The 144,179-nt window shown below is 47.8% G+C and overlaps 1 protein-coding gene across 3 annotated transcripts; it reads right to left on the bottom strand.

The window, feature by feature from the left end:
• Window positions 1–30,975: 30,975 nt before the first annotated feature.
• On the bottom strand, window positions 30,976–103,901 carry LOC120950273 (irregular chiasm C-roughest protein-like). Of its 3 annotated transcripts, none has more exons than XM_040368184.2 (8): window positions 103,505–103,901; window positions 99,729–101,160; window positions 37,422–37,998; window positions 36,058–36,587; window positions 35,191–35,976; window positions 34,822–35,105; window positions 34,458–34,699; window positions 30,976–34,309 (listed from the first exon to the last, which is right to left on the bottom strand). In XM_040368184.2, the coding sequence occupies exons 3-8, from the start codon at window positions 37,810–37,812 to the stop codon at window positions 33,885–33,887; spliced, it is 2,658 nt and encodes an 885-aa protein (XP_040224118.2). In that variant the 5' UTR covers window positions 37,813–37,998; window positions 99,729–101,160; window positions 103,505–103,901; the 3' UTR covers window positions 30,976–33,884. The 3 variants fall into 3 exon arrangements, with proteins under 3 accessions (XP_040224118.2, XP_040224127.2, XP_040224135.2); XM_040368193.2 differs by having other exon boundaries at window positions 99,729–100,510; XM_040368201.2 differs by having other exon boundaries at window positions 99,729–100,297.
• Window positions 103,902–144,179: the final 40,278 nt, after the last annotated feature.

Below are 144,179 nucleotides of genomic sequence, written 5' to 3'. Positions count from 1 at the left end.
ATTTTTATGGCAAGCGCTCAGGCCGAACCAGTAATCGATTTTTCGTACACATTTCCGGAAGCAAAATGCTGCCATCTTCTGATATAGAAACTAATTAACGGTTCACTGTGTCGCAGAAGAAAAGAAAAAAAACGCCGGATTTTCGATTTGCCGTACGCTGGGTGGCCGGATTTAAATGATTCTTATAATGCCCCACATTTTATTCCGATCATTAAAGTATCCCGTCCACCGACCGTCCCGACTCCCGGAAGCATTTGCAGCAGCAGCAACAGCAGCAGCAGCTTACGCTCAGCGAGTGTTTCCGATGGGCCGGCCGCTCAAGACCATTCGTGAATTGATTTTAAATAAATTTTAATGATATCACTCCTCCTAAATTCCAACCGGTCGAAAGCTTAATGGGATGTCCCTTGCATGGAATAACAGTAATGAAATTTATTTAAAAAAAAAAGAAATGCGCTTATTCTTGAACTGGGTGTATCGTGGACGTCCATCGGTCCACCATTCGGTCGCAAATCTTGCCCGAATCGATCGGCTCACGGCGACGGTAATGAAGCGGGGTGCGTTGTTGTTTTGCTTCAGCGCGAGTATTGCTTCAGCCTGCGCGCATAACGAAGCTCGCATAAAAATGTGTAACGCTGCCGATCGCCGAAACAAAATCGAATCGAATTTAGAATTGCTAACGGCGTGCCTCGTGCTCGAGATGACAAATGAACCCCTTTTTTTCAAACGTTTCGATTCGATTTCGGTATCATGTTTCTAGTGCTTGTCGTTGATTTGGTGGTCGTTGGAACTTTTAATGCCCTGCGACCACGTGCTGACGCGAACAGTGAGCAAATGTGGTGAGGAAAATGAGTCAAGAGTGTTGGGAGTTTTGTTTATGGCAGTAATCGTTCGATCAAAGGTTTTGCTAGATTTTTAATTTACGAAAGGACCACGTTTGCATAGTCCACTTAATGCTACAGCTTGTAGGTGTACCGTGGAATGCATACATTTAGGCTTTGAAGGGTACATACATTTAGGCGCTGGTTTTTACAAATTTTGTCCAAATTTGCTTCCTGATCGGGCTTAGGGTGACTTTGCCTTCACGCTGTTTAAAATGCACTGTGGGTTAGTAATACACGCGCTTGCGTTTTGTTTCTTTTAACTGCTCACAGTTTATCACCGCTGCTTTCACACTCACTCGTGATTTGTCAAATATTCAAACAATTGCAGCTGTAATGGGATATTTCACCGGCAATCGAGCATCGGCTCGGGGGGGGGGGGGGGGGGGGGGGGCAGCTGGCTCGCCCGGAAGTCACACCCTGAGGTTTTACAGTCTCCCGTGGCCGTGGTGCACCCACCCACACACACACAAACACACAGTGGGAATTAACAGCAATTGCTATATTTTTCTGCGCAATAAAAATTGATTTATTTCATCGAGTTTCCCGAGCGCCAGCCCGTGCCCGACGACCGAAGAGTGTCCCGGCGGATGCTGCTAGTGTTGAATTGATCGCTTTTCCATGTGTGCTGCAGGGTGTGGGGGAGTGTGTGTGTGTGTGTGAGCGCGTGCTTTTACCGTGATTGATTTTTCGTTAAACCGGAAATTTTCCGACCATCCTTCAAGAAGCAGGTGGGGCTGGGCTGAGGGAAGAAATCGTAATAAAAATAAATAATGTAACATCCCTTTGTTTTCCTCCCGGGGGCTACTGCCCGGGGAGGGGTTGACCGGGCAGCGGATGGGTTTTTGTGCCAATACCTGAATGTCCTTGTGACGGTGTGTGTATGTGTGTGTGTGTGTGTGTGTGTTTGTATGACTGGGGGTTGCTTACCGGACGGAAACGGTTTTCACTCACCGATATCCGATCCGACCTTGTGTGCCAGCGCCAGAGAGCGAGAAAGAGAAGGAAGGCAAGAGATCTGGGCCGGTGAATGAAGTCATCCAAATCAAAATTCGGGTTCGATTGATTGGTTCCGAATCGTGGAAGAGCATCCGGGTAGGGGGCTGCGGGAACGGATCCATTTTGAATTGATGATGTCGAATGCGATGCCCCTGGGGGGGGGGGGGGGTGCGCTGTGACTTAATTTTCATCTTTGCAATACCACTGGGATGGAGGGGAGCTGGAAGGGGCAGGTGGAGGTAGCACGGACGGTCGGGAGGGTGGGAGAGGAGGGGGAGCGATCTGGAAAATTTATCTATAAACATTCCTTCACCCCCCCGGGCGCTTGTGGCTTTCGTAGCGACGGTAGAAATGTTTATTTCATTGACATCCGAGCTTCGAGTGCGGTGCGGTAACGAGTATGTAAATGACGTGTGCTGTTGCCCGAATAACGACGTTAGGGTAGGGGTATTAATGTGGCCGCTCGACGATAACGACAACGACGACGAGGGGCAGCACAGAGTGTGCTAGATGGCTGTCCTGCTAGGCAGGACGAATTTTTCGGGCAGTGTTTAGATAATGATGCGCTTCAATAAGTGTTACCTTCTAAGGTCGTGCATAGTATAGCAAATTGTAAAGGCACTCACTGTGGAGTTCAACGAGCTGAGTATGGTTTTGGAATCCATGTCTATGATTACAGTACAAGAAATAAATGATTTATAGTTAAAAGTTTCTGCACGTTTTTATTTCCTTCCTTCAAAATGAAAAAAGTAAAGATTAATCATTGCCAGCATTGCAATGCGCCTGAATGCATGCAATTTTTGATGTTAGTTGTTTTATTGCCTATTTGCTTTGGTTGCGCGTTTTGAATGAATTAATTATGTAATTATCATTAACAGTTACTACAAAGTGTTCCCACAACTGTTAAAAAAAATTAAATCGTCTTGTTGCATAAATTTAGGCGCTACAATGAAATTGATGTAGCCGACACTAAAACTTGTTATTTAGTTGAAATTTAGTTGAAATACCTTCAGGTGCTTAATAAGAGTAAGGATAAAGTATCAGTTTTTAGATTAATATTAAAGGGTTCCCACGATTTATTGGTTGGTTCTCATCAATTTTTGGTTAATTCCCATATGTTTTTGTTGCGTTATCACGATGTTTTGGCCGATTTCCAGAATATTTTGGTGCAATTGTATTGATATCCAATAGGACGACACCACTAAATTATGGCTTCTTCTTCTTCTTTGGCTCAACAACCGATGTCGGTCAAGGCCTGCCTGTACCCACTTGTGGGCTTGGCTTTCAGTGACTAATTGATTCCTCCCCATAGCAGGATAGTCAGTCCTACGTATGGCGGCGCGGTCTATTTGGGGATTGAACCCATGACGGGCATGTTGTTAAGTCGTACGAGTTGACGACTGTACTGCGAAACCGGCTTACTATGGCAACGATACTACGGCTTATGGCAACGATCCAAAAATCTATGGGAAACGATCGTGAGTCGAGCCCAAAAAAATATGGGAACTGACGAATCGTGGGAAACCCTGTAAGATTTAGATTAAGATTAAGATATAACAACTGTTTAAAAAAACCGTTTCAATTTACCCTTTTATGTATACCTTTAGGCGCTTTAGGCAGGGTTTATTAAACAAGCAAACGGTATAAACATGTCAATAGCATAAATTTTGGCGTAAATGATTCTTACATTTTTTAATAACTGGATTACTGTTAATGGCGCCATTGAATAAAATTAAATACATTTAACACACCCGTTTGCTTTCTGCTAGCTACTGAAAGGTGAATGTCAAGCAGGTTGTGCATTGTTGTTTTGTTTTTACTCAAACACTGCTCCAAAATGGGCGACCGAATTACCGACCATTGAACTGTTCCACGCATTGCAATTGTGCTACGAACATGCTAACACTCCGAGCGCTTGTTTACAGGGTGCAAAGTTTTCCAGAGAATGGTACACTTTTTTTACCCAAGTAAAACATCTTTAACCTATGTATGTCAGTGTGCGTGTGCATGTGTGTGTATGGGTGTGTGATAGTGCTTTGCTAAGATATGATCCTATTTGCACCCACCGCAGCTATTCGTCGATGATTTGTGAAATATTCAAACTAATCCATTTTGCTCGCACTTGCTGTGGGGTTGAGCCGAACCTGGCACCGGGACGGAGTGAGCTCGAAACCGACCGTGTAACCTTTACTCGCAAACGGCGCAACACCCCCGAGCTCAGGTAAGTCGCTGCAGCCGGTGCAAGGGCAAACACGATGGGCGTGCTACGGGGTGCCCGGCTGTAGAAACTACGTGTGACGTTTGATTGTCAGCCGTAGCCGTCGGGCGATGCGTACGGCGCCTTCAGCAGGGTCTCTTGGGTTGTCCGGTACAGTTCGGCTCGCTTGGATTTTCGACAAGTGCACTGGGTAAATGTAGAACAAAAAATCTCAATATTAAATAAAATGCGCCCAAATTTATGCAATTTAGCGAAATTTATTTCTGTTTACATTAATTGTGTGACAAACTGTTTTGTAATTAGAATTGTAATGATTTATTAGATGACACGGAAAAAAATATTATATTGCATACATTTAGGCGACTATGAACTTTTCTTTTAAATTTGTATTTTTTAAAATACGCTTTTAACACGTAAAACCAAATTAAATAAGTTACGCTCAACCGTTAGAACTTCCCCATAAACCTACATTGCAGCTTGGGCGGCGTCCCATTTTTCGGCAACCAAGCCGCGCATCAGTTGCAGGACGTGTCGGCACAACCAGGAGCTTGGGCGATTGCAAACGATTGCACTTCTTTGCACACCCTTAGGGCGCCCTGTCCTGGGCCGGGTCCCATTCCCGCCGCACACCGTCCCAGAGATCAAGATCACGGGTATAGTCCCCCCCCCCCCCCAACGTCCCCCGCATTGCTCCCGCTCAGCAGTGCATACGATGCGCTCCATCACATCCGATATGCATGAAATGTTTACTATTTCATAGAAAATTATGATTACAGATGAAGCGAACAAGGCGGACTTGGGCTGGAAAACGAGCCTTCCCAACAACAGGCAGCGAAAAAAAAAGCGCCTCTCTTGTTCTTTGTGTGTGTGTGAGAGTTTTTTTGTCTTGTTAATTTTTTCACCTGCACCCCCACGCGGGAACAAACGGCAAACAGTGAATCACGTTTCGCGTCCATGCTTGTGCTGCAGTTGTCTGCTGTGTAGTTGCGCATCCGGCGAAATCGGTTTGGTGAACGAGCGGTGTGCTAGCAGTGTGTTGTTTTTTTGCTGTCTGCGGAGTCTTCGCCGTGTTTGCGGGCTGCTCGAAGGCGCTCAGGACTTTAGGCAGGGTCCTGGGCGCCGGATCAACAGGCCGTGGCGTATCGGTTTCATCCGTTTACGAGGCAATCGAGCCGCGCGATCCCGCGTTTGCGATTGCTGCTCCATTCAGCAAACGGGTGCAGTGGATTTTTTTGTGTGTGCTCAGTGTCGGTATTACATTCATGCCCTTCCGGGGGGTGGGGGGGGGGGGGGGGGCTTTAGTTTATCGCTTTTTTCCGCTGTTCCCCATTTTCCTGATTTATACGAAACGCTCGCGCGTGATGGTTGTGTACCACCCGCTCGGGAATGTCTTTGTGACGGTGTTTAAGCATCCGTTTCGTTACAGGTTCGCGAAGATGGTTTATCTTTGTCGCCGGCGCTCGAGTCTGAGATCGTTCGCATGGCTCCGTGGATTTTTTGTTCTTGTTTTTTTTTTGTTTTTGGGTTGCGAATCCACGAAATAACAAGCGTGCAAACAACAACTGCCACACGGGCCGCAGGTGAGCGGCAAGCGCGTAAGGCATGGCAAACAGAGCAGAGCATGATGTCGGAAATCAATTTTGATTCACCCCCCCGATAATCCGCACAATTTGTCGACTGTTGTTTTGTTTTTGTCTCTTCCTGCGAGAAAATATTAGCGCCAAACAAAAGTGCGGCACCCGGCGTCAGCCCGCGATTTATGGTGCGGCTTTTGAGCCGGAAGAAAGCGAGCACGGGAAGGGCATTTTTGAAGGCGGGGGCAAGCGTTAAATAAAAGCGAAACCTGTTTACGGGTTTCCTTGCTTCGCTTCCCCCTCGAAAACCAAGGCGCGCCGGAAAATGGTAGGTTTAGCTTTTATTTGTTTTGTGGCATCTTTTTCTCCGCCTGGTGGTGTTTGATTGTTTAACTTCTGTTTGAGTTTTGTTTTCTTCGGTGAAATGATTCAGCTTCGCTCATCCGTTGCGGGAAGTGGAGGGTAGCATTATCCGGTGCAAATCCAGTCCCCACCATAATTGAACTCCTGGTGTACGTAAAAAAAACACAAAAAATACATTCTTACGGTGTAAAGGTCAGCGCCTAGAGGTATGCAATTTTCAGGGATTTACATGTTATTTTTGCTTTTTCTGGATGAAAACTAGAATTATTATTTTATTATGTATTATTTATTTATTTATTTCAAAACCTTAAATCTCAACGTTTGGATCGAAATCAATTTAAAAGAAAAGAGTGTAAAGAAAAAAATTGCGGCGAAAAACAATTTACACTTACAGCTAAAAAAAGACATTTAGGGGTTGAAAGATCGCCGGTATAGCAAGCATAATCGGCGCATAAACGAAACGAAATGTTTGTATTTTGTGGCAAACACGCGTTCCCTATTGCGAACCAATTCTTTCAAAGCTATTTTAATAAATTGGAAAAAAATATTAACAATTTACAAATGGGGAATGGTTTTTTTTTTCAAAATTGGAATATTTAATTGAAGCTTAAACATCGCTTAATGAGCTATGCGCCCGAAGGTATGCACGATCAATGTTTTGTGGCTTTTTAATTTGAATTTATTTTGAATCGAACGTGGAATTTGCGTTAATTAAACACACATTGAAAGCAACAGTGTTTTATTCGATGTGAAAATAATTTTTAACGGCATTGATTGCATATTTTGCATAATTTAAGCTCTGTACCCTAATCAAAAGCTTGTTATTACAGCACAGCGAAGATAACAAAATCAAACCAGTCTCCCAGCATGACTGTTCTGATGGGTGTATCTCTGTGTATGCTTTTAATTAAATGTTAATTTGTCTGTTAAATGTTGCGTCAGCTTGCTTCGTGTGAATTTCCAGCACAATAATATCACCTACTTTTGGTAAATTAAAAATTGATTCTAAAAAATGTTAAGTGCCAATCACTTCAATCGATGCCACTGAGAAATGGGAATAAAAACTAACTGCTTCTAGTGTAGTTTTATTGATTTTGCAACCTTTTTTCCTCGAAAAAAAAAAACAACTCATTTGTATCAGCGAGTGGGACAAACATACAGATCCCTTTGTGGAAATGATGAAACAATAAAGAAAGAAAAAAACAAACAAAGCGTAGTGCATGTGTGAGTGGGCGGGCACCGAATGCGTAGCGCAGCGGCCATGAATATTAATTCCGGTTAATCTTACGTGCACCATTTCATTTCCAGCCCATGGGTAAACGAACGCACGCCGTACGCAGCTTTTGTAGTGTTTATTTTGATGGTGCACAAAACAACACAACAACAAAAAAAAAATAGGAATGCACAACCAGTAGAACAAAGTTGTTGTTTTCGTGCCGTTTTATCATGAAAACAATTTGTTTTTTTGCTCGCTGCGATTGGTTTCGTTTTCCGGTTCCTGAAACACTAGGATCTGGTATCAAGTGGAGAGAGAGAGAGAGAGTGAGTGACGAAGCACCCAAAACTCGCAAACACACACACACACACACACACACACTAATCGTCTCATCCCCTACCTCGCACTCCAAGCTCCAATAACACATATTTTGCGCCGATGCCTTCCCAGCGGGCGGGCTGCCGCGACAATTGCGGCGCGCGATCTCAATCACCTATTGGCACTGGAAATCGTGGAGCAATAGAGGGCGTGTGAATCCGGGTGAAGGACGAAACCGAAACCGTACTGCCGTTGCTGCACAAATAGCCCGAGACCTTTCGGGATCACGGGGTTGTCGAGCGAACGGTTCCGCTTATTCCGCCCGCCCAGCAGAAGAAGAAGAAGAAGAAGAAGAAGCGGGAAGCGACAGCAGCAAGCAAACACAAACAACAACAGCAACGCTATCCAGCTCCAGCTTTGATGTTGAGGATTCGCCTATTTTGTGTTTCTGCGGCGGCTCCTGCTGCTGCCTGTTGTTCGACAGTGCTGTCGCCCGGTGCTGCGGTGAGCGTAAATTTTCCACCCCCGGTTCAGCCTATCCCTACCGGCTGGCGGGTGGCAATTGAACGGTAGCAGCACACACTGTGTGTGTGCCGCTCTGGCGTGTCGCAAGAAAAATATGAGACATTCAAATCACACCGCCGTCCGATGGTTCGCAAACAAATAAATAAATCAATCCCCGTTCGGGGCGGTTGTTTTCTGCCTCCTGCCACATGCTTCCTTGGTCCTGTGTGTGTGTGTGTCGATGGTCGTGGGATGGCATTTTGTTGCGAAGGGTAAATATTTTCGCCCAACGAATGGCACACCGCTGTCCCGCTGCCGCTCAATGAAACTAATAATATTCCACTCGCTAGCGGTGTGTTTTTCTTTTCATCTACAGTTTTGTCTGTGTGTGTGTGTGTTTTTTTTTTTGACTGTCTGTCTGTGCGCTAATCTTCCACCGACAGACACGCGGACTCTTTGTTTGTGTATGTGTATTTTTGGAGTGTGCCTTTTCCACTTTTCCGCTCCGCCGGCCGGGAAGGCTGAGCCCAAACGGGCCATCCCTCCACTTTGCACTGATTGATTTTAATTAACGGGTCGCTCATTTGCTTGCCTTGGCTGCTTCGGCGAGTGCTTTGGTTTGTTTGTCTGTTTGTTTGTTTGTTTGTCCCGGTTTGTTTGTTTGTTTTGGCACATTTTAGCACACAGCAGCAGATGCTGCTGCAAGGACAGGAAGTTCGAATCCGTGACAGATGTTATTATTGCGACTCCATGAGCCACGAAGGTGAAAAACAATGTCACAGCAGGGCAGGAATGCAGGTACGAACAATAATAATAATAATAATAATAATAATAATAAATCACGGATATTGACTCAGCCTCAGCTTGCTTCTTTTAGGGATTTTTGTTTTTTTTTTGCGAGTTATTTATTTCAGACCTTTGTTTGTGCATTTTGATTTGTATGCCTTTTTGCTTTGTTTTTGGTTTTTGATGCCAAATGTGACGCGTGGAAAGAAGCATACCTGCAATAGTAATAATAACAGAAAACCAAGTTCCAATCTCGTTGAATGGGTTTTAATAAAGAATTCGCCTTTTTTTTGTACACTACAGTTGTGAAATATATTCACTAAAGTGCTGGATTGTGATATTAGCTTAGTATAAATTTGTTACGAAGAATGCACCTTAATCACCGGTCTGTTTGCAACTGTGTATTCGTTTGTCCCGTAGTTCATTACATAATTCATTACAAAGTTCATTCGTGTAGTTCGAGCAGTTCATTTCATGTAGTTCAAATTAGTCAAGTAGTTTTATCTATATCCTATGGTTTATTGCTTTCTAATTCATATGTGTTTTCTTATTTGAATTCATATTCGAAATATTAATGTATAAACCCAAAAATCCAACACCAGTTTAAACGGTTTAGCTTACGAAAGAGCCACGCTCATGACGATTCCCAGTCAGATAAATCGGACTTAATTTACCCCTTTCTTACCACTAAATTACCGGTAATTTAAGAGTAATTTAATGGTAAGTTAGCAGTCGTTAATTTACCCATTTGAGCAGTTTTGACAGATCCTATGCCTTTTTCTATTTTATTTATATTTTTTTCGGCCAAATTGTTAATAAATAACACGAAATATATTATAATACAGTCTAATGGTTTTATTCAGTCATTTTTCTTAACCTACACAAACGATTACAGTGTATTTTTTTTTAGCAAACTCGACTTGAACAGCCGCTTCAACCGAAGTACCGGTGATGCACAAAGATCACTAAAAAACACAATTTCTCTGCTGTTTTTTTACTTTTAACAGTTTTGAACACCCCGCCGACGTCTTCTGCTACTAATATATAATTAAAACAATACTCTTTTTGTTCTTTTTTTACATCTTTTCACTGACAACAAACGACAACACTTCGTACCGCAAAATTCCTCTTAAATTACTGGTGTGACAGACACAAAACTGATCGGATGGGTAAATTAACAGAAGGCTGTCTGGCTGGGTTATACTTTGGTGTATTTCTTTCCTCTAATGTTAGCTTAATTGGTGCCAGTCGTGTGTAAACATTTTATGTTGAATCGAGTTATTTTATGGCAGCTTGAGGCGCCTAAAAGTATGCAACCATAACCCATTACTTTGTAATTATTTGAATTTAACTCTCCTACTCAATTGAATTACATTCATTGAATTACAAATCATTAGTTGCAGACGAAGCCTCTTAAGCTTTAAAGCACTGTACGTACACGCTGGGTTTGATCTTGGATAGCCCGAGCATTTATTTTCAAGAAGGGCCGGTTCATTAGAGGGACAGTGAGAGCATATGGAACTGTTTTGCTTGGCAGTACACGCAATATCTTGATTGAGAAACATACCGGCAGCTTGAGAAGCTAAAAAAAGCGACCCTTGTCTATTAATCTTCGGCATGATTTATTATGCAGCATGTCCCTTTTACATACATTTAGGGGTAAAATACATTAGAAAAACAATTCGCTCAAAGGTTAATATTTAGCAACATTTAAAATAAATCAAAATATCAAAACAAATCATAATTAGTTTAATTTTGTTGATAATTTAATGCCAATATTGTGCACATTGGTCATTGTTTGTTTTTCATCAAACGCAGCTAACGAGAAACCCGCACTGCTCACCACAAATCTACAATTCCGTGCATCATGAACACATCATATTGCATACTTTTAGGCGCACAAGTAGCCATGGCTTTCCAGGAACCATTACGAGGAACATTTTTCCATGAAATACTACGTGCTGAGGCAGAAAAAAAAACAACAATACATGCAACACTTTGATTGATTAAAACAGTAGCGAAGCACCATATACACTCACACACACACACAAACACACAAGCGCAGATCATGCTTCACATCGCACAAACTCGCGAAAGAAAGACGACGCACAAAAAAAAAAACCGGGACTGAAAAGCTGCACTCTTCATTACATACCTTTAGGCGCTTTCCGTACCCGGCTGTAACCGGTTCGCGATGCAATCAAAACGCAAGAGTTGATTTAAAGTGCGCCCACCTGGAAAGCTAATTGGTTACACAAATAATTACTCGAAGACCGTCCCTGCCGGACGCGAAACCCAATAAACTACACACACACACACACACACACATATATGAACGGATGCCAGTGCGCCAGCGGGAACGGTCTTGCAAAAATCTCTGATACCGACACGCTCTTATCGATCCTTGTCGAAGTCGATTGGCGTTCATCTTGTTTGGTGAAAGTGGATGTGTGTGTGTGTGTGTGTGAAGTGTATAGAACAGAGCGCAATAAAGTTAGTTGATTAAGCTCGTGTTCCATTTCGCCGCACAGCCCCCCCCCCCCCCCCATTGCACCTTCCCCCCGTTGCTGGATTTCATGTCTTCCGGCATTCACGGTAGATTCGTACCAGATCCAATCGGTGTAAGTATTATAATTTAATATAAATCGTTTGCTCGTTTGACTGTGCATACACGTGCACACAGCTGGTCAGTTGGGGTTTGAGAGGGAGGGAGCCAATGTATGTGTAACCCAGCTGTTGATGACCGGTCGGGTTGAGTAGCGACAAGCAAGCGGAGGACGCCACCACCATGGTAGATGTGGATAAATCAAAGCTTACCGGACGCCTGCCAGCTGGGTACTGCGGGGGAATATTTGCTCCTACCCTCCGCACCCAGCACGCTCCATCACACGGAGCAGGGCGCACTGGTGACTGGAAGGAAAAAGATAGCTTATCATAAGCCGGTTGGCAGAGGCAGATCGAAAAATGCGCTGCGCTGCTGCTTCTGCTGGCTGCCAAGAATCTAAAGATTAGCACGTGAGCTATGTTGGTCCTGCCACTCTCTGTCTGTGCTCCTCCCCCCCCCCCCCCTTCTGTGTTCCTTCTTGCTTTTCCGAGTGCTGCTGCTGGCTGCACGGCACGCACGGACCGCTCCCTGTCCCGAGCAAAGGTGCCCGACCCTAGTTTAGTTTTTATTTACACAGCGGAAAATTAGGAACCAGCGAACCGATACGGAAACATCAATCGCCCGTGAAAATGGGATAATTTATTCGATTTTCCCACCCGGAGCAGAAGCTGCTGCCCCGGAGCTGGGTCGCCCAAGCCCCGGTGCCGGGGCAAGCGGGCGTTAGATTGGACGAGTGGACAGTGTGTGTGTTTTCGTGTGTAAGTGAGTCCGAATAAACTTCCGGGCAGCCGTCCGCGGCGCTACCACCGGCCGCTCCTTGGCTGCAGCAGCTCGACGGTGCCGGCTAAGCTGCTAAGCAGTCGTGTGCTGAATTCTATCTCACCCATTTACGGATCGCTTTACACGTCCCCACACACACACACACACACACACACATGCAGATACACACGTACATACACCGAAGCATACCTACGCGTGCTCACCCACGTTTCATTCTTTTCTTTACTTCGATTCGTTGCGATTTCATTCCGTTTGATGTGCACAGTGGTGGACATAGTTTTACAACAGGTTGCTGTTTTATTTACAATAACGTTTTGATTAATTTTTTTGTTAGCTCCACCTCAGCTTTGTTAATTACTCGTCGGGGAATTCGGTTTACTTTTTTCACTACCTTACACTGAATTTTGAATTCGTCTCATGATTTTATGATTTGTTTTCTCTCCAATTGAATTGCCCGTACAATCGTGGAATGTTTCATCATAACATAAACGAAAAGTTAGATTCTTCCAGATGAAACGCAATTTACCCCCGAAAACTATGAAAAAAAGAACATATAAGGTGTCATCCATAAAATACGTAACATGAAAAATACTTTTTATTTGAAGATTTTTTGGCAAAAAAGTATTCAACAAGTACGTGTAATACACACAAACATAATCTAGATACATTTTGTTTAATCATATTGATGTAAAAAATGCCATCGTTGGCTGTTTCATGATATTTTATTGTTTATTTCAGGCAAATATGGAGTTTTTTTTAAAATCATTTGTTGAATGTTATGTAGCACAATTTCGAATCTTTTTCCTCTTCATTGAAAGCGTAACGTAATTCATGGATGGTCCCTGGGCTGCTTATTTTCATGCAAGTTTTGGTGAAACATGATTTTACTATATGTATTTGAATACTTTTGTATTATTCAAAAATTATCAGCAAACCAAAGAAAACCTAACCTTAAAAAAACAGAAAGCGAGTAGATGTCGGAGAATTTTTCAAATGAATAAATAAATTTAAATTTTTTCATTACATCCAAGGTAAGTGGACACTTAAACATACCGCACCCACTGTAATCTATCTGAATTTTTCCTTTTTCTAGTACTATCTCCCACAACCTTTAAGCACCCCCCCCCCCTCCCTCCCTCCCTCCCCCTCGCCCCCGTTCCATCTCGGGTGGGATTGATAAGCCACCCAAGCCCGGTTAGGTTGAGTTAATTTTCTGATATCAATCATTCTACCACAGCGCAGCCCCTGGCCAGCTGCTGTGGCGGGAAATCGGTACCGAAAACCTCGCACACCCTCGCGCACACCAACACACATTGCAAAACCAGCATGATGGGGATGAGGGACGAGGAGAGGATGTAAGCAAACCAGAGAGATGATCCAAGAGGGAATATATTTAATGTGATTTGTAACAAATGGCATTTGGCATACAGCACACGTACCCCCGTCGGTATACCTGGACACACTGGCGATCAAGCGCGTGAACGTGGCAGAAGCTGCGTGTGTATGTGTGTGTGAGAGAGAGAGATAGAAGGTAAAGTGAAGGGAGACTAAAATAAAGCAAATATCAAACAAAATTCCTAGCAAAAACGGTGGCGGTCTCATGTGGACGAGATTCGGCGGACTTGGGTTTTGGTTTCTGCGCTTTTTGTTTTTTGCTCTTCTTTTTGTCTTTTTGTGTTCTGCTCCTCTACCCGCCTGTCTGTGTGGATGAACTTGCGCGCGCGTGTCTGTGTGTGGGTGTTTTTTTTGGTGCGCCGTTTTGAAGACAAGATTGACGAATGTGTCCTCGGGTAGCCGTGCCGTCCCGGCTCGTCCAGCCCGTTACAGCGTTTGCGGCGAGCCGTTGGCAGGACAAATCTATATAAATACTTCAGCCCGCCACCAGCGAGAGGGGAACGTTGGCGAATGCCAAACGTCGAATCAGATCAAAAACCGATTTCGCGGCAATCCGAAACAAGCGGCGGGAGAGAAGCAACGGTCGTACGTACGTAGGAAGCTGCGGGAGAGTTTTGCCTTAAAATTCTGCCCACGTGTTTCACTAACCCAGCGCCTCCCCCCCCCCCCCCCGTGCGCTCGCCCCAGTGTGTTGCGCTTTCGGTGTTCGTAATCTGTTTCTGAGAGGCTGAATCCTGAGCTGAGGGGTGTGAGGGTGGAAGGTGGAGGGTAAGATTCGCGGGCGTTTGAGCGTCTTGCCGTGCTGTGCCGGGCTCCGTCGACACTTCTTATTATTTTTTGTTTTGGTTTCTTGTGTCTTCTGCATTGCTTGATCGAATAGGGGGGGGGGGGGGGCAGGGGGAGGAGGTAGAAGGATGGTAGTGAGGGTGTGTGTATTTGTGTGTATGCTTTGTGTGCTGTGGAGATGTGGAGATGTAGGTCGTAGGCATTGACGAGTTTTCATCCGGTTACTGTCTAGATTGAATTTGCTCGGCTGCTCGCACAACCCACCCCCGCACACGACGCCGGCGGACCGTCCGGAAAACGGGTGGCGATGAAGTGGGGAGGGTGGTAATGGTGGAAGTGTCCTTCTTGGCGGCTTGCAGCAGCGGAAGCATGCGGTTTTACACCACTGCTAGGGAGCGGCGCGACCAGGCCTTCCGTTTGCAATGGAAACCCATGCCCTCCCGCTGCTCGCCCGCCCGCCCCCTCCTACGTCCTTTGCTTTGCTATCGAAACCCGGGCTGCCGGATTAAGAAGAGTGGAGCGATGTTGCCCGTTGATGAAATTAATTGAATACTAAACCTTGACGAGTGAAGAATAATAACGAACTCCGCCGGCACGGGTGCGCTGTGCGGCTTCCGCTGTTTGTGGAACGTGGAGGTGCGGGGCGGGTGTGCATTTAAAATAAAAATGATACCGTGTATGATTGAGAGAAAAACATCCGCTCCGTCTGCAGGCATATTGGGTTGTGATGGAGTTGTTTGTTCCCGCCGGCGGGATGTGTAATTTAAGATCATTCGCGTAGCAAGACTGGTGCAATGGAGTACGTTGTCGGCCGAAATAGTGTCGTATCTTTGTGCTCGATCGCACTGGTAATGACGCCTAAACGTATGCATGCAATCATAATTAGCAGGCCCAAATCAGTTGACCGTGTGGTTCTGAAGGAAATTGATATGGTTCCTGGGAACTGGTAAGTTTTGTAGGTAAAATATAGGCCAGACTAAAAAAAGGTTTTTTTTTCTCACAAAATGAGCACTAATTTGTGCCTGCTGTGCTGTCAACTAATACATCAGGGGGGAGCTACACCAACTTTTGGACTGAATTAAAGCAAAAAATATTGCCTCGCGATTGGGTTTGTTCATTAGCAGCGGAATCAATAACTGGAACGGAATAGGCGCTTTATTAATTCCTGGACTATTTCGGGTCGTAATTCGTTACTTGATTGAGATAAATAATTGTTGGGCATCAGTTTCCACGAGCTATATGAGTTCTGCATAAGTTTCTGGATCTGTAGGTACCAGTTGACGTGTTTATTCCTACAGTATTCCTACAGTATTCAGCGAGGATTAGCGATATAGGAACGGTTTGGGATCAGGATCAATTCCAGGGATCAGGATGGGATCTGTATGAGCACTAAAACTGGTATGGCTTAAGGATCTATTCCAGGAACGGAAAGACTTCCGTAAAGGCATCGGAACCGATATGCGTTCATGATCAGTTCCAAAGTTGGTATATGTTCAGGATTAGGCCCATGACTGGTATGGCATCAGGACCAGTTTCAGGACCTGTTGGTATAAGTTCAGGAGCGGTTTAAAGACCAGTGTGGGTACACAACCAGTTCTGGGACGGGTATGGAATGTGTATAAGTTCCAGGACCTGTTTAGATGCAGGAACAGTTTCACAACCGGTATGGGACGCAGAACAATTTCTGAACCGGTAATAGTTCTAAGTCAGTTATGAAGAGCGTTATGAGTTCAGGACCGCTTCCAGGACCTGTACAGGTTCTTTAAAAGTTTCAAGATCGATATGGGTCTGGGAATAGTAACAGGACCTCTATTCCCATTCTCTTTTCTCCTTCTTCTTCTTCTTCTTCTTCTTCTTCTTCTTCTTCTTCTTCTTCTTCTTCTTCTTCTTCTTCTTCTTCTTCTTCTTCTTCTTCTTCTTCTTCTTCTTATTCTTCTTCTTCTTCTTCTTCTTCTTCTTCTTACTTTTATTCTTCTTCTTCTTCTTCTTCGTCTTCTTCTTACTTTTATTCTTCTTCTTCTTCTCCTCCTCCCTCTTCTTCTTCTTCTTCTTCTTCTTCTTCTTCTTATTCTTCTTCTTCTCCTTCTTCTTCTTCTTCTTCTTCTTCTTCTTCTTCTTCTCCTCCTCCTCCCTCTTCTTCCTTTTCTTCTTCTTCTTTTTCTCCTCCTCCCTCTTCTTCCTTTTCTTCTTCTTCTTCTTCTTCTTCTTCTTCTTCTTCTTCTTCTCCTTCTTCTTCTTCTTCTTCTTCTTCTTCTTCTTCTTCTTCTTCTTCTTCCTCTTCTTCTTCTTCTTCTTCTTCTTCTTTTTGGCGTTGTGGATTTTTATAGCAATATTGTACAATAGTATGTTGATTATACTTGACTACTTTAGCATATAGGACTACAGTCAACTCTCTCTCTCTCTCTTATTTGAGAAGCAATGGGACTATCGAATAAAAGGGTTCACTGAAGGTGAAAGTGAATTAAAAGTCCATACAAATTAGAAAGAGAGAAGAACATTTAATATGCAGCCTTGACTGTTGCTGAAGGAAACTTCGAACGCGACTGCAGATTGGAGTATACATCATTCAAGAATTGCCATGGTTCTACACCATACACAAATAATAAGAGGAGTATAGATTTCAGAGGTTTTCCAAATTGGAGAGCGAAAAATGTACTGAAAATGAAGGGACTGTGAAACATGTTCAAATAAGAGGGGGTTTGCAAATTGAAGAGGTCTCAAATAAGAGAGCGTTCACAGTGTTTGTTTCTTATGTTTAACATCACAACATACATAAGGTTAATGCGCAAAGTAGGACATAAATTAAACTCAAAATACAATACAATACTGGTCCCGAGTAGCTTTGCTCTGCTTTGTTTTAACCTACAATCAGTAAGCAAATCCACAATGAAAAAATAACCATGTCGATTTGTCAATTTAAAATCCATCCACTAATGTAAAACTACAAACATTGATTGCCATTTGTACATCACAATCCTAAATTTGCTCTGCTAAAAAAGAATCGCTATAAACTAAGCTTTCTCTCTCCTCTCGGCCCACTCCAAAAAAAAAAAAAACGGTACGTTGTCACGGAACCATCCACACATTCGACTGAAACCGGCGCACAAATTGACCATTCGTGCGGTGGCAGAATTTTCGCCGTTGGTCCGTTTGCATAAATTTATCATGTGCAGCGAAAGCCGTGCTGAAGCAACGGCAACGACTTGATATTTATGAGCGCACGCTCCCGCGCGTCCTCTGGGAAAGGGTCGTGGTCGTCGTCGGTAAAGGTAAGAAATTAATTTATCCAATCTCACCTCCGGGGGCATTCCGTCCCCCTTTTTTTGTCCACCCGTGATCCCGAACCGCCGGCGAGCGTTGCCGAGGAGCCTGCGAGGCTGCGAAATCGATGCAACGGCTGCTGGTAAGTTGCCAACTTTGGTATCTGCCGTCTGGTAGTGCTGCTGCTTCTGCTGCTGTTTTGGCATGATCCTTTCGGTTCGGTGATTGTCGGTTTTGTTGAAAAACAGTGACACACTCACACATACACACACACACACACACACACACACACACACACACAGGCCCTGTTGGATCCGTGTAGAGACCGGTCCCGGTGTGCCGGTCAAAGTTCGGGTTAAAATACCTTTCAACCAGAAGGGGTTGTTTTTAAAAACGGAAAGGGGTAGCGAAGAAGATTGCGATGAGGGGGGGGTGAAGGTTTCGTTTTCTTCGTCCCGTGTCTCGCTCGCCGTTCGCCAGCTCAATCACCCGATAGCTTTCTTTATGTGTTTTCTTTCGTTCCGGGCCTTTTTCTTTTCTTTCTCAACAGAGGTTGTGCACCTCTTCTTTTTACGCTGGAACCCCCAATCCGCCCTGCTCCCCAGTTTCACTCTAAGTTTGCAATCAGAGAATGACCACGAAGGAAGGAGGGGGGGGGGGAGGGGAGGGGTTGGGGCCGTTCAGGCTCCGGGCCGTGGATCAGGGGAAACCGCAAGCGAAATCGTGAAATCTCCGGAGCGCTCTTACGCGACAAATCCTTAAGCACAAACAACTTCCGCATTGCAGATGTGAGGCATTTTGTCCTTGTGGTCGTTGCCGACCGTGTGCGGGACCGAGTGCGGTCAGTGCGAGGTGAATGGGGTTAAAAAGGGGTGGGGGGGGGGGGGGGGGGTTGAGGTTCGGACCGCTCGTGCTCGTTTGATCGAGTAAAACATTTCACATTTCCCAGTATGGGCTGCCCACCCCGCCGATCCGTCTCGGTGGCTGTTTCCCACTCCTCTATGGCGTGGTTCACGCTGGGGAAGGATCGTACGAGACTTGCTACGAACAGCCGATTGGGTGAGGGACATCAAACGGCAATAGTTCCCGCTTTGCTCTGAAGTTTTATTTCATCGCAGCAACCAGAACGGACCCGTGCAAGCGAATGGTAGTGCAAGTGAGTGTAAGAGAGAGAGAGATAGAGAGGGAACGAGGGGTTGTACAGCTCGTTGTACGAGCTGTGGTGTAGGATCGTGGTGTCGGAGTTTTGCATTGTGGATTGATTTGGTATTAGCGGACGAAACGAAGGATTACCATTATCCCTTGGCGTTGCTGGCGTATACTGCAGCGCAGCGGAGACGTTTCCCGCTCAACTATTATCCATTGATGAATTAATTGGCAGTTTGTTGTCAATGGCTACGCTACGTGGCGTGGCATACAGATTGATTTATATGGTTGGAATGCATCACAGCTCAAAAGAAAACAGCTGTGGCAGTGTGCAACGGTCCGTTAGGTAAGTGCGGATGTAGAGAGCAAAATCTAGGCCGAGTGAAAAATTTGCAAATGATAATAAAAACAATACTATCTTCATCACTGTAGTAAACTACCAGGCGCCTCCATGTACTAGACGCCACCATACACTAGGCGCCTCCATGTACTAGACGCCACCATGCACTAGGTGCCTCCATGTACTAGACGCCACCATACACTAGGCGCCTCCATTTTCCAGACACTCCCACACACCACAGGTGCCTTCTTGTAGTTAAAATATAAAACGATCCAATAAAGTTGCTCCATAAAATAACCTTTTCGAATTACTCTAGTGCATAGCTGCGATGGGTAAAAAACACTGTTTAAAATCTATCTCATTGCATTAATACAAAATTGCTATGATCGTAACTAGCTGTGATCGCTACCCCTTGCCATCCTGCTGATGCTGACAACTTGTCCCTAAATCGACGCAACGTTCAAGTCACCCAGTGCAGCACACAGCTCCTCACCGCAGTGCGAGATTTTCACCGAAGCAACAACAACAACAACAACAACCGCAATCGAGATCGCAACAATCCGATTAGATTCGTCCGGTTCGGCGTGGGGTGCCGCAAACGTACGGTTTCGGCGACCCGGGCTGTTTGTTTTCATGCTGCGCTGTGCGTTCACCTTCCACAGCAGAATATGTGTTTTTGATCTCGGGCGCACCACCATTTTCGCAATGACGCAAATCGTAAGACGCACACACACACACACACACACACACACACACACGCAAACACACAGCCGAGCAAACAAACTGCACGCTGCCGGAGGGTTGGCGGGATCGGTTGCCGTTATCAAAGCAGCAAGGATGGTTTGCTCGCCAAAGAAAAACGGCCCCATGCTGTGGATGCGGGTGGGCGGCGGCTCTGAAGTTGATCCATCGGTCGGGCGTGTTTAAGTGTCGCATGCGAGTAACGGTTGCGCTCTCGGTTTCACCTTGGCGCTCGCGTTTCTCGGGGGGGGTTCGCTTTGTTCCGGAACGATAGGCGAGACTGGTTCACAGGTTGGCTGAGGGTTTGTTGTTGTGTTTTGTTTTTTTTTGTGTGTGTTTGTGGTCGTAAATGTAAAATACATGCAGGAGTGCAAATGAGGCAAGCGACCACAGGACGCAGGCGAGTGGCATGTGGTGGCAATTATATGGTGCAGCAAAAAAAAAAATTAAATAATACATGTTTGCAGACAAAACGATACGACTGCCAGTAAATCATCCATTAACTTTAGCTCCTATTTGCAGTATGCCGCGTTTTGCATATTTAAGTGACCGCGTGCAACAAACAACAACAATAGCAGCAACAAAACACACACACACACACATGCACACCTTGAAGCAAAAACGTGGTCCAAGCTGGTACAGCCGCAGACTATTACCGTAAAGCGCGCTGAAGCTAGCATTATTTTATTTTTAAACCCATCTGCAGCCCATTTAAAACGATTAGTGTAGCGGAGTCGGAGCTCATTGGTTCGTACTGGGTCCAGGGGGTTGAGGACAGAGGGGCAAAAGCAATAAACGTTTGATTTAAATCGACAAATTTAAAACAGTTCCAGGGTCGTGCGGGTCGGCGTAGAAACGTGACACGGGGAAGAGGCTATTAAACCGGGTTGGTAGCACAAATGATGAAATAATTTACTGGCAGGCTTTTGGAATACGGGTGCATTTGCTTCCGTTACCTCCCGGGCACGATAAGTAGGCGCTGGACAGTGAGAGCTAATCGAAGAGAAGCTCAACATGGGAAATGAGGCGTCACGCATATTAAATGCGATATAGTTTAATAAAGTGATATACAGAGCTTACCACAACTATATGGACAGTCGGAAAATCGATAAGAGATAGATAAAAACAGTGAATGTATGAGTTGTGCAGAGTACTATTGCACATCTTTGTATATTTTTTTCAAATTTTTCAAAACGTTTTTACACGACTTATTATGAAAAAACAAATGTTCGTACCATAACTATAAAAACACTTCGAAAAACAGGTTTTTTTGTGCTAACTAACGCATTTAAAAATCTTTATAAAATATAAATAACATATTCAAGCAGTGTTTTAAAGAAAAATGTTTTTAAACGATTTTTAAAAAGTGTATGTATAACTGATTTTGAGGTTTTATAAGTTTGATGAGAGTAATAATCCACAAATAATTTGTTGGATGGATTATCAACAAATTAGCCTTAAAGTCAACATTTTAATAGTGCTTTCATGAAAGTTTGGTAAAGATTGCTTCACTTTAGGTAATGAAATATGATAAGTGAATATTAAATTAATCAGTGGTCCTATTGGTTTGTCCGCCACTGTACATTCACTGTTTTTATCTATCTCGCACGGATTTGCCACAAATCGCGAAAAACGACTGTCCATATAGTTGTGGTAGGCGCTGTAGCTGAAACTCGTTAAATAAAATAGCTTATCTGCAAGGTTTTAAAAACATCTTTTTATATGTTATGTTCATAGGTTCGAATTGCCATTTTCGTCACTTTAAATCTAGACAGTTTAAGATTCATTTCAAGTCAATTTATTGAACAAAATGGTTACGGATCGCCAACGTCTACGTTTTCAATATAAAACTCAACAAATTGTAAAGTAAAATGTGTGATTTTGCTAATGCTTTTGGGTTGCAAACTGACCACTACTGCAATGACGTTTCATTTGCAATCCCAAGCAAATCTGACCATTGTTTCGATGGCAATATTTGTTGATAACATGTCCTCAGTTGATTAAAGAACTTATATAATATAAAAAAAATCATTTAACAGTTGTAAATAAGTTCATAACCTATAAAAAGATAAAGACAAGCGTCAAACGCTTGAACAGTTCATTCCTAGTTTCTTGTTTTACTCTTTAGCTTATTTTATCATCAAAACGATCATCGTCGTGTTCGTATGTACATAATTAATAAGTATTTTGTTTATTTTGTAAAAATATCTTTTATTTTAACTGTACTAAAAATTCAGTATTTTGCAGTAGCGGACGACCGAAGCCATTACTCAAACTCCGCGCAGTATAAAACATCGATGGAAGTCTTTGTTCCATTCAATTCCATGTATTTAGTGTGTACCACGAGCATGACATATTTTTGATTTTTTTTTTCAACATTTCAAATGATTTTATGAAGTAATTGGGTGTCATTACAGGAATTTTCAATTGAGTTTAGACTCACAGCATACTTTTTTTTTTTAAATAGTCGCAATAGATCCTTCTAGATTCTAGTCTAGCACGTCTAGTTTTGATGACGTGCAATGGATCATTGACTAGGAGCAATTGATTTCAGCAGCCCTTTGCCTGACAGTTTAAGAGCGTTTATAACACCCGGTGTGACAGATCGACTTGAATATTTATCTGTTAACAATTATTAAATTTCATGCACCCATTAGTTTAAACGATTTGTTTTATTGTTATTTATCATTCACAAAATAATAGATAAATGATCTGATTGGTCTTCGGTGCTATTGTTTTAATTTTATGAATACACAATACAAATTAAAAGCATTTAACGGCTGAATTTTAACATTGCAGTAGTGGACCCATAGGCATAATCTAACCATAAGCTAGATTGAGCAAGTTTTTCAGAGTGACCATTTTTCTAACCTAAAAGCTAAGATTTTTCTATATTTTGATTATATAGTAAATATTTTGGCTTTGATGAATTTTATGAGTGAATGAAAAGTTGTTTTTACCGAAAATTATCGAAATTTGCATTAGATTTCCTACCTGTAACCTCTAAAAACAAACTGATCACTCTGCACCAGCAACCGGTCTGCTGAAGTCAATTGCTCCTAGTCAATAATCCATGGCACGTAATCAAAAATAGACGATGCTGTTCAAGAGTCTATTGCGACTATTCAAAAAAAGTATGCCGCTAGTCTAAACTCAACTGAAAATAGCCTGTACATTTTGAGCAATGTTTATTTGTTGATCGTACATGAGCTGGGGAAAAAGGGAACGCATTTTTTAGTCATTGCCGCAGCATATTTTCATGTTCATGTTATACATTCACAGCTATGCATTCAAAATATCATCCATTAGCTTTGAAAAAAAAAAACAAAAACAGTTAATGGATGATGCTTCGAATGCATAGCTGTGAATGTATAACATGAAAATGGAAATATTGTTTTTTGTTAATTACAAAATGAAAAAAAAGTAACGAAAAACTATCAAAAACATGCGCTTTACCGGCTCAAACAATGTCGGATATAGGTAGGAAATGGCGTCCAATGAGGGCTTCAACTTTTTTTTTTCTTGTATGTAATGATTTTCTTGATAAACAAAATGTCATATTGCATACATTTAGGCGTTTACGGAAACCGATCAAAGAGAATTGTTTGCCTTCTCCGGACCGGAATATTGAAATTGAACGTAGTCCTTTCAAAGCGCCCAAAGGTATGCAAATGTACGTACGTCTTACCGTTCCCAGTGCCCCGCAATCGTTCGGAGTGTGCAAACATTGTAATATCACACCAATCGGGTCAGAGCAGTGAGCCAAAACTGTCAGCTTACATCAACCCTCCAGCTGGGTTGACATTGACAACAATTGCACTCCTCGTAAACCGTGCACGCTCGAGCACGGTGCTTCCAGTGGCCCTTTTCGACACTCGGCAGTGCGTGCTGCTCTACACACAAACTGCACACTTTTCATTAGAATGAACTACCCGCCACTTCGGTGCGGTGCACCAGCGGTGCGATCCACAAAGCGGAGGCGTTTCATCCAACCAACTGTGCCAACACACTCCTTCCTCTATCTCTGCATACCCTTCGGATTAAAAAAAAAAAGATTCCAATAAGGACTACTTTGCGCTGCTGTCACGCAACAATGGTCATTTTAATTTGTAATTATGTTCTCAGGGGTAAAGGTGCGCGCACGGTTTGGCACCGTTTTCTCTGCAAAATGTGGGTCGAGCGTGCGTGTGTGTGTGTGTGCGATTTCAAACAGCTTCACACACTCTCTCTCGCATCGTGCCGCTCGCTCGCTCGCTCGCTGTGGTCGGAATAATCAATCAACATAATAAACCACTCATTGCGGATAAAATGCGCCGGTTGTTGGTCCCGTCGGCCCGTGCGTGATGGGAACCGTGGGAGTGATAAGACGGCCGCCGTTTTTGGGGGGTCGCCGGGCGGCAGCGCTGTTTACGCGAATACGGCGAAAAGCTTTCAGCTGCTGCTGCTGCTGCTGCCGCGGCCGGTGTTAATTGGGAGGCGCGAGGCACCGAGCGGCTACCGGTGCAGGTAGCCGCACACCCTTCAACTCGCGCTCTGCTCGGGCCGTGGCGTTACAAACGCGCGCCCAAGTTGTGCCAGCACGCAGCGAATAAACGCAAACGGAAGAAGGGGGGGGGGGGGGAGGTGTGAAAGCTGTCCCCGGCCGCTAGTAAAGCTGGGGCCTGCAATTTTAACCACGTTCGTACGCGCTCAATCGTCACCTTTGGCCGGCTGGTTTTTGTCTTGCCTGTTGTGTTTTGGCCAATTTTTTGACTCGCGTTTCTTTTTTTTTTGGGGCGCTTTTCTGCGCTTTTCACTTTTTGCCTTGTACTTTCTGCTCTCAACCACCCCTCCCCCCCTCCCCCCTCTCCCCCTAGCAAGCCCCGAATCGACCCAGGATGGACGGACTAAAATGAACGGAACAGTCATTTCCATTCCGCTTCGCCTGCTAATGAGAAAAATGGCAACAATAATCACAACGATTAATAATAATTACGAGCGGACGGCTGTGACTGTATGTATGTGTGTGTGTGTGTGTGTGTGTGTGTGTCTGCGTGGCAATGGTGGTCCAAATGGCGGTTCCGGGGGCTTTTAGCTGTTGTAAGCGTTGTTGTTGCCGTTGCTGCTTCGCATGTTCGCTTTTTATGTTTCGCTTCCCAGGCGCGGAGGAAAGAAAATTGGTACCGCAATGAGTACCGGAACTGTATTACGGGTGTCGCTTGGCCCATTGTGCCCTTAATCCACGATTGTGCAGAGCATAGGCAGCAATAGCACACACACACACACACACACATACACAAGCAAATGAAAAGCAGAGGATAGCGCAAAAAAAAACACAACATCCTCCGCGTAGCTCATAATGATGGAAACCAGACCTGTTCCCTCACGCGCTACTTCTTGGTGAGAGGGTTTTTAGTTCGGTCATTTGCTCCCGGGCTGCTGCCCGTTCTATCCCCACTCTACCCACCTCTATCGATTGCATCCCTGTCGTGTACAAAACACATGTATTTCAATTAGGGATTCGCAAACGATTCGGCCGAAGTGGAGCGCCATCGAACTTTGAATGCAGGCGCCCACAAATTCGCATACACACACACACACACACACACACACACACACACACACACACACACACACACACACACACACACACACACACACACACACAATCGGCATGCTAATGAGGTACCGATGCTAATGCTCGATGCAGTGTCATATTTTATGCTTTGCGAATCGGATAACAGGGTGCCCGGTGGTATTCTATCCTTCCTTCTTTCTCTTTCTCTTTCTTTTTCTCTCTCTCTCTCTCTCTCGGGCTGGGATTTTGCCGGGCAATATACGGCCGACCGGTCGAATGTTAATCATTTTGCGAACGCTAGCGGTTAACCCGTTTGTAATGTGACGCGTGGTTTTATTGCCACTTTTTCCACGGTTTTCAGCTGACGGCCTTTGAGATGTCAAAGGGGTGAATATGCCGGGTTTTTTTTTGTTGTCTTACCACTTACCAAGGAGCCCACGCTCTTGTGGAGTTTCATAAAATGTGTACTTTTGTCCACTTTTCGCTGTTTTTTTTTTATTTTAGTTTGGAATTTTGATCAAATATTTATTGATATTGATTGCGTATTGCAAAAAGTAAGTTTAAATTTTGATATCAAATTGGATAAGCTATTGCTATTGGTATATGCTATTGGTTTTTGGTAACAAGAATCGTTTTTCGATTCATTTCTAATAAGATGGTCAACTTCGTAGCGCTTATTGGCATACTTTTAGGCGTTTAATTGCTACGCGTAGTGGAGCCAGCACGGCGGTGACGAAGTGCCCCCGCCATCTTTGGACGAAGTCATTGGTGCCACCGAACAGCTGTAGTGTAACAAGTCAGCTGGCAGCGATGATCTAGTGGCCGGTTCAAGATGGGTCCGGAGCAGCGGCATGCCGTCACCATGCATCGGCGGATTGTGAGGATTTGGGCATTCAGGAAGAACGAACCGGACGAGCGGAAACTGGGTGTCATATACCCACCAGTGTACAAAAAGGGCGACAGGCTGGACTGTGCCAACTTCCGTGCCATCACAGTCACCTGCATGCACTTTCGTCAGCAGCTAACCAGCCTGGTTTTGTTGGAGGACATGACTCGTACATGAGCAGGCCAAGAAGAAGAATAATAATAATAATAATTAAAATAATAATAATAATAATAATAATAATAATAATAATAATAATAATCAAAATATTAATAATAATAATAATAATAAGAAGAAGAAGAAGAAGAAGAAGAGGAAAATTACTAGTTTTACCATAAAATACAATTAAAAGCACCATATTGCATACCTTCAGGCGTTATGTACAGATGTCATCGAGGTAAAGTTGATGTAGCTACCTTTATGACTTTTTTTAATGCTCAAATGACTGCATAACTAAATAAATGCACCAAAATGGTGCATGCCTTTCAGCGTTATAGACTTTTAGCGTCGTGCTACCTTGCTGCTAACGAGTGCTGATGACTTGTTTGCCCAGCGTGCATGTGCGGAATAGGGGGCAAAAAAAAAAAAATAAACAAACAATTCGTCTGCAGCTGCAAAGACAAACAAGGCTTGTTGTGCAAGTCCAGAGCGCCTGAAGGTAGGCAGAAAGCTCTTCCAATAACACTCCAGCGCCTGAATGATAGGCTAACCAATCAGCAACCGGTAACAAAAATTGCATTCTGGCGCAATTACAAAAGCTTTACATATAATTACAACCACACGGTTAGCTTTACTGTTCTTCAGTTGCAAACCAGCATGCTGGCAAGAACAAAACAAAACAAAAAAAAAAACAAAAAACAAAAACAATCGCCCAGTCAGTCCATACAGTGCGGCAGATAAAAGAGTACCGGACAGCGAGCAACAACCTTGGCCTGCTCGGCCGCATCTCAAGACAGCAGCTCAGTTGCTACCCTCCGGTAAGCGACCCCCAGGACCAGATGCAAAACGTTCGCCCATTGTGATGCAATGCCCGGGCACAGTATCACAGCGACGGTGTCCATCAATGAATGATTTCCAGTGCGTCGACAAGGACATATCATGTTGGCATTCACACGGCCCGGCACAATTTGCCGCCTTGACGAGCCTTACACGTTTCAGGTCTTCTTTTGTCTATGTCTCTCTCTCTCTGTCTATCTGTGTACGTGTGTATTGCTGTGTGCAGAGGTAGAGTGTACGGTACGAGCAAGCGGGCCAGGCAGGCCCAGGCAGTTTATTATTGTCGGTGATATACCGCTGGGAGTTGTTGATGGCGCTGGTGAGGCGGAACGGTGCCAGCGGGCACTGCGGGAAACGGGCTGGTGTACAACTACGGCCGGACACAGCCACTGCTAATTGAAGTTGCTGTCTTGGCTGAATGCGAAGCTCTGGAGGCGTTTCTGCCCTTGCTGCCTTTGCTTCTCCGACCGCACGAGACACAGGCCGCCCGCAACCCCGCACGGGTGGACACGATAAGGACGATAATAATGACCGTCAGCAGGACAATCACTACGGCAAATCGAACTTTCCTCCATCCCAAACACACACACACACAAACATGCGTGCTCGTAGACAGCACTGCTCGTCATCGGTTGTTTTGCGGATGCAACAGCTTCGGTCGCACTGGACCGAGCGCGTCCGGCCCGAGTGTCCAGTGGCCGGGGCTCAGCATCCCTTCCACCCGCTGCATAATTTATTAATGAACGCCGACTATTTATGAAGTATTAATGCGTTTGTTTACGTCGTACGCGTTCGGTGGGCAGTTTCGTTTCGTTTGCGGTCGTCCCTGCTTTTAGCTGCTGGCGGGCAGCTGGCAATTAGACTGCGGGCAAGTTCCAAAAACTACGCACAGAGCAGGACACACAAGCTGGCGGCAACAGTTGACAGTTGAAAGGCTCGACAAAGGCTCGAGGGGGCGGGCGGACGGATGCCTTTTATTGATTGTGGCTGCTCAGAAGTGGCAGCAAAGTGGGGATTAGTTTTTCAATTAACTCACTCGGGGCACAAAAGCTGGGACGGACCGGTAAGTAGGAACAATCGGATCGGAAATGTATTCGTCACTGCAAACTCCTTGCTGATGCCCGGTAGCAAGAGAGAGTGAGAGAGAAAGAGAGAGAGAGAGAATGCAGGTACAACTGAAGGGAAATCAGCAATGAAAAATATATCCGCGAGTGACATTCCTAGCTGGCATAGAAAATTCGTTGCAAACGGAGGAAAAATCAAGACAGCCCCGACAGTGGTTGTCAACCTCGGTGAACAGTCTAAAAGCGCCCAAAGGTATGCAAAAGTATTGCATGTTTTATAGCATGTAATGACCGCCTAAAGGTAGGCACTTTTTTTTACTTCATGGTGTTCTGTATGCGCCTAGATGAATGCTTTTTGTTATACAAAATCAATTTATTTAACGCATTATGAAATTAAAAAAAAAAACTAGAATACAACGTCGAAAATGTACATCTATAGTCAGTACCAGCAAACGTCACAATCGATCTTGCCATAAATTATCGATCGTTGGCTTATATTTGAGCAAGCATCATGCTTAAAGTGATGCAAACAGCAAGATGCAATAGAAAAGCTTTTCAATTATACCTGAACATTCTAATCAAAGCATCAAGTTATATCAGAACATTTTAATCAAAGTGTAGCTTCATTTTTTGAATTAAATTAATGTTACCAAATGAGCAAATTTGAGAAGCGCCTAAAAGTATGCAATTTTTCTTTCCATATGTATTTTGAGATAAATAATAGTTTGAAGCAGACAAATCAGAATTGAGCGCAGCAAAATGTAAAACTCGTGTTTTATTTTCATTCTTTTCGACAAAGACAGTCTTGAATTCCTTCTGTACTCGCAAAATGAGTTAAAATAAGAAGGAAAATTAGGAAAAATACACAACAAATTTCATACAAAACGACTATTCTTCCATTAAAATACACACTCACTAGTTCAGCAGCAAGTTGCCCACCACTGTCGCACTGTCGAGGAAGCGTACGGGCAAAGAATGCAAGCAGAAAAAGCCAAAACCTAGCCTGCACCGAAACCATGCGACTCGCTTTCATTATTCATGCCCCGCAGCGCGTTTCGCGCGTTTTCCGGCAGGGAGCTTCCAGCAAGGCTCGTGAAAGACGCGCGAAAGAAAGAGCAAAAAAATGAAAAAAAAAAAAAAACCATTGCAACTACAGCTCGTTTGCCGCCGCCACCAGTGTTCGCCCAACTCCACTCGCACACAGAGGAGGAAAGGGCTTTGCTGGAGGTAGATTTTTGTGTATCATCGCACCGGGTGAATTTATATCGTGTACCCCGCCCCGCCAGCCACCGCCTCGCGCGCACGGGAAAGCGCATCGTGGCGGTAGACGAAGCGAAGTTTTGTTTTTTGTTTCTTTTTTTTTGCACACCGGCGAGCGCAAGCGAAACGAAGAAAATGCAAACCATTTGCATTCAAATTGACTCCTCGCACTCGGGCCCCCCCCCCCCTTAGCCTCGTAGCGTGCGTACGTTCTTTTGTTTTCGGATGCCGTGGTGGGGGGGGGGGGGGGGAGAAGTAGGTGACTGAGGGCGAAAGGAAGCGAAAGCGGCAGTTGCCAGGGCTGTCAGTTTTTAAAATCTGTTTCGTTTATTTAAATGAGATTCAATTGACTTTCAAATACTTAACGCTATAGTAAAGAATTCCATACTATGTACAAATTGACAGTTTTGTTCACATACTTTTTGAGTGGTTTTCGCTCGGGGAAAGGGGGAGGGGTGGGCGGAAGGAGCTCGAGGGCGCTCGCTTTGCCGTCTGCTTGAGTCTATGTTGCGTGTGCCGCAGCTGCTCCGGCCTGCCTGCTAGATCCCTTACCAATTAAGCTATAACGTGGTCCCCCCCCCGTACCGCTCCACCGATGGGGATGCGATGCGGCAGGGTGGGAAGGGTTGGGGGAGGGCTGTAAGCCGAACAGTGTCGCTGTTGTCGCTATAATGACGGTAATTACAACATCACTTTCACTTTCCCGCATCGAGATGCGAGCTGACAACATGCGCGGGGAGGGGTTGGCATGGGGAGTCGGGGAGGGAAGATGAAGGTTAAAAATATGTTTATAATACAGTCGAGTTTTGCTCTTTCCTCTCTTATTTTTCTCTATCTATAAGCATAATTTCTATTTGTATATATAGCTCTAGTTGTATTTTTAATATGGATGCATGTCTGTGTGTGTTTGTATGTATATATGTATAAACCTATACGCTTTATAATACATGAACGAAAAGAAAAGTATAACGATTTCGTATGCGCTTTTTATCTGTGTATGTACAAACTATCGATAGATTGGATGCAAATTTCCCTCTCTTGCTATTCCCTCTTACTGGCGTACAATTGTCGGGTCCTCCACTGTGACTACTCTGCGCGTGGTTGCATTCCCTTTTGTTTTGTTTTACTAGCATCACGCTTAGCTACTAAGATATATGTGTGTGTGTGTATGTTCCGCGTTCCAAGCTGCTAAGGTTTGGGCACCAAGATTCGTCTTACCGATTAAGTACTTACTGCCTACTGCTTGAATGAGTTTGAACGATGTATTGTTGGGACAATCTGTTTGTTTGTTTTCGTTTTTTCGTGTGTGTGTTCCTGTTTTCTCGTTTTTTTATGCAATAAGACGCTACGTCAACCGGGGGAGGGTTCGTCGCCTACTGTAATGCGAATCGAGCGCCTTTAAAAAACGATACGAATTTCAGTCGAATGGCCTTAGCGAGAACTTTGGGGCGGAAAGTGGGCGACGAGAGGGAGGTAACCTCCTCTCGCTTCTCCGTGCTTTCCCTTTCCCCTACTTCCCTAATCTCTCTCTCGCTGGAGCTTGTGTTTACGTTTCTCCGGCGAGTACTTACGTGCTATGTTCTATTCTTACGCGAGTAGCTTGTTTTTCCCCTCTCTCTCTCTCTCTCTCTCTCTCTCTCTCTCTCTCTCTCTCTCTCTCTCTCTCTCTCTCTCTCTCTCTCGATTTTCGCTTATATTACCCCTCCTTCCTTTTCTTCTCCCTCAACTCAAAGCACCGGTCGAAGGGGGAGGGGGTGGGGGGAGTTGTTTTGCTTTGCTGCCCTAAATGAAATCTTAGCGAAGAGAGTTAAACCTATAAGAAGCGGCGAGCGGGCTGTACACGAGGCGAGCCGCTGCGACCGCCGCTGACTAAAAATTAATAGCTATACACATATTAAAAAAAAAAAAAAAAACAATTTGGTATATTCTCACATGATGCATTCTCTCGGGGCCACAGGCCAGCCAGACCCTGCCACTCCCCCCAAGGAAAAACCAATCGCCTTGCTGCCCCAATGTACAGTTTGTTTGTTTGCTTTTCTCTCGAATAAATTCCGTTCGGCTGCTTCGCTGTGCCGCCGTCCCAAAGCACACTTTATATCTCAGTGTGTGCATGTGTGCGTGTGTGTGTGTGTCTTTGTTAAACCAAGCATATGGATACAGTAATATGGGGGAGGCAAGGTGCAAAGCTGAAAATGGTGTTGCGTGCAGTTTCGAAGCGCCTGCAAGGTAGACAAACGTGCAGTGCAAGCAACAACAACAACAACACAACAAATGTGCTCAATCGCGCGCGCGTGCATCGCAGCTGGTGCGATACACGTACACTCTCACACCTTTACAAACGACACACACACATACACTTGCCAAAAACGAAGAAAGAATTATTTTAAGCTGCTTAGTTTGGTTTTGTTGTTGTCTCGTTCCGAATTCCTTTCCCAATTTGAACTCACACACACACACATACATATACGCATGGCGCACGGCCACAAGCACCAGCATGCATCAGCCTTGCATGGCTTTCGGTGTGATTTCCTCTCGTCCAATAATCCACCACCGCTCATGCCTCGCGCTTGTTTGTTTGTTTCATGGCGATTCATGATTTTGGGATTTTTCTCCTTTTTTAAAAAAAAAAAAAAGAAAAGCATTATAATGTACTAAACTCTTTACCCCCGCTCCGATGTTCAGCTAAACATGTGTACTTTTTTAAGCTAAAGCGCTAACCATCCCTGTGCAGCGAGATTTTGCTTTGACTTTTCCCCCTTTTCGTACGTTTCGATGGAAAGTGGTGGCGTTGGAGTGTTTTTTTTTTTTTTTTTTGCTAGTCTAAAATTGTGTCTAACCTTTGCTGGCCTGCGAACATCTTCCACCTTTGCTGGGCGGAGGAGGAGGAGGAGAAAGGGGAGAGGGATGGTTTAGCAGCGAATCGCTAAAGCAGCTTGCGCGCACATCGTAAGCAACACGTCAAGCTGCGTGTATATCCCTATATAAACACTCCAAGTATATATGTATATATGCACACACACACACACACACGTATGTACACGCAAGTGTAAACTCACACATCGCACGCTCGCACGCTCATTGTCGTATTTAAGCTATGAGTAGACGAGCTTTGATGAATTCCTTTTACCAGCATTTGGCTACGCTCCTTCCGCTTGTATGTGCAGCACATGTGTCACTGTGATTGTGTGTGTTTCGTGTAATTGTTTTTTTTTTAACATTCTTTTGTAGTGTGTTTTTGGTTTGCTCCTGTTTTCCTACATTTTTGCTTTCTCATTTAATAAGGCCACACATTTTGAATCAAAATAGATTAAAAAAAAAAGTTAAACGATCAAACGGTGCTGCTGCTGCACATGTTAATTTTGCCTTTGGGTGTTTGTGCGTGTTTGTGTGTGTGTTTATGTACGTATGTTTGTATGACACGCTCCATACACATCCATTACATCGTAGGCAGTTTGCATGAGCGGGGTGACGGGGAAGGGGCAGATACAAAACAAAACTGCATACAGTCGCCCCGGAACTAAAAGAAGACCAAAACATTAAGCATCGCTTCCTATGCTGTCACGCTCGTTTGGCTGCGGAGTATGACGCAGGAAAGCTGGAAAAAAAAGAAAGTTTCCTACTCCAATGTGCGTGTGTGCTTTGTTTTTGCCCACAAAATTAGACCTGTTTCGCTATCTGGTAGCAATTAGGGGACCGTCCATAAACAACGTAACAATTATATTTTTGTTCGTTTTTGGCATTACATCATTTATGGACGATCTCTTAATGCAATCATTGCACACGGGCGCATTTACAGCCTAGGATTGATTACTTCTGGTCAATATGATCTAATGGCCACGCGTGTATGTCTGTGTGTGTGTGTGTGTCGTGTGCTGGTTGCAAGCATTGATAAAATCACTCACACACACATTCACATACTCTCTCTCCCTCTCTCTCTCTCTCTCTCTCTCTCTCTCTCTCTCTCTCTTATCCACTCATGAGGAAACGAAAATTAAAAAAAAATACCTATCCTACACATGGAGACACGGATGCCCCTAAATGGCTGCAAGCCCGCAAAGCAGCACAGTGCGCGAGGGGGGATGGGGGGTTTTGGCTTGGCGCGGGAGCGAGGAGCGCGAGGAAACGATGGAAGGAGACGGGTGCGGGGCCGCCGCTCTGCACGCTCTCGATGGCTCGGTGGTGGATGGGGGTGGTGCGGAGCCGCCGCCCCGCTAGACGTGGGTCGCCAGCGCCCCCTTGCGTATGTCCCCGTTCGCGGGCAGTATGAACTGGCCCGGGGCCGGGCTGCCCGTCTGTCCGGCGGCCACCTGGCCGCCCTGCTGCTGCTGCTGCTGGGCCGCGGTTCCGGCCGGGTCGCTGCTGCCGGCACTGGTCGACCGGATCGATTCCGGGCTGGTCAGGCTCGAGCCGATGCCGATGACGCTGCCCGAGTTGACGCCCATGTTGACGCCCATCAGCAGGGCGCTGGTCGGATGCCGGCCGGCACTGTACGGTGGCGGGGCCGGCGTCATCGCCGGGTTGGCCGTGCTGGGCGGGGGCAGCGGGGGCAGATGGGTGCTGCTGCTGCGCAGGTACGGATTGCCGTACGTCGCGCTGTACCGCGGATCTATGCTCGGTGCGTTCATCAGGGATGTATCTGTTTTTGTTTTTTTTTTCATGGCGAAGAGATTAAGGTTGAAGATACGGGTGGTGAGTTTGTGTATCCTGAGATGCTTGTAATGCTACTTTTGTTTTTTTTTTTTGTTTTTGGAGAAAAGTACTAAACGACAAAAGGAAAGACTTACTCATCAAACCGGCCGACAGCGAGCCCATGCCGCTCTGGATGCTGGGCAGCCCGTTGTCCTGCCGCAGCTCACGGTTCCGCGTCAGGCTTAGGTTGCCGTTCGGCAGCTGCCCGTTGCTCGATATGTGCATCGGCAGGTTGTAGTCCTGGGCGTAGTCGACGTACGGCACGTACCCACCATTGCTTTGTCCAATTTTCGCCTGCAGCGTCGAACCAATGCCGTCGGAATAGTCACCCGAGTAGCTGGGGAGTGAAAGAACACAGAACGAAAAAAAAAAAAAAAAGACGCTCAATAAATACCGCCCGAATGGTATGCAACGTGCATCGCAAACTATCGTTTTTACAACCAAAACTACCAAACTTACCGATAATCGTTGGGAATGCGAACCGGGCCGGCTAGCGGTACACCACCACCACCACCGCCACCGCCACCACCTCCACTGACCACTCCTCCTCCTACTCCTCCTCCTCCACCGCCACTATTGTTGCTGCCGCCGCTCGACGAGCCCATCATGTTCATTGCCAGCCGGGTCGCGATACTGTCCGTGCCGGAGCAGGTTTCGGAGTACTCGTGGTCCCGGTCAATCTTCAGGTCGCTCACGTTGGACGACCGGTCGCTCTCCTTGCACGTCTTTTCCGTCATGTAATGCTGCTTTGCAAAAAAAGAAGAAAACAGCAAATAAAAAGTTAATGTATAAGTAACACATTTCCCTGCGGTGCCCCCCCCCACTTACATCCGTAATGACGTCCGCCGGCGGCAGCTTCTTGTTGCCCTTCCGCTCGCAGCAGCACAGGCTCACCACCAGCACCAGCACGAACGTGATGAACACGACCGCCACGATCAGTATGATGACGACCGGCAGCGACGACGACTCCATCGGTGCGAACTGTATCTCGAGCGAGTCGCTGCCGTACTCGTTCAGCACGGTGCAGTTGTACACGCCGAAGTGCTGCCGCTTGCTCTTCGGTATGATCAGCGTGGACCGGACGCCCTCGGGCGAATGGTTCTCCAGTATCGTGTGCTCGTTCTCGCCGCTCACCTCCAGCCCGTTGTACGTCCAGATCACCTGCTTCGCCTTCGGGATCGCGATCGCGTCGCACTGGATCTGCGAGTTGTCGTTCACCGAGCCGTACTGCTGGCGGGGCGACCGGATCGTCGGCGGGCCCTTGAGCTGGATCGCCGCCGTCGCCTCGATGTCCGGGAAGCCGCGCACGCTCGCCTTGCAGCAGTACCGGCCGGCCGTTTCGCGCGTCGCCATCAGCGTGATGTTCGCGCTGCTGGACACGATCCGGCCGGACTCCTCGTGCACCCAGATGATCTCGGGCGGCGGATTGCCGTCCACGTCGCAGGCCAGCGTCACCTTCCGGTCGAGGTCCGTCTCGACCGACTGGGGCCGGGTGCGGAACGTCGGCCCGTAGCTGATGTCGAGGATTTCGCTCTCCTCGCTCTTGCCGACCGCGTTGTGCACCTCGCACTTGATCACCGCGTCGTGGTACTCCTTCGAGACGTTGTGTATGACCTGTTTGTTTTGTAGAAAATGAAACCGTTGCGCTCAGTACCAACGCGTGTGCCTTGACAGCTGCTGCACTGCATCACTTACCAGTTCCGTCGTGTAGTCGCCCACGATCGGTTCGTCCGCCCTGTACCATCGGTAGGTGACGTCGCTTGGGTTCGCGTCGGCCCGGCACGACAGCCGCACCTCGGCCCCTTCCGGGATGCGACCGCCGGCCAGTGCGCCACCGACGACGCTCACGCTTACCTTCGGCGCGTACTTCACCTCCAGCTTGAGCCGCACCGACCGGTACGTCCGGTCGGCCGTGTTCTGCGCCTGGCAGGTGAAGGACGTGTTGTGGTGCTCCTTCTTCGGCGTCAGCTTCAGGATCGATTTCGCGGTGAAGCGGCCGGTATCGCCCATCGGTTCCTTCACGTACTCGATGCCCTTGGTGAGCACCGTGCCGTGCCCGTCGATCCAGGTAATTTCGGCCGCCGGTTTGCCGCCGACCGACACACACTCGAGCTCAATCTCCCGATCCTCGGTCGTGACCAGAAAGTCACCCTGCACTATTTTCGGCGGTTCCGGCGGAACTAATACTGTCAGCGTGGCGAAGCTCGACCTAATGCCGGGCGTACCTGCAGGAGAGGGTACGGTAGCGGGAAAGCGTATGTCAGCACGTGATGTACACACTGGGTAAGAATGAGTGAGTGAGTTGAGTGCAAGCAACAGGAAGAGCACTCATTGGCGATTTACCTCTTTGCGAAATTGACACTCAGCTCAGCTCACTCATCGAGATTTTAATGTATTGTGAGTTTACCACCATTTTCGTGAATTAATTTGCAATGTGTTACTCTTCTCATCATACAGTAACTCACTAACAGATAATTATATCATAAGAGAGGTAAAATTGAGGTAAAGAGCAACATCTTCACGAGTTATTTCACTTCTAGCGAACCCTAGAAGCTAAAATGCTCTGAGTGGGAACTCATTTTGGAATAAAATTTTGAAATCTGATTTAACTCTTCATGCCATCACTCCCTCCAAGATATTCTATGAGTTACATAACTCTTTTGAGCGCTAAATCACGAGGAATGATACTCTACTGCGACTCGTTCACTGTGAAATGAGTCATTCTCAAGTTAAATCATTCTTTTGCGAGTTCATCCGAAATGAGTGATTGTCACTCAGGGTGAACTAAACAATCATAGGGTAAATAACTCTTTCGAGAGCTTATCTTCGATGAGTCGTTTAGCTCTTTAGATGTAGCGCTAAACACTTAAGTGAGTGGAAGAACTCTTTCCAGAACTCATTGTCGAATGAGTGATTTAGCTCTCAGTGACTACTAGTAACCCGCTCATAGTACTTTTTAATAACTCTTAGTGAGTGAGTTGAGCATTTGAGCCGCACTAACTCATACGCTCTGAAGTAACTCACGCTGCTGAGTGGATCACTTCTCAGCTCACACTTACCATCCTTTCCGCGGCCCACCTGGCACTGGTACCGTGCCTCGTCGTCCAGCATCAGCGGGTAGATCTCGAGCGAGTAGTCGCCCTCCTCGTCGCTCCCGACCATCGAGTAGCGGTCGAAGCCGCTCAGGTTCCGGTGCCACCCGAGCCCGAAGTCATCCTTCGTCCACTGGAGCTGGCCCACCTTCGACTCGACCCGGCAGGGCAGCGTCACCCGCGACCCCACTATTGCCGTCTGGTTCTGCGGTTCCATCGCAAACTTTTGCACCCCACCACCACCACCACCACTACTGCTGCTACCGGCACTGGCCGTGGTGTGCACCACCGTCCGGGAGAGGAGCAGCGCGAACGTGCCGTACACTAGCACCGTAAACCGCAGGCTTCCGTTTGCCATTTTTCGGTGTATTTTTTGTTGTTGTGTTTTTTTGTTGTGGTTTGTTTGTCACTTTTCGCAAAGCAGCTCCCTACTACTGCTGTGTCTGCGCTCGATCGTCGGTCGTCTTCGTCGGCAAGGTCGCGTCGGCTACCGGTCCCGATGCATCTCCGAGTGCGCCTAGTACGGCTGTGCACTAGTCGGGACCTGCAACGAAAAAAAAAAAAAGATGCAAAAAATAGATTAGTATTTCCACGATTGAAGCGATAACCCCTTGGGCGCAAGGGGTGGAATGAAGTTAATTTTACGCCCCGAGAAAAAAAAAAACGTAAATAAAGGGAAAACCACCCATCATCAAACCGCCATCATGGGTTTCATTTCGGTGGCAATAACAATTGAGTGAGTGTGTTTCCCCGCCAGCAGACAGCGATGGATGATTTTGATGGCCCGTTTTACCTGTGTGCGCGCACACACGTACAGATGGGGAAGGGGGCGATAATGTCTCCCCCTACCCTACCACCATCGCTAGGCATCAATTCCGCCCCTCCGATACAAATCAGACCCAAGCGGCAAGATTGATTTTCCGTTTCGTATTTTTTTTGCTGCTGCTGCCTCCGAGATGAGGTGAGATGATTCAATTTCTCATCGGGGAGACGAATCAGACACAAAAAATACAACGAAAAATCAAACAAAAAGACAATCTCTTCCACTCCGCTAGCACCGTCGACGAAAAGTGTGAACGGTGGAAGAGCCCAACAATTATCTGGCGTGCGAGGCAGTAGCCTGTAGAGGCCAGAAAGAGAGACAGAGGGTGAGACAGAGAGAGAGAGAGAGACAGAGAGAAAGGGATGCAAAAGGTAATCCTCTGCGGAGGCACACTCGCACAGCACCGTTCCGATCCGCTCCTTCTTGTTTCGTTGCCGATCTGATTGAAAGTGGAGCAATCGACCGGTTCCGATTGTTACCATCCTATCGCACGCTCCCCTCTCGCTCTCCTTTACCCACAGATGCACAGTAAGCAGGAAAAGAGAGAGAGAGAGAGAGGGGAAAAAAACGAGCACAAAAATGGTTGTCAGTATGTAAATGACAGTGGTTTTTTACGAGCAGTTCGATCGAATTTCGGAGGATTGTGATTTGATTTTATGCCCCAAACTGCCACGGGACTCGGTAATCCGTCGAGTTGCTCATCTCAGCTCCGCTCTTTGCCTTCCTGCGCTACCAACTCTCCCACCCCCTCCCCTCCGGTGTCGGCTTTTGGGGTTGGATTAAGGATTGCTGCGGGGCCGAATGCTTTTTTTTTGTCTCCTTCCTCGCTTCTTTTACAAAAAGGCACACTTTTACGACATTCCCTCCTTCGCCAGCCCCCCCCCCCCACGCACAACACACAGCTAGTGAGCAGCGAACGATTCTAAGGCACGTTTCGGCTACAGGGTTCGGTGTCGGTTGGGGGGGGGGGGGAGAGGCCGCACACTTTTCGTGTCTTAAAAATTTGATTTACTGCAGGTTTATTTATTTTAAACAGCATTTTATGTGCGTCCAGAATTGCTTCACCTTTCTTTCTTCGGTACGTGTGGGTAAGTTTTCTTTCTTTGGGCAGTCTCCCTCCCCCCCCCCCCCCCCGCCAGGTTGTTAACGGATGTTTGCGTCGATTGGGAGGTTGGGCGAAACCGTTTTATGCCGTTGTAAACTGTTTGCCCTTAACAAGATTCCATCGACCGGCTATCACCCGAATGGAGCGGATGAAATAAAACACACACACACACACACACACACGCCCACTCGCAATCCACCTTCAACGCGCGTGCTATAATAAAAAAAACCCCACGTCCCGCAGAGAGATCGAAACAAATTGATTTTGGCTCACTTCACAATGCTAAGTCGCGAGTGGTCCAAGCGCAGCTGTCCCAACCTGTCTGTTTTCCCCCTCCTCCCTGCAGGTTGATTGAAAATATGGTTCGCCCCGCCAGGCAGTGCTCTGGCCTCCGGCCGGCTGCGTCGTAAAATTATGTCTTAATTTTATCAACCATCAATTCCCGCGCACCAAACGCCGCACGAACGCGCGAGCGGAAACCGGCTGCAGGAAGCCGTTCCCGAGCGTTGTGCGGATGGCCTACCATGCAGGCGCAACACTGCACCGTTCGTCCGCGCGCACACACACACACACACACTTGCAATACACACGCCATGACAAGGGCCGCAATTGAAGGCCGTTTTTGCCTCAACCGTTCCGTTGACGTTATCTTACCGCAAACGACCCAACAGTACCACAGTGGCACAGCCACAGCGTTGCCTGCCCTTATCTCCCGGGGCCCGGCGTCCCCGGACACACCAATGCCCGCCAGGGTGTGGGTGGGTGGGTGGTTGGGTTGCGGGCAACTGCCAAAGTGCCGAACGGTGTCCAGCGCAAAGGTGGGCTTTGCAAAATGGCCCTTTGGAAAAGGCTTTGGCTGCCTTGCATACCACCGGTCGCGGCTTTTTCGAGCTGGAGAGTGTCATAAATGATAACACACCCATTGTTTCGGGCTGCGGACTCATCGGCGCGGGACCACCCCCCCACCCATTGTGTCCCTCCAGTGCGGACCGATAAACCGTTACACTTTGTGAGCTTGGCGACACTGCCCCGACGATGCGTGCCACTGTCCTGCGACATATGCTAACGCTCTTGCACATACACACACACACACACACACATACACAGGCAGCATGGTTTCGCTTTCACGGCAAGACAATGGGACCCCAGACAATGGGACGTGGTCCAACTTTTCATTTACATGTGTTTGCGCGCGAAGGGGTTGAAGTTGGGCTGGGCGGACCGTGCACGCTTGTTGACTGGCACCGCTTGAATCCGGTTCGAAGGACCAAAACCGAACCGAAGTGAATCGCACCCACCCGTGCAACCGGGTCCCAATGGCCGGCGCTTTTTGTTCTTGCTCTGTCTGTGTGTGTGTGTGTGTGTGTGTGTGTGTGTGTGTGTGTGTGTGTGTGTGTGTGTTTTTGCTATTTCTAACACGCCGAAAGCATCCTCAGATCATGGCTGGAGCGCGCTGGAATCTGAAAAGAGGCGATAGCCCTTACTTCAAGCACTCCCGCTCGCATACCCTCTCCACTCCCCCCCCCCCCCCAGCGAATGAATCCAATAGAATGCAGAATCGACACCCGGGCAGGTAGCTTTTCGACCGTGTCGTGACGATTACCATGCTCTCCCAGGGGGGCGAGAGCAGGAGAGCGCCTACTTTCACCGCACCGCCCCAAAAAGGTGCCAATGGGGCACCCTTTGTGGGGTACCGTGGCGTAGCCTCTGTCGCGCGTGGGAAGAATGTTTGCCAAAACCCGGAACATGCATGCATCTGGAGACGCGTTTCCTTTGTTCACTTCACTCGCTCCGAGGGTGTTCGACGGGAAGCCTAATCCCAGAAACAAAACCTGCGGGAAAAAACCTGGGTAACTTGCAGAGTGCTCTGTGCCACGCTGCTGCCGTCGTCGCTGGCATTCGTTGGCATTCGAACACTATCCGCCAGCCCTGTCACACGCAGGTCCTTGCAGCTTTTGGGGATGTTAAAGCTGGTCCAGTGGTTGAGTTTTTGTTTTCCCCGCGGGGGTGACGGGTCGTTCAGTGTCTGCCGTAGCAGACGCTAGGCAGCGTGCCTATCGGGCATATCTTTACCATTGACACCGTGCGATTGGTGTCGGAGACACACGCCGTTTGTTGCATTTCGCGGGTAGGGGGGGTGCACATCGATCCTTTCACGTCCTCAGCTCGAACGCTTTGCAATGGGTTGTAAATTAAGATAAACGGATACTATTGCTTAATTGAAATAATTTTCCGTGCTTCAGCAAAGTTGCCGTTCGGCCGAAAATCAACCCCAAGCTTCTAGGGGTTTTTTTTTTTTTTTTTTTGAGTGAACAACCCACGAGTGGAGCTTCTTTTGCGGGTTTTCAAGTGGCGTAGTAGCAGCCTCCTTTCCCGCCCCTTTTTGTTGTTGTTGCTTTTTGTGTGGACCGTCCACTCCGCTCCGCACTTTGCCAAGCTCAGCAGTATTTTGCCGAGCGCGCACGCACGCACCCACTCGAACCGAACCGCTTTTGCGTTTTTTTTTTTTTGTGAAGAAGGCGAATTGGACAACATCCAATTAGAGATCGATTACCGTCGATCAAGGGGAAATAAAATAGGAGCAGCACACAGAAAGAAACAACCCACACACACACACACACACACAGAGAAGAACCCGAAAACGAGAAACAAACGGACCGGACAAGGACACTCGCTCACGTCTGCGGAGGGTTTTTGAAGTCCTGCAGCGCGAGTGTGGGTGGCGGAGAAGGGCTAAGAAGCTTACCGACGATGGGGTACTTTTATGGGGTTTTTTTTCCTACCACTCTCCCCCCCCCCCGCTCCTCCCCTTTTCCAGTTGGAAAATTGGAAATGGGCCGGCCGGGGGCCGCCCGGTTTGACCTTCCGCACGGTGCGACGCCGCCACCTCCAATCGTCGCTCGGTTTTCTGGCTCAACCCCAGCTTGGAGCGGGCCTGTTGGTTGGCGGGTGCGGCACGGGAAGAAGAAAAGTTTTGCGTAAGAGGCTTAGGTGAGTGATTTTCCGACTACCACCGGTGGAGTGGAGTGGAAAGCAGCGAAAAACAAAACGGACACAAAATAAAATAAAAAAAAGTCTGAACTCGAACGGAATCGATCTCGGCACACACACACACACATTCTGCCGGACCACCGTGTCAGCAAAAGTGTAGTGGTACTGAAATGCGTAAGCATTTTCCGTGTGTGTGTTCCGTTTTCCGAGGCCAAATTTTCAACCGTTTACCTTTAGCACTGAAATACTGTCAAGTTGCTTCTTTCTCCCTCCCCCCCCCCCCCCCCCCCACACACTTCCCCTTTTAGCATTATTGGGCAGGCACGATAATTTGGTTTTGGGCTTTTTTTTGTGGAGCGGGGGGGGGGGGGGTGGTGGCTGGGTGGAAGTGAAAAAAGAGCACGAAAACGAACGGTATTCGGTTTCTCACGGGCAAGTCTCGCAGGGCAAAGTTTAGCGTGCAGCTTTCGCGTTCCTGCCCGCTTTCCTTCCCAGGGGGGGGGGGGGGGGGGGGGGGGGCCGGCAGCAGTCGCACTTTATGACCTCTCCGTCATATGTATATTGACGGGGGGCATGAAAAGGGGGCATAGACGGGGCGAATGAGCTCCATTTCCGGGTTCGGCAGCGAGGGGCAAACCAACCAAAACAATGTTCCGTTTACATTTCCCAAAGCAGCATCCCGTTCAACAAGTTTCCCCCGCAATTAAAACCTGAGCCTTGCGAGCACACACACACACACACACACACAAGCACTACATCCGCTCGAAGGGGAATAAACGAAAAAAAAGGCACACCGCCCCACAGGGCTAGAAATGTGGCTCTCGGAAGGCATTTCCGGTTTGCGCTTTGCCACCCCTGGCACCGGGGGCGAGTGGCGTTGCGTTCCTTCCTTTTCCCCCGGTTGCTGCTGAGGCGTATAGCCTTATTATTAAGTTCTCCGTCACCGTTGTTTGCCGGCCAAGTGACAGGAGAAAGATATTTAAACAACAAAACACACACACACACACAAAAACGTTTCGTTTCCGTCCGTGAGCTGGTTTTTTTTCTGTTGAAAATGGCCTTTTTGTCTCTTGGCTGTCGCTGTGCGCGAGCGGTTGGTCAGCTCAAGGTGAGATGACGGAGGGCTGCCTGCTAGCAGCTAACGCCACAGCATCTTGAAAGGGCAGGTTTTTACACACACGCGCGCGCGTGTGTGTGATTTTGTGACGTTCGTTGCCAAGTTGTTGGACGGGGTTTTTGCTTTTTTTCCTGTTTTTTTGGTTTCATCAGAGGGCTTCGGCGTCTTGTGTGTGTGTTTTTTTTTTGGTTTACTACCGTGTGCATGTTTATAGTGCCACAGTCCCATTTTTAAGCTGAGCAGACCATTTTGGACTCTCTACGGCGCAAGTCGTTTCATGCAAAAGGGAGACAGGCAAAGCGACGGCTTTCATTTACCTATCAGACAGGCACCTAACTGAGCGGCAAAGTGGGGGTTTTTTTTTGTGTGTCTGTTTATTGCGCAAATCGGGCAGGGGAAAGCAATAAAAGAGATACATTTTTTTTTACATAATTTTGTTTATCCTCTTTTGCGCCCTCAATCGCTGCAAGAAAAGCTTTTAAACGTTTACACTGGCAGCGCCACAGTACACCGGGCGAACATAAACATCACCGTGCAATGAAGCGATTTGCTGCAATTAGCCCGCCCGAATGTATGCAATGCACCGGTGCTAGTGCTAGTTTCAAACTGGTATGCAATTTGCACCGCAACAGTTGATTAACAGCTGAAGTAGAATTAATACAGGCGCTCAGGTGTGTTTATTTGAAATTTATCTTTTAAAAATTAAAACAAAACCCCTTCCCATTGAAAGCACGTTGCTGAAACAGGAACAAAAAAATGGCCAGTGGAATGTAAAAAACAAAAAAAAATGGCCAAATTTGTCTCGCGAAAGTGCGAATAGCGTGAACGTGCTTGCGTGGGCATCGCACACATCAGCCCTTTGTGGCGCGTGGTCCCCTCAATCAGCGAAACCCCCCCTTTCTGTACCTGTGTGTGTGTGTGTGTGTGTGTGTGTGTGTGTGTGTGTGTACGGGCGCACGCCGTCGATCTCTGCAGAAGCTGTAGCCCACGCCACGCGCGTTCACTGAACCTCGCGCTAGGGCCGCGATCAGCGCGCTGTTCAATCCGTCGTCGGGAAATAATTGCTCAACTCGTCACCCGGGCGCTACACCCCTCCCTCTGCTACCACCGATCAGTGCAGAGTTCCTCTTGCATGCCCCCCCCCCCCCCACCACCCCCTCACGGAAGCTGCGTATGGTGGCCGAAGCAGGAGGAACAGGTCGCGCGCAAAGATTGAAAGACATTAATCATGCCCCCAAATCCCCCCCCCCCCTTCACTCCACTCTCTGTGGTGTGGATGGCAAGAAGATGAGAAGAGAGAAGGATGTAATAAAGAGAGAAAAAAAACACACACACACACACGGGGGAAGAGATACAAAGAAGCAGCCACGCGAACGGGGAGAAAGCGCTCAGGCGAGCGCGCGCGCGCGCCCAGACTTTTCCGGACCGGTTCGCGTGGCTCAATCGATGATGGGCGCGCGCGAGCGCGTTCCAGCGCGGCCAACGCTGTTTCGCTACCGTGTTTGTGTGTGTGTGTGTGTGTGTGTCTATACCAAAAGGTGCTTGCCTCCACCTACCGGGATCCGGGGCAGCAATCGCGACAGCCCGCCCCGCGCGCGCTCGCACTAAACGAAGGCATCCTTCGGAAAGGCCGGGCCCGGGCGGGGGAGCAGCACAACGCAGCACGGGGGCAACACAAAATCACACAGGCCGATGGCCGCTGCTTCCTTTCGAGCCATTTGCAAAACCGAGCCTTGCCGCGATTATGTGTAACTCCACACATTCGCGCTGCGCTGCCGTACGCCGCGGTTTGATTTTTATCACATCGTTCGTTTGCGCTCGTTCTCTCTCTCTCTCTCTCTCTCTCTCTCTCTCTCTCGTTGGCTCTGTTTTTCGAACCCTTCGGGGTGAAGGTTTTTGCCCTTGTGCGTTTGCCTGCACGGTGAAAACGGGGCAACGTTAATGCGACCAGCGTGCGACCCGAAAATGCTGCAGGTGGCCACTTATCTGGAGATGTTTGGAGCCACAAATCAATTCCTGCCCGGGTTTGAAGCAGAGAGAGAGAGAGAGAGAGAGAGAGAGAGAGAGAGAGAGAGAGAGAGAGTGCGGAAGAGCGGACGGGGAAGAAAATGGTTGAGTTGGGAAGGTTATTTTCGTTTTTTTTTTATTCGGGCACGTATGCCCCACCACTTTTCTGTTACCTTATTTATTCTTCCCAGCATTCCCACCTGCTGCTTGTGGGGCAGCGCTTTTCACCTTCACCGAAAGTAAGCGACACGAGGGGCTTTAGTTAATCTCCAATCGTGGTCGTGGTTGTGCGGGGAGCATAAAGAGAATGAAAGAGAGGGGTGGCAACATCGGGCGCTCGCTATTGAAGCAATCATTAGGGCGTGAAATCAATTCGGAATATGTTTGCCTGATGGAAATTGAGCTGAATTCAGTTGATCGTTGATCCGTACAGCAGCAAATCTCCCGACCAGTTCCTCCCTAGTGGGAAGGGAAGGGGGAGGGGGGAGGGAAGGCGGAGGGAAGCAACGAGGTGGTAGGAAACTGTGTTGGGATCAACGTTCCTGGGCTGCCGATGCTGCTGCTGCTGCTGCTGCTGCTGTCATGTCCTTGCGGGATTGCTACCGCCACTGCTACCGACAACAATGATGGCTGTTTTTGTGCCCGTTGTTGCGTTGGGTTCTGGCACGTTCTGGAATGTTTGAAGTGCGGACCCACAACTCTGTGCGCCTGTCGGGAGGAGGCGAACCAATTGCGGTTTTTGATAGCGACCCTTTTTTTGGATAAAGGCCAACAACATCGGGGCAGGCGAACATGGGGATCGGTTGGTAGAATTATCGGGATACAAATACGCGGCCAGCCAAATCGAATGCTGTACTGGGGGCCTCCCCGCCAACACAGGGGCCACAGGGGCCAGTTGCTATCCATTCCCGCACGCCGATAATCCATGAGATCTGGGGGATCTTCCAGACAACGGAGGGGGGGGGGGGGGAGGGGGGGAGGGTTTGGTGGAGGAGTGCAGTTCTGTTACCTGGCTCACTCTCGGCATCGATACGTATGCGTGACCGTCGGTGAATGTGTGTTTTGTGCATTTTATCCACTCTGTTTGCTGGTGTACTTAGCACATTTACATCAGTTACATGCCCAGGCGGCCATGTTTTGCCTGCTGGTTTGTTTTCTACGCCACTGCCAGTGTGCTGCAGTGCTTTTGCAAATTCGTTCGATGACTTGTCATAGCTTGCAGTAGCACTTGTATAAGTTTTTCCAGATTTTCATAAACTTTTTTTTAACTTTTTTATTACCTTTCATTTGGCATACTAAGCAACCTCTATTCAATGGAAATAGCTTCATACATTTACTTCACCATAAATCCTGCATTTGAGCTTAGGTTTGAACAAAAACATGTTTCGCCAATTCTCGGAAAACCCAAAAACAACATTTTTTTTTTGTTTCCTTCTGCTGGGTTTGTCAACCAGTCAAACTGAACGCCAACTGCAGCAAGCAACAGCTCAATCCCAATCTATTCCTGCGCGTGTTTGTAAAGTAAAATAACGTTCGCATCGCCATACTGATGGCAAGTGCCAAAAACAGTGCCGAACTCGTTGGGCGTACACCACACAAAAAAAAAAACCCTGCCCTGAGAGTTTCGATCGCAATAAAGCAAAGCAATGCAAATTGTACGTTACGCCGGTAATAAAATATCAAAGGGGCAGTTCGGGAGAGAACGAAACCAGCCGGCAACCAGCGTCGGGGGAAACACATATCGTTTTGCTGTAATCTACCGCTGCCAGTCCTTTCGCTGCCCCGCCCGAACAAGCCGAACAGGATGTCGGAAGTGCCACGGAAGAACGGCAGGAATGGCAGCATCAACTGTACACACACACACACACACACGCATTCGTACATGGCAATAGGCAATCATAATAAATTGTCATCTTGATGCTTGGGGGAGAGAGCGAGAGAGCGAGGAGCGCACACAGCGGGCGGTCGACCCTCCTGACAGATAGTTTAGCCGATCCCCTTCCTGGACGCCCTTTGCACTGTGTGTGCCAGCTTGGTGGCTTAACTTGTTTTTTTTTTTTTTGGTCGGCACTGTTCGTGTTCTGACCAGCTTTTTTGGGCAACTTGCTCCGTGCCTACCGAAAAGAGAGAGAGAGAGTGTGAGAGAGAGGGCGAACGTAGCGTCGTAGTTAATAAATCTGTAGCCATGCCAGGCTAGACGCCCTGCTCCTGCGACCTAATCATTTCTGCATTCCCCACTGCCGCCCTGCCTCTGGTGCGTCACATTCGGTCTGGCGGAAAATCGACTGCTAATCGACAAATATAGTCTCCTCGGCACGGCGCACAGAACCGTCCACGAGCTGAAGCAAGGGGGACCATCGAGTGTGTAACGGAGAGGCTTGGACGGTGTTACACGCAAACAACACACAGATGATTTGTGTGCGTGTGTGTGTGTGTGCGCTTTCGGGATTATGAGTGTTTGGCGATTTTGCGGCATGTTTTAAATCAAAACCCGAGACATATTAGTGAGAGCTATTTTGCGGCAGGCGGTGCGTTTTTGTGTGTGTTTTTCGGCCAACCGCGCCAACCGTAATGCAATTAATGATTTGAGATGATTTATTTTAATTCACCCATCTCACCCTCTCACCTTCAGGAAGGTTATGCAACGCATAATGGGTACACACACACACACACGCGCGCGTAATTCGGTTTGATTTGAATTTTGGGTCGGTTTTTAGTGGAGTTTCTCCTCAACGAACAGAGCCGGCCCTCGCTATAAACACCCATAATTGTCACTAAAGCCATATTTGTGGGGTTCGCGCCGTGCATCAAGTGCCCCGGGACCGATCTGCCACCAAACGTGGAGGTCATCGAGCGCGTGGCCCAATGCAACCCGGGCCCAGCGCTGCCATCGGTACCCGCGCGGTGTAAATTGGGCTCGCGGGGAGGTTATTTCAATTATGTGACCCACTCACACACGATGGATGAATCGCCATTATTTGTGGCGCTTTCGTAACCTCTATTTTGTGTCTTCTTCTTTTTCTTCTTCTTCCTCGGGTAAGGGTCAACTTGACATTTCATGTTTTTTGTGTGTGTTTGTGGAAAGTGGAACAGAGTCGTAAAAGTTTATTAACTGTGATGTTTCGCTCGGCTTTTTGGGCATCCCGAAACCGGGGCGGGTATGAGGCTTAGAAGTGCATAAATAAGACTCACACTTGGTAGCAGCAGCAGCAGCAGCTTATGTGCCAAGCAGTGACTCCGTCCCGAAATAGCTAATGGAGACGGTGTGGGTTGTTTAAGCTACATTTAAAAAGCGGGTGATTGATAGTGGGCACCCTTTTTTATCGCTCTTTAATTGCTATCATTTGCTACGGTTTTGCCATATCAAAACCAAACACCAAACACAGCACTACGGGCAGCAAAACGAGCCGGAGTTGGGAAAGCATTTGTTGACAGCGTTGATGGTTGGACGCCCACACGGTGGTGCATTGCAAGGATGTTTGATTGCAGGTTTTGATGTGAAATCATGTTCTTATAAGCTTTGATTGCAATTAGAATTTCATTCGAGTGCACAGATTTTGAGAAATTTGACATATTGTTCTAATTTATGTCAGAGAAAAGAAAACCACGGACAAGCATCATCATGAGTCAATTCAACAGATAAAGGATATAAAAAGGATTCTGATTCTACAGGGAAGAACTTCCCAAGGATGAGTTTAATTCTCATTTATTTAAGAATATTCCATTGAAATCAGATTTCACTTTATTTATTTTAACTGTACGTTAAATAATGGGATCCTTTCCGTTTTCAGTTGGTAGGCTGAAATTTCACCCTGTTCAGCTGTTTGCATTGTATAGCAGTTTTCGAGCAGCTATCTAAGTAAGTATAATATACAGGTGGGCTTATCCCAAGGTGTATGAATTTAGAAGGCTGATTTTTATCGTTTCTGTTTCTGAATGAAGATTTTAAGAGTGTTTTGTGAATTCGTGAAGCCTCCAAAAAGCTTATTTGAACAAAAATTTGCACCCAACCTGTCAAAAAGTGATATTCAAATTTGGAAATAAAAATACATGCTATGAGACCACCTGGACTACATACACTTTGATTCTGGATTCCATCACCAGATCTCTTTAATGCACCTTGGGATAAATGTAAACACCACCCTGTTTTGCCATTTTTCGAGCAGCTACTCGAATCTAATTCTAGCTTTGAGGTTAGAATAATCTAGACTGAAAATTGCGGGCTAGTTTTTTGTGTGGTTTTGTATGGAGTGGTTACATGATTTCAGCCTCCAACTGACAAACTCCATACAAAAAAAAACTGACTAGAATTGTGAAGGGCCCCAATTTTAGGTTCTTTGGATTGTTTTCACAATGCTTCACAAATTGCTTGCTATGCAATAAAACTAAGCAAGGTACTAGTAGTGATTTTGGAAAAGGTAGGATTGTACACATCTGGCAGCAAAAATTTGCAAAAAATGGCGTCACTAAAAATAGCATAATCACATAAAACATAAAAAAAACAGTGAGCAATGAAGATGTCATGTATAAGAAATTAATCAGGTCGTTTTTTTTTAGTTTGGTTCAACTATTTTTGAAATTTGTCATTTTTTGTTCCATGTTTGGGAAGTTATTAGTTTGCCAACGTTGTCTCTAAGACTTCAACATTGTTAATTAAATAAAACCGAGATTGTGAACTTTAATTAACTGAATAATGTGCGATTATTGCTTCTTTTCCAAAAGAGTGTTTTTTTTTAAAATAAAATAATGGCAGTTTGCTTGATAATGACCGCCCACTCCCCATAGTGCTCGCTAATTTGCAGCGCTGCGGGTATCCTGGTGCGCCTGCACCAATCAATGTACCGCACGTTATTCGACGTTATTCGGGCGTTACTTTTACAGAACGCTTGTAATGCGTGTTTTGCCTGCGTGTGCGATCTGTGTGACACATCGTTGCAGTGATTGCTTGATCTTGTTGCGGCGCTTCCTAACGGCGGCTTATCTCGCACGCGCACTTCTACCACCCTCGTCCCCCCTCTTTCCCACAGGCTCCTTTTAGTGGGAAGCCTTTCAACAGTGCATTCCACCCGTTACACGGCGTGTTAACGATGCCCGGCCCGCCTATCGGGTATAGGCGGGTTCGGCCTTTCAGCGAGGAAAAAAAAAGGGACACGAATTCGAGACAGAAACCCTTCAAGTGCCCCAAAAACCAATCGTTTTTGCGGCCCCTCGTCGGCGCTGTCGGATGGCCAAATGTGAGAGCTGCGATTAAATTAAAGACAAACACTCGCACAACTCACAACTATGGACCGGTTTGGAGGGGACGGGTGGAAACGGGCGGGAACCGAAACTCATCATCACCGGACTCGGCGACCCACAGCGGTAATGGGTTTGGCGAGGGAAATGGGGATGCTTTTCCGTTGCGTTTTACTTGCCGGTGGCTCCGTCGCCCGAGAACGCCGCTGGGAAACGAGCTGAGATGACGAGGGCAGCACAACAACGGTGAAGAGAAAGGAGAGGAGCAACAGAAAAAAAAACGAGCCACCACCAGAGGAGAAACACACACACACACACAGATACAGGCAGGAGATCACAACATACACACTTAACCCGGAGCACCCCTTGGAGATGATTGCCTTTCGATTTGTGGTGTGTACGCGCGCGCGACGTGCTACACCACGCACGCAGCAATCCGGGGCCATTCGCGTGTGTACGGCTTCCTTTCGGGTGCCATGTTCTATGCGAAGCGTCGCCCGGTTGTTACGATGATGATGATGATGAGGAGGACGACGATAATAACAAGACCCGCAGCAGCAGCAGCAGCAGCAGTGGACTGGCTGGCATGCTGCGATCTCGAAAAACGACCAAGCGCAACACAACAACAAAAAAAACGACGAGATGAGATGGCTGGAGAGCTATAATAATAAGATAAAATAATACGACAACCGTTGACGATCGGGAGGGGACGCAACGGAGGAAGCTTCCACGGCCAGCGGACAGAGAAAGAAATTAGCCTCGCGGGCAATTTAATGCATGCATCCTTCTCCTTCCCCCGGTCCCTTCGCTCCGGACTTGGGCCCCGTTTTGGAGAGGAGGCCGCACAGCCGAGCACAGCTCTGTTTGCTGTGACAACTTCGTTTGTTTTTTTTTTATTTTGTTAATCCCCCCCCCAAAAACGATGAGTTTTTAAATGGTTTAAATCGTCCCGGAAATGGGTGGAAGTGATACGCCTGTACGGTCGGGGTTAAGCAGCCGCCTAATCAGGCTGGCAGGGCGCTCTCGGCTCCGTAGGGACGCGCAGCGCACAGATATTGAGTGTAGTAAGAGTTGGAACTGTCTGCTTGGCGTCAAGTTTTCAAGTGGCCCGAGAAGTTGTCCAAAGGCTCGGTGCTCGTACGGCCCAACGTAAAACTGGGATGACGTTTGTGCGAACAGGGATCGCGAACAAAAAAAAATTAAAGAAGAAACATATTCGGCACACGAAGCAAATGAAGCCCACAGTAGAAGCCCACATCCCGAAAGTTGAATAGGGCAGCAAAAAAAAAAATAATAATAATAATAATACACACACAAGAGGAGCCACAAAATAACCAACTGACAGGATCCCATTCCCTGAGGTCTCATAACCTAGCCCCCCCCCCCCCCCTCGTCTTGTTTCTGCTCGCGTTCGCTCAGTCCGGGCAGGCCGCAAAACCGGTGTGTGCTCTTGATTTTTATGATCACATTTTGTCCCGATCGCATTTCGGTTTCCCAACCGCAGCATCTCTCTCTCTCAGGCACACAATACACACCCTGGGTCGACTCGCATCATCACTTTTAATTCGTTTTCGTTCTTCTCGGTGCTGTTGTTGTTGTTTTTTTGCTGCTGCTGCTTCTGCCACCGGTTTCCGCTGCGCACTAATTTCTACCTTTGGTTGTTTCTTTCTTTTTCTCTCCCTCTATTTCAATCACTCTCTCTCTCGCGCGCGCTCCCGCTTACCGTCCGATGGTGCCTCACGCAGGTATAAGCCTTTCCTGCTTTATGATTATGAAGGCCTGCGACGGGGGGGGGGGAGAACCCTGCCCATGCGCGCGCGCGCTCTCCTGCGTCCCCGAGCCAGCTTCCTGTGCCTTCTCGCTTGCGCAAACGCAGCGTGTAAGGGCGCGCGCGTACGATCGCAATCCCGCCGAACAGGTCTTGCGCGTGGCCACGACGCGTCGGGTCGCCTGCCCCCCCCCCCCCCACTCTTCATGCGGGTCTTCGTTAACCGCCGAGGGCAACAAGAGTGCAACGAGTCAATCGCGTCCATCACGGGCGTCCATCATCAAGCATCTCTTCATCGCCGCCGTTTGCCGGGATGCTGTGGCCGGCCCTTTTTATACATTACGCACCCCCCCCCCCCCCCCCCCCCCGTCGTGTGCCCCCTTGGCCCTTCACTCCTGTCTTATGTTTTACTGCTTCCTTTCGATCGCGTTTTGCGGTCCCGGTTGACTTTAGTTTCCTTTTTTTTTGTTTTTTTTTAACCTTCCCTTCTACTGCTTCCTCTGCTCTGCTGCACACACACACACTGCAACGCGCACGGCCAGCACAGGCACCACCATCGGCAGTATCAGCAATCACCGAAGATTGCCGCATCAGATTGCCCCTGCGCCCCTTTCCCCAGCCCGGCTAGGCATCCCCCGGAGCCCCTGCGAGCGACTGTGAGAACTTCTGGCAGGTGGTAAAAGTCTTGCGCTCTGGGTCGTGTGTGTGTGTGTGTGTGTGTTCTGTTGTTGCCTTTTGCTGCCTTTTCTTGTTGCCTTCGTTACTCGGTTATTGTAATTCCCAAGTTCGCCTGTTGATTCCATTGCGCCTCCTCTCCTAGGGACCGTGTAATCAGACCCCTGGGCCTGGCCTCCGATGTCTTTGCTCCGATTTGTGTTTCCTTCTTCTCCCAACCTGTGTGTCTATGCGTGTGTGTGTGTGTGTGTGTGTGTGTGTGTGTGTGTTTGAGAGAATGCATGATCACGCAATGGGACACACAGGTCAGCCACCGAGTTTGTGGTCCCCGAAAGGAGAAGGGAATCGGACAACAATTTTGGAAATAATGTGAACCCGCGTAGAACCCTTCGGAGGATGAATCAATGAACGCGAGTGTCGGACGGGTTTCCTTGATTCGATTCTAGCAATTAGTTTCGGTTGGGCCTTTTTCCCCTCTCTCTCTCTCTCTCCTCTGTTGTGCTCAAAGATGAAAATGGAATTTGATCCGAAATAAAGTTGTCGAATAGATCAAGATGAGTCTTCCGTTTTTTTTTTTTTTTGTGGTTGTTATTGGGTAGGGTGCTATTGTTGCTGTTGGTTATGGATGGTACGGTTGTGGTAGAAGGCATCAGACAATTCGTTTCGGAATCTGGCTCGGATCTGAGAACCTGTGCTGCGGTGCACTTGATGCGGCCCGGAGGGCCTGAGGATTTTTTTTTTTGGGGAAACATGAGACAATCTGATCTGAATTAAATCGCATCTCGATGTCGAGTCAGGTAGTTGGAGAGGCATTTTAGGGGAGAAGACGACTATTTGAACGACCCCAACAAAAAAAACCACACATGATACACCTAACCTCAAACGGTGTACACGCCGAGAAAGTGTCATTAGCTGCAAGAGTGGGCACTACATCAACCGCTGACAGCATGTAAAGCGACCCGTTCGCCCTCCCCCCCCCCCTCTGATCACCCCTTGTAGCCGGTTTGACACACTTGTATCGCTGCCCTGTCGCGCGAGAAATAATCTTATACACTTGGAACAAAAAACAACAACAACAGCAACGACAAAAACCACAAAGAAGCCAAAGTGCGGATCGCGATTGCATCGCCTGGGTCCAGTGGAGTTTGGAGTGCACCTGGACGCCCGTCGGACGACCTCAGGGCGAACGGGAAGCGCAAAGCAGAGGTAGAAAAGACACACACACAAAAAAATGCAACACAAACACACACACACACACACACGACACCGAGCTTGAAATCAGGTTGAAGGGAAAATTAAAATAACCTGCATCCTGTTGATTACATGTTGCCCGCCACGATAATGGTCTACGGGAAGGTTTTTTCCATTCTTCTTCTTCTTCCTTCTGCTACCTCCCCTTCGCTGCTGCACCCATTTCAGCAGACGACGAACCCCGGCCCTTCCTGGCTGCAGCCCGTTTGAGCCCCCGGGGGCGGTACTTTGGTCCACGCTTTTTCGCCGCCGTTGCCGTGCCGATCGCCGGGGACAAAACCGGTACCGGGCTGCCCTCCCAATCATTACCACCGCGCTGCACCACACCACGCCACGGTCCGCGGGAAGGATGCTGTTTCCCCCTCCCCGCCGGCTGCGCCCCTACTGCTGCACCGTGATGCTCGCCCGGAGTGCACGGAGTAGCCGGGGCCCCATTTTGCCCATCAATTGTCATAATTTCACATCTCCTTCCGATTCGGTTGCAAGATATGATACAGGAGGGGGAGGGAGGAGCTGGGGGGGGGGAGCGGTTGGAGTTGGCCTGGTGAATGGAGCCGTATTACTTGGGGCGATACAGCAAGAACCTGTTTTATTCTCTTTTCTTTCTGTTGTTGCTGTTGCTGTGATCATTCGTGCGTGTGTATGTGTGTGTGTTTGTGTGATTACGGTTCAGGTGGCAGGATGCTGGACCAATTCTTCGTTTGCGCTATCTCCCCACGCCGCGAGGGGCCAGATGGTACGCCAGAACGGTTTAATGGCGAGATCGCCTTCCCAACAAACTACAACTTCAGTTTTGGTTTATCGCGTTCTTTGAGTCACTTGAAAATGTTCGCTCGCAAACAACTAACAAAAAAAAAACTAACAAAAAAAAAAACATCTTTTCAAATCCCGTTGTCATCGAGCGGAGCTCGGTGTTTGCGGGGATATCGTTAAGGATTGCAGTCGGAGCACGTCTTGGGAGTGCGACAGTACTTAAGAAATAAAAGGGATAAAAGGGGGAGAAGAGGAACCTACACAAAAAAAACACAAGTGTTCCAAAACCTGAATCAATTTCTGGTGCAGCAAGCGCGAGAAACAGAAGAAAAAAGGACCACGAGGACCACCCCAAACACCCCAAGATGAAGATAAAGTGTCTCAAATATACAGACAAACACACACACACACACAGAGACACACATTTTGGAATGAGGCACCAGCTTTAACGAAAGCCCGAATCTAAAGCATAACATAAAACTAGTGACGACTTAAGGGACATCGCCGGATTGCATTAGGGTTTCGGTGTTTGTCGTTGAATGGGGAAAAAAAGCTGGAACGTATTGCGACTAGATAACCCACGTCCATGGATTACAGTCGCTATTCCAACATACACACACACACACACACACACACACACACACACACACACAGCCACATAGACACAAAGTGCCGAGATTGTGCCCGGTCGTCTGCAGCGTATCAAGCGTCAGTGAAGATGTGCATGTTGTCAAACTTGCACTTACGCTTATCTTGCCCATCAGCTGAGCGGATGCCTCCCCGGGTCGTAGCCGGTGCCGCGTCTGGCCACAAAGAATTGTGGTACGAGCACTGGGCAAAGCCAAAAGCAACACCCCGCCCAGACCATGCAGAGTGGGCGAAGAAGACATTTGCAGGACGCCCGGGTGGCGCTGTGGCGCGCTTTCGCTATCCGGGTGACATCGAGGAGTGAGCGGGCGCTCTCACTTGGTTCATCAACGTGACGATTTCGACTCGGTGATAAATCTTACCAGACCGAACCCAGGCTAGTGGTGGGGGCATGGGGCGCTATTTAGCTTGGCACGAAGGATACAACACACGGTTGCGTCCTTTATACTGGCTTTGTGTGTGTTTGTGTGTTTGCGTGGGTCCCAAGTGTCGTCTTCAATATTGCAAACGAAGACGAACGAAGACATCCACCCACCGAGACACACAGTGAAAGGGAGATTGCGATGCAAACGATGTAGAAAAGCTCCGGGGAGCAGTTTCGCCTCCGGGGGCGGCGACGGTTCAAGGGGCACCGCAGACCGGGCCTGCTACTTTGTGCAAATTCTGGGCCAGCCAGCAAAACTGGCTCGGCAGTAAAAGTAAATATACGCTACGATGATGTTGTACAGGACCTTTCGGACCGTCCGCCCAGCAGTGCCCAAGTGGTGGTGGTGCCTGGAGGCGACAATAAATATTTTCATGCTTCATGATCATTGGTTCGATGCGCTCTTGCGTGTGCGCTCGGGACGTTGCTCCTTTTTTCGTCGTTGTCGTCGACCCAGTCCCGTGTCGGTAAGTGTTATTATCACCCCTCGGCACTCTTCTGGCAGTGGCAGTGCCGCTCTTCTTGCGGTATGCACTCCACGCTTGCTGGTGTGCTGACTGCCGTAGCTAGACCAGATATCGTTTCTTAGCGTGTTTTCTGGTGTACCAGATTTGATAGAGCCCACAAGTAAGTCGTTACAACAGCAGCAGCAGCAACGACGAGGACGACGACAAAAACGAAGCAGAAGGCTGGGCGTGCTGAAAGAAACCCTCCAACAAACAAGATGGCGGCGCGGTTGGTGTTTTTGTTTCGCTTGTTCGGGGGTTTTTGCAGCCGCTATCACATCATTACTACAAGCCAATTTCATCTCGATTGGCCAATCTGTCGCGTCGAGGCAGGGCTTCAGCAGCAGCAGCAGCAGCAGCAGAACCGCAAACCGCACCAGCGCGCTGCAATTTCATGCGCTTCTTTACATTGAAAAAAAAAAAACGAAACCGGTACGGCTTCCTGTTTTGCGGTGCCTACTATCACTGCGTTGGGCTGGCGCAGACCCCGTTGGTCACATTAAGCATTCATTACCCTCTGCTGGAATGTGTCTCAGATCCGGTGACGAGATCCCGGCTAGCTCTGCTCTGGGCGCAGGTACAGTTATCGTTATGATTTGTGCAGTGCATTAGACGGCAGCCACTCGCAAGCGGCCCGAGACGAGTGCTCTCGTTTCGCTTGTAGAATATGTAGCGCTTTCTTCTCACCCTTCGGTTACAGACGTCCGGGGCGTGCTCCAGCGATGCTTCCCAGTAATCCCCCAGCTCGTCCAGTACACGTACCTAGGAGTAGGAGACAAGAATACAAAGACATTGTACAATTAGTGTCTACTGCGCGCGCTGTTTTATTTTGGCTTAAATGTTAAATGTGTGTTTCAATGTGTTCGGACAACTCGCGGACATCTATTGGAGCCCCCGTTTTTAGCAAGCAGTCCTTCGCCAAAGCTAATGAGTCGCTTATTTGACGTCGCTTGCGGACAAAAAACCGCATGCAGCGGATACTTGCAGAGCCCACAAAACAAGACGCAGACGCTGTTGCCCCCTGATTGCCAATTGGCACTCGTCGCAGGTCTTTTTCGATGAGAGGGCAATTTTGTTTGTGTTGTGAAACCCCGATTTGGGGTACTTAGGTTGGCCGTCTTTCGTGTACAGGGAGGGATAGAGTTCAAGTAATGAGTGAGTCTCGCTCGAGCGGTTCTGAAATTCGGGCTCGAATTGATTGTGTTTGATCGAGGCTGAACAATTTCGCATTCTCTCTCTCTCTCTCGCTCTGCCGGGGCCCATCCACGCTGCTTCAGGTCAGGTGCGCGTGGCCCGCCGAACGGTACTCGCTCACTCAATCAGCTCACTTCAGCACGCCGGAGCCACTGAAGTGTCTTTTGCTGTTGTTATTGCTGCTGCTGCTGTTCGGGCGCTCTCTTTCTTTCGCTTCTGGCTGTCTGCTCACTTATATCGCCCGGCACCATCAAGTACCATCAGCTCGCTTCATCACGAGCGTGTGTGATTCGGCGTTTGCGCTGGTACGCTACCTCACTGCGCGGTGCGAGAATGTTGGTTTCAACTTAACGGCGTCAAAAAACGGCTCCCTCCCCAACCACAACGACACTGTTTCTTCATTGCTTCACACATCAATCGGTGTGCGAGTGGTGCACACTAGTGATGGGTAAAGTTGGCAAAAATCCGGAGTCGACTCCGATCCGACTCCGATAAATTCGGAATCGACTCCGGAAGGTAGGTTCGCGCTGCAATATCCGGAGTCGTTTGGAATCGTCCGGAGTCGTACGGAGTCGCCCGGAGTCGCCCGGAGTCGGAGTCATCCGAAGTCATCCGGAGTCGTTCGGAGTCGTGCGGAGTCATTCGGAGTCGTTCGGAGTCGTTCGGAGTCGTCCGGAGTCGCCCGGAGTCGGAGTCGTTCGGAGTCGTCTGGAGTCGTCCGGAGTCGTTCGGAGTCGGAGTCGGAGTCGGAGTCGTTCGGAGTCGTTCGGAGTCGTTCGGAGTCACCCGGGTCGGAGTCATTCGGAGTCATCCGGAGTCGTTCGGAGTCGTTCGGAGTCGTCGGAGTCGTTCGGAGTCGTCCGGAGTCGTTCGGAGTCGGAGTCGGAGTCGGAGTCGTTCGGAGTCGTTCGGAGTCGTTCGGAGTCGTCGACTCCGGACGACTCCAGTCGACACCGGACGACTCCGAACGACTCCGACTCCGGGCGGATCTAGTGGTTCCATTTTGCCGGAGTTGGAATCGAACTAAAAATAGTCGGAGTCGGATCGGAGCCGTGGGTGCGCTCCATACAGCACATCACTAAGTGCACACTTCACCCTACCGTACAGCGCAAACAAAAAGCCCGAACAATCCAACTACCCATACAAAACCCAAAGAAACTGTGGCATCCGACGACGTGCCACAACGAGCAGTAATGCGGTGTAAAAATGGTGAAAAAATTGAATCCGGTCCAGTTGTACCCCGCGTGTGTGTGCACTAAGCGGTCGTAAGCTGTAAATGTCAGCGTGTGGCGAAAACGTAATGTACTGCTAGCGTCGCAAGGCTGGCAAGACTGGCGCGGCGGAAGCTACTGCTGCCTGGTGCAACTGATCTTTGCGTTCGGAGGGATTAGGGCCTCGGTTTACCCGCACACACACACACACAAACACACAGTGCACAGCAGTATTATTATTACTGTGGTCCGTCCTGTCCGACACAGCGCTCCAGCCCTCGAGGGCCCAGGCGCTACGCAGCCAACTATTAATTATGATAATCGATTTCCACCTCTCAGTCCTGGAAGGTGCGCGACGCCGAACCCATTTTCTGGAGGAATGGAGTAGGACCCAGCCGGGACTTTCTCTCCGCTCGGGTGCAGTATGTGTGTGTGTGTGTGGGGCAGTCTTCGTCTTCATGGACATATTTGCCTACAATCGAGGGCCCGTGTGACCTTTGACCTGCGACCGGTGCGTCAAGAAGACGACATTTCTCCGGCTTGGATATTCAGCCAGTCAGTGGATCGATTTCTGATGCTAGACACACGCACGTAGCCGTGTGTCCGAGAGCGTCCTCGTTGCGGACGATAAGCTTCCGGGGAAGGAGGAGAAGAGTCCAGTTTTATGACCGCTGCTCATTAGCAGCCCCCCGTGGGCCATTCCGGCGATCCCGCCACACGGCACGGGACCATTCCGGCGACATCCAAGGGAGCGCGGAGACAAAAGCACACAGATCCTGCAGCTGTGGCGTGGCTCCGGTGTCGAGGATTTGCTGCCGCACAAACTGGGCCCCGCACAAGCTGGCATGGCTCCGCGGGCGGCCACCCGCGGGTCCTTTTGGTGCCGATGGTGAGCCGCGGAACGGGAACTTGGGGCGGCGATCCTGAACGACCGCTCGTCACGGATGGCTGGCGCTGGTGCGCACTGCTCGCCGAAGAAACTATTAAGAAGCCAGATAATGAGCCTTTCGCTGCGATAGACTGCGACAGCACACACACACACACACACAGTGGACCAATTTCCACTGCCACCACTCCACGGAAAGCGTCCCCGAGGGCATTGTAGTTTATGTTATTTTGGGGGGTTTTTGTTTTGTTTTGTTTTTTGTTTTGTTTATTCCTGTGCGCCCACCAACACGCAAAACGTTCACGCTGGGAAGCGCCAAAAATTCTACGCCCGCACTACCACTATCCCTGTTAGTAGTCAAAGGGGCCGCGCGGGCGAAAGCACAGGCGAAAAGCGGCATGAGGTGTTCCATTTAGTAGTTGTATATGAATGCGCGTGTGTGTGTGTGTGTGACACACATGTGTGATGGTGAGGCGAAAACCTTTACATTTTCTGTGACAAACACACACACGCACAGCACAAGGTGCTTTAAGGCAGTCTCTAGGCGTCTAGTGACTGCTAGAGGCTCCCGCACAGAAAGAAAGCACACCGAACGAAACTGTTACAGTCCGAGAGCATCTTTGGGATGGCAGGGGAAGGGGAGGGAGGGTCTCTCTCTCTCTCTCTCGAAAGGCAAATGTGTTGCGAACCGTCTCGTGATGCTTTGGAGTTCCCCTTAATGATGTCGCATCGTCGTTGTCATCGCGTCCTCGTCGTCGTCGTCGCCGCCGCAGTGCTCCACATCTCGTGGCACTGTATTCATGATACTACATGTACGTGTGTGTGTGATATTTGTTGTGTTGTGTCATTGTGGATGGTTGTTTTCTGCGTCCGTGGTGTCGTTACTCGGCGCCGGCGGTGGTGGGAGAGAAGGTTGTAAATTTTAACGACGTTTATTTGGGCGCTGCGGTTGCTGCCGGCTGCCCATCCTTCTGTTTCTTATTAGTGCGCTACTACTGCAAGCAAGGATACTTTCTTCTTGCTGCTGCTGCTGCTGCTCACCCACACCTCCACCTCGTTGCAGAGGATGGACGGTTTCGGTGGGTTTCGTTGTGTGATTTTAGATACGTTTTGGTGCTGAGGACACACACACACTGGTCCGCCCGAAGGATATACGAGGTAATATTTTGCCTGATCAGGGATAGATAAAGTAATGCCCGTGTAGCCTGCACTGTGTGGGTGGGCCTGCAAGGGGAGCATGTTGTTGTCGTTTTTTTCTTCTTCTTCTTCTGCCTGTTCTTTGGTCGTCAGCATCTTGCCTTTTTGCGCCCGTATGTGATTGCGAGCAGGCCCCGCCCTGCTCTGCCACGAAGGGGCCAGCGGCTTGGCATCTTGTCATCTCGGTGCGCCTCATACCCCTAACTCCTCCCCTCCCCACCACCACCACAATGTCCCAGTCCCGGAGGCTAATAACACGGTTGACCTAGGTGGCAAGCATTATCTGAAACGGCTTACCGGTTATGTTATGGGTCGTCGCATGGCCACTGCGACTTTTTTTTTTCCTTTTTTCTTGGAGAAGCTCGCCTACTCCGTCCAGGCTTGGAAGTTGCTTGCTTGGTTGCTTTTTTTTACTACCTCCTCCTGATGGGTGGTGGCGCTCCGATATGCCTCATATATCTTAATCTTATTGAACGCTACCGGTGGTGGTGGTGAGGGGAAGCGGACGCTACACCACACTAAGGCCACTATCTGCACACTATCAGGTGCCATCGTGCACGTAGCCATAACACGGGACGCCACGCAACAACGGCCACACACACACACACACAGACAGCAAAAAGGACCCCGAAATAAAAACATGCTCGAGAACATAATATTGAAGCGGAGGACACTCCAGGAGATTCAAGAGATGTGTGTGTGTGTGTGTGTGTGTGTGTGTGTGTGTGTGTGTGTGTAAGACGTTGTGGTGAGGTTGGTTTTGGTGCGCAGGCACGGGGTAGGGAGCAGCTGTCAGTTTTGCTTTCAACGAGCACCAGGACCTGCTCACCCACCAACACCAACTACTACACGCCAAAAACCTTCGTCACATTGGGCGACAGTTTCGCTTCACGTGCGTTGGTACCCCCTCTCCAATACCCCCAGCAATCTCAGGGAGCCCCCCTGTAGAAAGGATCACGTTTTTTTTTTTTGGTAAGCTGCGGTTTGATTCCGTCCCAAACCCGTGTCCAAAATATCTTGGCGGTCTGGCGCATGGGTCTGGGGCCTTTGCTTATCGATTTTTTCTTCTTCTTCTTATTCTTCTCCCGTGTGCTCTCCCAATGTCAAAGCACTCCGAGCAACACCGGAAACTAGGATTACACATACACACACACACACTCGCACACAGGCACGAAGAACATGCTGCTTGTGGTTGGCAAATGTTCCTCAGCTCATCGCCTCGCAGGAAATCGCCTCCAGGAATTGCAGTCTTCTCGGGGCTTGTGCATAGGACTTTTGTGGTTTTTAACCATTCCCCGGTCCTCCTCCTCCTCCTCCCCCCCTCATTCTCCACCGGTTGTAAATGGTCGCTTGGACACGGGCCACCAGAACCGGACCCGAACCGAATGGTGCATGCTCATGGGCCCATGATCCCGTTGGCAAAAGTCTGCGGTCCCCTGGTGCCTGCAGCTCTTGGCTTACGCTCCTTGTGTTTGTATGTGTGTGTGTGTGTGTAATGCCAATCGGGATTGGTCCATTGGTTTGGCTTCTCATCTTCATCCCCGGGTCCGGATGGTCAAAAGTCAATTGAAGTGTGAGATTGAATTACACGACCGACTCTTCATCGCTGTACCGTACCACCGAAAGGGTGGCAAAGGCTGTCAATTTTCATCTATCAATAAATTTAATTGATTGGCTTCCACTCTCCGACCAGCATGGCACAGGCCCGGAAAGGAAGGGAACGGGGGCCGGGGGGGGTTCGGTGCGTTAATTCTGGGCCCCGTTGGGGCATTGTCTAACGAGAACCAACAAGCAGCAGCAGCAGCAGCCGTATCTTTCCCCGTGAGTGTTACAATTTACAGTTCCAGCACTGGTCCCCTCCCCCCCCCCCCCTACTGGGAGCACCGTCGTAAGCGCGACACCCTGGAAGCGACACCTTCGCAGGCTCGCGGCTCGGCGTCAAACCGTGATGACCTTCCTCAGGGGGGGCTGGCTGCTCCCGCGTCGCCATCGCAAATGATTTGTTTGCGTTGCTATTAGCTTTGCCGGCAAATTTACATACGCAATACGGCTGCGTGGTCCTGCGGGGAGCGGAGGGGCCCGCGAGCATTATGGTGCGCTCTTGCCTCCCTTTTGCCCCGCGGGTGGCGTGAAACGTAGCGCGTGCGTCCGCTAGAATATGTAAATCGGGCAGCAGAAGCCCAAAATGTGCGGCAGCGTGTGTGTGTGTGTGTGCTTCGGAGAAGTGAGATAGGCAAGCAGGTCCTCCTTCGGCATGGTAATCAATTCCACTGGCGTAATGGTGAACTGATAAAAAAAAAAAACACACACACACACACACACTGAGATAGGTAAATTATGCCGAGGCTCGCTTTCTTTCGCCCGTTCGTCGCTTGCCGTCCGTCCCTTTTTGAGCGCGAGCGCGTTGTCGCATTCGTGGGTAGGGTAGGGAAGGGAGAGGGGGGGGGGGGAGGGTAGGAGGAGCAGTGCTGCATAAAATAAAACCAAAATATTTATGCGAATGCTTATACGGGAGACACATTTTTGTGTGGTTTCGGTTCCGGTTCGTCCAGCGTCGATGCCGCTTGCCCGCTCGAATTGAGGTCGCTTGTGGGGAAGAGAGAGAGAGATCGAGCGAGAGCGAGCGAGCGAGAGATAGTGAAATAGATTTCTTCATCGCTTCATCAGGGAACAGGCAAAGGGGGGGAAGGGGGTGTTGGTCGCGTGTGCCCCCGAAGTGATCGGACGCCCGACGCCGGAGCTACACACCAGCAGCTGACGATAATTAACCTCGAAAGCTGTAGCAACAACCGGGTTTTGGGAGTGGAGGAAGAACACTCCCCAACCCCGAAAGCAACCCTCTCCACACGCGCGGGAAAAAGGTACGGGCCGAGCGTAACAATAGGGTGTGTGCGATATGCTTTTTTTTGCGCAGGGACGCTCGGAATGGAGCAAGCGACGAACCTGGCCGGCCCATCGCCCCACTGCAACGGGGCGTAATTAATAACGTCGATTAAGTGTTCCTTATTACCGCCGTGCCGTGCCGGCAACATTAAACTGGACAGCACACACACACACACACACACATGCATGGGAAGGGAAAAGTATAATTATCGTTTTCTACCTTTACAATTGATCTAGCACGCCCCGCGGTGTCGATTTGCGGATACAAAGCCCCAAATTCCCCACAAACCCACCCCCCCCCCCCCCGCACACCGGGCTTTGTAGGGTCATTTGTGCGCACGGTTGTGGCACGGCTGCCTGCTGCTGCTGCTGCTGCACAGTCCCGCCGCGTGCTAAAGGTAATGCGATTAAAGGCGGGTAATCAAAAATTAATTTAAACTGCTCCCACACACACACGCACCTTTCTCGCGTCCTGACTGGAGGCGGCATGTGAAATTTTGCCAGATGGTTTCCTCCCCCCCCCCTCCCCAATCTGGCCAACAAACTCAGCGGCTGGAAAAGGCTTGCCCTTTGGATGGTTGCAGAAGGAAAACAGTTGCGTTTTTTTTTTTTTTTTGAAAAACAAAATTCCCACACTTTGAGCCCACCGCCATTGCGGACATTGCGTGCCGATGCTGCTCCAAAATAATGCTCTCAAGCCCTGTGTGTGTGTGTGTGTGTGTCCCTGTCAATTTCGTGGCTTGCTTCGATAATGATAACTGAGCGATTTCGGATTCCGGTTTTAGCTGGCACGAGAATGCTAATGGCAACGACTATCGACCGAAGGTGGAAAGAGGGCAAAACGGCTCGCCGACCAAGAAAGTCCACCTACCCCACGTCTCCCCCGTCGCACGGAAAACTTGGCAACCGCATCAAAGTCAAAGTTTCGGTTGCGGTGAGGCCGAAATCAATGCGCCCGTCCCCGGTGCTTCGATGGTATCAATTCTGAGTTTGGAGTTGCTGGCCGCAACGCAACTCCGCGGCGGCGGCGACGGCTGTGTGTGCGGTGCCGTTTCGGGGATGATGGTAATTGTAATCCCAAAACCCTGCACCAACCTCCCAACCCTCACGGTGGAGGAGGTTTTGAGGCATGCAACAGTTTGGAACACTCTGGGCTGTCACTGTCACCCCACACACATTTACATACCACCAGTTTCGGTCAGGAATGCGCCAGTGTCAGAAGGATGTGTGTGTGTGTGTGGCACAACGGGACACAGCTGGAACCGCAAAACATTCCATTCCCGATTGCAGACGCACAGACAGACGCACACACACACACACACGCATAGGCTGACTTTGGTTTGGGTTTCGTTTTGTGGTCAGCGCGTTGTCAGCGCTGAGGCAACCTGATACGCACCGGGGGCTGGGCCCCGGACGGACAACGCACGCACGAAGGCCGAGACCTTGAATCCCAGCGTGTCTACGTCTTTGTTGTATGAGATAGAGAAAGACAGAGAGAGAGAGATAGGGAGAGGGATTGATAGAGCAAATGAGATCACAAAAACACCCCACAAGGCACACACAACTTTTTTTTGTTTGTTCGGCGAACATGTTTGGACACGCAGTTGGGCTTCTCGGAACAAAGATGTCGTCCCTATTGTCTCCTGCCAGCGTGGAAGTGTGCTGCAGCTGTGCGGACGCAAAGCTCCTCAGCAACGAGCAGGCAGATTTCCCAGCACAGGTTTCCCATGATGCTTTGCGTGCGCGCGACTCCTCGCCGAGGACCTGTATCTTATCACGGCGTTGTCGTTTTTGCTTTGTTGCTTCCCCCTTCGATAGGACCATGACGACAGCCCGCGGCAAGGACTTGTAGCAGTAGTCAACAGCATTAGATCATTGTTACACCGGCTCGGGGCATTGGGGAACGAGAAGGTCATGCTTACAACGCACTTAGAGCGGTGATACGCTGGCCCAGTGTCAGTGTGCCTTAAACAGCCTGCGAGGCCAATTTAGGACTGCCATCCACGAGCGGGCATTAAAGAGGCCCCGCGGTGAGATATTGGTAGCGATGGGCTAGATTATTTCATCGGAAATAATAACACAGGAATAGATTGGACATAAAGCGGGCATGTGTGTTTTCCAGCAGCCTGGCTTTGCTGGAGTTCGGAGCATGGTGAGCAAAAGGCTGAAGTCAAGCAACATCTTCACCGGTCAAGCACGCAGGCTCTGCTCTGGAGTTCAGAATATGTTGGGAAAAAGTCTGAAGTCAAGCAACATCTTCACTGGTCGAGCAGTAACCAATGTTTTTTTTTTGCTGGAGAGCTAGCGAGCACTCAGCTCAGGCTACTACGGTGTGCAACTTGATTGGAGTACTCGCGGCACTAGGGTGAACCAACCTCCCACACGGGCACTAATTTTGACAGGGAGCGCTTAGCAGTGTCCGTGTCCTACACCTGCGCTAGCTATTTCTGCTTGGGAAAAGCCATTTCGTGCCTTGAATCGCGCCCAAGCACTCCCAAGTAGGACTCCCAAAGCAGGACCAAGCCCACAAAAAACACTGCGACGCTGAGGCGTTTAGAGGAAGGTGTCGCCGTACAACAACCCCCGCCCTCCCCCGCCCCTTCCTAACGCCAGAAAACATTATCAAGTGGCGATGTTATCTGCATTATGGAAATTTATCGACCAGACCGGGGCGCTGTAGCTGATTTAAAATTCTGCTCCAAAATTTTTTGGGGAAAAGAAAAAGTCATCGTATCAGCAACATCACACACACACACACACACACACCCACACGCAGGCACACATTTTGACTAGGTCTTCATTTCTGGGGCCCTTTCCTGGAAAGGGCGAACTCCACAAACTTCACGGCCAGTCAAACAGGCAATTCCTGCGCGTCCTCCTTCTCCCGCAGCTCCCCCAGTAATGCTGAACGGAAAATGATTTCTCTCTATCAAATTATCATCTGCGCGACAACTTCGGGACCCGGTTCGCCCGTGTCCTTGCACGTGCGCGTGCGTGTGTGTGTGTGTGTGTGTTGGTGTGTAATTTCGTGTGATGTGATGAATAGATTGAGCGCAAATAAGCTCCTGGTGGCGGCGTGTGCTTTTTGTCGCCTTCCTTTTCCATGCCCTTCCTTTCGGTTGCTTCCGTGTTTCTTTGTGTGTGCGACTCTTGGTAGAAGTAAGAAGAAGAAGAGGAAGAAGAACAAGAAGTAGTAGTACCAACCATCAGAAAAAAGAAACGTGTGTATGTCCCCACACGCTTGTGGACTCGTCCGTTTCGTTTCGCTCCCGACGCCGACACGACGCAGGCCTTATGGTCTTGGCAAAACTTTGCTCTCCAACACACAAAAGAAAAAGGGGCTGGTCTGAGGAGGAGGGGGTGGGGGGGGGAGAGGGAAAGCTGCTAGGCGAAAAACTTTGACACTCATGTCCCGTTCCGGACAAAACCTCGGGATCCCCGGGGGTCCCATAAGGCCCGGTTGGTGCGGTCTGGCCTGTTTTGCTGCCCCGGCTAAGAAGGCTACGAAAGGTTCCGTGTACGGGTCAGCAAAGTTACTGTCCGGCGGGGGGCGGGGGCGGGAGGTTGTGTGCAGCATCGTCTTGTGCTTCATTTTCAAACTTACTCGCCCGACTGAGTGAGTGTGTGAGAGACTTCTGCAGTCTTTCTTCAGGCGTTTTTTTTTTTGTTATGTTTTTTCGGTAGTTGTTGATGCGGCAGCGAACGTGGAGGCGCGTTCGTCGCTTGCTGGCCGTCAACTAAAGCGAGCGTGGTTTGGGGGGGGGGGGGGGGGGGGGGATCGTAGAAGCAAAAAACTAAAATGGTCAAAACAAAATACACCAATAACACGCTGAAGGAGGCTAGGTCCCGAAGTGGCACAAAAATTGTGCAAATCAACAAGAGAGATATAAAGAGATAAATAGAGAGAGAAAGAGAGAGAGAGAGAGAGAGAGAGAGAGAGAGAGAGAGAGAAAGAGGAGTAAAAAAGCGCTTCAGTTTACCTTGTCCCTTCGCAAGCGGAGAAAGGAAACACGAAAAATACATTTGAAAATAGTACAACAAAGTCGCACACAGAACTGTCGAGTGTCTAGTTAGGAGAAAAAAAGGAGAGGGGGAACAATACTAGAAAGAACAAGAAAATAACGCACCAAATTGGAAAAAAAGGTAACAGAAAAATACACACACAAAAAAAAACAACAGAATAAAAGGGACTTGTTACGTAGCGTGACTAAAGTTGGCCCGCGGTAGGGTTTTGGGACCGAAGATGTGTCTTGATGTCTTTCCAACATCAAAAACACACACACACACACACCCCACACAGAGAAACATACTTGCTCGCGAAGCTCTTTCGCTCCACAAGGGCAGCAAAGGCCACACTGGCACGGACGGCACAAAACTAACCAAAACTTTTCCCATTCTCGGTCCCGAAGACGCAGCGCTGCGGCGGTCCCGGTGCGCGCGCGCGCGGGCAAAGATTTAAAATGTTTCAATTAATTTACCATCCTTATTTTTTAATTCATTTATTTTTATTACCATCGCCCCCCATCCCTTTCCCCTCTCGCACCCTCGCTTTTCCACCGTTCGGTTTTGATGGCCGTTTAGAAAATTACTTTCGGGTTCACTAGCTGGGGCCGCGGCAAGATTTGTTCGTCGTTTTTTTGGGACGCTGTCCGGGCGGATGCACGGAGGATGCTGGATAATGGCTCCCACGGAAGGGGGAGGTAGAAAGAGCACTCGAGCGAGAGCAAGAAGGAGCAGAAGAAAGAAAAAAAAACAACACCTTATAATAATATAGACGAAAAATCTAGTTGAGTCAACGAGGAACTATCTCCGCGGCGAGCGCGAGCGCATGCACAGCGAAAGGGGTGCGAAAGATAAATTAAAACGTTTCCACCCGGCGGGCACCCCCGCGGGCACCGCGAGTTTTCTTTGCCGTTTGCTCGGTTTCGGGTTTTTTTATCTCGGTGCTTTGATTATTTTTGTTTTTCGCCCCCGGTTCGGTTCGGCTCGCCCGAGACACTTGAGACGTCTGTTTTGAAAAGGTTTCAGTCGCCTATTTTTCCTGCCCGGTCCTGCCCACTACGGTGGTGGAGTAGCAGCCCTCGGTGCGGTGAGTTAAGGGAGGGAAAACACTCACACACAGGCACACACACACACATACAGTAACCAACTACTTGCGGGGATGCATGTCATCTTTTCATTAGTGCTGGGGAAACAAGCTTTTATCGGTGGCAAGCGATTGCTCCGGCGCAACCTTGGGCGAAGAAATGCTCTACGATCTACGCCTGAAGACATTTGCACGATCCTCGAGTTGTTGCTAGTCGCCATCGTCTGACTTTCTGGGAACAGCGATTGTTTTACTGCTTCGTCTTGGGTTGGGTTCGCCCAAGCAATCACTTCTCCTCTGCTAGAAATGGTTTTGCACAGGAATAATTATCTTTGAATTTTGTTTTTTTTTTCTACCTGAATACATACATTTTATATACATTTTGATCAAATTTGCGCAAACAATAATACTCGTTCTATGCTTCAAAAATGTCATTACACGCTTGCTGCATTGTTACAACACATTGTGATTATCAATTTGAAACTGATTCAATACAAAACAAATACATTTTAACGCGAAAATTCAAAAAAAAAAAAACAAAAAACCACAAATCCGCATTTGTTTACCTTTTTTTTAAGTTTGAAAACATTGCCAATGAATGTTAAATTTTTTTTTAAAAATACTATTTCCAATCAAAGTGCCACTTCCCAAAATCCAAAATGGAATAAACATTTTTCCGGTTAATTTCAGCGTTCCAATTGGATCGTTACAATAAATGAAACAAATTCCAGTTGGTGGAGTTATACCAGTTGCATAAATATGACGGAAGCAATTGGCATACACACATATCTATTTCTATTCATTTGAACGTATTTGGGTACTAATGCATAGGGTTAAATTTTTTATTGGTCGATTTTTTATTAATAAAACACACTTAATATTTGTTGCAAACCATTGTTCTAATTTTATACAATTTGCTTTTTGTTTTTTTTTGCTTACTTTGTGGTGCCTAGCTATCGTGAAGCATGGAATAGGAACATTTGTCAGTAGAAGGGCACGATCAACGTGTTTCGAAACTGTTTTTTAGCAACAAACATGGGTTTGAAAATGACTAAAGCATGTACGTCATTGCAACGCGCACTCTTATATTTACATAGAAAACCTCAAGCCTGTTTGTATTGGATCTCATGTTAGGAACCATAACAAAATGATTTTGTATTCCAATATAAACGGCACTACACTACTTAGGCTTAACGTTCAGCCAGCAATCCTGTGCTCGAGCCTGGCAGTGCTGGGAAACCTTAGCACACGATTGCGATCAATCTATTATGAGGCTTCGGGTACACTGCGCACTGCGCCCGGATAAGATTGGAAATTGAAATAGCACCGGAAGCCCCCCCCCCCCACACACACACACACCCCTCCCACCGGGTAAGCAAAATGCTTATCCCGTACGAAAAAGGGCTGAACCAGGCGCTCCTGCCGGATATTTTCCGGAACCGCCAGGCCGAAGAGACCGCTACAGCAGGAAAACGCGCTTCGCCAAACAGCTTTTCAGCTTTCGCCACGTTTTCCCTTGAAATGTCTTATCATCACACACACACACACACACACACACACCCGTACGAGCCGAAACACGGGTTATTGTGTTGCGATTTATGCGTCGCCACTCGGAATCTGTATTCTCAATCACTCCGCTGAGAGAGAAACTTTTAGCGCGGAGGCAGGGAGTGGAAGGCAACCCGATCCAGTAAAATGATACCGAAACCCTTTTTGCGTCCCCTCGCAACTGCCACCCTCTACCGTCTCCGTCTATTTGTGTGTGTGTGTGTGTATATGTCAATCTTGGTTCATATCTCGCAGTTTTGGGGGAATGCGGGGGAGCGTAAAAAGTGCACTTTGGCGAACCCTTTGCCTGTTTTTGGAACGGGTTCGGCGTATGGCTTCATCTGCAACATTACTTCGAACCCCACACAGCCACAAACACTTGCAACACACAGACACACAAACGCACCTAAGCCCCGTGAGCAGTGGTGTACGTTATTGATTTCTTTGTCCTCCCAGCTTGGTTGTGGTTTTGAAAGAAAAACAAAAAAAAATACCAAAAAAGAAAGGGAAAGATTGCGTCCGTTTTGCTGTCGTTGTTTTCGGTGTGTGTGTGTGTGTTTTTTTTTTTTTTAATTTTATTAGTATTTTTAGCAGCCCCGTGTGGAGTTGTTCGCTGCAAAGTGACGCACACTCCGGCCTAACCTCAACGCCGAAATATAATCGGTGCGGGACGGGGGCAGCAGTAATTACCAGCCTCTGCCAGCGCTGGGTAGCCGGATGAAGCCTCAGAAGCCACCGAAGACGCCCGCAAGGAATCCTTAAAGCTGCCCCGGCCCACGCTTGCACCATTCGAAAGGGGTGTGCGTTTTTGTGCCGATGGGTAGTGTGCGAAATTGTGCTCTTGACGCGTGGACACTTGGATCTCGCGGTCGTGGGCTTGAGTGCGAAGGTTACAAAACAACAACAGCAACAACAAAAAGGTCTCCAGAGATTTCCGCCATCAATGTCGACGAATCAACGGGTCAGAAAAGAAGAGGAAGCGTAAGAAGACAAAGCGAAAACGAGCAACGACTCGTGCAGCTTAAGGCGTAAATAATGTCGCAACGGGGTCGCGACGGAGACCCCCCCCCCCCCCAAAAAGGCTCGGTGGCGCCGGGAACCAAGAAATCCGTTGCCCGACACTCGACACACAGCCCGGCACTCGAGCCGTTGGTTGACTGGTTGGTTTGTTTCAATTCACACATAACCTCAATACCTGTGTGTGTGTGTGCAATGCTAAGGGAGCCCCTGGCAAAGGCGTGGAGAGGTGGTGGAATATGCTAAGCAGATCTAAGCATTATTTGTTGTCATCTTTGCGCCCCGCAGCTCCCCCCCCCCCCCCCTGTTCGCTTCGACAGGTCGCCGATTTATGAGTCTGGCGCGATGGCCCGCGGACGCGTACGAATAAGACGTGCGGGCATATAAATTAAGAGAAAGAAAAAAGCCCACAACAGTACCACAGCAAATGCCCCTTTGCTTTTTCGGCGCGGCTAGGACACAGCGAGCGAGAGATGATTAATAATCCGCCCGCGTGCAGCCTGGGCTTGCCTGGGGTAGCTGGTGTGGGACACATTTTTCGACGCTGCTGCTGCTGCCGTTTGTCGCTACCCCAAAACCGAACCCGGCCATGGCATGGCCCCATGCACAGATCTTTCATCTTTCGGGCGGAATGTTTTTTTTTTTTTTTGGGCGACGCTGGTTTGGCGACCTCCGGGCGGCCTCACCTCAGTAGTGGGTTGCTGTGGGAGCCCGGGCGGGCGGGTGCAAGGTCATTAAATGGGAGTTTAACTTTTTGCATACATAATGTATGCCCCGGGACGGGACGTCCCCGTGTGTGTCTCTGTGTGTGTGTGCACGCCGCTCTGACCATATTTGTGTGAAAAGAGCCCCAGACGTCCTAAAGATGTATGTGCCTGTGTGTCTGTTTTGGTAGTCTTTTCATTCGATTCCGCACTGTCAAAAAATAGCATCATCTCACAGCAGCGCAGCAAGAACAAAGCGTAATGGGCCGAAACGGGAGGCAAGCGACGAACCGGGCTTGACTCGGCCGAAGCGATAGGAGCCGAACCTTTGCGCTGCTCAATAAAACAGCAAAGCCAGAGCGAAAACAACACGCAGAGACGGGCGTCACATCCCACGCAGCCCAGGCCCAGCAGCAACAGGGCAGCAAGGCTTCAAACAATAGCGCAGCAGCGCCCCCTCCAGCGCCAATGGGCACGCTACAAACACTCGAACGCCTACACGCGCTCGCACGCTGAGGCACGCGGCACAAAGAATAATGAAAACAATTTAACCAAAAAAAAAAAGGCAACCGAATCGGCTAACATGTGTCTCACCCGGTTTGTTGAAAAAAAAAAAACACGGCCACAACAACAACAACAACACCAACCGTCAACCAAAAACAGAAAAGAAGCAAAAAATGTTACGAAAATCACACATAACACGAGCGAGAGATCGATCGAGATTGGGCGGCTGTGGCTGTGGCGGGAGCATGGGGAGCAGCTTCTAATGACCAAAGGGGAAGCAAAATAAATCGACTCCAAAGCAGCACGGCGCGAAGAAGCTGAACATCGAATAATAGCAAAACACACGCTTAGCACACACACACACACACACACACACACACACACACACACACACACACACACACACACACACACAACCTTCGGGGTCCGGTCCGCTCGCAGCGAAACACCTTCAGGAATCTGCGTGCGTAGGCGGCGACGACCCGGTTTTGTGTTGTTGTTGGCCGTTGAGCTCCAATACCTCCCCAAAACGTGTTTGATAGAGGAGGGGAAGCAGTAGGAGTAGGAGGAGAGATTTAAACCCCAACAAAGTAATGGCGCTGGTAGCGACGCAGGAATCACCGCTCTTCAGAAACACATGTACACCAAGGGGCTGGACACACGGGACATACAAAACACAGCCGCACATCGTTGGAACAACTTCGAGGTGAGCTGTGCCGAGAGGCGACGACGGTCTCTCGACTGAAGGTGTCAAGATCAAGATGGCTGCATTGAAAAGGTTGCTCGGAGTCTCGGGGTCTTTTGTGCCTTTGCCAGTACTTTGCCAGATGCCAGATTGATGCCGAATTGCAAAGGCGGTGGAGGAGTCTAGCGGAGCCTGCCTGAGAGCATCTAATTATACGGTTTCGTGCCGAAGATCTCAGGCAGGCTTCCTGCAGGCTTTGCGAGCGGTGCGAGCGCTCGCACACAATTTTGGAGGTCAGCGCAGCAAACAACAGTCGAGTGTCCATATACGTCGCGGCGACCTCCGCAGCGTCACACACGAGGCAAAGCACGCAGGCTGCGATCAATGTTTTGCAATGGAAAGGGATTAATACTCCGGACACTGTCGGGTACTGTGGTGCCGACTCACTGCCGGCTTCATTAACGCAAAAGGGACACCCGCACACAGTGTGCGTTCGAAGGTGCTAAGATACTGGACGACCTCCGGGAGTGTGTGCGTATGTACCGACACCCTCCCACAGGAGAGATCTTCCGATAGGGTCAGCGACTCCCACCTGGGGCCGGTGTGTGTGTGGTCGCCCTGCTAGAACTTCGCCAGAAGGCTTGCTGGCAGGAGAGGTCTTTATAATGCGCAGTAGTTGCTCGTACCACCGTGGCGATTAATCGATCGAATTGGAAGGATTTTGATTTGCTGCTAGGGAGAAGAGGAGAAGACAAAACCCCCAATCACACACATACACATCCATGCACAGAACATACGATGAAGGAAGTCGGATTAACAATCACGCCGGTGAAAAAGAACCTAATGTACGTCAACGCCCGGGGACGTTGGGAGCAGCGCTGCGAGGAGCATGCTAAGCCTTGGAAGCAGTAAAGAGAAAAAGTTTATGACGCTGGACCGGTCAGCTTATGCTGCTGCTGCTGCTAGCGTAGTAACACAATTACTGTGCCAAAGCCTCACGGCCTAGGAGTTTGGCCGGGCAACCCGGAAGACGGGCAGAGCAACACCGACAAAAGATCCATCATCAGTCTGTTTCTAGGGTATTAGGCATCGAACATTCCATCCCGTGGCGAAGGGCGTTGGAGTTGCAAGAAGGGGTTGGTGTGTGGATGTGTGGACGAATAAATAATCGTCCTAACGAAAGAATGGACAAGGGATGTTAGAAGAATTAAAGCACACACACACACACACTCAGACCAGACGGCTCGAGCTGTACACGTTCTGGATCATGAGAGAATGATTATAACTTTTGCCCCTTTTAACTAGCCCGCCTGGTGGTTTTTTTCCCCCTCATTGCCAAGCAGACGTTTCTCCCTTGCTAGCTCACATCTCAATTCCCACGTCACATTTAATCATCGCCGACAAATCATCCGTGGCCCCGTGGTGTGGCTCTAAACGCGCGGGAGGTACGGCAGGCCCGGCTTGTGGGGCCCACACAGGAGTTAATATCTGTGATGATTTTACAGAAACCCAAAAAAGCCACCCTGAGAATCGCAGAAAGCTGTCGAGAAGAGGCAGGAGAACTGCCGAAGCCAACCTCGTTTTACCCGGTAAAGCAAGACGTAAGCGTAAGCGGCAGCTGTGATAATTATTGGAAAAGTTTCACCACTCGGTGCGGAGGTGTCGTGCCTCCGGGACCACCGGAGCCGTAGATCCCCCAGACTCATGGTTCCCCTGTCTCTTGCTGGACCTACACAGCGAAGTCACTTCCGGCAGGCTGGGATAGAGCGGGAGCTAAGATAGCCCCTATGTTTTTTGGAGGTGCAGAACCTAGCAAAGCTGTCATCAGTTGCACTGGATAGTTTGACATTCTGCTTGCCTGGCTAAATCCCAGTGTTGTGCCGCCTCAACCGTTATTCCCAAGCAGGAAGCAGCACCCCAGTATCACTTTCTGACATTGATCTCCCGCGCGGATCTCGATTGGCCTTCGGTAACATTAATTTATTTTATCTCTATTCATCTGCGAGCACACACGCGTACACGCAGGACCTGTGCGGTGGGAATGGGAGGACTCACACACACACACACACGCTCGGGTAATGTCCTAGCATTAGCACAACGGAGCGATCGCGCGTGAAGCCTTCCACTTTCGAGCTTCATTAAATGTCAACCGATATCTGCGTGTCTCCGCGTGTGTGTGTGTGTTCTGTATTCGTTTGTGTCCGATTTTGTGTCGTCATGCGATAACGGCACCCGTCCATCCCGCGCACAGAGGACACACGTTTGCAGGTGACAACTGTCACACAGCTTATGTGTGTGCGAGTGGCGCTTGCCGTCATCCTCATCATCTTTTGGAGCAAAATTTGTATTTGATTAGCGTCGAAAACGGGAGCGCCCTGTCGTGTAAGTGTGCGGCTGGGTGACGATAATGAGGGCGAGCGTGTGTGTGTGTGTGGTCGATGGGACCAATCAGGGAATTGGGGGTGCCACCCCGGCCACGCGCCAATGATCGTAGCACGATTGATTGTGACACACACGGCAATCGTAATTGGCATTAGCCGCAGCGTGTCCCGGTTTTGTCCGGTGGTGGTGACAGTGCACACACAAACATACACACACACACACACCCACACTGCTCTTTGGGAGGATAATTGGGCAATCTGTCAATATAGAGCCGACTGGATGCAAGCCTCATAACAAAACAATGCTGCCCTCTGCTCTCTCTCTCTCTTTCTGCGCGTTCTGACAGCTCTGTCACAAGCTCTAGAACCACTCGATTTATCGGTGAGCAAATGTTTACCCTGTTTCGAGTAGTAGTTTGCTTCCTCCCTCCCTCCTCCTGACCCTATACAATTCCACGCCCAATCCCTCCGCCCGTCCTGCTCCAGTAGTTTGTTCAATTGCTGCAGCCTTGAGCCAGGACCAGGTGCTGAATAAATATAGTGTTTTCGTTGAAATTAAATATTTGTCTGTCACTGTCCCATCTATCATAGAGCGGGCAGCGTCCGGCACAAACAGCCGGACAACTCCAACCATCACCTCTGTGTGTGTGTGTGTGTGTGTGTGTGTGTGTGTGTGTGTGTGTGTGTGTGCCTTTTTATTGGAGTTGTGCAAGCGTGTGGCTACAGGAGTGCAACGCTCTCGGTCAGTTTTATCGTCCTCGAGTGGAGATGAGCTTTCTAGAGCGTTCCGCTCCGGCTAGGTTGATTCCTGTGTCGACACCACATATGTGGGATCGCTACCGCATCGTCTGAGATCGTTCGGATCCGGACTCGTGCCAGGAACCGGCCGTTCTCGTCTCGAATCGATGGAAAAATTTCGGAATCGTTCGGCATTGTTTGTAACCGTCTGCAATCGTCCGGAATCGAGCCCGGAACCGTCGGATTCGTCTGGAATCATTCGGAACCAGTTCCGATTCCAGCCGGTTTCGAACCGTTCTGGATGGATACAGATGATTCCGGACTGTTTTTGGTTGTACCTACCCGCCGGAACTGGTTCCGAAAGTTGTTGGAACCGTCCGAACCTAGCTCCAATTTTTTTTTTTCATTTCTACCCACCACTACTGTACCACACACACACACACACAGTCGTTGATGAACGATGGGTTTTGGGGGTTTTAGTAGCGCGCTGTAGTTACACAGGCACACCGGCAGCATCCCCCAGCCTTCTAGATCATCCATTAAAACCAACAACAAAAAGGAGTGAGTGTATGTGTGAGTGAGTAAGCGGGACAGCAGTTTGATAATGATTGTGTACATAACCTCAAACCCCCGCCGGGCTGGGAAGCAGCAGCAGCAGCCGGAGCAGAGCACCAGAAGCATCATCAGGTGCTCGAGGTGATGGATAGCTTGTTTAACAAACATCTGCACTTAAATTGTGAACCATTGTTTACGTGAAGCAATTATTGCTTTACCTGCAGGCGGCGGGAAAGTTCGGTCGGTGGTGATGGGGCTGCTGCACCTATACGTCAAACACGCTCGCCCTCTCTCGTCTATCAGCGTAATAGTTTTAGGTGTGAAATCATACCTGCCAAATGGGAGGAAAGAGAGTAAAAACAATTTAAAAAAAAAAGTATTAGTTGCGAAGCTCAATTAGAGAACAATTTGTGTTGCTCCGATAGGCTTATGGATGGGCCGTGGATGTTTACAGAAGATCAAATATGTCAGCCAGAGGTGCCAGCTGACGTTCGTCAATAGTGTCTGTTTGTGTGTGTGTTGGTCTTTTTTTTACGCTCTCCCCCACCCCCACTAACGCCCCATTCCAGGTGGTTCTGGGGGATGCTGGAAGGCATTTCAACGTCGATAATGATTTGCGGTAAGCGCGCCCGTGTGTGCCCTGTTTGATCATAAATCGTGTCAGATAAAATCAGATACAAACAGCTCAGCTCAGCGAGCCTGGCAGCGAGGGAAGGAGGGAGGAGCACAATCACGAGGTGCCGATGATGTTGTACGGGTTAAATGTTTCCACCACTTGAAACGATGTCAATTTTAATATTACAAACAAGCCCCGCGACAAGCGGGGGGCAAATGGAAGGGCAAAGATGCCAGCCGTGTGGAGTGTTTGGAAATTTAATTTCATTCTCCCTTCCCCCCCCCCCCCCCCTGGACTCTTTCCTGTTGTATTTGTCTTTTTTTTTTGGTTTTCCCAACCAACGCCATCGTTCGCAGACCGCGCGGGGACTTTCAATTATGTGCGGGCACACATTTGCGGTTATCGCTGGCCGGCCCGATTTTTAAAAGGACATTCGACCAACTTGCAACATTGCAGTCCACTCAACAACAATAACAAAAAATGGGGGGAGATTTCCGGTCACTTCCATTTTTTTTTTTGCACCATCGTTCATTACAATTTCCACTTACAGCGTTTTTTTAACTGTTCGCTGTTTTTAGTCGAATTTACCTTTTTACGCCAGCACTGTTGTTGTTTTTTTTATCCTCGTTTTGGTGCTCAGCGATTTAATTCTGGGATTTTTTATTATTTTTTTTTTGAAGTGCTACAGAAAACAAAAAGCGTGTAAAAGAGATAGCAGGAGAACGACGGGACGCTTTTGTGCAGTTTTCCTTCCCTTCGCGAGTTTTCCTTTCATTCTGCCATATCATCCCCTCAAATCAAGAGATCAGAAGCGCTTTTTTTTGTTGTTGTTTTAATTCAGACGAATCAGAGAAGTAAAGAGAGAGAGAAGGGGGAGAGGGACACCATTCACCCGTTCAATCCGTAACACTCTCTCCCGCCTGCTGCCTTATTGGCCAGATGGCCCCCGGGAAGATGAATATCGTGTACGATGGCGGCGAGCGGAAATGTATTTCCGTTTAATCAGCAAAACCCTTGCGCAGTGCCTCGCTGCGGGACACCCGTGTGTGTGTGTGTGTTCAGAACGTTGTTGCAACCCATGGGTGGACCATTCACCCCCCCCCCCCTCCCTCCCCAACACTGGACTGAGATGGTGTTAATTAAATCCATACCGTACCAATTTAAGTGCACAATGCATGCAGGGGAAGCCATTTGGGATGCAATCGGCACTCAGAAGAAGAAATAGAAAAAAACGCGCACACCCACACGAACAAATATTAATAAAAACACACACACACTCCCGCCAGTTAAGAAGAAATAAAGTAAAACAAACGCCATCTCTACAGCCTTCCAAATCCAGCCCCAGTTCCAAGATGAGCTGCTCGAAAGTTGTGTAGCGCGGCTATGTATATGTGTGTGTGTGTGTGCAAACAAAACATTCACCGGCCCGCGTCCCCCAGCCCAATAAATAAAATCGCAATCGAGAGGATGGTCGTGAGAGGGTAGGCAGAGAAAGCACTTTAGATAAGAACGCGATTGCATACAAGTGGCAAAGCGAGGGATGGTACAGTAAAGCGAAAGAGCAGTGGGGCCTGCTAGTTTTCTGGATCTGGTTCGTCGCGTCGTTGCACCGTTGATGCTGTTGGGAGCAAGAGGGCTTATCTGCTCCACCCTTGTCTGCATGTGTGTGTTTGTGGCTGAGTTTTTGAATTTTGTTCAAATACGCTTCGGCTTCGTGCAATCGCGCTGGAGATGGAGGCAAAACGTGCTGCTGCTGCTGGTGGTGCTGGATTGTTTTAATTTCTTTATCGAGCCACATCGAGCCCTTTCTGGGCAGTAACTGCGGCCAGACAGACGTACGAACAGCCAGAAAGCAGAATGGAAGTGTGCACACACGGCGGTGGAATTAAAAAACAAAAATCAAATTCAGCTGGGCGCGCTAACGCTTTCAAGTGGATTTTGTTCTAGCTGGTGCCGTGACCAGGATGGGCGAGTGTGACGTGTTTTCATGTGCGTTGCGTACAGATGCGTTTTTAAGGGCGATCTTTGTTTGCTGTTACTTCTAAAACAATGGGAAACCGCGAAATTTTCCAAAAAGCGGTTGAAAAGATTATGTTTTTGTTGTTTGTTGTATTTTGTAGTATTTATGCCATTTCAGCAAACAGCAATGGGGGTTTGAAACTATTCCAACCAGAGTGTCTTCAAACTGCCTTTCCGAAGTGTGTGTGTGTGTGTGTGTGTGTGTGTGTGTGTGTGTGTGTATGTGTGTGTGTGTGTGTGTGTGTGTGTGTGTGTGTGTGTGTGTGTGTGTGTGTGTGTGATTTTATGCAAATTGCAAGGGATTTTACCACTTAGGCGTTTGCCGAAAGATTTGGCCCGGCACATCCCCTCCCACATTACGCTGGGACGCCAAATCGGGGCGCATCTTCGTCCCAAAACGATCAGATTGATCGGTCGGCATCGATTTCAAACCCCCTTGCGATGTTTGTCGTTGCTAATAGTCAAATGTTAGCGCAAATGCGGCAAAAAAAAACCCTTTCAACCCCCGGTGCCGGTGGTCAGCATTTCCGCTTCCCGTCATTCCGTCCATGCAAAGGGACGCACAGGAAGGGACACACGGAAGCACTGTTGCCCCCCCGTTTGACAACAATAAACATAAAAGCCACAGCCCTCGGGGCACACTCGTACGGCCCCCGGCACACACATGACCCGGGCGCTAAATGGTTTGATCCCAGCCATCCGAGCCCCTACTGGGCATCTGCCTAACTGGGGGAAAGGATGCGTAAGTCCACCCCTTGCTCTTCCTATTTTCTTTTTCCTTTTCTTTACACACACATACGCGCGCACACACACACACACGCGTGGTGTTAAAAATCAGCAGCGCAACGTTCATGCACGTTCCCGTCGTTTTTAGTGAAGTTATTTTAGTGCGTGTTTTAACCCCTGCGATTTCTTTTCGCAAACGTCTTTAAGCACTGCCCGCCCGATTAGGAAGCGAAGGGAGCGGGCGGGGAGGGGGGGGGGAAGGTTGTATCAGCGCGGAAAATACAGCAGTAAAGTGGGATGCCCAAAAGCAGTTCCTCCGGTTCAGGTTTTGGCAGAGGAGGGTTTGAAATCTGTTCGCTGGTGAAAATATTCCACCCACCGTTTTTCCTTTTTCTTTTTTGGTCTCTTCCTCTCTCGCTCTCACTCTCTCTCTCTCTCTCTCTCTCTCTCTCTCTCTCTCTCTAGTGGAACGAAGAGTAGGCAAAGCTGTCCGGGTTTTATTGGAAGCAAACCGGAAAAGCATTTTTATTCGGTTTGATTTGAATTTTCCGTTTGCAGCCGACGGCCGAAGGGGCAATTCCGGGAAGGGGATTACAGCAGTGGCAGTGAGTGAAGCGGGGCGGGTTAAAGGGAAAAGGATTCACAATTGTTTATTTCCCCCCCCCTCACCGCCATCCCTTCCATTCCGCTTGCAGCGAAGCGTTTCCCGCAGGCAGTCCCATTTGGTGCGCGCCTGCCGTTTGCCGCGCGCGCTTTTATTGTTCGATTTGTTGCGGAAGCTTTTACAAACCCCACATTCAGGGAAGGGGGTGGATTGGGGGAGGGGGGGATCTGTATATGTGTCCAGCATTTTGTAAAGCAAGCCTGAACACACACACACACACACATAGCTACCAAGAAATGTAGAGAGTTCCATTCCAAATGGCAGCTTTTCGGCTTCGCTTGGTTGGGAGGGGGGTGGCAAAACCCGAGCAAAAGCACGCCCTTTACAAGATCGTTGGCAAAATTGACGCTTTTATTTCCACACTACCAACAACCCCCCCTCCACCTGCCTCGCCCCCCCCCCTCCCCACCCTTGGGGTTGGAAAAGCTTGAAATTTGGGGATTGAAATGTTAATATCAACTTCGGCATGTATGTGTGAGGGTGTGCGGACTCGCGCAAAATTTGCATACAGCCGCGCTTGTCCCTTTTGCGTCGTACCACCCCGTCTCCCCCCTTCCCCCCCACCCTAACTGTCGTGTTATTTCAACAATGCATTATTTTATCTCCCCGGTACCTGAGTTCCGCTGCTGGACACGTACAAATATACAGGCTGGGAGGCGGAATGGGGGGTGGGGGGGGGGGATGGGAGTGGGACGGGCCAGAAAATGTTGTTCACCTCCTTCTCGAAGTAAAAAAAAAACAAAAAAGGAAAACAAACGCTCCTCCCATCAGCGAATTGTTTTACACGGGGAAAAATAAATAATCTCTCCCTCCCAGCCCAGCACCACCCCCCCCCCCCCCCCCCCAAGTGGGTGCTTAAAATGCGCGATTTTTTTTTGAGTGGGGGGGGGGAGGAGGCTTGCTTTATTTTTCTCGGGCAAGGTAAAACACACACACACACACACTCGAGTGGTGCTTGAATGGTGGGGGGGAGGGGAAGCATTACACACGGGTTGCGGGTATGTTACAATAAATGAATAAACATTTGCGTGTGCAAGTGAGCATGAAAATTCCTTTGGCCGGCCAGTTGCTGGGTGAAAACTGTACCCCCCCCCCCCCCCCCCCATCCAGGGGGAGGGCAAAGGCTTTTTGGGGGTAAATTGGGACGGAAGCGAGCGAAAACGTTTAGCAATTGTTAAGCTTATTGGTCGCGCTTAAGACGGGGAGGCGGCATTTGCTTACATTGGACGCTTTACAATGCTGAAGGAGAAAATACGCAAGGGTTGTACGTTGCGTTTAATTTGGCGTACAAAAAAGGAAGAAGAAAAAAAAATCCTTCCTACTGCTTCAACCCATTTGCATCAGTATTGAAACGATCCTGTTCTTGTTTTTTTTTTAAATTTGCTTTAACATGTTTTTTCTGCATTTTTCAAAACATCTTTTATCACATTGAAGGTGTTGTTTCGAAATCAAACTAACAACTTCACAATTGACCGCGACAAGCACCCACACAAACCTCGCTAGTCTAAGGTAATGTCAATAGCGATACCGAGAGAAAAGAGAAACATCACGCTTTCGCCCTTCTTTCTGCGCAAGTTTAACCGTGAAAAGCCGGCATAAAGTAAATAACTCTCATTTGAAAACAGAAAAGCGGTTACTGGAACGTTATGGGTTAGCAGCAGGCAAAGAAGAGGAAGAAAAGAAGCTAATCGTAATATCGAGCTCAATAATTGTCACGCCCGGAAAGGGGTGAGAAGCTGAGAAAACTAATTTCCGATTGAAAATAATATATTTAAAAAAAAGATGACCATCAAAACCATACAAAAGAGACAAGCGGGAGGCAAAGTAGTGACAGTACGCATCAGCAAAATGGAAAGTATTCAACTTTAACCTTACTTTTCCTTTGGGTCGTGGGTGTAGTGGTAGTAGTGGTGTATTGGTAAAAAAAGAAAAAGCAAATCAAGCGAAGCAGCTAGAGTGGAGGAAAATCCTTTCCGGCTGCTGCTGCAAAGACCCAAGGTTGTGTGTGTGTGTGTGTGTACGTGATGGCGATGATGTACGGCCGGACCGGTGCTCGGAAAATGCCATCGTTGCACGGTTTTGTTTTCCCTTCCCCGTTCGCTTGCGTAACGGGATGCGTGTGCGGCTTTCCCTTTTCGTTGCATGCATGCCCACGCAGTTGCGATTTAAGTTCGTGCAATTGGATTAGAAAATGGCGCTGGCGAGGAGGCCCCCCTCCTGCGAGAAACAGCTTTTTTTTTTGCAGTGAAACAAATATGTGTCATACATTTTTAAACTTACCAGGGTATTGATACAACTGTAGCTCCAAGGGGCGCGTTTGCTGTGTTGCCAGAGAAAAAAAGGAGTAAAAATGTGCTCCAGGCTTTTGCCCTCTGCTAGTCTCGTTTCGTCCTCTCATTGGATTAAATTTCGCCCCATCCGTCGAGCATCGTTCGGTGTGTGCACCGGAACGGAAGTATCGTCCTTTATTAGCATTCTGATGGGGCTCTTGCCGCTGCCAAGAGCGCCAGGCAGCAGGAGCAAATCTATTTAGGGCAGCCGGCATTCCCTGCCCAGGAATTACTTCCCCAACGCGAGACCGAAATCAACCCATCCAATTGGACTTTTTTTTATTCTAACTGTCTCGCGCAAACACCGGAGTGTGAGCTATGTGGCACATTTGAAATCATTCTACTAAATGTTGATTTTAATCGTAGCAGATCGAGAACAGTTCGAGGGGAGGCGAGAAGAGGGTTGGAGGTAAAGGTCTTGAACAGAAATAAATTTGCCCTATGGGGACGGGGGACGCGCAAAGGTCGGAAATAATGCCACAGATAGGCGCGTGGCAATATGTCAATCGCGGAAAAGTTTGGTTTCGCTGCGGCAAGGAAAAGCAATCGCGCAATTCACTGCTTTCTAGGTTATTTAAAGAGAGGGAAAGGGAGAGCGAGAGAGAGAGAGAGAGAGAGTTTCACCAAGCTGTCATACTGATTGAAAAGGATGTGCACAACCAACTACAAAATAATTTTAACATTCCAACTGTGATTTTTAATTCATACTCATAACCTTATTTTTCTAAATTTGCTCAAATGCATTTACACCGTCCTAGAAATATGATTGCAGATGTAAAAAGTCACAATTCAAATGCCTGCTATTTAAATTAACTTTGTGATTTACAATCTCACATAAGATACAGGGTTTCCCACGATTTTTTGGTCGTATCCCATAGAGTTTTGGTTCGTTCCCATAATTTATTGGTATTTTCCTATTGGATATAAATACAATTGGACCAACAAAATCTGGGAAACGAACAAAAAATCGTGGGAACGCACCAAAAAATTAAGGGAACCCACCAAAAATTGATGGAAACCGACCAATAAATCGTGGGCAACCTTGTAATACTATTAGAAGAAGTAATATGGCTTATTCTTCTTTAAAAACTGATAATTACAAAATATGATGTAGCTTCCAAAGTTGCGAAAAGTGCATCTTGATTTTTGGACACAAGCTTTATAACAAGTCATTCTACACTGTGTAGTACTAGCGAAAACGTTAAAATACTAAACTCTAGAGATTTTTACCATGTTGAAGACAAATATTTTATTTATTTTAAGTTTTCTTGTTATATTTATTACCATAACTTGCATGAAAATTATATTATTAAAGTGAAAAAGGCATAATTTTAAAGGATATTACATAACCTTTCCGAAACACTATTAACTTTCAAACCAATACCAAAATCAAACCAATACTTTTTGAAATATTGTAGTTGAAAGATGCTCCCTCCATTTTTCTAAGTATGAAGGAAATCATACATTTCTCCAATTTGATTTTTTTTCCTTGCAATCCACGAGGTTTAGAAGTCTAATTTTTTGCCTTTCCTAATATAATAGAGTCAACTTTAAAGCAAAAATACTACCGGCATTGAAATCTAAAATAAAAAAAAAAGATTTTCATTCCGGTCTGCTTCCACTGTGCAATGGTTGGAAAATTAGGAATTGTCTAGTAATTTAATTACAATTTTTATAAATGAAATAACAAGCATCTCCAGTTAATTACACAATTGTTTCAATTATAATCACAAAAGTGATGTTGACGTTGCTGAACAGAAGTTCCGTTTTGTAATATTGGTTTCAAGCGTTTGCAATTTCAACCGCATCGATTGTTCAAATAAACGACGTGGAGCTCAAGATGCTTTAAATGTTAATGCAATGCAACTCCCTATCAAGAAGTGCACCCCCCCCGCCCAAACAATCAAAACATCCTTTTAAACGTCGTTTGCAATGGCCTGAAACGTTTCTTGAACGATTGTGCCACATCAAACAGGGGGGGCAAAAGCGACATTCGCTCCAAAAGCCTGCGGTAGTGTGCACTGCAGCACTCAGCCATCCAGCGAGTGTGTGCGCCCGGGCCCGGTGTGCTGCTATGGCTCTGCCCGATCATGACACGAGCCCGAGTGATAGCTGTCCAAATAGAGTGGGCTCACTTTATCATCCCGAAAAGCAAAGTGCGTACGCCGGGTTGCAATGCGGTTCAACGGTTGTGTTCGCTTCAGAGGCCGGACCGCTCCGCAGACACTTTTGCAAACATTGTACTTTTTGTGGGACGAGGAAATAGGGGGGAAGAATATGAGGGTCGTTTTTAAGCACGCTCGAAAGATGAAAGCATCACCGGTTGGCACCGGAGACCGCGTTTTCGTTTGTTTCGTCCGCCGAGCTGCCAAACGGGTTCGATTGGTTCGGCGGGCGCCTGGTCCGGAAATGGATAGGCTCCTGTGTTCGGGAGGCATTCGCACTCCAATACCTGTACTGTGGCTGAGTGTGTGTGTGTGTGTGTGTGTGGGAGTGATTGGTTTTGTCGCTTAGAATGGCTCCTGGGTAAGCGCTTAATAACCTCGAAATGGAGGCGGTAGCGCCCGAGCAGCAGTGTTACAGATGAGAAAAGTGATATATGAACCTTTTCGGGGGAAGTTCGGAACCTTGTTCCTTGTGTCTTCTGTGGGCGCTTGCATGCATCGACAGCATCTGTCTGTGTGTGTGTGTGTGTGTGGGGGCTAGCTAATTGTGGCGAACATCAACAACCTTTCGCCGAAACTGTGCCACTCGGTTCGATTGTCTGTGACGAGTGTGGGCGTCAAATGGCCATGTGGTCCTGTTGCGACTGATGCTCATTTTGCGCACTAAATTCGGCGAAAACGCCTCCCCGCGCCACTAAATGGCGGCAATCGTGTGGTGCGATGTGCGTGTGTGTGTGTGTGACAGTATGCAGCTGGAATGTGGGTGGATGCTAGCGCTACGATAAGACCGTGCGGGAGCAAACCGAGCGAGCACAGCACAAAAATAACTAATAACAAGTCAATAAATGGCATCAAAGGCACTGCTCGAATGCAATTTTGGGCAGTGGCAGCGGTGGGGGCAGATAGGGCTTTTCAGAATCGAATTAATTTCAATTAAACAGTCCAACCAGGCTTTCCCTCTTCCAACTGGTAACGACACAGACACCGAAAGGGGAAGGGCAACAATTGAATGAAATCTGGTCTCCATTACCAGCACCACTTTATCACACACACATACAGAGCAAATAGTGGGCGTTTGATGTAACCTTTACCCTCCGGGTGCAAACGATACATCTCCCACACACACACACACACACACACACACACATGATCCCCTTGCTTGCGGGAAGCATATGTCCACTTGTCCGAGGCCAATAACCGATTCTTCGCATCATCGAAAAATAATTTATAGTTCAGCTAAAGGCACACCGCACACACACACGATCCATCATGATTTAGTGGCAGACATTAGCAGAGGGCGCTTTTGCTTGCCGCGTCCGACGCTGAACGTTGGAAATGGTTGGAGAGAACGACCGTTAGGCATCCCGGGGAGGGCTTTTTTTTTTCTCCTGGAGAAGGTTTTGCCCCGATACTTTCATCTTGCCAATAGCTGTGAGTGCGCATAAAAACTGTGCCGAAACGCGTTCGAAATGCTGGAGGTCATTGCTGGCCGATCACTTCGAGCGGCGGGGTCCGGGCGGGGAAATTAACAAGTATTGGGAGAGTTCTGTGGGAAGCGTTTTCAAAGGAATAAGGATCGATGGAGGGGAAGGCAAGAGATCAGAAGAAGCAGTTGATAACTCTAGAGAGCAAAAAAGAGAGAAAGCGAGAGAGAGAGAGATAGAGAGAGAGAGAGAGAGAGAGAGAGAGAGAAAGAGAGAGAGAGGAAGCATAAAGAATCTACCAATCCTAGCCAAAGTCATCACTCGATACATTCTTTGAAGATAAATGATGTATTGACGATACCGCTTGTAGCGAAGAAGCGTCTGCTGAATGATGACGACCTCGATGATGATGCTGCTGGTGAAGGTGGTGCTGCTGCTGCCAATGATGATGATGATGATGATGATGATGATAGAAAAGCAGATGATAATAACGAGCCAGTGCCGGCTGCTTCCGGCTATGATGTCCCGATCCGGAGGAGGCAAAAATGAACCCAAAATAAATATCCACCTCGTGAGGTCTTCTCCGCTACCCGTCCCCTTCCCACTCCACACCACCGCCATCGGGAAATCGAGAACGAGGCACGTCGAAATCAAAGTAAAGCCCCCAGATGAAAGAAAAGTTGAAAAATCGTCTCGCACAAGAAATTTCCTCCACCGATGGACGAACGTTTTCAGGCGGTTGGATTTCGCCGCTGCTGATGAGCATTTAGACGAACGGCACTCGGGATGACACTCCCCCCACTGCGGAAGGGCGCCCTGCATCGGTATTGAACTTGAACACGAGCGAACGAGCGCTCGGTGGTGGAAAGGCAACCAAAAACAAAACAAAAAAAGAAAAAGAAAGAACGAAAGAAAATCGGGAACGAACCGAAGTACCCAGAATCCCAATAAGCGGATAGTGGAGCCTAATAGGATGAGGGAAATTTGTGACTCGTCTAAAATCGGATCAACGTGTGGAATGCGTTCGTGCGGGGCACGGTCCTCTCCCTCCCCCCATCGTCGGTGGTTTGAAGAAAGGTTTGGCTTTTTTTCAATTAAAGCGTTCTGTTCTCTTCACCAGACACATGACAGTTCGCGCTCACCCAAAAAAGAAAAAAAACAACAACAAGAACAAAGACAAAAAAGGAAAGCAACAACTTCCTGATGCACAGAGACAGGCACACGAACCACACACTGAGGAGCAATTATTTCAGTGCAAGAAGCGTGTCATTTCGATCGTTTAGTCAGGCGGAAGTATGAACAAGCGGCACCGAAAGACGATTGCGCCATCAAGCCCGGCACTAGTCCCGGGCCGGTTCGGCGCTGCCCCCTGTTTGGGGCCCGGGGTTTTGGAGAATGCACTGTGGCGTCCATAATCCGACAAGGACACTCTACAGACACTCACACACACACTGCGAGAGAGAAAGGAGAGGGCAAAAATCATCCACATCGAGTCGGCCGGTTGTGGCCCGGAGGCTTTTCATTTTTCGCCTTTGTAGTATGGTGTGGAAGGGCTTTGAACAACAACAACAACAACAAAAAAAGAAGGTTCTGCTTGTTTCGGGCTCACCGGTGCCTTCAAAAGCAGATTAGTAATGGAGCAGTAGTGACAACAACCTGACCAGCATACATCTACACACCCACACACACACACACACATGCACAAAAACGCTCGCATCGGAAAGTTCTCACAGCAAATTGTTATGATGCGACGCATTTCTACTCAAAATACTTGCCAATGATTTTGACGCAAAAATGATTTCGACAAACGAGACGTTGGGTGTTGTTTTTTTTTTTGTTTGTTTTGTTTTTGAACGAGTCTTTCAGTTCTAGGTTCGTTCCATGGCGATCAAAGTTTGAGAGAATTCAAACGAATTAAGACAGCAGCCATTTCAAACAAACTGTGCTGTACAATGAGACATTTTTTTTTCGATCAATTTGAACCGTTTTTTGGTCGCCATTTTGTAGAACCTTGAGCAAACTGTGCAAGATATGCATCTGTAAGTGAACTGTTGCCAGCAGATTGCAATTCCAATATCTTATTACAGTACCAGTCTTGCAGGCGAAGATTTCACCAAAATACTGGCAGGACTTAGGAAATTGGAGCAATAACTTTCCTACTTGCTTTTTTTTGCAGTTTGAAATAACTTAACAGGTTTACCGTGAAAAAAACCTCATATCAGATAATTGAAAGCGTTGCTGTTTACATCTTCTTGTCCTTCGTTTGCGTTTCATTTCGTTCTGCAAAGTCCACACCACCTGCAAACCATCTCTTGAGGCCAGTTTGAACTGACCTCTCTATTTCCCGCACGGGTTTTCCGTTCCGATCTCTTCGACCTTTTTTTTTTGCCACATGTGCCCTTCCTTTGCAGGTGCATCGCCGTGAAAGACGGAAATTGCTTCAACCGCCCCCCATTTACCGAACACCTTTGACCTTTAGTGTGCATGTGAGCACGTCGAGAGAGAGAGAGAGAAAAAAAAACCAACACCAACCTTAGTACTCAATCGCTCCCCGATCCAGTCCCGGGGCGCACAAATGGGAGCCGGGGAGAAAAAAAAATCCCTCCTCTGGGAATGGACGGGAAAATTGATTCCAACCGATACCGGGTATCGAGTAGATGACCACGGTCGTTATTTTCGGTGCCACCTGGAAGGCAAATTGTCGCGCAAGCTCTTCCGTAGTCCACTACACGCTGCCCGACAGTTCCAGTGCGCATCAGGTGCGAAGCCGGATCGGCCTGAACAGAAATGCTTTCGCACGCACTCACTTGCTCTCTCTCTCTCTCTCTCTCTTTCTCTCTGTCAAACACAGAGTTAAAAGGAAGGAAAAAAAAACCCGTAGCAAGAGCTCAAAATGTAAGCTACTGTTGCATGACGGCGAGGATTGGCACGCTCGTATCATTTCCATGGAGGCGCATGGTGGCGCGTAAAAAAAATGGCGCTTCATAAAAATCAAAAATAACCTCGCGACCCACCATCATCCCATTGCATGGCCGGGCTACAGTTGTGGCGTGTATGCGACGATGGCCTGCCCGCCAGTACCGTATTTGGGAGGGGGGAGGTGGGAAAAATGAAAAATTTGCTCTCCGAGAATTTATCAATGGGATTTCGGGGAAGGTTTTTTATTATTATTATTATTGCTATTTTTATTGCTGCTGCTGTTGGTAGGCTCACAGAACACGCGCACAAAAGGTTCATTGAAGTGCGTATTTGGGTGAGCTGTGTTTATCATGTTTTGGCTTTTCCGCACTGCAAGGACGGAGCAGCACGAGAAGAATTAAAACCCAATGAATAGTCCCATTGATTGTGTTATAAAAATGGCAACAAAAAAAATGGAAAAGATAATAAAAGAAAACAACAATCCAGGTGGGAAGCAGGGCCCAAACAATGAGTACCTTTTGCGGCTAACGTTGATGGGATAGCATGTCCTTATCCGTTCTCCATGAATCTTTAAATTTGACCAACATTATCTGCTGCTCAGCTCAATATCGAGACCTTGGGAAGCCATCTTCTTGCTGGTTTCCTATTTTCTTGCTCTAAAAATAAGAAACGTGGCGCATTATTCTATTTCACTCTTTCCCTATCTCTCTCTCTCTGTCTGTCTCTCCGTATCTCAGTTTCGCTTTTCTTCTCAGTGTAAAATTCTTTCCACGTTGTTTGCTCATTTCCAATTTTAGAATCAAAAAATGGCTCCAAAAATGACAGGCCTGGAGGTTGCCAAATTAAAACAAAAAAAAACATATAAAATTAAAAACAGAATAGGAAAATGAGAGATAGCACTGGAAGCAACGACAGTCCCGATACAACGCTAAAACGGGGCAGCCTCTTGGCCAGGCGGAACAAATCACTTTCCAAGCGCCACAGTGAAAAGAAATTTATAATTAATAATTAAAAATGGAAATTAATAGCTAGCTCAGAGTACTTTTCTCCCTCCTCTTTCTTTTACCACTCCCCCTTCCCCCCCCCCCCCACCCCCTGCCCTTTACGCCTCCTCCTTACGTTTGCTTGAGTTCACTTTCACAGCATGCTGCTGTGTGAGTGAAAAGTGAACGTGTCAATACTGCTTCCGGAAAGGTTTTTTTTTGTGTATGTTGCTTCTTTGTTGCTCTTCTGGTTGCTCTCTTCCCAATCTCTTCACATCCTCCCACTCGGTGTCACATTTCCTTGACACAGCTAATGCTATCGAGCAGTAGCGGAAGTGCAAAAAAAAAAAAAAACAAAACAAAAAAAAGAAAACAGCAGAACAGACCAAACGCTGCCGATAAAAATGGCTGCCGACTACCACTGCCATCGGCCGACTCGGGGGCCGTTATTAATCGCGAATAGCTGCCCTCGATGCAGAAATTAAATTATCGTAACCGAGCGGATGGCGGGGAGGGGGGGGGAGCTCGAGCAGTGCGGCACAGCACCCCGCCTTTCTACCCTTGTCTTTTGGGTGAAGTTTTTAGTAAAGTTTGTCAGCGCACCCTCCCACCACGCACCACTCTGGTTCGCCATCAATATTTTGTACACTTCCCCCTCCCCTCCCCCCCCCCTCATGAAAAGCATCGCCCAATCATGTCTTCATTGCTGTGCCGCCCTGGCCCGAAACGTCCAGCATTGGCTGCCGAGACGAGACGTTCGATTTTGTGCGTGCTTTTCTTTTTTTTTTCGTGCAGTATTTTGATAAATATAAACAAGAAAGTGCCTCCCATCTCCTGTTCGCTCCCTCCTCCAAACGGCGTGCGCCATGGGGCGGCCAGTAATGATGGAAAAGAGATTCAATTATCTAAAACACGGGAAGCTCTCATCGCGGTGCGGGCGCGCACCAAAATTTTTTGCCAAACAGTGTGGCGCTCGCGCGCTCGTATCGGTTCCATTAGCCGGGTGCTCGCGGTGGCTGGATGGCTTTATGCCCATAAAACACCACCCCAAGCGGCCCCCAGTTCCCCCATTTTCAGCTCACATGCTAATCCGCGGAGCTGCAAACAGAACGTCTCAGCGGCGGAAGAGGGGAAGCGCCAAAGCGAAATGTTAAAAATCCGGTGGAAAAGGCAAAAAAGCAAAAAAAAAACCAACGGCGGGGACAGGGGAAAATTCAGCAAAGTTCGGTGACGGAACGAGCTGCGGCGAGTGTTTATCGATGAGGAAAATAATCCCGGGTGCCCTTGTTGTCACTTCGCCCCTTTTGTTGCTACCGCAAAGAGTGCCTCGTGGTTCCCTTCCCCGATTTTTCACTCCCCGATGGAGATGGAAAATTTAACACCACATTTTTGTATGTTGGGCTCTTGGGCATCCATTTTTCTACCCATCATAATGCTCAGAAGATAATACAAAACAAAAAAAAAAAACAACAAACCATCCCACGAGCAGCAGAGCAGACAATTCATTCCCTTCCGGGGGAAAAAAAAGGGTGCGAACGAAATGCATCACCTTCGTCATCCGCTGCCATTTACACAATGCCATCGTGCGGGGGCGAAGTGGGATGTGAAAAATAGTCAATCACTTTGTGTGAGTGTGTGTGTGTGTGTGTGTGTGTGTGTGTGTGTGTGTGTGTGTGTGTGAAAGAAGCATAAATAGGCAGCTGCAGCTGCACCAAGCAACGGCAGCCGCAGCAGCAACCAAAAGAAAACCTCTATTTGTTACTAGCAACGAGGGGTGCGCGCGCGCAGCGAGAGAGGCAGCTACATATTTCAAAGCGAATGGCAGGAGCGATCGGGTGACGCCTGTGCATCACGGGATGCATTTTAATAATCGACAGCAACTGCTTCCCGCTTGCCATGGTTAGTGACTTGCACTTGGTGGAGGTTTTTTTTCCCTCCTCCTCCCAAGCGGGAAGCTGTTAAGCAGCGCGTAAACATAAGTACCGATAAGTTGGATGGCAATAAATTAATCTTCATAAGAGCAATGAAGGTGAAGTGCACACCGTGCAGGGGTGTTTTGATTTTTTTTTCTTTCCCACTTTCCTACTTTGCTCTTCCAAGAACAGCGCCAAGAAATGTCGTCCCCATCGATGGTAAGGATCGGTTTAAATGAGTGCGTATGTGTGTGTGTGTGTCTTTTTCTTAAATTTCCTGGCTTTTGAGAAGGGGTTCGAAAAAAAAACACAATGTGCTCGCGCCTCGCAGCACGATGAAGCACGTCAACGAGTAGGCAATATGAATCAGTTTAATTTAGATGCTGGTTAAGGTTCGTCGTCTAATTCCCCTCGGTTTGTTCGCTGTAAAATGTGAAATTTGAGGAATAATGATGGGTGAGGAATGAATCGAGATTCGTCTAAAAGAGTCAAAAGGAATTAAATTAGCTTGATTCAAGCTGATCGATGAAAAGTCAACATGCTGCTGCTTCGATTCCTAGTATAAAGACCGACCACTCGACGATAGTTCAATTAATTGTTTTATGAGGAATTTCCATTTGATATTAGCTAAATGCTTAACGTTTCCATATGGTGTTTGGATGAAGTGTACAGCATTAAAATGTCTTCTATTTCTAGGAAACGTTTGACCTATACCGATCAATCCACACTTTGGTCCTTCGAGCCGGATTTTAATGCATTTAGCTACTTACACTAATCAACTGTCATTCTAAAAACTCTGTCTGTAAACTGCTAAAATCAGATTACAAATTGTGCTTTGTGAATGGAAACAAAAAAACCGGTTCAGAAAGAGCCTGTTTTGCAGTAGAGCAGATTTTCTCTTTTTAGTCCTTCGAACCGGATATTGATGAACCAAAACCGTTCGCAAACCTGATTTAAGCCCGCAATATTCTCAATAGCGTTTTACATTATGAGGCAAAACTTCAACGATTAAATTTCAAACTTGAGTTATCCCCCCTTCCTCTGCACCCCCTTCCTCCTATTTCTTCCCCTCGCTCTATTTAAAACCTTTTTGGAGGCCACTTTAAAAGCCACACACACGCGCACACAAATGCCGCACAAATGGCGCAGTTACTTTAGGATGCACTTGCTGTTACCGCTTTTTTTCCCGCCAGCGGCGTAGAAAAGCGCAGACATTAAATTAAAAATATCACACCCCATATCGCTCCATCGCCAGCGTGCCTTAATCCCCCTAGATCGACTGCGCGCGCCGCCCCGAAAACCCCGCTAAATTGGAAATAACTCTTTCCGCCCAGCTCCTGCCTAATCCTGCCGATCGTGCACCGGAGCACGTCCCGGCGAATGCGCTTGCCTAACCGTGAAGATTAACACTCGCCTTGCACGACGATTGGCGTTGGCTTTCCAAATGCCATCCTCGTTTGGCATTTGCACCGTCCGTTGCATGCTGCGATGCGAACACCCGATCGAACCCGGTCGGTGGTAATGGGCCGCTCGCCGTAAAAGAACATTTACTGCAACGCACCGCTAGAACAGCCCGCTCAAAAAAAAAAACAAAGGGCAATTTATAGGGCCCCGTCCTAAAACCGCACGCCAAGCGCGTCGCCATCGCTGGGGCAATGGAAACATAAATAAAACGGACGGCGCGGACGGTAGCGAACGAGACCTCGCCCTACCGGCTCACCCAAGCCGGGCAGCGGCAATTTAACAACGAAATTATGATTTTGCCACCAGCAATAGGGGCTCACGCACTTCGTAGCGTGCGCGTCCTAATTCGACGGCCAATCGCATCTTCATCTTGCAAACCAAACCTTCCTCGTTTCACTGTATCATTAGCGTTTTTTTTTACTGGCTGTAGTTTGCTTTCAGGCGGCTCGAAAATTATGTTCACTTTTCCAATCAAGCAAGCGGATAACCGCAAACTGAAGCCTCGGCAAAGGGAAAATGGGTACACAGTCCGCCCCCTCTTCCCTTTTCAGTTTCGATCGTGCGCGAAGGAATTGGGAAATGGAATGTTAAAAACTCGGGAAGGAGGGAATTTTCCCCGGGAGTGTGTTAGCAATTAACGGGAAATATGAAAATGGTAACCATTTGCTGGCGGCGTGCGCGCTCGATGGAGGGAGGGTGGGTGTTTTTTTTTATTGTGATGTTTTCTTCACGCGCACATTTTCACGCATGGTTGACGGAGTCGTTTGGTCGTTTGCCTGGCATGGGCTGCTTCTTGGTTGGTTACGTCGCTGGTCTTCATTCGCTTTCCTTTGTGCCGTGGAGGTATTAAGCAATTGACAGCTCGTAATGTGTCAAACAATTTTTGGAACGCGCGCTACGTGTGGAAGTGGGGGATGTGGGGGAAGCTTGCCGCATCGTAAGCTAATGTGTTGTAACCAGGTTGCTTTCTATGGGAAAGTGGAGGAATTAAGTATGCGCGAGCACGTGACTGTTGCATTTACAGAGTTTTTTTAGAGTTAATAAAAATGGTCAAACATCACAAAGTAAAACGTCATTTACATGTAATTTGTCTGCAAAAAAATGACAGAAAAAGATGACTTACTATTATCATTTCTTTTTTTTCCATTTTGTAAAGAAGTTTTCTCTCTTCTTCTTCTTCTTCTTCTTCTTCTTCTTCTTCTTCTTCTTCTTCTTCTTCTTCTTTTTCCTTTTCTGATTCTTCTCCTTCTTCCTCTTCCTTTTGCTTTTCTTCTTCTTCTTCCTCTTCTTCTTCTTCTTCTTCTTTTTCCTTTTCTTATTCTTCTCCTTCTTCCTCTTCCTTTTGCTTTTCTTCTTCTTCTTCTTCTTCTTCTTCTTCTTCTTCTTCTTCTTCTTCTTCTTCTTCTTCTTCTTCTTCTTCTTCTTCTTCTTCTTCTTCTTCTTCTTCTTCTTCTTCTTCTTCTTCTTCTTCTTCTTCTTCTTCTTCTTCTTCTTCTTCCCTTTCTTATTATTCTTCTTTTTCTTCTTCTTCTTTTTCCCTTTCTTATTATTATTCTTCTTTTTCTTTTCTTTTTCTTCTTCTTATTCTTCTTCTTCTTCTTCTTTTTCTTCTTCTTCTTCTTCTTCTCTTTCACATAGCTGGTCCGAATCAAATTTCTAATGTGGTGTTATACAAAAAAAAAAACGAGAAACACAAATCCGTCATCCACATCACCATTTTTCCTTCCCGTTCCACATTATTTGATATCGTTCCCATCGCAACGCCGATCCGAACCGTGAGAAATCTACCCTTTCGCGCGTGTGTGTCGGAGTGGTTTGATGAAATCGTTACAAATTTGTACACCGCCAGCCACTCAAACACTCGACAAATCGCTCGTCGCAGTCAATAAAGAAGCGTACGAAGCGCGTTCCGGCGGCGTGACGAAACGGGCCCGCGGAACGGATCGTACGGATTTTCAGTCGTTTGCCGCCGGTTTTTAACAGCGATCTGCTGCAGCAGAGCGGAGCACTGCTGGTAAAACAGTAATCGAAATATTACCATGACCCCCCCCCCTCCCCGGGCCTACCTTTCCCGGCTTTCCCGGCCTTAATTGCATCTCCCATCGCAGTGGGCGCATCGCATTTCTAATCGTTAGCGTCGTTTGGGTGTTAAAAAATGGCCCTCCGCACGCCATACGCGCACGTTTGCCCCAAGATGCTTCAGATGGTGATGGATTAAACGAGATCTTTGTGGGTTAGCTAATGCAGTCGTACAGATGTTAGCATTCAGCTGCACCACAATTGGAAGCAGCCAAAAAGAAACTTTATGTCTTACAGTTGTCAGCTAAACCCACCCTGCTGGCTAATAAAACGCTGCAAACGTCTTACGTCTCACGTCTTGTGACGTCTTAATAAGGCATTAAAAGGCACATAAAAGGCGCAAAATATTTCTAGACATTTAGCGGCATAGTAAAATTCACAGTAAAACAAGAATATCATCCTCCCAGAACCTTCAGCTTTTCTTGCTGACATTCGTTTCAAGAGAAGAGAAATTTTCCTACGAAAGCATATCTGGGGTTTTTTTTTTTTATTCGTGCCGAGATCCATTTCGTTTGCCATCCAGGGTCGGTCGGTACATCGTTATCAACTTTTAACCACCCACATGGCTTATGATATCTTATGAAAAAAAAAAAACACACACACACACAGACTGACGAGTCAACCCACTAGCCCAATATTGAACCCAAATGGGTACGGGCCTTGTTACGAGCTGATAAGCAAAAGTCAATGTCAAATTTCGTCCGCTCATTTGTTTGTTTGCTCGCTTCACACACACGTGCGTGTGTGTGAGAGAGTTCCTTGCTTGCATCTCACCTTTCGGCTTCCCTCTCCCCACAGCCGAGCAATGCTTCTGCGTGCCTCATCGCCGATCAGGTTCGGATATTTTGTTTTTATCTACCTTCCTGCTGCGCCTGCCACCCGCATACCGGGTTTTATTGCACCTTTGTTCTCGTGTCTTGCTTCCTTCTGGTTCGCGGCGTTCTTCTGTTTGGCTTTCTTCGAAATCACTTGCAGTATACGCGCAATGTTCCCGTGCATGTTAGAGGCTCTTTATGATCTTTATGTTTTGCCAATTTCTTGCTGCCTGCGTCCATGCCATCCTCGACTGCTTTGGCTTTCATTTTTCCGCGCCGGATGGGGCACCGAAAGAGGGGGAAAACAACCCCCGCGCGTAGCCTAAACGTGCCATCGCCTTTAAAAGGTTTGTTTCCGTTTTTTGTTTCTTGTTCGTTCGCGCAAGAAAGTTTTCTTTTCCCGCTGCTCTTACCAGTCGTTGTTTCATTAATATCTATTCCCGCACCTCCCCCTCCACCGGGCATCATTTGCATGCAAGCCATACGCGAATGGTTGGCGCCCTTCCCCTTGCACACAATTGCCAGTGTGCGTTGGGCAGGATATGGAAAAATCAAACGATGACATACGCAAACGCTCTCGCCCGCCCAAGCAAATTTGCCTCATATTCCGTTCCCTAGCTTACTCCCCGTGGGTGGAGGAGTTGTGCTTTGGATTGTGTGTGTGTGTGTTTGTGTATGCTTTTACTTGATGCCCCGCGTGTGGCGCATCGACTTTTGAGGTAAGGATTTTTTTGCTGCTTCGACTGAATTTTCACGAGGGCAGACGCTTAGAATGCTCAAGCGATTCAGCGCAAAGGTGTGTTCGGGTGGGTGTGTTTTTTCTTGTCGTTGTTTTTTTTGCTTCTTCTTTTGTTTTGCTTCTGTTTCTAGGGCACGTCCACACCACACGGTACCGCACGGTGGAAGGGGGACGGGGGAAAATGCCGGAGCGTTTGTTCCTATAAACACACACACACACACACACACCTTTAGTTGTAGAGCAGAAAAGGGGTCCGCGTGCACGGCAGGAGCATATATTAGCGCCCGGAATTATGCAAAGCAGATCAGCCTTTTTGACAGTTCATTTGTGCGGGCAGACAGTGTCAGTTCGTTGTGGTGGTTTAACGCTCGCTAAACGGTGCGCAGTATGCTTGAACTATATCATCGTTGAAATGTTTCGCTTTTGACACTAATACACTGAAGTGTGTGTAGCTGTAAGCATTGAGGAAACCTTTTTTTAAGTCTTTGGCAGACAAATCACTGTTCTCCTGTTGGTAAAGCGTTGAATTCAAAGATACGCTACGCGTCTACGACGATTTCCATATTTCGACCTAAATTGGAGCAATTCGAGCAGCTGCTCGAATCTCGTATTTTACCTTCAATCTACTTAGCTTGAGTTTAGCTATCGCATGAAGTATATAATGTTTTTCGAGCAACTCGAAAACTGCTCGAAAACTGCTCGAATGTAAGGATAGAGCTAGTTGAGCTGTGCATGTTCGCACCACTTTAGCGTCGCAAGACAGTGCCAGTCTAATCGCGTCGTAAAACTGGGTAAACCGAAACGTTAAAGACATCCTTACAGCGCCCATTTTTGGCTTCGCTTTATCTATCTGTCGGACATTCGTTCAGTAGCACTCCAGTTTGAGTGCACAATTTATACTCTTTAGCTTTAGCACGTTACTCGCTACCTCTCGCACGCTGTTTCCAAACCTCCCCCCTCCCCCTCCCACCTCGTACCGTGCCCAAATTGACCTGAATTCCCGATCTGCTGACACCCGCCGATGGGTTGCTCGTTGTTCGCCGCACCGTGTTGGGAACATTGACGAGGCGAAAGATTGATGCTCCCCCGAGGAAAGAAGGATACGTGACTCCACTCGTTTGCCTCGTGTTTACCACGCCTCCCCCACCCCCCCCGCGCACAGTGCGCCCAAACAAATGGGATCCTTAAGGACACCATCAGCACGATTCCACCTCCCCTCCGAAAAAAAAGGGTCACCTTGCCCCTCCACAGCGGTGGGTAAATAAAACTGACGCTTCCTTACTGCTGGCACGGCGAGGGGCGTTGAGGGGGGGGGGGACCCGCACACGTTCGCTGTAAGTCAATAAATCGATCCAATTTCCACCTCAAAATGTTGGTGCGCCATTGCGATTGCATTCCATCGCGCTCACCAGCCCCATTCGCGCAACCATTCGCATCAGTCATTCTCAAAAAAAAAAAACCTTCCCGAATTGTACCAAGTAAAAAGAGACCAAAAAAACAAAAGAAAAGCTTCACCCGAAACTTACCTTGAATTGTTTCCGAATCCGCGCTGTTCCTCCTGTTTGTGCGCGCTTGTCACAGGATGGCAGGACACTCTTCCGCCCCGACGCCGCTCTCGGCTCAACCACTCACAGACGCCCGCCCACCCAACACGCACAAACACACACACACAGACACACACACGGCACGGTTCGCTTTTGACGCGCGCGTGTTGATTCGATTTCGTGCACACGGTGGCTTCCTTCTGCGTCCCCGCTTCTGTCGCTGGAGCCACACGTCCTATTTACTTGCCCGTCTCGCACCGTAAGCTGATCGGGCAGGAGCGCATCAAGAGTTGAAATCCAATTATGCTACTATCTGACCAGCCGAGCGCTGGCTTGATTTCGCGTCGCTAGAGCAGCGTCAAATTTTACACCGCGACCAGGAGCTGTTTTTCCATCATTTTCTTTTGCCTGCTTCTCCACCGTTGGCGCTACCGCCGCGCGCGCTCCGTGTGAAGGCGGTGCGCACTTTTTCAAACGGAATTAAAACGTTACACGAAAAAAAAAAAACGAAAAACAAACTAAAGCCGACCGGCCCAGCTTGATCACATTGCCTGGATAGGGTGGGATGGGAGCAGCGAGATGTAAACGATTAGCGAGCGGAAAGAGCAGCTACGCAGCGAGAAAGGACACCCCCGCCCGGAAAGGTGTTGCACTTGTGGGGTCGGGTGGATTTGGGCCTTTTTGTTGTTGTTGGTTTGCCGTTTGCGTTTCACAATTTGAATGCTCTTCCTTCTATGGCTATCACTGTGGCGAATGACACTGTGCTGAATTTATTGCAATGCGGACAATTAATTTGGCGCGGTCCAGGCAAGTTTGGTTGATTGTTGCTGCTGTCGCCTCGTCTCCCTCCTCCACGCGCAACCACTCGGCGTCCGTGCGTTTGTGGTTTCGCTTGCGGGCAAAAGCAATACGCTCACTGGTGTTTTGATGTGGGGAAATGGCGCTTCCCGCACGCACTTTTGCACTGCAAAAAACTAAAAAAAAAAAACCCTTCACTCGTTCACACTGTTCACGCAGTTTCACGCACCCGGGATCAAACAATTTTCGGGGTTTTCGCTGCCCCGAAGCAATTCAGGAGTGCGCGACTTTTTTTCTTAAATGATTTTTTTTTATTATTATTATTATTTTGCTACGCACTATTTTTTCACTCTCGTGCACGCACTTTTCCTACTCGCTTAAGCACCACTTAGCTTTGATGATGTTCGGCGCATCGGCTTAAAATAACTCACTACACTTTTTCCTTGCTTGCCGCTTGTGCTGTTGTGGTGGAGCTGAACGGCAAAAAAACACTCACACACAAAAAAAAAAAAACAATTCGTCGTATTCCACCAAACACCGTTAAAAATGCAAACGAAGAGCCACACGCGCACCACGAATGTCAAGGAAAACTGTTTTCTTTTCTCTGTTCTCTATGCTGTGAAGCGAAAAACAAGAATAATACGATGAAGAAGGTGTAGAACATTGCGACGGTGACAAATAGAAGAAGAAGGAAAAAAACGATATACGACAGGGAAAACACACACACATTTTCTTGCCCTGTCTGCTGCCCTGTAGGAAGTGAAATGAACTCTTAAAGCAAAAAAAAAGAAAGAAAGAAATGCCGGCCACTACCATTACTACTAACAAAAAAAAACCCCTCTCACACCCTCCTCGTGCTGGGTGTGGGTGGATTTAAAAAAAAAATATTAGAAACTCGTGAAGGCGTTTACGCGCGCGCGCTTGCACTTAGCCCCCCCCCCCCCCCCACGGAACGGTTTTGCGCGATTTTAGAAATATTTTCTAGCCGCGGAGTTGCGTGGGTTGCGCCGTTCGGGTTTGGTGTTTGCTGTCCCGATTTGTCGTCCAAGCTACTGGCAAGTCCCATTTCGTTTGGCTCCTTGCCTTCCTGCCGAGCACTTCCAGAGCTCCATAATTAGGCTGCTGTGCCGTGACGATTGCTTTCCGTGCTGCAAATTGGGGCCACCAATAAGGTTGAGACTGTAAACATTGTGAGTTGCATTTGAGCCGTCCAAAGGGACACTGGTGGCAGGTTCCAGCTCGCTGCAGACGAGCTATAAAGCAAAAAACACAGCTCGGAACGAGAAGTAAAAAAGCAAATGGAGCAAATTTTAGTTTCCATGCCAGCGCTATTTGTGCGTGAAGAGAACGACAACAACAAAAAGTGGTCCAAACGAGCCATCAAAATACAAATAAATGTATGCTCGATTCGTGACACTTTTTCTTTCCACCCGCAAACAAAAAAAGGGGGGGGGGGGGGAAATAATGGAGCCACAAACCAAAACAGTGTCACACCACTCACAGAGACACAAGTTTGGCTCCACGTGCTGTTGGGCTACTGCAATGTGTTTGAGGTTTTAAAGCGTGTGTTCCCCTTTTTACAGGAGCACAGGGTTTCGTCGTTTGTCACATTTTTGGCGACGTGAACGCAAAACAAATAAAAAAATTTCGTAAAAAAAAAAAAATACAAAAATTTCAGCCAGAGCCAGTCGATGTTTTGGCGATCGCCCGAAAGCGTTCCCCCTTGCATAATTGCACATTTTCAGCAACTAAAGTTGAAAAATTAATTGTTTTTTTTTTTTTTTAATTTAATGTTGCATTAAAAAACGTCACTTTGCTATTAAAATTTGCTGTAAAAAATTCTAAAAACTTATTTTTGAAGGGTAAAAACAAAGGCGCATACAGCCCTTCCCCTCCCACGGGAGATAGTAGCGCAAGGACACAAAGGACACACTGGGGGGAGCGCGAGCCACAAAGCCACAAACGCCGCGACACACACACACACACACACACACATGGCTTCACGCTACAGCCAGGGAACGGAGGCGAGTGTTGACGCGCTGGGGGAGGAGGGCGACGAGGTGCGCCTTTTGATAGTAGTGGATCCGTGGCCGGAGCAGGACATTTTTGATAGCAGAAGTAAGAGGAGCGATTCTAAAAACGTGGCCGCTGTTTCGATTACGTTTCGTGCAGTCTGCAACTGCAACTGCACAGAACGCTAAAACACAAACAGCACTTCGAACGGGTACGTTTCCTCAACGCTTCACCAGTGCATTTGCTCAGTTTCTTTCGTTGTGTCTGCTTGTGCTGCTTTTTGTTTGTGAGCAAGAACCTTGTGTTTGTGGTAAAAACGAACTGCACTGCACAGCGATTTGCATTTTTTTTTTTGTTTCACTGTTGCACTTTCCACGTGCGTAGTTTACACTCTTGTCGACAAAACAAAAAAAAAGGACCGCACCAACACCCACACTCAGACACCAGCTCGAAACACGTGCGCAAGATTATGTTGGCCAGTTTCTTTGGCGCGTTGGCGCGCCACTTCCGGTAGTAAACGATTTATTCAATATTTTCTGTTTGTTTTATCATTTGCACGTTTGATGCATTGACATTGCATGCATTACTTTTTTAATTCACTCTGAACTGCACGGCTTAGAAACACACCAGCACGCACCAGCTTTGCCGGTTTTTGTTTTGTTTTAAATTTTATTCTGGCAAATCAAAACACTGCACTGCGGGCAAACGGTGAGTTGTCTTGGGGGTAGAATTCTAACAGCAAAACTCACACCGTTTTGTTTTGCTTTGTTTGTTTTGGTTTGTTTGCCTCGTTTGGCTGTTCCACGATGCCGAACGGATGCACTGCGCGCTTTCGAGCGATACAATTCGTTCGGTAGGACGAGCGGCACACACGCTGGAAAGGACCAAATAATCCCCGCTGACGCACGCACACACACACACACACGCGTACACAAATTGATACACACCTTCCACACAGCGGAGAGAGAGCAAACGCCACGACAGTTTCGTGCTGACTGAGCTGCGTTCCGGGCTACCCACTGCGACAAACCCACCATTTACTCACACACAAGCAGCGCGTTCGGCGGCCACCCCGTACACACGGTGCGGCAGTAAGCGCGTGTGTACAACGCGTGAGGGCTTTCTTGTTTCATCGGTGTTGAAGCAAGCGCAAGCGTGTGTGCGAGCGAGCGGTCGTGTCGGTGCCGGGCGACCGGGAGGGCCAGTTCGTTCTGTTGCGTATACACCGAAGCGCTGCGGCGACGCGCGTGAGCGAACCAAAGCCGAAAGCCGAACCCCGTTCGAAGGGCCCGAAACCCGAACGCCCGAGAGCCGAAGCTGAACATGCTGCCCTTTCGCACGCCGCCACCGCCGGCCGTCCGGCCGACCGCGCCAAGGGCCGACGGTGCTTTGTGCCGCAACAACACCACGCGTCCCGAACTGTGCGCCGGTGATGGCGGCGGGTGGACAAATTTTGCTTGAAACGATATGGGCAATACTATGCAAAAGTATTGTTCTATGAAATAGGAAAATGGGAAATGAATAGACAGAGAAATAAGGAAAGAGAGTGAGAGAGATAGAAAGAGAAAGAGAGATAGAAAGAGAAAGAGAGAGAGAGAGAGAAAGAGAGAGAGATAGAAAGAGAAAGAGAGAGAGAGATAGATAGAGAGAGGAAAAGAAAAAGTGATGATGAAAGAAAAACAAGTTGATAGAAAAAATAACTTCCAAACTGTAAAACATGATCGCTTAACATCATACAAACTGCAACAAACAAATAGAAAACACTTACAATTACTAAAAACATAAATTTGGCAGACATGTGACAAACGGTACATAACATTTCATCAATAAAAAGAAACAACACAGAAGTATAAAAACAGAGAAAGGAAAAAAGAGTTACAGAAAAAGGAAAAGGAAAAGGAAAAGACTAAAGGTAATAATAAATAAAAGATATTTCAATAATAAGGAGAGATATTTTAAGAGAAAATGAATGAAAAGTACATTGCAAGTAGAGCCTCTCTCTCTCTCAATTGATCACAGAAGAGATGCAAGTTTTGAACAAACTTCACAAAACCAGATTCGATCTCTTTCCTTGCGTTGTACATGACCAACCACTTACGCTATGCACTATACGGTCACCTTACGCGTTTGATGCATACATGGCAATAAAAAGATAAGCCTAACGGTGGGAACGCTTTATAGCTTGCTATCGATACATCACCTGCTGATTTTCGTTTACAGCTCGGATTGGATTGTTTTATTTTGTTTTACTGAAATATATATATTTTTTAGTTAATTATGTCTGATCAAGTATCCTGTTGAAGATAAGTAAGTTTTTATATTTATTTTTTTTTACAATATTTTTTCACCCCGTTGCGATTGTTTTGTCCCTGCATCCCATAGTACAACGGCATCGTACTGCCACAGACAATGAAGCTGCGATACAGCGGACAGTGCGAAGACGCTGTGTGGATGGTTTTGGAAAAGCATCGACCGGTTTGCCCTCTTCGCTTCGCGCTGCCTTTCCGACCCCAGTGCGTGAGACCGTAGCACAGCGGCTAACGCCGAAGTCGAGCCGAAGTTTGACATGCGCGTGCCTTGCGAGGATCTCGGTGTACCGTTTCGGACGGGGCATATACGCTGCCTTGACGTTCGGACACGAGGAACGTGTGTTTAACGCTTACTGTGTGACACGGCCGTGTCCCGTTCGGTGTGCTCCAGCGCAAACAGAGAGTGGATGGATGGAAACAAGCGATAAAAACAGCGTGAGTGAGAGAAAGAGAGCGAGAGACATGGCGTATAGCTGTGGAGCGAACTCTGGGTAGCTAAATGGGTTAAATTTTGACCACCGTCAACCAGCACGGATGGCCACGGTGCGCCTCCGCGGTGCGCAACAAAACGTGCCGTGGTATGTGTTGCGCGACTTTCTGTCGCATCGGACCGGAATTGTACCGCGCGCGTTACACCACGATGATTATGAAGTTGTCGAAGGATCGTGTTAGAGTCCCTTGTCTGGCGGGCGGTTAATCTTTCTCCGCGGGCTAAGACAACGGGGCAAAAGAGAATATAGAAAGAAAAAAATACTCTCGCACACACACACACACATACACGACCTTTTTTATTATTTCCTGCGCTCTACTCCGGTTTGGCGATTTGCGCGACAGCGTCGCCTCGGCTTTGCTCTGTGCAGAAACGCTAGTACGATACATGATGGTTGGGCCCTGCTTTTTACACCTCCGGGGCCGGCAGGATGGATTCCGCGCGTGAGGGGTTAATTAAAACGAGTTTTTATTGTATCGCAATGGCAGGTTTATTTTATTGGTCTTCTTTTTTTTGTACTCTTTCTCTCTCTCACACACACACACACACACACACACTATTCTGTGCGTTGCTTTGCCCTTGTTCGTGCGGGCTTAGCTTAGGTTTGCTTCATGGCTTAACGCACCAAAGCCAACAAAAAAAGCGCTGGAAGCAAAGAAGGAAACAAAACACACATTCGCACACGAGACGGCCCTGCGTGAGACTGCGCCAGGAAGCATGTGTAAAATTAATCTCCACAACGCGTTTGCACCAAGCGAGTGCTCTCCCGTTGGCTTTTGGCTTCTTGCGGTCCCGACTTTGCCGCACACTTGAGGCAATAGTGCCTTGCTACAGCCGCCTTAGATGCAGGCGTGTAAAAAAGAAAGAGTAAAACAAAAAACAACACGACAAAGCAAATAAATGAAGAACCTAACAAAAATCAAACCAACCTGCAACCTCTTGCCAAGTGCTGCTGCAACTTGGGTGCTTGGGAAAGGTATCCCTGTTTTGGTCACACCCGCGTAGAGTGGGTCGTAAATAAAAACGCGAAACCACACTGCGTTAAAGTACGCAGGTTCCCGAGCCTATATCTTATCCCGCCGCATTCACTGCATCTTGTTGTAACGCGAAACGAATGCGAACACGTAAAGATGGTACAGACAACGAGCCCATTTGTTTGCGAGAGAGAGAAAGAGTCCCTCCTGGCCCTGCTATCTGGTGGTTCGATTCTGCGGCAGTGGTAAGGACCTCCTCGCGAAGGGCGCGAGTCGGGTGTCGGCTGTAATTCGAGTGCGCACTGTTTGACTGTAAAATTGTTTTCTAATTTTTTGTTCGGCTGGCGATCCAGAACCTTTCTTTTTTCCCACCACAAAAAAAAGGCCTGGACGGACACGCCTCCGCGTTACAACGGGTATGGCGCCGAGGCGAGAAAGCGACAACCGGAGAAAGGGCCAGTTGAAATATGGCGCTCAGATCGGGCCTTTTTTTTCGTTAATTCTTACACGACCCACTTCAATCATCGGGAAGGGCTCGTACATGGTGACAAGTGGGTATTTTGGTGCATACAGATGAGGCCGATCGTTCTCTCCCGGGCTGTTTTAAATAGAAGGCGAGAATTGAGCTGATCTTTAAATGTGAAAAACAGATTGATTCTTTTCAGTTTCCATACACAGCACATCACTCTCAAAGAGTTGAATATTGTATTAAGTGGCATTGAAGATACATCGTTACTCCGGGACGGCTTGCAGTTTGTGACTTTGGACAGTAAATGTTTCTGCTCATGCGGGCTATATATCACTCCCATTTCCCACAGCCCACAAATAATCGCAACAATCACCGAATGGCACAAAACAAAACAGAAAACGCAAACAGATCGACAAAGTATCGTGTTGCACATAAAAACTGATGTCGATAAAACACACACACACAAACACCTCCGTTGCATCTTCTCACGCCACGACGACCACGAGGGCGCTAGTGAAGAGGATCACAAAGCCGCAAAACGACACCAACACGCGCAGATTTGACCGATTGGACGCGCGTAGTGTGTGCGCGTTCGCTTTTGACACCTCCACGGTGCGAACGGTCACTCACCTGATCGGTGGAATTGAAACGCTTCATAAATCACACCCAGCTGACGAATGGTCGTTTTACGGGCGCCGATTAAAAAAAAAAAACAAACAAACAAGCTATCGTCCACACAGTCGCTCTCCGGTGACACTTGGGATCAAGTCAAGGTTTGGATATTAACTTGCAGGAGATCTGATCCTGCGTACTGGGCAGATGAAGGACAAGGTGGATTATCTTGATTAAGTTCTGCAACAATAATGTGGTTGTTTTTTTGTGTGCGAATAAAGAGAAGTGGCGAGTTTCGATTCTCAGGAGAGTCATTCCAGCAGTAAAGTTTATGAAGAGCAGTAGGTGTTTTGTTGCATTATATTAGGTGCTTTTATATGTTAAACAATAAGATGACAGAAAATATCTCTCTATCTCTCTCTCTCTCTCACACACACACACACACAAACTCTCCCCACCAGTATATGCTTTTTGAGGCGAGATTTGAACCTATGCCTCGGAGCATTTTCGTTTTATGCATGCTTCTGTGAACGATTACACTATCCAGGTTGCATGTAATGATCGACTACTAAACGGGAATAAACGTTGCAATGAAAGCAATTACCTCAAGCGTTGTTTGACAACACAATCAGCCTCGCTTCATAAAACTAAACGCTGCAATTGATTTTGTAAAACAATCCATGAAAGAGGAATAAAAAAAAAACCGAACACATTCCATCACATCACATAAAGCCAAAACGCTACAAGCGAGACATTTTGTTCCCAATTTCCCGGCGCGATGAGATAATCGGTGCATTTGTTTCTTCCCGCTCTCCCTCGATGCCTGAAGAACGTTCCCCGTTCCTTTCCCCAGCGTAAGGCTGTGAAACGTAATCTCCGCGCGAGGGAACGCGCGATAAACGAGATCCCGGGACGGCAGTTAGCGGTTGTGTGACAAGGCAAAAGAGAGAGAAAAAAAGAAAACCATTCGAAGGGCTGATCATGGCCCCGTCAAACCGAAACCACGAAGCCGAGCCTACGGCCCTTGCCAAGGTGTCGAATTGAGCAATTACAGTTACAGAACAGAAATCGGAACCGGATCGGAATGGTTTATTGCGCGAAGGTATCGCTGTACGGCGCCCTCGGGCCTCCACTCGCTATCTAATCATCGCCGACGATTGCTGCTTACTGCTCGCAGCAAAACAACTCACATCCGGGGATGCGCAGGCCCTCGGCATCGGTTTGGGCTAGGTTTATCAATCGCTGCACAGGCTGCGGCGTAAAGCGGCTGTTTTTGTTGTTGTTGTTTGTTGAAATATTCTCAAATGCGCTCTCAGCAACGATTCTGGAGAAAGAAAGAAAAAAAATCACACACACACACACACCCTGGAGTGTGCAGCAGGGGTGTCGTAAAACATGTGGCCGTATACGACGACGACAACAACAAAAAGGGATCTTCAAGGAGAAATAGAGCAGAAGAAGAAGTAGAATAACATGAGTAAAACAAAATATCACGCAACATTCCGTGGGGTTGCAGGGCAGCGACTGCTGGATCAAGCAGAGAGAACGAAAACACTGCGCAAAGTACACGGGAGAGATCAACAACACTCGCAGACCAACCTTGGGATGAGTTGCCACGGAGGAGAAGGATGCCACGGGACCGACACATGTGGCCGCGGTCTGTTTTTCGCCCAGGACTGGAACCTTCCCGCGCCTTCGGTCTTCGTAGAAAGCATCGGATCCCGGGACGGTATTCTGGGTGTGCACGGTGTCCTAGCCTGCGCGACAAGCGTTCGGGGTGGTGTCGTCGGCAGGGTCTGTGTTGTCTCTTGTTGTTGTTGTTATTTTTCCATCCTTTTTATTCTGGTTCCCTACGCCCTGCATTCTTCTTGCGCAATCGAATGCAGGGTATGGGTGTGTTTGTGTCTATCATCAGCAATGCGTCCTTGCGGGGCATTTGGGCCCCGCCACAGAAATGAATGCAGAGCATTCGTTGTCTCGATGCCCTGGCAGTGTAGTAAAGCGGACATATAAATCCTTTGCAACGCACCACACGCTCTTTGCCCGAGACATTGTTTTTACCCTTTTTCGGGAAAGTGCCGGGACGCAGCGGCATCCCCTGTCTGCAAGATGCCTGAAAAACACATGAACGCACGAGGAGGCAAAATAAACAATGATGGCCACCGATTTTTTGTGTTTTTTTTTTGCTTTAACGGTTGTGGATACTTAACGGTTTAACGGATACTTGTGTCACTGTTAATGCTTAATGGCAGGCACCAAAGCCTTGCGTGCGGCTGTGTTTGCTGTGAAGATCATTCAAAATTTGTTTGATATTTCTTCAGTTTCTGTAGAACTCTTCACATTCTTTACAACCGGTGGCGTAATCATTTGGACCCACTTTGGTTTAACACTTTTCTCTACTCTCCACCCCTAGTCCAGACAGTACGAGCATTGGGAAATAGGCTCATAGATCTACGCTGATAAAGAGAGTGAGATGCCGTCAGCTGGTGTCAATTGGGCGTACAAAATGGGGGTTTCAAACAGTCGCACAGTCTGGTGGAAATGGGAGAACGAAACCAAAACCTACACCCCGAATGTCCTGCTGGTTAGGTGGGATCTCTCACCGCTGTTCCCACAAGCGACGCCTAATTGAAGCGAGATCCTCCCGCTTTGGGCACGGTGATTGATTCGACCCGTCGGGTGGATTGTGTGAGAGACACCAACGAGCCCAATCAGAGCCTGCGTGCCTGTGTGGCCGTGTCTCACGGGACCTTTCAATCAACTGTGGATGAAATTGTATCGATGCTCGGGTTCTTGGGTAGCTGGACAAAGTCTAAAGTAATGTGAGTTGGAGGGAGACATTCAAAACATCTTGTCCAGAGAGTAGAGATGTATGCGACACGGAGCACTTTTGGAGATATGTTTCCTTGGCGGAGTCTTCTTCGGGGTAGGCTACTTATTGGAGAAAATCTTCACTCCAGGCGAACCTAAAATATTGTTAACATCCTACGAGCACATACGAGCTCATTGTTGTCTTGCTCCAGATGTACGCGCGTGCTCATCAGAATATCTCCAAAGCCTCATAAAGGCCGATGTATGACGCCTGCAGGCATCAATATTTGAACAGTTAACGGCAAGCGGCAAATCCACCGGCCAATAACTAAGCGAACCATCAGGTCCGGGCAGATTAGGCAAAGTGTCGTTCCGTTTCATTGCCTCCGTGCCCAAACTCCACCACCCATCGCCGTGCAGCTGTGTGGGTAAGCTAAGAGAGAATGGGGGGGGCAATGTTCTCAATAACCGTACCTTACAGAAACTTGTCTCATTTCAAAGAATGTAAAATCAATCGAACAAGCGCTCAACCCATTTCCAGCCCCGGGCAGGTCGCGTGCCGGGGGAGCTTTCGCGGCTTACTCGGGCCGGTAAATTGCGGCCGGTTGTTCAATTTTACTGCCCAGCCACCCGTTGCCCTCCTGCCAAACATGGGGCTAATTATTTAGGCACTGCCATCCGATTCCGGTCACCAGCTTCCGCAACCGTCCCCACCCCTTGTCCCTTCCGGTTGCTCTGCGCCGGTTGCGAAACTTTTCTCCGGCGGGTGGTGAAACACGACGACGCGGGTTTATGTACGCCCAGGCCTGGAGTTTAGCCTACCGGCGGGGCTAAATCTTGATGGTTTGCTTTACTTGTCCTTCTCTCGTTCTGCTCGTTACTTTCGTTCGTTAAGCGCGAGTATGTTGCGGCACAACGGACGCTGAAGACGACGCCGGAGCAGTCCGTGAGCCTTTCGGTCTCTTTACGATCGTACCGGGACGGAACTATCTTCATAACCGTAACCATTACCGGCGCGCAAAGTCTTAAGGTAATGGTGCAACTTTTTCCCTAGGGTCATTTGATGAGGCAAAGGTGTGTGTGTGTGTGTGTGTGTGTGTGTGGGAGTGATGTGAACTTCCGAAAAAACCCCTGCTTCGGGCGTACGGTTACGGCTCTGCCCTGTGCGAAGGGGACACATAAGGTATATAAATATATCAATTCGTCGCCGCGTATGGTTAGGCTTTCGTGGGGGAGCACTTTTCCGGATCTGTAGCTCGCCCAGAAAACACACACACACACACACAAACAAGCATGCAAGGTCAGGCGTGTAGCGTTAGGCCAACTAAATTACACCGCCAGGAGCAGGTTGCGCCGTTAGAAAAAGTTTGAAGAAGACGAAAAAGTTGTCAGTGTGTGTGTGTGTATGTGTGTGTATGTGTGTGCCAAAAATCCAAACGGAGCCTGGAGATGGAGCACCCCAAATGCATCCTTTCTGTGGGTAGGGGAAGGATATTGAGTGTGAATTGAAAATAATTGGAGCCATTCTCCTGTTCTCCGTTTCGAGGGAGCTCGGGGGTGGCTCGCCGTGTACATCAAACCGTTTGCAATTTGCCTGATAGCCAGCAAACAATGTGGCTGTGGTGGCGCTGCTTGCAAAACCCACAGCTCCGCTGCCTGATTGCATTATCCAGGTTCCGAACATTAATTTTAAATTACATTGTTCGAGCTGGTATGCGGCGTTCGCCTCCAGAAAGATCCCGGTCACGGCACCACCCAAGCGTCCAAGTAACAAAATAAAGAGCAAGCGTGAGGAGATCAAAAACTGTTTTTTGTTTTTTTTTTGTTTTTGCTCGATTTGAAAGGAGCAGAGCCAAAAACGAATCCGCCTCTGCCCGTCTTTATGACATCTATAAAACCATTACCAATCGCGTATGCAGAACGGGTGGGTGGGCTTTTTTCCCCGTGTACTTAAGTACATTACTGTGCGGGCGTGGAAGGGAGGGCTGCGGAGGGTACGCGAGCGCCATCTGGTGCTGCCGGAAGCAGCCAAATGCCAGCCCAGCAGCGGCACGGTAATGATCTCGCGGGAGTGCCCAATAAACAGCTTCACGCAGCAAACCGTGCGCGAATGGAAAATGGAAAATTAGGCATGTCAGTTTTTAAGTGATTAAACCCGAACCAGACGTTTTGGCCGTTTTCCACCCCCGCCCCCCACCTTCAATCACCCTGTGCGCCGGTCTGATGGCAGCAGCTGCAGCAGGCTTGGACGGAGTGAATAACCGTGTGAGCACGCAGAGAATGTCACAATTCTGCGCCCGGATGGATGATGGATGTTGCTGTGCATTGCTGCCATGGGGCGCGCGTGTAAGCTTTGACGCTGGATGATGATGGCTTGGCTGTTTTTTTTTATTGTACTTAGTTCGCGTGAAGACAGTTGCCATCAATCGCGCTCACTTGCCAGCTGTTACTTTAGTGTGCGACGTGCGAGGCTGCGCCACAAGAAGCGGCGGTGACTGAGGACTGGACCGCCCCAAGGTCCAGAACCGGACCAGCGTTGTAGCTGCGGTTTTGTGGTGGAGTGACATTCCACAGACTGACCCGCGGGATGATAAGCAGCGCACAGGTACAGGCGTCGCGGCGTGTATAACCTGAACCGTTTTAAATTAGCCCCATGCGCCACTGCAGCCCGCACTCGCATGCGACAATGTGGCCCCAAGGTTGTTGCTTTTTTTTTTCTCCACTCGCTCAGACACTCGATAAGTGCAGCCGCGGTGCGTGTATGAAATTTCACTCCCGATACCAACCAACTGACGTGCGCGCCCCCGGACGCTGGTGCGTAACCGAACCGGCAGGCGCGTCAACGATTATTGCGGTGCAAAGGCTGCACTGGACTCTGGACTGGTTCGGAGCGAGGAGCAAACCGTCCGGTGCAATTAACCGGTCACTCGCGCTGCACTAATTCTAACGGTGCGCGCAATTTGTGTGGGGAAGGGCGGGGCGGACAGAAACAACGGTCCCCGTTGGGTTAGGAACCGATCCGGATACATTGCACCGCGAGTCAATCAATGCAGATGCAGCATGTGTGTGTGTGTTTGTGCGCTACAATAAATGCACCTCATCAACCGGGTGCGGTAGATGAACGGGTTTGGCGAGATGAACGTGCGTGTGTGTGAGTGTGTGTGTAAACGACACGTCTGGGACGTTAGCGGTCATTGGACGAAATAATTTCATTGTGAATCCATAGCAGATTCGCTGCAGCGCTCTTTTAGAACGGGTTGCGACACGTCGTTGGAGAAGTTTTGCGTCCAATGGCACTTTTAGAACCGTTCCAAGATATTCATATCTTTATGAGTAACGATTCTTCTAACTCTTGGAGGTGCTCTGAGATATCCTAGAACGCATTCTTTAGAGTCAAGGATATCTGTTCCAAAATATTAAGATCTTATGATTCTTCAAGTTCTTGGTGCCCTCAGTTGTGTTCAAACGCCTTTTTTTTGGATATATTTCTACAATATTCATTTTGAAACATTCCGATATGAATGAGTAATGATTATTCGAACTCTTGGAGGATCTCTGAGATATCCCAGAACGCCTTCTTTCTAAACATTTGACAGGACATTTGTTCCAAAATCTGTAGATATTAATGAGTTATGATTCTTCAAGTTCTTGGAGGTGTCCTGATATATCCTTGAACGTCTACTTTGGAGATATATCAAAAGATCTTTGTTCCAAGATATTCAGATCTTAATGATCTCCTTTTTGAGGAGCCCTGAGCTATCCTGGAAAGCATCAGGTGAGAAATTCCCAGATCATCTTCTTTGGGGATATTTTAAAGTTTATTTCGCGAATGGTCTTCAGATCTTTAGGTGTCCTCTTTCTTTAAGCTCTTGGAGGAGCCTTCAGATGTCCTGAAATGCCTTCTATGGAGATATTTGCATGGTTGTTGAACTCTTTTAGTGGTCTTTACGAGCCCGGTACCACGGCGGCATAAGAGCTGTTTGGAGTGGGCTCCCACATCCCCTTGACAATAAACAACAAACATAAAACATCTCTGTTCCAAGATATTCAGAATATTATGAGTCTAGCTTTTGCAACATCCCAGGGGTTCTCCAAGAGTTTGATTCGATTACTGAAATGAATCGTAAGGTGTTCCAACCGCCCTCAAAGAATCTTAGTATCAATATCCGTTCTTTGAAGGTCTGATCATCAATACATGAATTGAAAGTTTGTAATGATAAACTACTACAATCTGACGCAACCGGGGCCTGATTGACAGGAATTCTCCGTGTTCTCGTGACCTGTGGTGCCTACCATACAAATGTTCAAAGAACCTAGAGGCTGTGGGATGTGAACCAACCTTGAATCTGAAATATTCCGCAGAACAACGGCTGAAAATGAAAAGTATACATGGAATTATATCCTGCCTGCTTTAAAACAGAGCTTTCTAGCTTTAGTTCGCGCACCATGATACGTGCTTTATTCCATCAAGGTTGGGTTGAAATAGAAAACTAATGCTATTAAGCAAGTGATTGGTAGGACATTTGTGTGCTTAACGGATGCCTCAACGATGCTCCGAATTCCAAGACCTGACCAAACACCCATCAGTCCACCGGAGCTGAATGGACTTCTCCTGGGTACCGGAGCTATGAGCAATCAAGCCTGCAAAAACTGTCCTTCGACTCGTCCGACTTGGCCCGAACGCCGAGAGCCCATCTGCTGCAGCGCTCCTTCTCGGAACTCTTAAACACCGGTGGAAAAAAAAATAAGCCGACCAATTGCGCAACCAGGTTCACTCGAGCTCGAGCCATTGATCGCAAGATCTGTGTCGCGGTGCGGAACCTAAGCAAGGGACGGTGCCAAAAAATGGCACTGCCAGTCGGAGGAAAATTGAAATTCCACGAAGGATACTGCCAATGTTTCAACATCTAAAATCACTAATGAGACACTGGAGGTACCGCAACCGATGCGGAGCCACTGCTCAAAAGTGTCCCGACTCTCGCTTTCAGCATCCCCCTTTGCTTTCCTCAGGTGGCAAAGAAAAGAAAAAAAAACACGGATTTACGTCTCGTTTCCCCGCCGCCAGCGGAAGCAAACAGGGCATCAGCGTGTCGCTCACATTTCTTTCTTCTTTTTTTTGTGTGCAGAATTTAAAAAAAAATAGCACGCGTTAAAAGAAATGGCGTACGTGATAATTTTTGCATCACGGCGAAACCCACTCCCCCTCCTCCCCTTCCCTTCCCGTTGCCTTTTTGACAACCGAGTGCGGTAGGGGTTCGTCGCTTACCGCTCACCGGAGCGGAGCACCGGTGTGTAATAGGGTTCGCGTGCTCTTTCGCTACTTTGCGCGCTAAGAATAATACGATTCGATTCGGCCGACAATGAGGGAGGGGTGCAGCGTATGTTTTTTTGCTCCTTCATCCTTTTGTAGATTCATTAAAGCGCCCTCTGCTTCTCCTCTGCAATCTCTCGCTGTCTCTCTCTCCCTGGACACTTAACGTCTTGGCGTTCGCAGCTGCTGGACGGTTGGTCCGCTTGCATCGCGCCCCGAATCGAGCGTTTTGTTGACACCTTGTGGGCAAGCGGGGTAGAGCACAAGCACAGTACGCCAGAGGCCGGTATATGTTAGTGGCCCCACCCTTTCCAATTCTCCGTATTGTTTTACAGCGGCACGCTGCACAGCGACTTTGAACAACCGCTTTTGCCGCTGCCTACTTGTGCGACGATGCTGACTCTTCATCTCATCGTCGCCGACATCGTCGTCGAGCACACAGACGCAAAATCAGCAATAAATCCAGCTGCTCGCTCAACTTCTAATAACACCAATGAGGCACGTTCTGGGCGCGCGCCGTTGCCACCTACCCGTTGCCGTTGCATGACATGAACACCACGGGCCACGGGATCCTCAACTGTCGAGCTGACTGACTGACTGGGCGGGGGTAGGAGAATAATGCGGGGGGTTCACCCGCACCCGAGTGCAGCCGAGGAAGTGCTTCATGGTGCAACTTCAAGAAGTAAAAACCTGTCACTGCAAAAGGGGTAAGCATAATTAGGAGCTATCGCTCTGGAGTGTGGACTGTCAAGGTTTTTTTTTTACATTTTGAGCATACAGGGGTGAAGCTATCGGGGAAGGTTGAACACACACACACACATAGATCCAAAAGAGTCCCCCGTGCCTGTACAATAATAATGTGCGACTCGGTGCGGTGCTCGAATTCCCGTTCTCCAGAGTTTTCTCCAAGCAAAGGGGGAGCGTGATTGGAGCTCTAGTGCAAGGGAAGGCGGGAAAAAGTACTACTCGGTAAAAAAGCCGGTGTTCATTACGTGCAATAGCTGAGGAGGAATGGTGCAAGGAAGAAGTAGAAGGTACTGTTTCTGGTAGAGACTTCAGACAAACAGCGGAAGGGCCAGAACAGCAATCCCTGTTCAAGTGTGACAGTTGGCAACAATGGGAAATTCGGGCCCGACGAAGCGGGTGTGAGTGTGTGTGTGTGTGTGTGTGTGTGTGTGTGTGTGTGTGTGTGTGTGTGTGTGTGTGTGTGTGTGTGTGTGTGTGTGTGTGTGTGTGTGTGTGTGTGTGTGTGTGTGTGTGTGTGTGTGTGTGTGTGTGTGTGTGTGTGTGTGTGTGTGTGTGTGTGGAGGAGCAATTCTCTATCGACACGTAACCACGGGAAGCGGGAAACTCTCCTTGATAAATCCAAGCGAGCATTGGATGCGGCAGGATGGGTGCGGCCTTAAACAGGCCGAGGCTCAAAGGAACTAAAAACCCCAGTCTGCCTGCCAGACACGGCCGGGGGGACTAGCGGGGGATGGAGCGCAGGCATCCCTGGGGTTGGTTTCAAGTGTGGGCTAGATAAATTTTACGTGCAATAAAACATAATCAGTCTCAGGCACCCCAGCCAGCGCACGGGCGAGTGCGACGACTTCATCCCTTTGCAAAGGCTCCAAGGTTCTTGTGTGTCCTTTTTGTGTGTGAGTGTGTGTGTGTGTTTGTGTGTTATTGTTGAAGTGGTAGACTAAGGTGTGAGGTACGTGTGGTGTCTCTTTCCTGTACATGTGTGTGTGTGTGTGCTCCCTAATGCCATTGTAAAAGCACTTCATATCAAGAGACAATTAAAACCATGGGCTGAAACAGTAATGCCTGGCGTATGTCCCGGAATCCCCGGAGCAACGGAACGGTTACGGTCGTCGGCCACCGAACACGCTCCCTGGGACTCTCTCTCTCTGTCTCTCTCCCTCTTTACCAGTTCGACACAATGTCACCATGTCTGGGGCTGCCTGTGCGTGAGCGAGCATTTATGAAATCCTTCTATCAGGGTGGCGTGTGTTTGCTTTTTTTCCTATTGCTACTTTTCCTCTCTGCAGTCTAAATGTTGGTTTTTTTTGTTGTGTTCCTCTACCATGAAAAAGTGTGTGCTCCAAACGATCCCGGCAAACCTCATGAGTGTTCCAGCCCCGAAGGAAGCCCGGCGTTGCCCGAAAACTGAACGAATTGAGCTATTGGAGAGCCTTCTCGTCCCGCCCAGAGTGGAACGAGTTGTGGCGAAAGCCTTTAGACAGCCACCACCACCTTGCAATTACTTCATCAACGGAAGGGAGGAGAGCGAGCCGATTCTCAGGACTCTGTGCGACTCTATGTCCGAATGCAGGCGGCTTACGTTTACACTCGACTCGTTTGAGTTCTGAAGTTGTAAACGGAGCAATCAGGGTCTGGTTCATAGGATGTGGGTTGGGGTGCCGATGACTTGCCGGCTGACCCTTCGCCAGCTTTTTCCAGGGCTACTGGAACGACGTTTACGGGTCGGACCGCACCCACCGGGCATGCCAGTCAACATGCCTCACTCCTTCTCTCACTCTCTCACTCTCTCCGTCCCTTTCTCACTCCCAAACGACCCCATGGACGCTTTTGATGATAATCATTGCTTTATTGCACCCATTATCGACGTCGTATTTCAGCAAAACACCGTCCGGAGAAATGAGGTGACAAATCGATGTTTACCGTTTGCCTCTAGGGGGTGGGGGGGGAGGGGGGGCTGGAGCAGGGTCGAGGGTCGTGCGTTTGTTAGTGGGTGGTTGTGAGCGGCGCGTGGAAGGATCTAAAATGGTGCTCCTTTATAGCTCCATCAAAATACGGCCGAGAGAACTGGGGTGGGGGTTTCGGGTAATCATTTTGTTGCCCAACCCATCACGACGCCACGCTAGGGGGGGGCTCTCTGACACACTCCGGGCCGGCGTCAGCGAATCCATTGTCATCGGTGGACGGTCGGATTAAGCCTCGGAGATTGGGTGCAGTGGCCAAAGGTGCAGCCGAGCTTTCCACGGCGAGGGGTTGCAATTTATACCCCACAGCGCCCCCAGAGGCAGCGAGAGAGAGAGAGGGACGGGGAAGTGGGGAGAGTTTCCGGGGTTTGGCGGATTATAGATTTCCGAATCGCTTCCGCTATTACGGGCTTAAATTTAGTGGGTGCTAGTGTGAAATGCTTCAATTTTTAATTAGATGCTGGAGGGGAATGGTTCAGCGGCTTCAAGGGGGTGGGGGGGGGGGGGGAGTTGAAGCTGGACAGAATGCTTTCCTCGCCGGGCTGACGGGATTTGGGATTATCTAGACAATGTCGACAGTACAATGTGTTACGTGTGCTATTCTTTTCACCCTAGCAGCTCTTTCATTTGTGTTTGATCGTCGAGTGGAGTGATTTGTGTGGTTGCTTTGAGCTTAAGTTTGTCTTTGATGCCGTACCTTCAGAAGTCGTACGAAACGGTACACATTTCTTGATTAAGCCTTTGAAGTGTTTTTCATTCGCATGGTTGTAGAGCATCTGTTTTGAGGTGTCCAGTGCACTGGCAATCAATTTCCTATAGCCGGAATCCGGTTCGAAGGACCAAAATCTCGGTACTTCGAGTCTTAAAATGGAGTTTGCTTAAAGTGAGGATCTCACCTAGAAGTCACTATCTTCTATGCAGTGGTGGAAGCTTGCTTATAATCTAAAAATGGAAGATGTCAATCATACCTTCATAAATGCCCCGTACGTAAAACTTTGGCTCAGCGTGCGAATGAGGAACGAGAACAACTAGAATTGACAATTACTCCCCCTACTTACATTAATTGCACCACTATTCACTATTGTTACGGAGTCGTTTATCGCTCAGCTTGGTAATGAAGCCTTTACTAATATATAAAAAGCTCTCCATCATGAATGAATAATGGATTGATTTTGGGCCAGCAGTATTGGTGTGGTTTGTATTCTGATTGTGTGCATTGTTTCGTTTATGGATTATTGTTCATTTTGTTAGTACATCAGATAGCACTCAACAACAACTGCCATAGGAAGAATTGTTTATAATGGTGCTTTAAATGCTCTAAATGCCGATTATGCCCTGGACAATTAGCGAGGTAAGCAGAATCAGATGCTTATTATTAGTATCAGTGCCACTATTAGAAGTTTCATTATGACATTTTGAAATGAAAAAGTTTTGGTATGAGGATTCTATATCTTTTTAAAGTATCTCTTAAAGTAAGTTAATTCCTACTACACACTTTAACCGTATTTTGTTAATAATGTTAAACTTATCGCAAACTTCAATTAAAATAAGTTGTGCGACCTAGAACTAGCCTCAACCATACCGGGCCTGGAACTAATCCTTAACCTATACCAGCCCTAGAGTTGATTACGACCTAATATTGGTCCTTAGACCCAAACCAGTACTGGAACTAATCCTGAAAAAGAGCTCCTGGAAAAGATCCTGGAACTAATCCTGAATCCATTTCGGTGTAGGAAATAATACTGAATCCATACCTAAAACTGAATATAAAGCAATACCTATCGAGGAATTAATTCTGGAATCATACCAGACTAAACTCAGACAACCGATTACGAACCTAAATCTGATCTCAAACTATTAAAAGTGATTCGCGTTTTCCTCAAACATCTGGTCTTGGTATAGACACCGATCGAGATGCTCTCCCTGTTCTGAAATTCATCCTGACACTGTTAAGGTCCTTCCACTGATCCCTTACCGGTCCTAGAGGTGATTCTAAATGTAAACTGATTCTGGAACTCGAAAACTTTTAGATCATGTAATACATCCTGAATCAATGCCGGCTCTGGAACTAATTCTGAGTCCATACAATTTCTGAAGTGGGTCGCTGTCCATCCCGTTGTAAGAAAAAAGAGACTCCAAACGCATTCCAAAGCTGTAAGTGGTGTCTGTAAGCAGTTAAAGGTAGTAATTTCAAAGACCCGGAAGTTACTAGATGAAGTTTGATCAAATTTGTAAAGCAATATAGCATTCACTAACAGCACCAGTTGGCACTGCCTGTTGGTGTACCATTTATGTATTCCTCCCTCCGTTTCAGCAGTGCGGCTGGAACGGCATCGCACACATCAGCAAACAAAAGCTCGCCGGTAATGAGTGCCGAGTGCCGTTTGCACGCCGCTCCGATATAGTGGCGCCGAGGAAAAACGACACCTTAATGCATCATAAATACCGTCACATTTGCTAATAAATTAACGTAATGAATCTCTAGGCGGGCGGCGCTTCCAGCAACGGCACCGGAGATCGCTTCCCAGACTGCCGGGCTGCAGGGATGCTGCGCGGAAATTGTCCGCTCCTGCGCAATGGCGCACGTGAGGTGTATTTTATGCTAATTAGCGCGCAACGGTTTCTTTCGCCCGGGTGGGTGGATGGCGGACCCGAACAAGTGACAAAATGGGGAATCTGGGTGACAGTTGAATTGTGTGTGTGTGCTGGATAGTCGCACCGCCGCCACGCAACTGACACTGGCAGACGATTCGCAAACCGCTTTTCTTCCCGGTGGGTGTAAGAAATATTTTGGACAATGAATTTATGACACGCTCAGCGGAAAAAGCATCCGAAAGTGAATAATCCTGCTGGAGGATGGGGGGGAGGGGGGGGGGGAGGAGGGGCGTTGAGATCGAGAGCACTCCGCTGAAAAAGCGCTCCGGTGCGGGTACGGGCTGAGTGAAGATGCTTGCGCTAATTAATGTGTGTGGTCACCTTTTCGCCAGCACCCAGCAACCGCTTCGGTGTTCCCGCGAGCGCGTGACAAAAACAGTTTGCAGTAATTTGAAAATATAGTTATTGCACTTTCTGCCGTTATGCATGGCTCCGTCCCGTCCCGTCCCGTGGCGGCACGATGAATCGGTGGCCATTAAGGAAATCAGCATGATTCAGCAGCGCCCCGCTGCCCCGTGGAATCTGGCAGGTTTTCGGGTCGGCAGACGGGTCCGTCGGGTGGAGGGAGGACCTCCTAACTTCTGACCCTTAATGTGCAAGGCGATGGGTGTCAAGAAGAGGCCTTCTAAAGAGTGCTACACATAGAAGCAGCAATCTGCGCACCCGAATTCGTCGCTTGGTATTTCGGCTTTCGGCGGGGGGTCTACTGCTGCGGCAAAGACTATGCTTCCACTATTTGTGACACCTGCAGCCCGGCTTTGATGGCCCGTCCGCAGTCATCTTGGCACAGTCTGCGCCGGGGCTGCAGCATTTGCGTACATCATCTTTGGCGTGCTGAGGTGCATTTTCCTGTGCGCCCGGGCTGACGTCAAGCTGAAACACATCTTTGCCACGCTCGCGTAAAAAAAAGGGAGATCGGGCAAGAAAATGAGTAGGACCACTGGTGTGAGTTGAGGTGTTTTTTGTTTTGTTTTGCTACCCTTCCAATTGCAGCTTATATCTTAATTCGTCCTTTATCCTTTCCCCGCGTGCCCCCTAGACACTCCTTTTCCCTAGCGCTCTGCAATAAAAACGCCACGCCGACTGTAACAAACGGGCCGGCAGCACGAATGCCGCACGGCAGGTACGTACCTCTGCCTGCCCCCGGCTGTTTGCGTTAAATAATTCACCAACACCACTATCATCACCGGAGCCGGGAGTGAAGGTCTCGGGAATCCTTTGCGGCCATTGCGACCGGCACAGCCCGCCCCGGGAGGTAAATTATTTACCAGCGAATCTACACAGCACTCGAGCGGTTCGAGAAACTCGCATAAGCTTCAATTATTTCGCTCATTTGTTTATTGCAACCCGGGCCCGGGGCCACAAACGGCAGTTTTGCTGTTTCTTGTGTACATCGAAAACTGAAAACAAAAGCACTAAAACACATCAGGTACGCGATGCAAAGGAACGTAAAACATAATCAGATCGGGGTATTGTTTTCTTAATTCTATATTCTTAATTTTATTTGCTATAAGAGCAAGAGGTGAGAACGATGACTCTTTTCAGTGATTTGGCTCAAAGTAAAGGAGTCCTTACAGGAAATTCAATCCACAACTCTCTATTTTGAGCCTCATCACATAAATATATTGTGGTACAAATGATTCACTCTGCGCGTTGCCTCACGACACGTTAGGATTCGTACATTCTTTGGTTTAAATCCGAATCTGGATCGGTGCTAGAGTGAAGACAGCAAGTGAAGTTTACATGAATCATTCCTCTATTCACTGTTCTCTTCTTACGACTCACTCAGGGTAGGTTTCGCTTTTTAAGGGATACGATACACTTACACTTTGTGCGTGAGGCTTCGGATATAATTTCTGGACAATATTTTGTAAGACCTGTAAGAACTAGTGTTGGGTAAATCTGATTCAGATTCATGAATTCAATTCAATTTAATGAATCTGAATCTCGGTTAGAGAGATTCACGAATCTTGAAAGATTTACGAATCTCGTAAGATTCATGAATTTTTAAAGAATAACGAATCCCAAAAGGTTCAAGAATCTCAAAAGGAATCTCCAATATCTCGAAATCTTAATGAATCTCAAGGGATTCTTAAATCTCTAAACATTCAAAGAGTTTTTTTTCCATAGAGATTTTTTTATTATTCTTTTTCTTGGCGTAACAACCTACGTGGTCATGCCAGCCTATAGAGGGTTTCGAGACTTCTTGGCAATACCATGCAGCCGAATAGTTTGTTTTGGTACGGAGAGACGGTCCATGCGAGGCTTGAACCCACGACAGGACGACGCCTATGAAAATTCATGAATCTTTGAAGATTTGGGAATCTTTGAAGATTTGTGAATCTTTAGAGGTTTATGGATCTTTGAAGATTCGACTCGAGATTCGAATCACTCATCGCTGAAGATTCATCTCAAAGAAAGATTCATGAAACCCAACACTGGTAAGAACAAAAAGAGATTTATTAAAAATGATTATAATGAATCAATTATTCAAATCCCCATAGCGATTATCCAACCGTGATTTTACCCACTCAAACAAAGTAAGCCGTTTCATATCGTATCATAACATCGGTTCCCATTCTTCTGTGTAGGACACAGTTGCTACAAGAAAACTTTTATTTGTTGTACGTCATCATGTCAACTATGATGCGATTCGGTTGTGGAACTTGATTTGCAAAGCTGTTCAAATTTGCCACCGGTGACCTTATGTGGCCGGTACAAAGGCCGGTGTCATCTTTTGCCTAACACAAATAGAAAGGAAAAATGGAACCTTGGGCTTTCTGGTCGCGATGCTTGCGCTCGATTCTATCCCGTTGCGGCTTCTCTTCTGTTTGTTCGAGCTGCGGTTTGTGCGCCAATTCCGAATTGGGATGGGAAATGGGAGCTCCATCAATGATTAATGGTTTTGTAGGAGTTTATTCCATTGTTTAATCCTTTGGTAGGTATTTGCAGGTACGCCAACGGACGGATAGCAGCGAAACGAGACAGATAGATGCGTTGATTTGTGCTTCGCAAAGAATGGCGAGCAGTTGAACTTTTTCATAAATGTAATTATTCAAAAACTGAATTTTGAAATCATGCTTGTAACTCTTGAGCTTTTCCTTTATTATTTGATTCTGCTTCAAGTGTGCTATGTTTTGAGTTTTTGAATTTTTTAAATACACCTTTTAATGAAATAAAAACGACACAAATGGGCCAAGGTTCTTAACAGCGAAGCAAATTATAAATATTAATATTTACGGTTTCCATTCTCATGCTCTCATTTCCACATCTGTTTCGTGTGGGATTGCAATTGAAGACGATTGGGGAAAATAGAAACAAACACACACAAAACCAAGAAAAAAACAGCATCCAAAACTCCACACCAGACTCCTTGGGCTATCGCCACGCCAAGATTTTCCGGCAGTCTAATTTTCGTGCCTGTGCTTCCAATTCCAGTCCTGGCAAAAGGTGGCTGCTGCTGCTGCTGCTGCTGCTGGCCGTTCCCTATTTTATTCCCACCTTTGGAGAGGACGATTATGCCTGCCGGCGGACCGTAGAAGAATAATTCAATTTTAAAATCAATTAAAAAATATTCTAATTACGGACAATTATTGTTGCTGCTGGCGAATTTGTTCCCGCTCCCGTCGGGAGAGGATCCGATTTTCGGTGTGAGCCTGGTATGTCCACCGCAGGCCATGAGCTGGGCTACTGTCCAGGAACGTGCTAGAATCGAATAACGCTGATGACGACTACCCAATTCTCCCCCGCACACACACACACACATATACACACTCAAGCACGAAATGTTTCCAAAATGTGATCAATTGCATTTGCCTGCATCTTGCTGGGCTTTTTGGGGGAGGAATTTTTTTTCTCTCGTGCTGTTGTTGGTCGGCTGTTCATCTCAACTTTGTATGCTGATCAGGGTAACACGTGGCAGACGGTGAACGAATTTCGCCCCTTTATGCTGCCATCGGGAACGCTCCGGTCAGACACCGAGATTGGTCAATTCATTTTTCGGCCAATGCATGGCTCCCAAAGATGGCTCCCCATTTGGTAGCAGGTAGCCCAGGTAATCGAATTCGTTCGACGGACCGTTTCTCGCTTTGGGGCCCCCGTAAGCCGCCGGAATAGGCCAGCCGGCTCCAGGGCCAGGGAGGTGCGGTTCGATCGATCGTTTGCTAATTGCTAACCGGTCGCCGCAAAGCCCAGCGCAGCCAGGGATTAGGGTTGACATTTCGCACACCGAAACCCAGGCGCATGTAACGTGGATTGATTTTTATTGGGTGTGCTCGCAATCGAGCGCACGGGATTGTTCATCTCCACGGATACGGTGTGCACGCTTCCCGGAAGCATCCGGATGGGGGTAGGGAACATTAACGGCTTATTTATGACAACCTGATTGAAGCGATCACTTTTGATGGATATCGCGCGGAATGCATCAAGCAATGCCGAGAAACATCAGCTTGAGAGCAGCATTGATTGGTGGAGATAAAGACTACTTGTGGATGATCTTGGAAACGACAGTTGGTTGTAGTGCTTGATGTTCCAACGATAGTTAATCAATCTTAGGCGCACACATCGAGAGATATGTGTTTCGGTTATTCTGGTTCCGAAATGCCAAAACATCTGGCTCGAATAAGAATATTGATATCTCTAAAGAATTTGTGCTAATAGATTATTTTCCTCATAACTTCCAGAAACCATTTATTCTCAAGATCTGCAGAGATCTTCGGATATATAAGCAGTTAAGAACACCATACAGGAGTCTTCAGGTAGTATTCTAATGCTAGCCTGTATATATTGTTCCTTTGGGCCTAAATTTTCCACTCAAACCTTAATTACGATACCGAAAAAACTCCCATGATAAATCCTGTAGTGTAATATTTGGGTTTTATCAATTAGGCTTTATCAAAAAGTTATTGGAGCTGATTGAGAGATATAACCTCTTACATTTCTAAATCAATGTTCTCTCTGATGCGAAAGATCTGGCTCCAACAAGATAACTGATATTATTGAGTGAATTCTTCCAGGCACTTGTGCCAGCAAATTATTCTACTCGGAACTTGCGAAACCCTTTTTAGTTTTCAAGCTCTGGAAACATCTGCTGGAATCATGTAATCCCTATATAGCAGTATTCCAATAGTATTTTAGTGCCAACCTATAGAGCCTGGTCCGTTGGACCTACACATTACACCCACAGTTAATTTACACAACCAGATATACACTTGCAATAATTCCTGTAATTCAATGTCTGCATATCTAAGCATCTCCACTCCGCTGGAATCAATCCGGTCTGTTCTTGAGAGATCCCGAGAAAACCCCTTCGGCCGTGGGTTTTGTCGGTGAAAGTTTTTCAACGCTGAAGCCAAATTCCTGCTCAGCCAACTACCCCCAGCTAGATGTGAGCATCCAGCCCGGTATCGTAGGCGCTCGGCGTAAGGATACATTGCTGCAGATCCCGTACAAGTGCAGCGTAGCGTGTGCAGTCCGAGGTACACACTTCGACCGAAATGTTTGCCAAGCGAAGCACCGTTCCGTCGCACACACATCCCCTTTTGCAGAATGGCATCGCGCAAACTACACGCGCGGTTTCTCGTTACAGAAGTTTCGCTACCGAGTTGTGTGCCACGGGCAATGGGCACAGCGCACAGAGCTATCCCAGGTTCGCCACAGGTATAGTTAGGTAAATGGCTTACCGAGAGCGATTGTTCGCCTAGTAATCGTTCGCCTTTGGTAGTTATTTGTAAAGCGAGCCGAGGTTTTATTTTTGGGCCCCCACTCCAAGGTGCCGGGCGGGGGGGGGGGGGGCAGGTTTCCAGTGAAACAGGAGGGTTTGGGTAGGGTGCTGTTTTCCAAAGGCATATTTCCGCTCCGCGAGGGAAACCATTTGCTGCTCGAGGTGTGCCAAACACATTTCGACAGTTCTCCGAAGTAGCTGACGCAGGGTGTCGACTGACGGTTTCCACCTACCCGGGCGAGGGGGTGGCGGTTTTCATTTTCCCAGTTTGACGACCGCATTGACGATGGATGACGATCTCGGTCAGAGCGTCTTAAACCGTATCGGTTAACGTCTCGCAGCAGCAGCAGCAGCCGCGGCCGCCAGTTTGACCTTCGCAACAGCGACCTCGTTTTTTCCACACCCAGCCAACAGTTCAAAGATTCACCCTCGCGTAAGCGAACATCAGTTTGTGTTTGTGCGTATGCATGTCTGTGTGTGTGTGTTTAGTTTTTCCATTAATGTTTCCCCCATGCCTCAATATCCGACCCCATGAAAAATGTAAATAGTCAATGTATGACAATTTCCGCTCCCGACTGGCACCCACACATACACACACACACACACGCTCGGGAACACATGGAACAGGGAACACTACACTACGGAGGGAAGCGGAACACACCGACGGTAACAGGCAGCGAGGAAGCGGAACCATTTGTCGTGACGGTGGAAAACTGCATCCGCTTTTTTCTTCCCCTACCTTGCTCCGGATTGCTTTCGCTGGGGGAAATACGAGACCCTAGAAAGAGAGGGAGCGATAGAGAGAAAGAGACATGGCGGAAGAAGAGGATGCGTCAGAAATTCTTCGAAACGAGCACGCAGGGGTCGCGCCGTCGAAGTTAATGACCTTCATGATATAAATAAATCTATGCAAGCAAATGCGCCGCCAGCGACTTCAATACCACTCTCTCTCTCTTTCTCTCTATCCCTCCGTTACACGCGTCCTCTGTAATGTTGAAGGGAGTTTTCGATGATGTGAAAAATATGACACACAGACCCGCTGCGAGCCGTTTTGGACTACCCCCGGGGGGGGGGGGGGAAGCAAATCAACCAAATGGACCGAAATCAGCGGCGGCACGATTCCGATGGATGGTTCGCGAGAGAGAGCGGCGAGCTAAAAATAAAATATAAATAATAATAGCAGTTGTAATAACCGATCACGAGCAAGGCGCGGCGTACGCATGGAAAGACACACGGACCGAGGGGAGATAATCGCGTTTCGGCAGCTGCAAAAGTCACGGTGCATTCACATTAGCAGACGACGAAGCAGTCCCGTGGCAGGTTAAACCCAAACCTGGCATCGGTCGTGCGGTTGTGTGGTTGGGCGGACGTCAGCCGCCAAGTTTTCAGGCCACTTTTTCGCGTGTGCTAGTGTGCGTTTGTTAGGAGAGCCGATGGTAGGATTTTCTTTAAGAATTAAGAAGAAGAAATACACACACACTGGAGGAGAGACTGTGCGCTGATGCTGTCGGACTTTACGTCAGACGCGTTGGACTGCAGATGTGCGCTGCTGGAGCGATTTGCCTCGTTGCCTCACATCAGACGCACGATAAATATAGATCCTGCGGCAGCGTCTGGCGAAATCGGTGTCGATGGCGAGGTCATCGCGCAAAGGAGACGTTAGAAAGGGCTGGATGGTTGTCTTTTTAGTCTGATAAATACAATAAAACCAATTTAAATATAATTCGGCAAGAGCTGGACCACGTGCCAGACCAGCAATGGTAGATATCAGGCCCAACAGAGCAAGATGTTTCTGGAAGATATTGAACTCTCTGCTGCATTATTAGGAGTTTTTATTGCTCCTCTCGGAATCAGAAGATACAGTGAAGTCTGTGTACTGTAGTCACTCCAAGATCTCCCAGGTTTGTATTATTCTTCTTGAGGAACATTTTTTTAGGTTTTACGTGGTTTCACATGCAATACTTAGGATCTTGGAGACTCCACAGCAACTCGAGTGTGTAGATTTCTAACAGTGTGGCCCTTTCCGTTTTAAGGCTGCAGGCTGAAATTTCAGCCTGTCAGCTGTTTGCATTGTATAGCAGCTTTCGAGCAGCTATCTAAGTAAGTATAATATATAGGCGGGCTTATCCCGAGATGTATGAATTTAGAAGGCTGATTTTTATCGCTTCTGCTTCTGAATGAAGATTTTAAGAGTGTTTTGTGTATTCGTCAAGCCTCCAGAAAGCTTGTTTGAACAAAAGTTTTCACCCATCCTGTCAAAAAAATGATATTCAAATTAGGTTATAAAAAAACATGCCATGAGACCACCTGGACTACATACACTTTGATTCTGGATTCCATCACCAGATCTCTTTAATGCACCTTGGGGTAAATGTAAACACACCCTTGTTTTGCCATTTTTTCGAGCAGCTGCTCGAATCTAATTCTAGCTTTGAGGCTAGAATAATCTAGACTCAAAATTGCAGGCTAGTTTTGTGTGTGGTTTTGTATGGAGTGTTTACATGATTTCAGCCTCCAACTGTCAAACTCCATACAAAAAAACTGACTAGAAGCGTGAAGGGCCCCAGTGGAAGTTTCTCGGAGCTGTAGGTCCCTCTGAAATTATCTTTAGAGGCACTTCACTGTATTACCGTAGCAATAGACGATGCGCAATCTCAGATTGCGCATATATTTATCTGTCAAACGGGTCGGTTTGATATATTTATCTGTCAAAAAAAATTATATATCTCGGACATATAATCTTGAAAATTTATGCGCAATCTTGGTGCAATCTGAAAATGTATGGACATGACGTATATAGCTCAGGGTTGGCTACGCGAAATGACTTATGTTTTGATAAAACGAATATATGCGCAATCTGAGATTGCGCATCGTGTATTAATACGGTTACTCTTCAAATATTGGGCATTAAATAGTAGAATTCGTGGAGATACTAACGTACGATTGAAGCTTATTCTTGAATCCACTTTTTGCTCTTTAGCATCCTGTTCGACTAGTTGACACTATCTTCTCTACTTCTCTTCCAGAATCTTCACCACCAAATAACTGTTTAAGTCGTCAGACCAGTGCAGCTAACACCAGGGACTTACACATTTGACTCGTTTTGTGGGTTCACGAAGCCATCTAGCACAAAGAGAAGTTCACGGTACTCACAGCTAAAGGCATTTCTGGTGGTATACTCTTCCCGTTCAAAGTTTAAGGGTACTCGAACCGCATTTCGGTGCAATCAGCAGGAGCAAACAAAACCCAGGCCTGCCCAAAGTGAGCCAATAATGGAACAGGATCTCTTGCCTAAATTCTGCACATGCATAACATTTGTACACCGGAAAAATGCCCCTAGAAACTCAGCAACACCCTCCCCACAGGATCATTCCTTCCTGTATCCGCTTTCAATTACAACCACCGCGCACACGGCGATGGCTCTCAAAATCGCACACGCTTTTTCGGACTACATTCGACCGCACGGGATCGCACACAGTGTGGAGTAACAAAAAAAAAGCAACAAAAAAACCATCGGTAGCTAGTTTTTTTTTCTTCCTCTCGTGTGGTGTGTATCGCTATAATCAAAAGTTAAATCTCACAGCGCGCCGTGGATATCCGTGCGCGAACGCGTATGATACTCGTGCCGGTGCTCGCTGGTCGTACCGAAAAAACCCGCCCTAATGATGGTTTGCTTTGTGCACCGTGGTTGAAAGGGATGGGAGAGGGGGGGGGGGGGAGAAGCAAAGGAAGGCAGAGTGACGGAGGAAGGCCGTCCTGCAGGAATCCTGGGCACGCGGGGCTCAGGAAGCACAACATAAACATAAACATTGTTCGTCATTAATTCAAATTTGCCCGAATGTTTGGCCCACTCGGGGTTGTGCATGTGTTGTACATGGATGTATGCGTGTGTGTGTGTGTGTGTGTGGGAGTAACATGGTAAAAGAGAGAATCCTTTTTTCCCCCTCCTTATCCTCTACTGCTTACTGCTTCCACCTTCTTTGACTGCAACCATTAAACGCATGTGAGTGTGGTGTACGTGTGCGTTGCTAGAATGCTGTGTGTGTGTGTGTGCACATATTATTTTCTCGAGGCTTCGGAGTTGCTGGGCCGCCGACCCTCTAATGCCGACTGCGTGAAAAACTATACAGTGTGCGAGTGTGTGTGGGTTGGGCACTGGCAGGATAACCGCCCTTTTGGCGGTTGACGCAGAAACGCGTTACGGTTTGCTTTTTGCCCTCCTTCTTCTTCTTCCTCCCCTCTCTACCAACCTCTCCCGGACCTAGGCGACAGTTTCAGCAGCTCGTCGGGCTCGGTCGGTCGCAGTCTTTAAATGTCACTCTCGCGCTGCTCCTGCCACAACTGCTGCCGCGATCCCCGACCCTTCGAAATGAACTGCAAAGAAAATGAACCTCAACAACTGGAGAGGGGGGGTTGGAAAAACTGGCGTTGGAAAAACACGCAAGAAACATATTCACACACACACACAGACGCGCGCGCGCGCGTCTGTCCCACTCCATCAACTCCAAACTCGGGCCGCCTGTCTGCGTAGATGGATTCCGTCATTCACGTATCGTTACCGTTTTATTCCACCCTCGTCTCCCACACACACACACACACACACACAACCCCTCCCCTCCTCCCTGCGCACATTGCGCCCTGCGAGCAGCGCAAACATATGGCGTCGATGACTCACTCGTCGCATTCAAATTGCTTACCCCGGCCCCGCGACATAGGGGTTTTCGTTGCCTGCGCGCGTGTTTGTTGTGTGCCTGCCTGCACCGCGACAGTGATAGTTCCATCGCACCATCCAGCAACCAGGGCGGACCGCGGATTTCACTGCTCATCTACGCGCCCTGCGGTCCGGATCTTCCTTGCGAGGAAATCAATTTTCCGAACATTTACCCTTACCGGCAATAAATATCAATGCAATGCAACGGTAACCCGGACTGGTGGGGGTGGGGGCGGGAAATTATGAGCCGAGCACGCTCCAGGACAGCAGCGATTTGTGTGTGTGTGTGTGTGTGTGTGTGTGTGTGTGTGTGTCGACAGCTTCGAGTGGCCTGCTCATTGCTGGCTAATAGTAATGGGAGTTTGCTTGCGCAGCCGTTTTCCCTCAGCATTTTCGGGAGCAGATTTATTTAGGCTGGAACGCGACCGGATGCATGTACACTGTAGCAAGCTGTATTGCAGCTCACTTGCGAATTGTTTACCGTTTGTTTTGCACCGTCCAGGGAATGTGAATGTGAAATCTCGCAAACTGCAATGAAACATTAAACGACATTTACGAGACGAGGAAAGATATCAACAGAACACTGTTGCTCAATATGGGTGCAGCTGTTTTGCTATAAGTAGCCTGCGAGCGCACAGTGTGCGAGATGTATCTAAGTGTGTTTATTTATTACCATAATTCAATTAATATTTATTACTGAAGTTGTTACTTCATTTAATTATTAGGTTAATATTTCCATTCCCATTCATTAGTCACCCTCATCTTCTGTACAAAGCGTTGGTTCGAAATAACATCCAATTCTGCATTTTCGTCTAGTTTTGTGCACGAAAAAAAATGCAATTGAGTTCTCATTTATCAATAGCATTTTTATTTCTAAGTAAATTTTCTTCAGTAGAAGAAAGTGGGACAAAATAGAAACCCTCTATTTAAGCATTATTTGACTACAAAGATACTTTCCAATGAACACTATGTAACTTTCATAACTTTCATTTCAAATAACCAAGAAAAATTCAACATAAGGTTTTAGTAGCATATTGATATAATTTTTGCCACTTCGAAAATCAGCTTAAACCAGTGTCATAGGGATGCGTTGAAGTTTTACATGATATATTTTTAGAAATACGATATTTCTATACACATTTTCTGAAGAAAGCAAGGCGATTGAATGCTTGGTGAGGCTATGGTGTTGTATTTGTCGCCGCAATAATGATAACAGGCACAGCTTGAAAAGATTCGATTTTGTAGATTTAAACGTGTAAAAACTGTTCTAATTTTGAAAATATATTTTTGGAAGAATTTTAAGGGCTTTCCTGGCCAGCAAAACAACAGATGCAACGAAAATACATTGCACGAAACATGCGCAAAAGCATACCCCAGTGTTTTGACGTTTCACGGTTTGTTTACATGTTCCCATTTTGCCCCAGGGCTATGCCCATTTTACCCCGCGTGTCAAAATAGCTGCTCGTAAAACATCAACTTTTATTTGACACTGTTTTCATGATTTTAAGTTGTTTTCATTCGACGTGGCAATTTCAATCCGCATAGATAAAGGGTAGAGGCATACAATAATGTAAGAAACATTGTGTTTTGCAGCATAGTCAAAGAAATATTCAGTAATCTGCTTAACATGCCCATTTTGCCCCCGACACACATTTTTCAAAATTTTCACGCAAACTACTAACGAAAACCAGAGTAATAATGATTGTCAAATACAGTGGAACGCCGTTTATATGGACTCACCGGGACTGAACTTCGTCCACATAGTCGGATAACATGGATTATAAGCCCAAGTACGTTATTATACACAAATTTGTTTAATTTTTAACTTTTTAAGCGATTATGCTCAATATCTCATGCGTTTCAGTGTTTATCCTGAATGGTCTGCTTAAGTTTTTATTTTCAAACCTCCTGCTCAGCATATCACGTACTCTTTGTATTGAAATGTAATTTCCCAATAGCACTGATGTACGGAAATTCAAGCCTAAAGTACAAAAAAATATTTTTTTATATCTATTTAAACCGATAATTTAAAACTAACGGTTGAGAAATTACGATAAACGAATAGAATGCTATGGGAGCTTCACAAGTCACGATTTTAACGTATTTCTAAGCGTTCTTATAAATTCTGATTGGTTCGTATCTGTATTTTTCGACAATTCTACATGCTGAATAAACTCTCCTGGTAATCTTAAGTTTAGCTCTAGATAAGCTGAAATTTAGATCGATTTCGATTAATTTGATTCCGATCCCATCTAAATCCCTACAATGCATTACTAGCGACCAACAGGGTGCTTACACTAATTACCACCACTGTGCCGCTGGCAAAACTGACGTTTGGACGTAAACACCAGCTGTGCCGAGATAAACAAAGCAATGCAATTTGTTGATTGTTTAAGCCCCGGACACGCCAGCCGATTGTTGATGCAAAAGCGGTATGAACTTTTAATATTTCCGTTCATTAGAAACCATTTCCTGTTGGTTTTTTTTTTCTCTCCGCACCGTGGTGTCTGCCTTTGGCACGGATTGGCAGACGAAGGCGCAAGACCGTGAGCGGTTTCGGACACTCCTGAACAAGGTGCGAAGCTTTGTGCCCTGCTCATTGCAAGCAAAAATAGATATAATGAAACAAAACCTCAAATTCCCTTTTTGGAGCGTTGAAGAAACTGTAATGAAAATGTGCGAAATATTAAAAATAACTCCAGCAAAACTTTCCCCCAAGGACCATTCCTAATCCAAACGTTTTTGGGGGGGGTGGGGGGGGGGGGACAAGAAGCTCAACCCTGTAACTGGTCAACTGTGGTAGTAGGAAGCAAACTTTCCCACTTGCAGCCCTGCTGCGACTGGCTCCGTTTTATCTGTCCTTCTCCGGTGTCCGAAAATTGCATTCCTTTCGGCAATCGCAAATTTCAGGCATTAAGCACCTGGCAAGCGGCGCAGAGGATAGGGTGGGGGGGGATCTCCTTCAAGAAATTGTAACACGTCTCAAGCGTCTCGAGCACTGGTTGTGTCGGAAAATGAGACGGCTAACAAAAAACTTTACGCCCATTTCCTAACCTCAAAATCCAACGCCGGTGTGCATCAGAGTAAAAGTATGTGAGTGTCTGTGTGTGTTTGGTGGGGGAGTTTTTGTAAGTGTGCATATTTTATTATGTCTTCGAAAGGAATCAAATGTTCGTCGTCGAAAAGCAAACATCCCTACACACACACACACACACAGGCAAACAATGCAATTTTCATGCTCGTCTCGGGAAAGGGATGTGCCGCCCGGATGTGGATGAATCTAATTTATGGAGCCCGGTGATTTACGGGCAGAAATTTGTTAATGACCATTCCTGATTGCCGCTCTCGAGTGACAGCTGGAAGCCGGGCAGGGAAGGTGAACCGTCCGCCCCATGCTCTCCCTCTTCCCCAGCTAGTAATGAAAAGTTCTTCTCAATCTCGTGCACTTTCTTCGGTGCAAAAACTGCAAATCCCAATTTTGCAACACACCGCACAGAGGGCGGGGGGACAAAAACCCACCCCAGGGTAAGCTAATTTTCGCGGGTATCGGGACGGGTGGGGCACTGTGTGACTCGGCAGGTGAGTCATTCGCCCAGTGTCAAGCAGGGGGCGAGAATTGATTGCAACCACCCCGGGGATAGCCCTGGAGTTGGAGGGCGGTTCCAGGTGTTATTACACGAGTTGCTGTAATCCTTACTCACAAGAACGTAGTTATTCTTCCTTCAAATGGTTTTTTTTTTATTTTGCCTTCATCCAGGGAGTGCTCGGAGGCAGCTCTACTCTTTCCTGGTGCAGCAGCGAATTTAAAGAATTCTGTTTGCAACAAAAAAAGTCAAGTAAAACACCACGACGTACTATCTGGAATAGGGTCGTTTTCTTCCTGCAACGCCACCCCAGGAACGTTCTTTGCCACTTTTTTTAGCTTTGACAGCTCGTTTTAAGCGAACCCTGCCTTTGGGAATGTCCTCGCAAAATAAGTAGCAAAGTAGCAGCGAACCGTAAGGCAAGCAACTAACGCTGATGCGGAAGACACAACATGCGCGCCTAGAGAATGACCTTAGACTCCTCAGCGCCCTACGATTGCGACGGTTGCGTGCGGTACAATCGTAGTGCCTACTACACCTCCCCCCCCCCCCTCTCCACAGGCACCCGCAGGTGCTTTGCATAAGTTTTGTGCAAATTAATTTCGTGCATAATTTCGTGCCCCACCCGCCGCCCTGTGGCGTGTGCGTATTTGCTGGAAATCGGAGAGCTACTTGTCACGATTTTGTGCCTTTCTCCGCCTTTCATATAAATTGTGTGTCTTGGGTTGTGCTTCTTTGAATTTCAGGCCTTCGTCTGTACACTTGCCATTCGTTACTGGGTGACCAAGGGCCAAGTGGGGAGGAAGCAAAAAAGTCACACACACACACGCAGACAGTGGGGTTGAGGATAGCAATTCTTGGAGTCGGAGCCGGAGAAAACACGCGCTGGAAAATTATATATACATTATTGCGTTTTACTGCTTCGGAAGGTACGGGGAGGCCAGTTTGTGCCCCTGCTGCTGTTGTGTTTCGCCTACCGAAGGGTTGACACAGGCCCGAAAAGTGTGCCTGCCATTTAAAGAGCGGGGAGGGGACTTTGCTGTCATGCTGCTTTGATTGTCATGCCGCTGGAAGCGAGAAAAGTGGTCGGAAAGTTGCCCACCACACGACCCAAAACTACTTCCGCATTGCGGAACTAGTCTCCCGGGAGAATGGGGGGGGGGGGGAGGGGGGGTGTATCGTGGTCGCGTATTTCCCCTCCACTCGCCCCGCCGCTTGTTACTTGGGTGCGTCAGGAGGCGAAGGAATGATGTTATTCGCATCTAAATTCCACCCATCGAAGCGAACATTTAAATAACCGATCACCGATCGGGGGTTTTGCTATTTTCCAGAAAACAGAAAACCAAACCTTCTTTGCCACCATTCGAAACATTCAAAGGTGGCGCGAGCATTCCAATCCCCATGAACCCGAGCGATGGTGTAAGAATCCTGCAAAACAAAAGCCGCCAGCGTGTACCGACTGCGTGCCAATTACACCGGAGCGCTTCGCATTTGGTCCTTCGAGCCGGATTTCGGGGCGTGTCGAATTGCGCATTGTCCGCGTTGACCCGGGGATTCGAAGATAAAGCATTGCCCACCGCCGGCACAAAGCAAAGGGTAGAGTTTTGAAAAGGGGTAGAGAATAATAAAATAGTTTTCCGCCTCCTCTCGCATGCCTTCCCCCCCCCCCCCCACCACCACCGACTCGTACTGATTTCTTTCGATGTCTTCCATGGCGTTCGTGCAATAATTTGAATTGAACCAAGGAGCACGGTGGATGGGGGGGGGGGGGGGGGGAGGGTTGGAAGGGTGCGTTAATAAAACAGGAGAAGAAAAGCAAGCTTTCCCCGTTTTGGGGCTGGACACTTTTCACGCTTTGCTCGCCATTTTTTTTTTGTTGGATGGGTTGAGTTTGAGGGAGACCGGGGGTAGGACGGGGGGGTGGAGGTGATGGGAAATCAAAACTAGTTTTCGGGGCATGGAAAACAGCTCCTCGAAGGAACGGATAAGGCAGAGGAGGAGGAGAAACAATAAGAAGAAGAAGAAATAGAAGAAATAAGAAGAAGAAGAAGAAGAAGAAGAAGAAGAAGAAGAAGAAGACATAGTAAAAATATATCTTCGGACCCCCGGAGGAAAGGATCCGGTTTCAATCTTTTCCTGCTTTTCCGCAACCCCCCACCTCGCCACCCCCTCGCCGCCCGCCCTCAACCCTCCCGTGCCATTCGGTGGGGCATGTCGCTTTTTCCTAGATTGGGTGATAAAAGTTCAATTTAAATTTACCGGAAGCAACGGCACCAGGGGAGGAGGGAAACAGCACCGGTGGGGAGGGGGGGGGGGGGTGGAAATTGAATGAAAATATTTTGTTTAGCTTTCGGTAGCCCGGGTGATTGTGAGCATTTATTTTATTTTAGTTCTATTCATCCTTCTTCCGGCCAACGGCAGCAGCAGCCAGCGAACTGTTCGGGCGCACATTTCCTTCCTTTCGCCCGTTCTGACTTGCACCCGGTTTCATTCACAGTTGCAGCTCCACTGCTCCCGTAGCAGCCAGGTATTTTCCATTTCATCAAGTTTTTTTTTTTTTTTTTTTACTTGGAAAATAGTGACAGAAGGAAGCAAACAAACGGAAAAGAAGAAAGCAACAAAAAAAGCACACACACACACACACACACTCTGAGAGACAGCATCCAAGTGACATTTTTTCGCGCACCAAACTCTTCCTTTGGTCGCACTTGGTGCGAAAGTGGAGTACACACACACACACACACACACACACATACAAAAAAGGAGTTCGATGCTGCACGGAAGGCATTTGCTCTTTATCCCCATCCCGTTCCCACCCAGTTTGCCGCCTGCTTTGCCAAATATGCCGCCAATAAGCCGGGTTTGTTGTTTTATTTTATTATTTTTCTCTCTCTCTCTCCCTTTGTCACCCCGCCTGCCTGCCGGCCTACCTTTGTGTGTCAAGGACTTTGTGCGATCGCGATCCTAGGCTAGCCAGTGCTGCAATGAGTAATTTATCATGCGCTTTTTTGTTTTTTTTCTTTGGCTGTTTTGCTCACACACACGCCTGTTGTACGCGCGGGAGTTGCTATTACCTTTTTTTTTCTTTCAGCGGGCCACCAAATTTGGCACAATTCCCCCCCCCCCCCCCGGCACGAAACATTCAATTTGTCGTTTTGTTTTCACACATTTTTTTTTCGCAATGATTTATGTCGATGGAAGTTTTGCAGCGCGCAAAGCGGCACTGCTCAATATTATTTTTCGCTCACGCGCCTGTTTTTGCATGCGAGGAAATGCAATCGGGTAAAGCAAAGAGCGGGGGAAAACATTTAAATAGTGTAGTGTGATTTTAAATAAACTTTTCCGTTAGGTTTTACTTCCATCAAAGGTAGAAGGAAATGGTGCAGAAAACGTTTTACCGATATTGTACCATAAGCGGGCGCCCCTTTTTCCCTGGATCACCGGAGCGGCACTAAAATGGAAGCCTAACCTTTAACAAACACCTGTGCCTGTGGAGTACTTACACTCATCGTGGCTGGAGGCAAACTTTTATTTTGTTTATTTTTGCACGGCTCAAAAGTCCAAACCGATCGCAGGCGAAACTAACCGAGCCGAAACGGTGGCCCGAAACGGATTAGTGGTGAACCGCAGGTAGTGAAGCAGAGGAGAAACTTAGCACACGCGAGAAAATAGGAAAACCAAACCTCTTCAGCGCTCATCTCCGCTCGCCTATAAGCACAGAAAGGTTACAAGCAACGTTCGCCGTGCCCAAACCCTCCATCGACTCAGCGCCGGGCCAGGGCAGATCGAGAATCAAAATCATCCCGCCAGGATCGGCTCGTCCGCCGCTGCAGCGGGTTTTAGCCGCGGGTCTCCCTGGCTTCAATCAGCTCGGCCTCCTGCTCAAGCCCCACTATCCAGTATCAGACGGAGCCCTGTGGAAAAAGCAGGTTTTACTGGTTACTCTGGCCGGTCGGTGTCGGTTGTCCGCAAAAAAAAAACCCCCTCTCCCCGATGCCGGAGCAGATGTTGCCGTTCAATTACTTTTTAATTTACTTATTACGCTATAAAAGCTCGGTGCCCGCCAGGCCGCACTTGGTGTACTCGTGAAGAGAGTAGCGGCGCAAGGTGAGCAGGGGTAGGAGGGCGGACGGCGGGGGAGAGGGGGGGGGGGAGGTATAAAATTTGTGCGCTCTGTTTTCTTCCCGTGCAGGGGTTTTTTTTGTGTTGCTGTGAGTGGGAAAAATGAGATTATATGAAGATTTTTTGTGTTTGTTTGCTCCTTCCCAGCGCCACCGACTCACTCGGGGGAGCATTAGGTGAGGAGGAGAAGGGGGGGGGGGGGGAGGTTCCCTTTTTTTATGAGCACGGTAACGTATGTGTGCACAAATATATGCAAACACACAGCCACACAAAGACACTTAGGCAGAAGGAGATTAGAGTAAAAACCATCCACAGTGTGAGTTTTCCGATGGGCAGCAGAAGGGTGATAAGAAGGGGGGAAAATGCATTCAGCAAGCCACCCTTGAAAGGGACACTGGCCGCCTGTCTGTGTGTGTGTGTGTGTGTGTGTGTGTGGGAGAGGGTGTGTTCCAGGAAAAATGGTTTAATAACGAATGAGTGCGTTATTGTACGGGCTTCTACGGGCAAAAGTCTGGGGCATAATCGTTCCAGGAGCTTCGAAAGTAAAGTAATGTGTGTGTGTGTGTGTGTGGTCGCGCTAGAACGGTGCGCCATTCCGGGAGAACAATCCATGCAGCAGGCAGCCCTCCGCATGGTTCGCCCGACTCACTGGCGTGTGTTGCGTTCACTGCCTTCGCCGTTGCCATTTTGCTCACCACGCCGTCATCTCAGCTCAACCCATTCCACCGCTGGAAGCTTAGCTGACCACAGATCGTTCGCTGCACCGAACCTTGCCCCGAAAAAGGTCCCCGCCCCGTGATGAAAAGTAGTTTAAAGTAGCCCCTTTTCATATGCAAATTAACTTATTGCCTTTTGTGGCCGAACTGTGGCAATGTAAAATTACTAGCGTTTGAGAGCTTTTTTCAGCCTTTCCAGCGTCCTGGGCAGGAGGAGAAGGTTCTGTTTTCCTCGCCTACTCCGAGTCGGTGCCATATTTTCGGGGACAAACTTTGCCCTTCCCAGCAACTCACCGTTTGACCACGCGTGATGATCGCACCACGGGCTAGTGAGGCAGTCGATGGCGGTCATAATGAGTGGTGAGGGGCGAGCGAAAGAGCGGAGCTCACTTCACCCAAAAAAGCTCAACAGCTCAACCAGCTCTTAGCTCATCCTATTCGTCAAAAACACTCATAGCTCTTAAACAGCTCGCGAGCTACCTCACCAGGAGCTAACGAGCGAGCTGAACGGATCGCGTACATTGTCAACATTTGAGCTGTATGGTGTATGGTGCGGCTGCTCAAGAGCTGTTTTAGAGCTATGAGAGGTTTTACAATTGCAATGAGCTGGATCAGCTGTAGCACTCTTGTGACTAGAGAAAGCTCCACTCTTTCGCTCATTCCTCGCCGCTCATTACGATCGCCACTCAGTGCCTTCGCCAAATAATGAGGCTGCCGACGCCATAACACAGCAGAAGGGCAATAGTAAACCCTCTGAGTGGATGAGATTAGGATTAGCGTAAAGCTGTTGAAATTGAGCCTTCTGCTGTCGTAAGCAAGATAAAAGAGGAAGAACAAAAAGCAGTATTAATTATAAAAGAAAAGAAAAGGCAGGAAAAGAAAAAGAATGTATAAAAAGAAGCACAACGAAAAAAGAAGAAAGTGAAGAAGAAGAAGAAGAAGAAGAAGAAGAAGAAGAAGAAGAAGAAGAAGAAGAAAAGAAAAATAAGAAGAAGAAGAAGAAGAAGAAGAAGAAGAGGAAGAAGAAGAAGAAGAAGAAGAAGAAGAAGAAGAAGAAGAAGAAGAAGAAGAAGAAGAAGAAGAAGAAGGAGGAGAAAAAGGAGAAGAAGAAGAAGAAGAAGAAGGAGAAAGTAACATAACAGGAAAAAGAAGAAGAAGAAAAAGAAGAAGAAAGAAAACCCGTAAAGAAAAGAAAAAGAAGAAGAGAAAAGAAAATAAAAGTAAATAAAATGGAGAAGATAGAAAAAGAAGAATAACAACAACAAGAGGAGAATAAAGAAGTAGAACAAGAAAAGGAAGAAGAAAAAGTAAAAGAAGACAAAGAAGTAAGATAAATAAAATGAAAGAAAAGAAGACGAAGAAATAGAAGAAGGAGAAGCCACAACAGCTGTTTCCTTCTTACTGAATGCTACTACCAGGTAGTTGGTTATGATCCATCTTAGTCTCTCATCCAATTATGAAGCTTATGGAACAGTCTGTCACACATTGGTGTAGCTGTTACAGAAAAATCAGTTCTAAGCGAGTAAGAGATTTTAACACACGATACATTTGACAGTTTCAACACACAAAACAGGCCCAAAGATCAGCAGCTTAATGTCGGATGACTCTACAGCTTGGAATTTTATCCATCAGATCGCAGAACAGAGCTCACTGTCCTGCCTTTGCACTCTTCCCTAACCCCAGTGTGTGTATATGTGTGTATGCTGTGTTCATGTGTGGCTGCACGGTTGCACCAAGATTCCACACGAGCTGTCCCAGACACCCAGAGACACATCCTGCCAGCTTCCATCCATTGCGCCGGGGACGAGGGATTGGACGAAACGAAATAAAATGATGCAAAAATAAAAACTATTACCAAGGCGCAGCAGGTCGCACTGCCTGCTCGGTCGCAATGCTACGCACCCCTCCAACCCGGTTTTGCATTACGAGCGGGGGACCAGGACACTCGTTCAAAACGATAGCGTTGAACTTTTCCTTTCCCAGAGCCGCTGGCTCGCTCCTAGCAGCCCGCCCAAGCCCTCGTAATGCCATTAACGATACTCGTAAGTAGTGGACGCAGCCAAACGACGTCAAATGTGAAAGGAGCAGACACACACACACACATGCATAAAAAAGGATGCACTATTGTTCGCAGGCTTCCTTTTTCGGTTTCATGGAGGCTTTGAGGCTCTCCAAAATGTTACCTCTTCCTTCTCGGGGTCCCTGACAGAGTGGGGTAAGAAGCGAATAGAAGGAAAAAAACACCAGCAGGATTTGCAACCAAAGGACAGCAGTAAAAAGGTAGATTCACACACACTCACATAGCCATACATACACACATATCAGCGCACAAAATGCCTAAAGAGGATGGAAGGAAAGCATCAACGGTTTGAAGCATCAATGGAGGCTCGCGCGAGCAACCTGTGGTTTTCCGGTGCCGGTACGGTACGGGCATTTTTTATTTTTTTATTCTTTCGGGAAAGCGCCAAACAACCCGAGGACAAAACCACCTTTCCTCTACCCCCCCCCCCCCCCCCATCCACCCTTTCCCCTGCATGGAGAATAAAAAGCTAGTTGGGTAGTAAAAATAGTAATAACGATAATGATACTACATGCAGAACCTCTGCCTCCCCGCCCCTCCCACACCCTCCCTCTAGTGCCCAAAAAAAAAAAACCGGAGGAAAGTTTATTTCCTTTTCCCACGGACTTGTGTACCATTGTCCTTTTGGGGGGATTTGGAGGGGGAGGGGGGGAGGGGGTGTATGAGGCCTTTTTTCTTCCCCAAAAACTTGTCCGTTTTCAACTTATAGCCTCAGCGAACCCGCCTGGCTCGTTGCCGCACTCTCCTCCCGCCGTCGGTTTGGTCAGCAATTTCCCTTCTTCCCCCCATCCCTTCCTTCCCATTCTCCGTCTCCCTCTCGCTCGCTTTCCCATTCTTTTGAAGCTTTTTGTCATATTTCAATTATTCACCGTTTGCGGCCTGCTGCGTTCGTACGCGGCATGGGAGGGGTGGATTTTTCCGCCTGCCCTGCTTCTTCACATACAGTTGGTTAGCCCGGCCCCAGCCCCTGCCAGCCCCTTACTTGCCACACAGTCGGGTTTAACTATTCGCTTTATCATCATCATCATCGGCCGGTATCGGTTACATTTGAGGCCGAATTTTTCCTTCGCGCGGCGTGTTTTTCTTCCGCTTCTTTTCCCATATTTTGTTAACCCTCCCCGCCCATACTCGTGCTTCTCTTTTCCAGTTAAAAGGTAGCGACACACACGCACAAACTAACAGAGAAATGTACAGAACAAATGACAAACATACCAGCCCTTCATAATTTGAGTGGAAGATTCAGCAGCAGTGGCAGAAAAACACACTCACACTGACAGTACCGGGAAATATCCACGCTGGGAGTTTCTTTTCCCCATTACTGCCCCCCCCCCCCCTTCCCTACCCTTCCCCCGCACTGCACTGTCGTGGCAAACGTTGGCAAATTAATAATAAGGGGCAAAAGTAGAGCGATAATGCATTTAAATGAAACTTATGATGACATTGTGACGCTTTTTTTTGTGTGTGCGTCGAGTCAGCGGAGCCGTGAAACGCTCCTCTTGCGCTCTTCTGGCCCTCTTTTGCTAAGAAATAAAAACACACACACACACACCACCTGGCACGTCACGTACGTACTATCAATGGCTCGGAAAATGTAGCTATCGTGTCGGGGTCGGTGGGAAGCGACAGGATGGAAATGAATGTTTGCCGGTTGTGGGAGCCGGGGGTTGTGGTGAAAAAGGGCTAATGAGTGAATGAGGGCGCGAGGTGAGCGCTCAGGATCGTGGCATTAGGCTCCCCCCCCTGTCGAAGCCTCCTCAACTCGGCGAACCTCGAAATGATTATAGTGGTTAAGTCGAACACGACTGGCACAAACGACGACGACTTATGCCGGGCGGACATTGGACACTGCCCATTGGCGGGCAGTCGGCGACGGGAGCGGTGCTTTGGCGAGTAATTAAAACGTGAGCGGAAAGATGAAGGACTTAAATTGAAAACGAGACCCTTCGGTGGGTTCATTTCTTGCTCGTTCCATTTGCTTCGCTCGCGAGAAAGGAGGACGAGATCCCGTTTGGGGGTTTTTTTTTCTGTCGTTGCTTGCCCCTGATTTTGTGATCCAGCGGCCGAGGCCGAATCCTGCCGCCTCCGCAGGACATGCGTGACAGTAATTATGTCGCTGTGCTATGTCGTTCCCACGGCCAAGGCAGGATGGGAGTTGTGTTGAGTTCGTGTTTTTTTTTGTTGCCGTTTTTGCTCAAACTGGCGCTGAGGTTCGATACGGCGTTCGGCTGTGGTTTTGGGCTTCTTTAAATTACTTCCAGCGGATTCCTTTACCGTATCACCACACACACACACACGCACACATGTACAGCTCCCTTTTGATCACCCATGTACTCCCCCCCCCCTCCCCT

This window comes from Anopheles coluzzii, chromosome X (assembly GCF_943734685.1).
Source record: "Anopheles coluzzii chromosome X, AcolN3, whole genome shotgun sequence".
Classification (NCBI taxonomy): domain Eukaryota; kingdom Metazoa; phylum Arthropoda; class Insecta; order Diptera; family Culicidae; genus Anopheles; species Anopheles coluzzii.
The sequence above is the reverse complement of the archived record's forward strand: the minus strand, read 5'-3'. Positions and strand labels throughout refer to the sequence as shown.

Bases quoted from the DNA above. Each gene is read 5' to 3' on its own strand.
- LOC120950273 (XM_040368184.2), bottom strand. From the start codon at position 37,812: ATGGCAAACGGAAGCCTGCGGTTTACGGTGCTAGTGTACGGCACGTTC. The intron at 35,977-36,057 runs GTAAGTGATGCA...CAAAACAAACAG, and splicing joins GCGACTACACGACGGAACTG to GTCATACACAACGTCTCGAA. The intron at 35,106-35,190 runs GTAAGTGGGGGG...TTTGCAAAGCAG, and splicing joins CGGCGGACGTCATTACGGAT to CATTACATGACGGAAAAGAC.